The sequence below is a fragment of the Camponotus vicinus genome, unplaced genomic scaffold (assembly GCF_025532165.1).
Source record: "Camponotus vicinus isolate PSW18456_S1 unplaced genomic scaffold, iyCamVici1.0 SCAF_5, whole genome shotgun sequence".
NCBI classification, from domain to species: Eukaryota; Metazoa; Arthropoda; class Insecta; order Hymenoptera; family Formicidae; genus Camponotus; species Camponotus vicinus.
In genome coordinates this window covers 5208194-5352372 of record NW_028141977.1, presented here as the reverse complement: position 1 = coordinate 5352372, position 144179 = coordinate 5208194, and the positions used below count along the sequence as shown (strand labels likewise).

Genomic DNA, 144179 nt, shown 5'->3' with positions numbered 1-144179 from the left:
CATGGAATAACTTTTTAGCGCTACAATCTTTCGCATCAATATTAATTAATTTGACTAGTTGTGAGCGAATATCTAATGTCTCGGGATCAAGTATCGAACGAAAAATGTCATCCACTTTTCATTGCAAATATCTGATGTTTCATCAATAAAAACGGAGAATTTTGTATTTTGAAGCTTATTAGCGACATTTTCACTTTCAACAGGATACAAAACATTGGAAATTATATTTCTGCATTTCGTTCGACCTATGCTCATTTTCTTTAACACATTAGGATCTTGTCCTACATATTAAAAAAAACTTAAAATTTCTTGTGCAGTTTGATGAGGTATGTTTTTTTCTGCAATTAAAGCGGCATATTGTATTTCCGCTGCTTTTTTACGTTCATCAAACGGCAAAAGAGAATCGTCTATCATGTCTATATCTATATTCTTTGTTTCTGTTTTATTTTTTTTAGACATGTTTATATGTGGTTTGGATTCTGCGTGACGATAAATATGTGATAAATCATCAACCATAAATTTATCATAAAAAGTGCAAAAAAATGAACTTTTATTATGCGGCACTTCACGTAACCACGGTTTAAATAATTCGATTTCCATCCATTGTGGTTGAAATATAGGTTTTTTGTATATATTTTTATGTGAATTTTCATTATTATCATTTAAAGACGAAGTGTTTTCATGAATGTTCTTTTTGTGGGACGCAGAATCCGCATGCCTCAAAACATGTGTGTTACAAGAAATATTTTTATTACATATGGTGCAATGATACAAGCTATCATTAGAAGATGCTTTACGTATCCAAGATTTAACTACATCATTACTAAGCCAAGCTTCCTGAAAACTTCGTTTAGGTTTTTTTCTTAATTCATCAGACATTTTTATAGAACAAAAAATAGATAGAAACAAAGAATTCAAGAAGAATGAATAAAAGAAAATGAAGAAGATAAAAATATATAAGAATTTAAAAACAATTGGAACTTACAATCAAGATTGTTTCAGCTTCTCTCTCTCTCTCTCTCTCTCTTCTTTCTCACCTTCTTTCTTTCTTGAACACCCAGCACAAGTCACAAGGTGAAATAGATTACTAGCACAAAATATATATATATTATAATATTAGCAAGTACAAGGTAATGCCAGAACGTATCGTGTATCTGTACACGTGATTTTCACTTGTGTGCTTACCCCCTCCACTACGTTGCCGGTCATCTGGCATCACTGGAACAAATGCCGATAGTGCTTCATTTCGCTGTAATACGAGTACGTCAACAAACGTATTTCGACGTATAAAACTAGACACGCCAGCATGTCTCGTAAGTAATAAATCAAATTATTATTATTTCTATTCATTAGTAAAATATTAAGAATTTTTAATTTATACTTTTATCTTTTTTTTAATTTTATGTATATTTTATTTTTACAGGAGAAAATGAAATTGGAAATATGCAGCAAATACTGCAACAAGTGGTGCAGGAGCAGAAGCTCCTGCAACAACAGTTGCAGTATTTGCTATAGCAGCAGCAACAACAGCAGCAGCAGCAGCAGCCGAAGCAGCAGCAGTAGCCGCCGTCGACATCGACATCGACGCCGTCACCGACGATGACACCGACGTCAACGCCGGCGCCGATGACAACACCAATGTCGCAACATTCAAATAGTATATATTATTTATTATTCAAATGATATTTATTTATTTTGTACGAATATTATAATGCATTATTAATTATGTAAATGTTTATTTTTCAGATACACAGAGAAGAAAGACCGGGTGGGTGATCACGTGCCCGCTGGTATGCCCGGCGGCAAATGGCTGACCGAGATGGCCGAGGAGGCCAACATCGCGGCAATTTTCGAGGCCGAATTATGAGGGGCCGCGGTGGCCCTACTATAATAAAGAACTATTACTTTAATTAAATTTAATGTGTTGTGACGTTGCCGCCCCAACGCGCGTCCATCCGCCCCGGAAATCTTGACGGGGCGCGAGCCGAGTGGCAGAGATGCCAGTTTTGGCCCATTGCACGCTCACTCACACAAAGAGAGAGCCGTGTACGTGTGGCGCTCGGCGCTCGGCAACCTTCGGGCAGTAGAAGAGTGCCGACATACTCTCTACTGTCTCCCTCCCTCTCGAGCTATAGCTATAGCTAACGCCTCGAGAATCGTATGTCAGCGGCTCGATCCGTTTTTCAGATCTCGCGTAAAATCATGCATAATTCACGCATAAATAATTAAACAAATATTTTAAACCTGTAAAAATAATAGTAAAATAAATGCTTTAATCGTACAAAAATTAAAAATATTAATTAAATAAATCTTTTAAGTATAATGTAGTCTGTATATAAAAGATGTAAATTTGCTTGAAAAATAAAGAATAGAAAGAAAATATATACATGATAAAAACAAATTGCAAAGATGTAAATTAATTTCATAATTAAAGGATATAAAGAGAATATAAATATCTTGGTCAACATGTATGTTTTTCCCTAAAAAAATCATGCGTATTAATAATATTCTCTAATGATTAATATTCTAATAATACGTATAATTTATCAATTCGTAAATAAACAACGTATATGTTGTTGTTCAACGGAAACCAGGAGAAGATGGTGGTCTCTTCCGTCAAGAGGAAATGTAAAATATTGTTTCTTAAAATATATACAGGGTGTCCTAGACCACCCGTACACCCCTTTTCTTTCAAAAACTAATCATTTTAGAGAAAAACGTTTTCGACAAAAATTGTATGGTTTTGAGGGGAACATAAGATGGTGTCATTGGTTTGACCTTGGATGGCATCGTTAAGGTGAGGTCAAGGACACCTTTAATTTCTTAAATGGAACCACCTATTTTTTATTGCATATTCTTATAGCTTATGTTGAGAGCTTTCCAAAACACTATAATAAAGTATTTTTTCATCAAGTACTTTTCGAGTTATAAGGCTTGAAATAATTTCTTAATTTTACATAAACCATAAAATATCTAGTAAAATATTCATTTTTCGATTATCTTACCTTAAAATGAAATCTTACCATTAAAATGAAACACCCTGTATATTGTTATATACTATTATCAAATATTAAATTAAGTACTATGTTAAATATCATATATTAAATAAAAAATTATATATATATATATATAATGAAATAATACACTATATACATGTATACATATGTACAGATAATTAAATATATATATATACATATCTATGAATAATTTAATATAATATGAAAGAAAAGAATTTTGTAAAAACACAAAAAGAGAGAGTAACGGTCCGTAAGATAACAATCAAATTTAAAACATAGAAAAGGCTGAGGACCGTAGCTTAGGGTGTTATTACGTAATAATATTCAGAACATAGATCTGAGACGGGTAATTAATATATTCTTAATTAATTAATAATAAAGAAAGAAGAATACAATGCAATAAGAGTTGACAGACGTACGTTTCGATCCAATGCGGATCTTTTTCAATGCTTAGTAACAGATAACATAATCAAAACGCGAACGTTACAAAGGCGCGCGCAGTACAAAATAATCAGGAGGTCAAAACAATAAAAATAAATTAAAATCGATAGTCTAATGTAGCGCAGAAATAATAACGGTCGAACAAACAAAACAGACACTTGTACAAAAAATAAATAAAGATAAATAAAATATATATATATATATATATATATATATATATATATATATATGCATAGTGATGTAATATTCAAACGAATGGCGCAACCTCACCTCGATATCAAAATTGTCCGAGCGACACTATGAAACTAGGGGAAATATACTGATTACAAAGGGGAAGTCCGAACCATAAAAAGTTTGTCCATGATAATGAGAGTCATTGCAGTAAAAATTATAGTCCCGATTTGGTAAAATGTGACAGCCTCTCCAACGTCCCAAGTCGCTCAGATGTGCCGAAAGAATTAGAATTAGAATGACTGAGGCTCGTCTTTTAAATATGTCACGACTTTCCAGAAGGTTTCTTTCTGACCATCCTGACCTGATTATCACGAGAGCGGATAAGGGAAACACGACGGTAGCCTTGGATAAAGACACTTATCTCAATAAAATGAATGATTTGTTGACGGATTCTAACACATATATGATCGTAAAGAAAAATCCTATCAATAAAATTATTAGCAATCTCAGGGAGTTGCTAGCAAGATGGCATAAGAAGGATTTTATATCGACTAGTGTTGCTAGAAGTCTTTTACATAGTGACAGTGTGTTGCCCCGTGCGTATGGCCTGCCAAAAATCCATAAAGCGAATTGTCCTCTGCGTATAATTATCTCATCGATTAACAGTCCATTACATTCTTTTGCCTCGTACCTTCACAAAATTTTGTATGACAACATTCCCAAACCTAACAGTCATATCTCCAATAGTTTCGAATTGATCAATAAGTTAAAAAATTTTTATGTAGATGAACACTTAAATCTTATATCATTTTGATATCGAGGTGAGGTTGCGCCATTCGTTTGAATATTACATCACTATGCATATATATATATATATATATATATATATATATATTTTATTTATCTTTATTTATTTTTTGTACAAGTGTTTGTTTTGTTTGTTCGACCGTTATTATTTCTGCGCTACATTAGACTATCGACCGTTTTAATTTATTTTTATTGTTTTGACCTCCTGATTATTTTGTACTGCGCGCGCCTTTGTAACGTTCGCGTTTTGATTATGTTATCCGTTATTAAGCGCCTTTGTAACGTTCGCGTTTTGATTATGTTATCTGTTACTAAGCATTGAAAAAGATCCGCATTGGATCAAAACGTACGTTTGTCAACTCTTATTGCATTGTATTCTTCTTTCTTTATTATTAATTAATTAAGAATATATTAATTACCCGTCTCAGATCTATGTTCTGAATATTATTACGTAATAACACCCTACACTACGGTCCTCAGCCTTTTCTTTGTTTGAAAGAATTTTGTACATTTCCAAAACATACAGAAAATAGAACAGAGGATAGTTATAGAAAGGATATCATGGAAAAGATAGATATATAAAATAAATATAAGAAGATACACATAAAATTTAAAGGAATATAAAGAATAGAACATAAAAAAAGAACAGAACCGGAAAAAAGCGCACATGTTTTATTTAATATTCATTAATATTACAATATCGAGAAAATAATGTGTATATATATATATATATATATATATATATATATATATAATATATATACATACATATACATATATATATATATATATATATATATTTTTTTTTTCTCAGTAAAAACATTTCTGAAAATATGCAGTTGAACTGCAGTTGAGTAGAGATTATAATATATTTTTAATCTTATATATCACGGATTACATGATAAAAATGTATAATCACATGAAAAATAACACGTTTTTCATACGTATGTTTTATATACAAACACTGTTTTATACGGGCACTTACAAGGAGACTTACGGAAGTGTAACTCACCGATTTTAATGAAACTTTGCACACTTGTAGAACATCGAAAAATAATCGACACGTATTTTTTTATTTCGGCAATGGTGCGGGTTTAAGGGTAGAAACCACCCTTTGAACGTTAGGGGTGGTCTCCAAGCATAGACAGAAAACATTCATTTAATTTAGAAGAAAAAATACTTCCAGGGGGGTTTTAGTACAGCTGATTCCGAATCTGACGTCAAAAATCCAAAATTTAAAATGGCGGATCCAATATGGTGATTAAAATTACAAAAATTCTTCTGGTTTGAAATGCTCTGCAGTTAGCCAATAAAAATTATAGTTTTCAAGATTTACTGCGAGAAGGTTGCAGACCGATTTTAAACCCCTTTCTATACTTATTTTAACGGGATGCTTGATTAAAGTGAGTCTCTTCACCTCTCACTATTCGGGGTGCTTATTTATAGTGAGTCCCCTCGCCTCTCACTATTCGGGATGTTTATTTATAGTGAGTCCCCTCGCCTCTCACTATTCGGGGTGCTTATTTATAGTGAGTCCCCTCGCCTCTCACTATTTCAGAAATTTATGTATCCTCAATTTTTAAAATTATTAATTTATTGAGAATAATTTTTACAGATTTTTAATGATATTCCGTAAAAAAGTGTGTGAGGCATAAAAATTTCTTACACCACGCACACCTTATTATGGCAATAACTGTGCATAAATCGCAAAATGCTGCACAATCTTTGAAACAAAATTTTACGGGATTTTCAAACTCAGGTGGTTTTTCTTGCAAATAACCGCTTTTGTACCACGCATAACTAATAAGATTTGAAAATCTGGGAGAAGAAAACTGATTATGAATCAGTGATTGGATCTTAATTATATTATTACGGAGATGTAAATTTATATTATAGTTGTAGAGAATGACAATGTCGGAAAAATGTCTCAAGAAGTTTTTCCACGGCCTAAAGAAGAACACATCAAGAGGCTGAATCCTACCAGTTGTTCCTGCAGGAATGGTTTCTATTTTGAGGTACTCTTTTGTTCTTAAAATAGGTTCAAAAGTTGATGAATTTTGACCACTCCATGAATCTAATAACAAAATGGACTTTTCATTAGACGCTGGGAGAAAAACTTCTTGAAACCATGATCTCACAAGACTTGATGTTAATTTTCCCGAATTTGATGCTTTCATAAGGACATTTTCAGATTTAAAGAGGTTGTTTTGGACTATAGGGTCAAATGTTCCATTCTTTTCCTGCAAAACAATTAACAAAGGTGATAACAAAACACCATTTGCAGAAATTAAAGGCTGTATGGTGTAGCTATGAGTTATAGAATTTATTGACTGTGCCAAACTTTCTGTTTGTGTCCCTTTAAACGCTAAAGTACGTCCCGTATGCATTTCCAAATTAAACCCTGATTGATCAGAGTTAAACATATTTTCTTTTTCAACTAACAAAATTTGTTGCTTCACATTCTCTACAAATTCATTGGCACTGGCTTCCAACTGATTTTTATCAGCTATAAATTTCTGCGTTACGAATTTGTTAATTTTCCTGGAAACAATGCCATGTCTGTGTTTGAATTCGTTCACCCACTTTACAGAAGCTGTAAATAAATTTGATGACAAAGAAACTTCATCTTGTGCTTGCAGAGTCCACTTACGAATGTCTAGATCGTGTACTGTTACAGATTTTTTTACAGCTTCTTTAAATTGATCTAAAACAATTTCAGAAATTTTTTTTAGCTTCTCCAGTCGATTTCCGCCACGTGCGATCTGTTCTTCCCACCTATATAATTGACACTTCGAAGTCAATCGTTTAAACCTTATTTTAACTGTTTCAAATTTTAATTTACGTTTTTCCCCCGATTTCCAATACTCAACAGCCTTTTGCTTATATTCTTCATCAATTTCTTTGTCTTCACATTCGTGTAATTGGAAATTTGAGTTTGTTTCTATTTCAAATGTATTGTCATCGCTGTCTTCAATCGCACATGGTTCTGATTGTATAATCAAATGATCTTCTTCAAATTGTAAAGTATCATGAGTTTCTATAAATAAGGAATTGTCAATTGAATCCTTAATCAAAATTTCAAGCTGTGAACTAAACACTCTCTCATTATCATTTATAGAGGATTCTAAATTATATTCAGGTTGTTCAAAAGCTACTGTCAAAAGTTTTAAAATATTTTTAGGATTTATTAACATATTGTACAAACAAAAGAAAGAAATAAAAAAAACAAAAAATATAATGTGATGTTTGATATAATGATGAAAAAATGTGATGTTTTACGAGAAAAATATCTACCGAAATTAAATTTCACAGCGAGTAGTTTATAAAACTTTTAAATTTAAGTACTTGAAGAACGGGGATTGGACTGCCAAATGCAGCTCTCACAGTTATCACTAGCAACTTCGATCAACGCTAATAGGCAACAAAGGTAAGAAGCGGGAAGATTTATATCTAATGACAACCGGTGTAAAAATATTTTGTGTAACAAAAAGTATGACACTTAATTTTGGATAGATTCATCTAATGATTCAAATAAAAATGCATTAGACAATGCTGCACTCTAAAATTAATTGAATAAAATGTGTAGAATTCGTGTTTCACATAAATATAGCTCAAGTAAACAACTGGCAAACTTAATAGGTTAAAATAAATAAAATTACTTCTATAATGTATGTATATAAACTCTTATAAAAAAACATCCCAAAAATATCTGGAAAAATATATCATTAACTAAAATAATTTTATCGCTGCCTTTGGCAATCAAGCTCAACGCACAAGTATCTAAAGACCTAATAACTATATATGTTGCCAAACTGTCAAACTTCAATTATGAAAACGACCGATTTAATTTACTTTCATATAAATGCATATAAAAAAAGAAAAATGATTAAATATTCAATTACCCACTAATAACTTTCATACGTTGTTATTTAGAAAAAATTTTACAGATGAGAAGCTTTCAAAGCATTTTTTCTATTAATTTATTTATGTAATATTTTCTGATTTCTATTTTAAAAACCACCCTTTTGTCATGAGATGCTGAGAGAATCGCCATATTGGATCCGCCATTTTAAATTTTGGATTTTTGACGTCAGATTCGGAATCAGCTGTACTAAAACCCTCCTGGAAGTATTTTTTCTTCTAAATTAAATGAATGTTTTCTGTCTATGCTTGGAGACCACCCCTAATGTTCAAAGGGTGGTTTCTATCCTTAAACCCGCACCATTGCCGAAATAAAAAAATACGTGTCGATTATTTTTCGATGTTCTACAAGTGTGCAAAGTTTCATTAAAATCGGTGAGTTACACTTCCGTAAGTCTCCTTGTGAGATATAAGACAGAGTAATAACTCAATTGCATAACGCAAGAATCCCCGAGGCTATATAATTTGAATCAAATTATGACTGAATCTTGACTGGAACGTGAATTGAACTGTCAACTGTACTGCCCTGTGAATCGTCGGGAAAAAATTAACGTACTGAACTGTCAACTGGAGAGCTGTGTCGCGCCTTGCGCTTGCATTTTTTAAAGTTATTGCTCCTTCTCCTTACTAGATGGTGGGAATCTTTTGTAATAATTTCAATTACTCTCTTCTTAAGGACAAGGAGGCTGATTTTTGGGTGGAGAGGCGTTTCTTAATATTTTAAGCCCTTTGGCTCGAAACTTAGCTCCATCCAATAGAGAGTGAGAGTAAGTTGATTAGCTTATCGTTCTTGATGATTTAACGATTCGGAGAACGCTTGAGGGTGGCCTGTCGAACGAGCGCGCGTGCACTACCAATTTCAAGAATATTGCCGTATGTTTAGATTTTGACAGTCTTCCCGAGAACCAGATCTTTGTTTTAGAAATTCCTGAGATAGAGCGGCTTCAAACATAAAGCCGTACCAATAGATACGAGGCGGTTGAAATCTCTTATAACAACTTTTCTTCTCGAATTTAATTCACGAATTTATTTAGAGTTTCGTTAACGCTATCTCGACTGGCCATTCTCAGTATTAGATTTGTTTGGTTCAAATGTCGGTTATATGCGCGGGTTAGGTTGCGTTCTTTATACGCTATCATTATTCTTAAGAAGGATCGCTTTGTGTTTCAAATGCAAACCGATCCTTAATTTCTTTTTTCCACGATATCGTTTTGAAGAAAGAAAAGAATCGTGGAGTCTACCGGACGTAACATTACTCATTTACTAATATTTATATTTTATATTACTAATGTATTTATATTTTTATATCGATACAATTGAAAAAATATCATTGGTTTATAAAACTATGATTATGGTTACTAGCAGGAACAAAGATAATAGCCGATTCTTGTCAATTCTTGTCTGCCATTATCTTTCAATAGTCATTTGTGTACGCAATATATTGGTATTTGTACCAACACAGACATTACATACATATGAAATGCAAGAGAGACAAAGACAGAGCAATAATCTCTCCTTGTCAAGTCGTCAGTATGTTATCACGGAAATTTCCTTATATATGCGAGTAGTAAGACTAGGCCGGTTCTAACTCAGGGATCTCAGGGGGGGTGAGGGGCGAGGGGGAACCGGCGGAGGGGGTGACGTCACGCGGAGGGGTGACGTCACGCGGGGGTGACGTCACGCGGGGGATGACGTCACGTGCGGGGGGGTGACGTCACGTTCGGGAGAGTGACGTCATGCGCGGGAAGGGGGGATCCGCGGCGCGAGCGATGGACGAGGGGGTCCGCGCGGGTAGGGGGGGATCCGCGGCGCGAGTGATGGACGAGGGGGTCCGCGCGGGGAAGGGGGATCCGCGGCACGACCGATGGACGAGGGGGTCCGCGAGGAGAAGACGGTGATGTGAGAAGGATAGCTTTAGTTGTGTGAAAAGGATAGCGTAAAGTGTGTGAAGAGGACAGTGCGACAAGGATGGCATCAACGTGTGACAAGGATGACATCAACGTGTGACAAGGATGGCGTCAACGTGGGACAAGGACGACGCATTGTAAGATGCTGCATAGGTGGGAGAAGGACGACGCAAAGGTAAGTGAGTGAGTGATAGCGACGAGCATATGAATGAGAGAGAACGATAATATCGCGAACAACGCGTACGAAAGAGAACGATATTGCAAGAGCAACGCGTGCGAGAGAGAACTATAATATCGCGAGACTTAGAACGATAATAGCGCGAGAACAACGCGTGCGAGAGAGAACGATAGCGCGAAGAGAACGCATACGAAAGAGAACTATAATATCGCGAGACTTAGAACGATAATAGCGCAAGACAACGCGTGCGAGAGAGAGCGAGAGAGCGCGAGAACAACGCGTGCGAGAGAGAACGAAGATATCGCGAGACTTACAACTAACGCGCGAGAGAGAACGCAACGAAGATATCGCTATACTTACAACTAGCGCAAGAGAGACGCAAGGGATGGGAGAGCGCAAGGAGAGGCGCGTAAATAAATACATTTTTTTCAAATAAAATATAAAAATTTATTTTAAATTGTGTGTAATACAATTTCGTGTGTGTGTGTGTGTGTGTGTCTAATAATAAAATAATAATAATAATAATATAATAATAAAATAAAAATATAAAAAATAAGAAAAGATATATATTGGGGGGTGCGCCGGGCTAAGGGGGAGGCCGCTCCTGCAACAGAAAAAAAAAATGATGTGTTAATAGAAGTATATTACGATAAGATTTATAAAAAAACACTTACATCTATCGATCCATTCCTGTTCCTCCACTCCTCTTTCCTCCTCCTCCTGCTCCTCATTCTCCTCTTCTCTTTCCCCATCCTCCTCTTCCTCCTCTTCTCTTTCCTCTTCCTCCTCCTCTTCTCTTTCCTCTTCCTCCTCCTGCTCCTCTTCTTCTATGATCCATTGTTCCTCTTCTATTTCTTCGTGGGACTCTTCCCCGAAGAGCCGCCGCAGGTCGAAAATATCTTCGACCTGGTGACTCTCCGGGGTGTCGCCCCACATATATGAAAAGTGGCTTCTCCTAGCCCGACGCACCGTCCGCACCCATTGCCGACGCTCTATATTGATAAAGCCTGAAATTTGAACCTCATCCTAAAACTATATCAAAAATATTTATTTAAAAATAGACAATTTTAACAATTTTTATAAAATAATCATAATACATTCAATACTTACATTCCATAGGAAGGTTAGTTTTAAAAACACAATGCACAATAGATCAAAAAATGTTCTTTTCCACTGGGGGTAGATGTTTGTACGATCCATTTTTTTCTTCTTTTACTTATACCTCGTGCACGATTCAGAACTTTCTGATGAGAGAACGAGGTCTCGGCACGAGATTTTATAGTAGAGATGTGGCATTATCACCATATCAAAAACGCGTCGTAAGACAAAAGTACGGTCCCATGAAACTCTCTCTCAGCATGGTATATAATATAATATTAATATTATCATATCGCTACTTTGTGAGGAGACAACGAGATCTCGGCATGAAACTTTAGAATAGGGACATATTATTATCGCTTTACCAAAAACGCATCGTAAGACAAAAGTATGCATGTTCCCATGCAACTTAGCATGATATAATATAACGCTATAATATAATGCGTCAACCCTGCTCGAACGGTAATGAAACGGTCATCGAACGGCAATTGAACGCTCGTCGAACGGAAACGAACGCCCGTCGAACGGCAATTGAACGGCTATCGAACGGTCATCGAACGGAAACGAACGATTGTCGAACGGAAACGAACGCTCGTTCAACGGTCATCGAACGGTAATTGAACGGTTATCGAACGGAAATGAACGGTCATCGAACGGTAATTGAACGGTAATCGAACGCCCGTCGAACGGAAACGAACGACCGTCGAACGGCTATCGAACGGTAATTGAACGGTCATCGAACGACTGTCGAACGCCCATCGAACGGAAACGAACGCTCATCGAACGGTCATCGAACGTAAAACTATATTCAATTATCAAATATTTAAATGTTATATCATGTACCACAATGTAGTATCGAAATACAATATCTGCGGCAGCTGTGTCACGTACGGAAACATGATACTGCACACGTACATAGATAGAGATGAGGAAGGAAAGGAGAGAATAAGAAAGACGATAAAAGTATATTGCATCATCAATTTATTATAAATATGGATTCGATGAATCATTATCATGATGTTTCAACCACCAATTATAAATCTTAAATACATTTTGTAAAGCGCAATTTTTTACATGATTTTCACAACGTACAGTATTCTTAAAATCTAACTTATTTAAAGAAGCTACATCCTCATAGTCTGCATCCAAAGTTTCGATAATCACATCGTTTCTCGCATCATTGTCCAGTATATCTGCTAACCATTGCCGTTTTTCGTGTCCTTTAACGTACACGAGAGGTGACGCATCATCATCCTCCCCCGTTGCACCCATCACCGCTGTCGTCATTAAACGTTTCGATTTCCAATATGAAACGTGTCCATCATTCCGCGATAATCCATGGTGATTTTTCATCAGCCATAAAACCTGACATCTCTCAGATTTTGTGAACATGTGCCATGGTTCGGGACATGTAAAAATGTAATGAGAAAGTATGGATCCCTTTCTCAGAACCGCAGCTTCCTTCACGACAAAATTTTTCCCAACGATAAATCCTTATAGATCCACAAACGTTGGCGGAGCCATGATGACAAGATCCGATCGCAGACTGATGTCGATCGTCAAACATCTCAATCTTTTATATTTTTCATCATATGCAATGGAGGGGATATTTGCTGACTTATGTAATTTTGCGGACTACATTGGTCAATGGATTATATTCGACAACCCGATCGTGCAAGATCAGACAGTAGGCGGTAGTATTCGCCGGTATATTTTCCCTGCATTCAAACTCTATTCTCACGTCCACGGTAGCAGTTTTGACAGGCTCGTTTTGTCGCGAGCAATCAATGACCGCGAGAGGACCGCAATGTAGAAACTTTGAAATGGTTAATAGCGTTGCATCATCATCGCATCCGTAATAAGATTTGCGAAAACGAGAGTACATGTTGAGTAGGACGGCGAATCTATTTTTTTCAAAATCTAAATTTAAATCATCGTAGGGATAAAATTCCGAGTTTAAATAGAGTTTAACGTTGGTCAATTTGCAGTCGTCGAACAATGTAACATCTTGTGACACTGAATTCTTTTTACCAGTTTGCAGTGCAAAGATCACGTATCGTGGTTTCTCTAGCTGGGAAGCAGCTTTCACGGTCCACGAATGCTTAGTCGTGCTATGCAGCAGAGGAAATTCGTATAGATCCCAAGATCGGAAACTCATGTTCAAGTATCGTCCGCTTTCCAACATTCGCAACATCGACAATTTATTAATCTCGTTCAATATTACATGAGGCATACGCCACTGTATCTTGAGTAATTCAATCTCTGCTTCCGACGATGGGTGTCCGAATAGACAATTATTATCGTTGCGCGAACGTATCAAAATCAATTCGTGACGAGCGTTAATCACAACGCGTTTATAATCTTCGCAATATCCCAGCAACATATTGAGCGGTACGCAATAGTTGAAATAATTTTTGTCACCGTTGTACGTCAAATCCCACGCAGCATTCTTCAAGTTTATACTTTTCTGGTGCGTTAGAGAGACATAATTTTTGAGCGTCGAAGTTATTCCAACATTTCTGTTGCGATCAATCTCTACTCCGTCGAGTTCGTATCGAAGCTCATCAAACATGAATGCGGCGCAATTGTTTCCCAATACAACCTTCATTTCGTCATTCGCTTTACGCACATTAAACCTTCCCTCGATGTAAAGAAAGCTTTCACACGGTAACGTGTACAAATCCTGATGTTGTATAGGTATTCGTATCTCATCGCTGTATCCAAGCGTCGTATTTGCGTACGGATTGTACGTATGAGTCTCAATCTTGACGATGCGATCGTCAAAGACTGGCTCACCTCCGATATTCAAAATATCAATCATTCTTTTCGTACAATGAATCCCAATGATTTTAAAAATTCACGATTCAACGCGTTCAGCTTCTTCTTAACGGCTATCTTATTATTGTCACCCGATACTGCAATAGTATTGTCCCTCGTAAAAGTATTGTCTCTCGCGTGCTCCGTTTCGTTCAGCACGAGCATACTATGTTTGTCGCCGCCGTATATGCAATCTTACGGTAATTTCCTCTCCTCGAAAATCGAGCAATCGACCTCTTTGATCCACAATACGTATCGTTAAATCCGTAATGCTCCGTACGATGATCGGCAGATAAATGATCTGTGCCGGCGTTTCCGATATCTTATATCCTGGTGGTACGCTCGGTGAAAATTCATGTATCGTGTGTACGCGCATGCCATTGCTGTACGCACCAGTAGTCACGTTACATTCTATACGAATAATATTTACGTTTATAATATTAACCGGTTCGTCCGATTCATACCACTTGCGAGGTTGCAATATACGATTCGACGAGAATCCAAGCAAGGATCCTACATTGTCGGGTTTGGTAAAGTTTATTCTGTAGGCGCATTTGATTTCGCTCTTTAGCGTGCTATGATTGGCGCGGAGCGCTATTGGATATTCCTCATCATAATCGTTTTCAATATCTCTAAAAAGGTGTTCATCTTGCAAAATTGCGCGTTTGAGATAGTCATTTATAGCGTGCAATTCGTACGATCCTTCGGGAATCGTAATTTCTTTGTCGTCTTTGCTAAAGTAAAATTTATTATTCGAAAAATTTACGTTCGGAATCGTATGATAAGTTTCGAAATCCGTTAATCCGAGCTCGTAATCGGCATCGGTCAAATCTATAGCGGGAAAATAGCTTACAGCGAGAACGCTGCTTCTGCCAGTCAACGTAAGTGTCAGTGACATGTCGAACGAATACTGAGTCGTGACGATGAATTGTTAGGCTTTAAATTGATCGTCAACTGTTTGAAGAAATTTTAAACACAACTGTCCACAGATGCTCTGATTGTAACTTTGATAAGATGGCGTAATTGTATTCAATTTTCACTCGTCCGAAATATCGTACAAGTTCCTTAGGTGGTCGAAGATTTCCAAAACTGTCGAAATATACGACACGATCTCCCCTCTTTGGGTACGCTACCCAATGAGTACCGGGGCCATCAACGTCATCCAAATTGACGATACCGCTCTTGTTTCGTCGTACACCGCTTATTGGTAAATTATTGCGCATGAAAACACCTCTAAAGAACGGTATGTGCATACGTTTCGCCAATTGTTCCAATTGCACGTTAGTTGTCGCACCCGTAGGCATTTTTAATGTTTTTTCGACGTCTTTTTTTTCTCTTAGACTTTGTTGAGAATCCCTGTCCACGCTTGTACGGAGCGAGATAAAGTCCGCGACCTTCCATAGCGCGATTGTGACGCTGCAACTCTTCCAGCTGACGTTGCGCCGCCTTGCTATCGTTTACCGCCTTTGCGATTCCCGCCGCACCGCCGGCCAAAGAACCGACAACTCCCAACAACGGTAAAAGTGGTAAAATACCACCGCGTTTCGCTATTGGAAGTATTCGTTTTTTCCTCCTCTTTGTCGTCGATGGCTTTTTCATCCCCATGCCGAGTTTTGTCTTTGTCTTCATTGCCGCCCAAACAGTCGTAGCGGCTGCTCTTTCGCCAAGAGTCGAATTCCTCGCGGTAATGCGTTCTCGCGCTCTTGCAGCTAGTATCCGATCCGCGACGTGTCGTTGACCGAGGTCGTTGCTTCGCAAGTAAGCAATGTCGTGCTCGCGACAAGCGGCATCCAATGGATTGATGCCTCGATCGCCTCTAGCCAATCGTTTCTCTAATCGAGTTCCCGGGCCACAAAACTGATAACCGGGAATATGTAATTCGATGGGAAGCGCGTTTATCGCACGATTTAAGAGACCGCTACCTCTTACGATTCTTGCTGACATTCGTAGCAATCTTTTATTAACGGTGGCGGACCGTCGATATGTGTTCGCTGCCACGGCTGATTGTAATGTCGCATGCACGAACGATATTGTCGAACCTCCGAATCAGCCTTTATATATTCTGGAAGCTTGTTCCACAATCGTTCTACGTAATCACCAAAATTTTGTAGTAAAACAATCTTTGGGATATACTGCAGTTGTTCAGCGGTAAGCCAGAGAATGTCTCTGTTATCCGACAGAAGGAGAAACATTTTTGATACTGAGCGGTTTCGAGTTGAGACACCTCTATAAATAAATCTCCCCCTCATGATCATTCACAAAATTGATTCGAAAGAGAAAACATGCGGTTCGTGCGACAAGCGCGGATAATCAAAGTATCAAATTTCGACGATAGACTAATATCGGAGAAAAAAGTACGCAAGCATGGAAACATGCTACCGACTACTATACGCGGTATCGTTTGCGGCCCTTCAAACTGCGGTAAGACAAACGTGTTGATTAGTTTGATAGAAAGTCCGTACGGTGTACGTTTCGAGAACGCGTACGTCGCATACTCGAAATCGCTTCAACAACCGAAATATAGATACTTGGAAAATTTATTAGCACCTATAGACGAAATTGGTTATTTCACATTCTCTAATAACAGCGATGTCATTCCACCGAGCGAGGCGCTTCCGAATTCCATCTTTATCTTTGATGACGTGGCATGTGACAAGCAAGATACGATAAGAGAGTACTTTGCAATGGGTCGACACTCGAGCGTCGACTGTTTCTATCTTTGTCAAACGTACGCCAAGATACCTAAGCATCTTATACGCGACAATGCGAATCTTTTGATTTTATTTAAACAAGAAGGCACAAATTTGAAACATGTGTACAACGATCATGTAAATACCGACATGTCTTACGACGATTTCCGCGCATTGTGTCAGAAATGTTGGCAACGCAAATATGGCTTCGTAGTCATTGATAAAGACAGCACGTTGATCAATGGACGATATAGAAGAGGATTTAACGATTTCGCGATACCGTAAAGCGATCAGTCGTCATCGACACATCGATCGAGCATCATGAACGGTGATCGTGAAAAGATTGCGAGAGAGATTGCAAAAATGAGCGAATCAATTCGCAAAAAATATCGCGCTTTGAAAACTGGTAAAATGGAGGAAGACGTTGCATTGGAAAGACAATTTAAGCCAATTACCGAACCTTTAAAACAGCTTGTCGAAAATACTGTGGAATCTGATGCGCCGAAAATTGAACCATTGAGTTTGACGTTTGGAGAGAAGCACGAGGAAAAAATAAAAGAGTCAAAGCAAGGAATAAAGCGAGCACGGATAAATATGCCGATAAACGATTCGCCGATATATTCGACACCGAATCGATCAAAACGAAGGAAACAATTTTCTAATATGGCTACTGTTTCTACTCCGATAAAAGTACAACCGCGTCAAACAATGCCATCCCCGTCCGTCGAAGAAATTTACGAGACCACGCCCGATTCGTTTGTAACATCGGTCCGACACGAATTAGAAACGTCCGAAGGTCAGAAAACGTTCCGAGATCATTTTGGTCCACTAGCGCAAAAATATATAGGAGCTATCATGAATGTTGATAAAAATAAGAGTATGGATTACGTCTACGGTGTTAAATTTACCAGCGAAGGAATGATGCTCGGTGATAAACGTTTCGATGTGGACATGGAAGATAATATAATTATCGATGGAATAAAATATACGGGAACCGAAGGTATCTACGATTTGATTTTTAGAAAATTTCCCAATCATAAAAAATACACTCAAGACGATTTGTATAAATATCAAAGTATATTAAAAGCAACAAATGCGCATAAACGTGACAACAAAGTTAATAATCCTATTAAAAGTAACAAAGGATACAAGTACAAATATATAATTGCACCATTATTCCCCGATAGAAAGGTGGGAAGAGGTATAGATGCGCCGCGCACCATAACGCTAAGCGACAACATGATCGATTACGTGCATTGGAACGATCCCAACGAATTGGTAGATCGTTTGCGATTGCTGGACGCCTCGCGTCGAGCCGGCAACAATGCTCACGACAATGAAATCTTGTCAATTATCGATGAACTTCGCGAGGCTGACATTATTATAAATTAAACTGTGCGTCAACGATACGTGTCATTTGGTCAAAGTTCTCGGTACCGAAATGTCGATTAATAAATTTGGATTATCGCTCGGAACGTCGAATAATTTGTACTATCAATGGAATGGATTATTGAGAAACTACGTTCGCGATAACGCTCTCTGCCAGACTACTACCGGCTTTGACGCAAGGTCGCGCAAGATTCAACGTGTAGCGCAACCAGAAACTGATACTGACGCCGTCAACAAACGATACGTGGATAAACTTTTGAGAGATCGACAGGGAGAAATTCAGCAAAAAATTATCGCGCTCGAAACAAACGTGCAGGCGCTACGAATAATGATGCACGAGATAAAGAATGTGCTGAGATATGCAACATCTGACTCGACGCAGTAAACGAGACATACTAATATCGCAATATTAATTATGCCTCGATCAAACGTGCGAAAGAAGAAAAACACCTCCGAAAAGCGACAACTAGTCGAGGAACTACATGCTCCGGCGAGAAGAAATTTTCCACGAAGACGCGTCATTGTACGCGGATACGACGATCTGTGGCAGGCGGACGTGGTCGACATGCGTTCATACTTTCGACTCAACAAGGGTCATAAATATATACTCACAGTTATCGATGTGTTGAGCAAGTATGCGTGGGCCGTACCGCTCAAGAGTAAGAGCGGAAACGAAATGTCCGAAACGATTGCAAAGATTATTGGAGACGATAAAAGGTGTCCGAAAAATTTTCAAACCGACAGAGGAAAAGAATTTTACAATGCGAGTGTGCAGAAACTCATGAAGAAACACAACATTAATCATTACTCGACATATTCCGTTATGAAAGCCTCGGTCGTGGAACGATTCAATCGTACTTTGAAAAACAATATGTGGAAAATGTTTACGCTCAACGGAAATTACAAATGGATCGACGAGCTATCTCGACTCGTTGCAGAGTACAATACGCGAAAACATCGCACCATCGGTACGAGACCTGCCGACGTCACTCCAGCGATCGCTGAAAAACTTTTAAATACGGTGTATAGTAACATAAAAATTGCGGCTCCGACAAAATTTAAAGTAGGCGATTCTGTACGCGTGAGCAAATACAAGACCATCTTTGAAAAAGGTTTCACACCTAATTGGACGACCGAAGTTTTTAAGTTTGTCGAGGTGCAAAAAACTAATCCCGCGACATTCATACTCGAAGATTCGCGTGGAGATCCCGTCGCTGGAGGATTCTACGAATACGAACTACAACGCGTCGCTAATCCCGACGTATATCTCGTGGAAAAAATTTTGCGGGAAAAGGGTGATGACGTATACGTGAAATGGTTGGGAATGGATAAATCATACAACTCTTGGATACATAAAAATAATGTATTATAAATATTTATTAAAATATATAAAATATGTGTATAAAAAATATAAAATTTATTAAAATATAAAAATATATAAAATATATAAAATGTATAAAATATAAAAATATATACATGGTTATGTACAAAATATACAATTATAAAATATACATTTATTTACAATGATATTCTGTAATGTCCCCACGGTAACGTATCGGTGGTTTCGGGTACGATATACCGCTTATCGTCGTACGGATTCAGAGCAATTTTCGTCTCGCTGATCGTGTATACTTGATGTAATTTAGATCGTATACACGACTGCTGACGCGTCATTTCAATTTCTTCGTTTAAACACCGCGTGTAATCGTCAAACGTTATCGTTCTCGCGACAACGTTACTTTTGACACCTTTAACTTTCTTTGTGTTCTTTTTCCCATTCACTCATGCGTAACGCGTACATCTTTGCTCTGAGCCCGACGAATTCGGTCATTATGGCACCGTTGTTTTCGTCCTTCATTAGACCCGGTACCTTTTTATTTACAAGCGGTATACCGTACACATTACACAGCCCCACAAAAAAAAAAAAGTTTCTGACCTGGAGGTCTCACTATGCTAATTATATGTTTTTGGGGTCGCTGAATCCGAATCCGAGGTCAATTCAGCTCCATCGGGTCTGGGTTCAGCCATAACCTCAAAAAACCCACTAGTATAGGCTTATTAGTGTTAAAAAAAATTTTTTTTGGTCCGGGGATCAAACTATGCTTATTATATGTTTTTGGGGTCGCTGAATCCGAGTTTGAGATCCATTTAACTCTGTAACGTTAAGGCTTAGCCATAACCTCAAAAAAACCTAATAAAAAAGAAAATACCTGAAACAATAATACCCCTTCCATCGTAACAGCTCGAATTATATCAAACAGCCCTTTTAAGGGCTAAATGATGTACAAAATCCGATCGTGCAACCTCCTCGCGGTGTGCATCGGGTAACGCTAATGCCGACGGTACAACAGTTTTATATTGAGAACTAACACGAGATAAGTAAACGTATAAATACAGACTTCGTATACAAGGTTATTATGAACGTAAAGTCAACAGTTCTGAGGTACTCTATTTAAGACAAAAATGACGCAAGGAAAACTTTGATGCAATTAAGATATTAGAATCTTGAGTATTCAGGGCTATTATTAGGTTTTTTTGAGGTTATGGCTAAGCCTTAACGTTACAGAGTTAAATGGATCTCAAACTCGGATTCAGCGACCCCAAAAACATATAATAAGCATAGTTTGATCCCCGGACCAAAAAAAAATTTTTTTAACACTAATAAGCCTATACTAGTGGGTTTTTTGAGGTTATGGCTGAACCCAGAACCGATGGAGCTGAATTGACCTCGGATTCAGATTCAGCGACCCCAAAAACATAATTAGCATAGTGAGACCTCCAGGTCAGAAACTTTTTTTTTTTTTGTGGGGCTGTGTTATCCACCGCATAATCGCTCGTGTCGAATCTGATGATATCACACTTCATATTCTCATACACATCCGCGCACTCAATGTGATATATGAGACTATCCGTATCGGTGTACATTACCCGGCATTTGTCGCGATACATTGGCGTCATATACTCGTGATGAAACTCGTACAAACATGTCTTGGATATGTCGGGTATGGACATACCCACGTAAATCTGTTTGTAGAATTTCACCTCGAGTTTACGCAATTCCACAGCGATTAAGTTTTCTGAAAAAACGCTTCTGCTGTGGAAATTTGGTTTCACAATCATTGCCTCTGCGCCGTACCGACCATCCCACTTTGTTAATAATTTAACATCGACACGATTGCGCACATTTTCCATCGTTTTACCAAACACCGCATTATTCATTAATTTATATAAATTTTTTTCGAAATCATTTTTAGCCAATGTTCTAAAATGTGTATTTAATTCTATGTAATTTCGAAGCCACGGAGATTGTGAAAACTGTAAAATTCGATGTATTTTTGTAACGCGAAGACCGTGACACGTACACTGCTGCAGGTTGCGATAGTGTATCACGTAACGCTTCTTATCGTAGCGTTGCAAGCAGTTTGAATTCCCGCTTGCCAGGTGGTTTGTCGCGTGTCGGGCAAAACGGTAGGTCAGTGCACATCGTGAAGATGTTGCGGATACTCGAGGTCCACTTCGAGGACATAGCCTGTAGGCGAATCTAGCGCGATGGATGATACGTCAAAATTGGTCACGTCGACCCATTGAAAATCGGCATAGGGCAATGGTTGACACATTGCCCATCCGTACAAATTATTTACATCAAAGTACATCAGGTATGATGATGGTTTCGATGGATCGTACGACTCCATGTACTTGTTATTAGCGCGAGCGTATCTACCCGAACATTGACTCAGACCGCCGCGTATACCACGTTCGATGAACATAACCATGTCGATGTCAATAAGCAACTCGAACGTAATCTTTGTATGCTTCAACATGGCGTCCCACGTGTATCCGGGGAGAGTATAGTAATACGCGGGGTCGAGTCCGTAACTTTCGATACATTTATCTCGAAAGTTTTCAAAAATGTCGGCTAATAACAAGACATCAATTTTGAGGTACAAGTCGCTATATTCGCCTAGCGTCCGAATGGAGAATCGCGTCCAGATGTTCTCGGCGTGCGCGTAATCGGTCTCGGATACTGTCACCGGTCAAGGAACTGTAAAATGATTCGCGCGGCGGTAAACACGTATCTTGCAACTTGTCAACGGAATCGATGTATTCGTACGGAAATACACCTTTTCGCGTTAACAAATTGAAATTTTCTGTTGATAAATTTTGAAATTCTGATTTTAAAATTTTGAGTTTGTTTTTGTCCAAAAATGATGCCAATTGATCGAGACTCGATGCGAGAAATTTGTATGAATCGATGAAACGTAATTTTACATGATTTTTTTATTCTTCTTCCATACAAACATTTTTAGTAAACGAAATATATTTCTCTTTAGTTATTGGTAATAAATCGATTCTCCCTTCGAATGCTGTAGCTATTTCCTCGATAATGAAATGTGAATCGTAACCGGATAAATTGTGAAAGACTATGGGAATGCAAATAGATTCCTTATAATTTAAATTGCAATTTGAGTGTGCTGGACCTCTGTACCGCCCGGTCAGATGGCAATGATCGCGAACGCGTGTATCGTCTTGCACGAACGATTTTTCGCATATATGACATTGAGTGGCGCTATGGAATTTCTCCCACTCTTCGGACGTCAAATCTACCATGGGGACATTTGTTTTTAAAATATTTTTTACACGTAACGCTAAATTTTTAAGATCTTCAACGAACCATGCTATACAATCGGCGCTACGACGCGAATGGTACGCCGATAAGGATTCGTCGATCGAACAATGTACATAGTAAGCTATACTAAATACTTGGTGATGTTGGTACAATTTTTGTTGTTCTTCATCCATCTTGGCCAGAACGCATTCCAGGTCGGCGTAGACCACAAATGGAAGCCGCTCCTTCCGATTAAAGTTGTTGAACGATAACCACTTGTCCTTATCGCTCGGCAATCGGACAGCGCAATCGTTCATCTTTCCGCAGTCGACCGTATGCGACTGCAACTTGGTGTCCGAATTAAAATAATGCAGGCATCTGTAAAAGAAAATTGTTTTAAAGATTTATATAACAAAGTGTATAACCTATAATTATTCAAATAATATAAATTAAATTAAACTTACCGATCGCAGATATATTTCTTGTGGTCCTTTTTGCGCAGTTGCGAGCTCACTAGCCGGGATAAATTGTTAATCCATGCAAAATGTCCGACGCTGTTGTCGTCTTCAATGTACAGCAAGTTGATATGCTTATCCCGCTTCTGCTCCGTAAGACGCATCGGGACAATGCTGTTCTTGTCTTCGATGCTGTAGACGTTGATCGAAATGTTATTAATATGTTCAAAATTTTTTATTTGGTTTACAGTCACTGGAAACTCAATGTCCCGGAGATTCAGCACTGTCGTGTAATGCGGGTACGATGATTCCCGTTCCGCCTTTCTTTCGGCGGGGTATAGTGTGGCGACCACTGCCCACGCGAAACACGCATTGTCTCTGGATTGTACGTTACTGCTCTTTTCAACATAATCTCTCGCGGTAATTTGATGTGACATCCCGCACGCATAGGATTATACTTATTTATATTTACAGTTAAATTTAGTATTCGCGACAAAGCCCACCCGCTATCGCGTTCCTGAAACTCTACCAGAGACGCTAGGGTGGGTTCGATAACGCGCCGTTCGTACCACTCGCGTAAATCGGATGTGCGAAAGAGTTCATAGTTTCTCGTATTGATACTTTTGTTAGCGTGTTTATCCCCAGCCACGAATTCGCCGTTAAATATTGTGTTCACTTTCACACAATTGTGTCTTTTCATAATGTTCTTCACATGTTCTATCACAATGTCTTTGGCGTCATCGAGAAATTGGCGAGGTTCGATGTGATTATAATTTATCACCGCACCAGTCGATACGCGACTCTCGAACGCCGTATCAATCTCACGCCACACAAGTCCATTTTGACGCGTGCTGCATCCGGCACCCGCGTGTACGAAACGTTCACGTACCGAAGTTTTCAACCCTTCGAGGCGCGCGATCCGAGCAATCAGCGATTGTCGATTTCCGATCGATAATCGCGGTCGCTTGATTCGACTTTGCTCTTCCAACGACTCGATGTATTGGTCGCATCGTTGCTCCCACACAATGTAGTCTTCCAGCGAATCAATCAATGTGGATTGCTCTCGCAAATTTTGTTCCTCCATATTGTATCAGACTTGTGAAAAGCGCTTCCCAATGATAGTTCCGGATGTACTTTAGCAAAAATACTGGCGGGGTGTGCCTCTTGATCATGATTTATATACTGTCTCGTGCATATCATCGAACATTCTAGAATGATTTCATCTGAAAAAATTCCCCGGAATAGCGTGTGCAATTTAACCTTGAAAATTTCACGTTTTGTCACGTACATTTGAAAAATCTGACGTGATTGCATCAGGAGCAGCCGTAAATCGACGCTCGATTTTAGCGCATTCAGCTAAATCTTTGTCTAGGGGTGATGTGCGTTTTAACCTTGGCGGTTATTTTTTTCATGTTTTGTCACGTACATTTGAAAAATCTGACGTGATTGCATCAGGAGCAGCCGTATATTAGCGCTCGATTTTAGCACATTCAGCTAAATCTTTGTTCCGATGCGCAATTTAACCTTGATAATTTCGCGTTTTGTCACGTACATTTGAAAAATCTAACGTGATTGCATCAGGAGCAGTCGTACATCGGCGCTCGATTTTAGCGAATTTAGCTAATTTTTTGTTCTGGGGATGATGTCATCGCAGCCATACATCTGCGCGACAAAATTTTAGAGGAAATTAAAATGATGCGTTGGCAATAATCCCCTCTACATTGCAATTTGCGATACTATTTGAATTGATATTAATTCTAATACGATCAGTATTACATCAATCACGCGTGTGAAAGGTTCGCTGAAGAAATCAACATGAATTTTTACGTTCCGATTCGAAACGGTGAAACTCCACCGTGTAAGAAGCAAAAATGCGACACGTAAGTTTCGATCGTTTAAAAATTTTATTTATTAATTTTTTTTAAATATTGATCTAATTATTTATATTTTTATAGCATTCAGCCTCATCGTGCGACTCGCATACTTGGAAGAAGATACGCTCTAACCCCAACGTCGTACAAGTATTTGGACATTGGAATAAGCGTGGGAGCTGTATCGTACGTGGAACTGATTCTCGGCGATAATCGAGGCAATCAAATAGTATTGCCTTTTTCAACGTGGAATTTGTTGATGCAGAAGCAAGCAGACGTTGAACAATTTCTACAATCGACTGCTCTCCCATTAAGGATTGGAGATTTATCGATCGAAATGTATCAATCGAAAATTGTAAAACTCACATTATGCGAAAATTCTTTGTACATGAAATCACAAACATTATTATACTTATTTAATTTTGAAAATTGTATCGATCATATGCACAATTGGTTATGCGAGAATACGTATCTCGTGAATGAAAAATTTAAACAATTTGAAACTGTATTACAACGTAACAATATTACTACTGTATGCGATGCTGTAAAAACGATACGCGATAGTGATGTCTTTAACAGCGAATCATTAATCGATTGCGAATTATTAACATGCGCTGTAAATGATATTCTTTACGATGCTTGCAATAAATAATTATTTTTATTCCATCTGTGATTTTAATTCTTTCCTTCCATATGAATAAGAATAGTTATACTTTTCTCAACACGCTCCGCTAAAGATGTAGAGAAATGCTGAGGTAGATGAGACGTGATGCTCTAGTTGGAATGAGACAAAAGATATTAAAAGATATATAATGAAGAGGAGTCTGCGACATTAGAATATTATTTCTTTCGTTGTTCTGTGCTTGTCACAAAGTTGTGGAGAGTGTGCGAGGAAGAATAGTGAGCTGTTTATTTACAATAATTAGGAAAAGAAGAGACAAAATTATGTGTATTCCTAAACCATACAAACCGAGGTCCGATCCTCGCTTTCACTCCGATCTCCCGAGAATACATATTACAAAATGTTTCTGGACCGAGTCCTACCTACGTCGAAACCGACACTACTGCAAGGATTGTCGGTACGGATTTTATCGAAATTATGCATTACAGCATAATTATTTCCACGGCTTCTTCGAGGGACCATTTACACCGTTTAGGTGCTGTCACTGCGGCACGGAAGTGACGGTGATAAGACCTGTCCTAGACTGTAAGGATTGTTACCAGGAATACTGTCATACGTTCCGTACCCTCAAGAAGCAAGGATATGATGTGGATAATATGTCTGTCATAGTATATAATACTGACCGTATGGAAATATGGAAGATACATTTTTTACCGTCTGAACCTCCTAGTATAGAAGAGCAACGAGAGGAGTTGCTGGAACCTTATTATATGCTGCCTACTCAGAGCGAGAATTCGGCGACGCGTAACGAACTCTTCTTTCAAGAAACATAAATTGTAAGTAACTTTCAATTTATATTACATGAAAAGTATCTTACAATAAATTATTAAAAACTAATGAAATGTCTCTTTTTCTGTTGCAGGAGCGGCCTCCCCCTTAGCCCGGCGCATTCCCCCCCCTATATCTTTTTTATATCTTTTTTATTATATTAGATTATTATATTACTATTATTACTATTCTTATTACTATTATATTACTGTTATTCTTAATTTTAAGCACACACACACACACACACATAAATGTATTTACACACACATTTTAAAATAAATTTTTATATTTTAATTAAAAAAAAAAATTTATTTACGCGCCTCTCCTTGCGCTCCCATCCCTTGCGTCTCTATCTCGCTTGCGCTAGTTGTAAGTATAGCGATATCTTCGTTGTGTTCTCTCTCGCGCGTCAGTTGTAAGTCTCGCGATATCTTCGTTCTCTCTCGCACGCGTTGTTCTCGCGCTCTCTCGCACGCGTTGTCTTGCGCTATTATCGTTCTAAGTCTCGCGATATTATAGTTCTCTTTCGTATTCGTTCTCTTCGCGCTATCGTTTTCTCTCGCACGCGTTGTTCTCGCGCTATTATCGTTCTCTTTCGTACGCGTTGTTCGCGATATTATTATTCTCTCTCTTTCATATGCTCGTTGCTCACTTACCTTTGCATCGTCCTTCTCCCACCTATGCAGCATCTTACAATGCGTCGTCCTTGTCCCACGTTGACACCATCCTTGTCACACGTTGATGTCATCCTTGTCACACGTTGATGTCATCCTTATCACACGTTGATGCCATCCTTGTCGCACTGTCCTCTTCACACACTTTACGCTATCCTTTTCACACAACCGTCTTCTTTCCGCGGATCCCCCTTCCCCGCGCGGACCCCCTCGTCCATCGCTCGCGCCGCGGATCCCCCTTTCCCGCGCGGACCCCCTCGTCCATCGCTCGCGCCGCGTACCCCCCCCCCCCCCACGTGACGTCACCCCCGCACGTGACGTCATCATCCCCCGCACGTGACGTCACCCCCCCCGCATGACGTCACCCTCCGCACGTGACGTCACCCCCCGTACGTGACGTCATCATCCCCCGCGTGTGACGACCCCCCGCATGACGTCCCCCCCGCGTGACGTCACCCCCCGCCGCGGTTCCCCCTCCCCCCTCCCCCTCGGAGCCCCTAGGGTTAGAACCGGCTCTGTATACCTACTTATGCGTTAGATATAAATCTAGTAATATCCGCTAAAGCGTTATTTCTCCTCGAAAAAGTTATATTTTTCCATGAATTTTTTAAATATATTCCTTATAGAATGAAGAGGGGCGCTACAGAGCCAGATTTTACATTTTGGCTCTTAAAAATTTATAATAAATAAAATACGCGAACTCTCGTACCTAGCTGCACCTGACCCGCTACTAGGCGCGCATCTGCCATTTATTAACAATTTTATTTTAATTTTTTATCAAAAAAATCGCTCTGTAGCAACCTGCTTGAAGTCCCACTGATTATAAATATCATAATTTTAATACAATTCTCTCTGTATTTTGGCTAAAATAACGCTTTTGCGAATTGATAGTTCCCGACTCTCCGCGGGAGACCGTCTCTCCAGCCGACCCTTAATTGGGCATTTAAATGTGTGAGAAAGAGCAAAAACAAAAAGAGTAAGCGAGATAGAAGTTCAGGTGGCGTTACCGACCAACTTACTTATTTTGCGTATGCGCACTCCGTTTTGGCCAACACAAAATCGGGAGAGTTGCGCTATTGTATATACTGCGGTACAGGGAGGCCCGTGGGCTCCGAAATGGGGGGGTTCGTATAACCCCCAAACACCACCGCGCGATCAAAGACCAGGCTCGACGGAGTATGATCCTCGAATGGCAGAGGTCACTCGAGGATCCAAACTTGCCAGGTAGGAGAACCGTCGAGGCCATCCGCCCCTGCCTACCTGAGTGAATAGATAGGGCCAGGGGCGGAGTCACCTTCAGGATGGCACAGGTGCTCACCGGACACGGATGTTTCGATGAGTACCGCATCGGTAAGTAGGTCACCACGGAGTGCCACCACTGCGGCCACCCCTGTGACTCGGCGCAGCACACGCTGGAATCATGTCCCGCGTGGACGGCCGAGCACAGGGAGCTCGTGGCCGCGGTGGGGCCGGACCTCTCTCTCCCGGCCATGCTGGCGGTAGCGGTCGGGAGTGAGGAGATTGTCCTCCTTCTGTGACAAAGTCATGATGCAGAAGGAAGACGCGGAGAGGGAGAGGCGTGGCGAACCGCAACGTGGCGCCTCTCACAATCCGCCGAGAGGCGGAGGCATGCCTTCGCCGGATGGAGGTCCACCTCCCCGAAGGCGGAGGCATAAAAGCTCCCACCGCCCTCCCCCAAACATCGATGGGGGAAGATGACCTCGACAGGGGGCGGGGGTCCAGTAATCTGGTTTCCCCGCCCCCTGCCGAGGAGAGAGGGGTGCCGCTCCGGGGAGCAATCAAACTCGCCGTAGTGGCACCCTATAAAGGAGAGAGGGAGCCCTTCGGGAGCGCCGGCCGAGTTCCATTTTTCACGAGAAAGGGAGGGAGCCTTGCCCCTGGAGGGACACTACAGTTGAGCCCCGGAGTGAAAGCCCGAATTCAAATTCCCTACGGGAAGGAGGGAGGCCCACTCCGGAGCTCGGGGGGCCGGGGCTCGAACGAGAGACTCGAGGCCCGAACCCGCCCCCAGAAACCTTGATGGGGCGTGGCGTGGAGGTGATGCTCCTCCGCACCACGATTAGAGTTGGCCGCGTAAACAGCGGCGGCGTGGGCGGACTCCATCTCCGACATGCATACATGTTGAACGGGGTCCGCCTACAGAGGTAGGTCGAGTGGGTGGGGACGGACGTCCGGTTGAATTTGCTCAGCGTACCCGGTCCGCCCCCCAAACACCCGAGTAGGCATCCGCAGGGATTTTAGCGGGTAAACCGGTAGGATCGTCAGGTCGGACCGGGAGTCTCGCATAACCCTTGCTCCCTCCCCGTGAAGTAAGGGTATGCATAAAGCATTTCCCTTGCGATATCAAAAAAAAGATCTGATCCCTTGCTTGAAAACTAAGAACCCAAGGAAAGGAATTTCATCTTTTTCATAAAGGCATTTTGAAAAATTAATAATTAGATCAGATTGTCTGAGGTGTGTGAAAACAGTGCGCAGATGTTAAGTATGTTCTTTTTTATCAACTGTGGCAATTAATATATCGTCAAGATAACAAAAGCAATAATCAATATCGACTAATATAATATTCATCGCTGAAACATCGTCTGAGCAGCGTTTTTTAAATCAAAGAGCATTACAAGGAACTCAAATAAACCAAATGGAGTGATTACAGCAGTTTTTGGTATGTTCTTTTCAGCAACCGGAACTTGATAATAGGTCTTAACTAAATCTATTTTAGAAAATATATTTGTTACGTCCAGGTCCGAGGAAGGATGGGCCGAAGGAAGGACGTAACAATTGTATCCCGAGAACAGGTGCCTTAAGGGCAGATGTCTCGGGTCGAGCGAGCCTGTGGGACAGCCAAAGATAGGTCAACGACCGCAAGGGTCGATCTTACGCTATTTATGGTCCGAATGGCCGCTCGACGGTCCCCTTTTTGATAAAGGAATTTAATCCTTTTTACCCGGGACGGGACCAAGTGCGATTGAGGAGCGTGGGTGATGAGAGGGATCGATTGAGTTGAACGCGGAAGAATAAATTTAAATGAATTTATTGTACATTATAAAGAAAGGTTATATAAAAATTTTAATCATAAATCGATACGATCTAATACATGATTCTGTAACAATATTAAGTGAGTATGTGTGTGTACGTGAGTGTGTGTGTATGCGAGACAAGGGGATCTAATCAAAATCAGGAGGATACCTATCCCGGAAGTATTCTATGGGAAAGGCTATGGGCTTATTGGTAAAAGGGGTGAAACAGGGGATGGAAATATCGGGAGGAGCGGTGCGGAGAAAAGCCTTAAGGCTAGGAATGTGTATGGGGCCAGGTCCCAAGGTGAAATAACCTGGCAGAATGGGATCTGTGTATTCAGGGTAGATTAAGGAGAGAATTGTTGCGACAGTTCGATCGCTAAGATCGATCGAGGAGAAAATAGGGGGAGGAATAGCGGGAGGAGAGAAGAGGTGAGAATCGGGAGCTGCTTCGTGGGGTGGAGAAGGAAAGGGCGACAATGGCGGAAAATCAGGCGGATGGTCGAGTTCCGTGTCGTACACGGGAGAGTAACTAGGAGCAAGGGTTCCAGGAGACAGATATGGGGAGTAATTGGGAGGAGAGGTTTGAGGGAACAGATACGAGGAGTCTCGCGTATCTTCTTGGATGTTACCCAAGACGATTCGGATAGGAAGATTCGTGTTTAATTTGTTTAAATCTAATGTAAAAGAAGGGTCAGCCACAGCCCGAGCCAGTAGTCTGCGGGTTCGGCGATTGCGACGGTATCGGAGTCGCTTTGCCTTGGCTTTAGTGGATTTCCTCGAAGCGGGTTCCACTAGGGAAGCGATTATAATAAGTAAAGGGAAGAAAACGGAGGGAGTTCGTAAACAAAAGAAAAGACTTACTATTTGTTTCAGAGAACGCGATTGCGGTTAGCGCTGGCTGGTGGTGGTTGTTGCTGGGCCTCTTGGCGTCGAGAATGACAGAATACTTGCACTGTTATTTAGTTGCGAACACGCACTGACTCGATAGGGTTACTGACTGTTTTTGCTAATACTATTAATCCCGAGATTTTCGAGAATAGTGACTTAGTAATGCGAAGAATGCTGAGATACCGAATGAATAGCCGATTAACTGAATAACTAATTAATAATAATGAAGACTTAAGAATGAAGAATGCTTAAGAAGTGCTTATTTGTTCGAAGTTCGCACTTATACAGGGTGTCCCTAAATGATCTGTACAAACTTTGTAAATAAGTTCCAGGGACCTAAACAAACAGAAAATATCCCATAAACATGGGGTCGGAAACGATTGCTTCTGGAGTTACGACGGTTCGAAGTTTTCCTGCAATAGCTGGAGAAATTATCACGTCAAATCGCATAGGTGTTACAAAACTGTGTTTAAAAACATGAATGAATCAAATTATTCATTTGATGAACTGGCGGATATCCATCTGGTGTATGGCCGTGCCGGTGGAAATGGTTCGCCAGACAATGCGGCGACGTGCGCAGGCTTCCTTGGAATCTAACGGAGGCCATTTCGAGCATTTGCTATAGCAAGTGTACTGTCCTGTTATGTCCGTGGCAAAACCGAGGAAATAAATAAACACAGTTTTGTAACACTTATGCGATTTGACGTGATAATTTCTCCAGCTATTGCAGGAAAACTTCGAACCGTCGTAACTTCAGAAGCAAGCGTTTCCGACCCCATGTTTATGGGACATTTTCTGCTTGTTTAGGTCCCTGGAACTTATTCACAAAGTTTGTACAGACCATTCAGGGACACTCTGTATATATCAAGCGACGCGGTAGCGTCGCGACGCCAAGTACATAAAAAAACAGGTCCAAGCATTGAGTTGAGAGTCACTGTTTTCGACGCGGCGCTACCAAGTACCTTATCCGGAATTTCACGTCAAGTAAACTTTCGATTAAGATATTTAATAATCTAAAGCCATAATAAAAAATCTAACGATACTTTTATGATATAATATGAATACAAGCTTTCGATTGCGACCTGTTTGAATAAAATCGGTGCGGTCAATCCTGAGAAATGACGATCGAATATCAGAATTGTGACATTTTTCGTTTTTCTCTTCCTTTTCCTTCAGGTTCAGACTCATGTACATATACTTGCACGCACACACGCAAAGCGAGTTTGTCCCTCAAGCAGCGTTCACATCGCTGCGTATACGATTATTGCTTCGATATGTACAATGCTTTAAGAGACAAAATCATATGTGTGCATGTGCGTACATACATGTGATATGTATATGTATGTGTGTACGTACGTATGAAAGATAAATTTATTAAAGTATAGTGCGGAATAGTGTAATAAGGAAGAGAAGTGGCGTTAAGTAGTCAGGTTACTTGTTTAAAAACACAGATTTTAAGAAATAAATAAGAGTAAATAAATAAAAGTATAATGCAGAACAAGGAAGAAAAGTAGTGTGTAATAATGTACCAAGGAAGAGAAGTGACATATTAAAAGTTATTATCAAGCGACGCAGTAGCGTCGCGACGCTAAGTACATTTATTAGTATTATATAAAAACACAGATTTGTGTGACACTTAACGACAACCAAGTGGATTGTGATTCATCAATCAAAAGGTAAATATTGTGAAATTTTTCTCATTTCTGTTTAGACATAATATATTTTGACATATTATATATTAATCTTAATAAAGAGAATAGACAGTTATCATTTTGTGGAATATAATTATGTAATTTATAATTATATATATACACTCAGTTCCAAAAAAAGCGGTACACTTGAAATTTGGAAAAAAATCACCAAATTTCAAATGACGATAACTTTGTAAATAATAAAGATAGAAAGGTCTATAAAAAATGAAAATAAAGCTTGAAATCTCTACTTTAAAACTAGGTTCTCCGAAATGTTGCGAGATAACGTTTTTAAAAATGACGGATGACGAAACGAGAACGTGCAAAATTGAAAAATAATTGTTTGAGTTTGCCATGACACGTGGCGAGAATCTTGCAGGATGCGTCTGCTAAAGACAAGGGATGACTTTTACTACCCCCTTGAAATTAAGATGGGTACGCGTCGCGACATCCGGTCACTCGCGTTTTCATGAATAGTTTCTTTTATTTTCTATAGTTTCTTTAGATTTTATGAGTTTTTAAGCGATCGGAAAATATCAAATTCGGCTGACTGGCTGACGCCTTGACTGTGACCAGATGCTACTCTTTGTGATTTTATAGCCCGTTAATATCTGGCTGTCGCTTTTGGAGCACTTACTGAGAATCCTATTCCAATTTAACTGACATTAATGATTTTTTGGTAGTTATGCACGTGTGCGCCAGTTATGGGAAAGAAAAGAATCTTGAAGTCCCTTGGACGTAACATATTTTTACCGTGTAGATTGGTAATAAATCCTGGTTGTGAGGAAGCGGGTAACGGTTTGGAATCGTTGTTGCATTAAGAGCTCTATAGTCATCACATAATCTCCAAGTGTTTGGCTCGTTTTCGGGAACCATGTGAAGCTGCCCAGGTACTACTCGATGGTCTGCAAATTCCTTGTTCAATCATCATTTTGAATTCTCATTTTGCAAACTTTAATTTTTCAAGTGAAAGTCTGCGGGGAGTAGAAGTGTCCCTCAGTAACAATGGTGTTCAATCTGGTGTGGTTTCTTAGTGGAGATAGGAGCAAAGCCGATTAGTTCCGGAAACTCTGAAAGAATCTTGTGATAAGAAGAGACCATCGAAATTATAGAGATAGTAAGATGATTAATTCTGGGTAATTTTTCTTTATATGACAGACCGGTAACAATATCTATAAGCTGTTTGTTGCGAATATCTACTAACAAGGGGAATACCAGGCAGTGGAATCACCGATTTCGCTCAACTTGAAATATTATATTTCCATCCTCCCACTAATTCATCGTAAAGTAATACGACCCACCTCTCAAGTATTCGTGAGAAAAACGTGTTTAAAAATTAACGTGCTCGTTATGTACCGAACGGAAAAGACAGATTTTCAGGTAGTAAAAGATTTGAATCAGCGACATGCAGCGTACTAGTCATATGCCTCATGCGCTACACACACCGATACCTGCCTGGTGTTCCCCTTGTAAGGCTGCATCCCGATGAAGAAAGAAATAGCGGAACGGAATAGTAACGGAAAGGAAACTAGGTTGAAGGCTAACCAATCAGAATGATTCCGTTCAATTTCATTCCGCTTTTTGTAGCCGGGTTCCCCATGACAAACATTTTACGGAACGGAACGGAAACGGAATAGAAGACATAACCTATCCGTGAAATGTTAACGCAGCATATATTAATAATATATTATTTATTATATTATTTTACAATTATTTCATACGACATGGCAAGTATTCATTATATTTCATCTACCAACAAAGTGTTTAGGCCCTATGTATGCAATAGAGAAAATATTAAGCATAAATATTAAATATTAGAAATAGGAATTATTTTTAAATAATAAAATCAAAAAGACTCTGTGATATAGGATCTGATATCTGATTTCTATTCCTAATATTTAATATTTATGATTAATATTTTCTCTATTGTGCGAAGAGCCTTACGTATTTATAACAATATATATTTTAATTTTTAGGAACAATATAAGTGTGGATATTGCAAGTGGATATTAAAATCTGAACAACTTGCACAGCATTCTTGCTTTGCAAATAATCTAGACTCACTAGTAGTTGATAATGAAAAAACCGTTTTCATAAGAGGTAATATAAATTTCTCTAATATATTGTCTCAATAAATTGTATAGATTATTTTACTAATAAATAATTATTGCAGAAAAGGATGGGACTACCGAAGATAATATATGCGATAAAGATAAGCTGGATGAGGATCTCATCACAGCTGTAAAAAATAAACCTGCGTTATATGATTTTCGCTTACCATTGAAACAAAGAGGAAGAAAACAAAAGGATGACTTGTGGAATGAAGTTAGTGTGGATTTAAAAGGTAAATTTTAATCACATTAATCACATTAAGCTACATTAAGGCCGGTATTCATAGTCCGGTCTTACATTTAAGATCATCTTAAGAACTTATTCAACCAATCAAATAGCTACAATGCAGCTATTGATTGGTGGAATGAGAGCTTAAGATGATCTTAAATGTAAGACCGGACAATGAATACCAGCCTAAGGGACATGTTTATCTGTCTTTGTGTGTGTGTGTCTTTGCGTTTTATTTAGCACATTATTGCAGTGCTACAAATTATATGTCGTAGGCTCATATACACCGAGCGAAGCTGAGAAAAGGTGGAATTATCTAAAGGATTGTTATAGAAAGGCCAGAAATTTATATAAAAAACGACAAGCTCTTGAACAAAGAAGTGGCGCTGCTGGTATATCCAAATCTGAAACAATTATGCCATCCTTTCGTCATTATAATTTAATGACGTTCTTAAATGATACCTTAGAACATCGACAGTAAGTAGAATAATGATTACTGAATTAATAATGTTAATTACGATAATTATTTAACACTGATGTTATAATAATTTCTTAATATTTTTTTCAGAACTATAACTTCTTTAAGATTAGCAGATTCTCAAGCATTTACATCAAGCCAAGCGTCTATATCAACTATCAATGATTTCGATAATGTAGAATCAAATTTGAACGATAATACTTTGGAGTGTAGATCAGTTTCTCCATCTTCAGATTCTACTCCAATATTAGTAACATCAAAAAGTAAAATTTCTTTATTATATTTAGAAATATTAAATATAAACATTGAAGTATTAACTAATTCATGTATTGCTTTGTTAACAGGAAAGAAGAAATCTACACATTTTGATAAGTATGATGAGGCTCTTTATAGAAGCTTTAAACAAAAACAATGAATCAAGCCCGATTGATGGATTTGTACTACGTTTAGCTGAAGGTCTACGTAGACTTTCATATAGACAAAGATTAAAATTAGAAATAGAAATTTTAACAAAACTTTACGAAATTGAAGAGTCGGGAGAAGTTTAAAAAGAAGAGCATATGAGGATTCTCGTAAAAATTTTAATTTTTTTTTCTTTTATAGTTATTTTTCATTATTTTTGTTTATTTACTAAATAAGTACATAAAAGTTTTTTGTTTGAAAAATTAAAAGTATTTAAAAGTTTATGAAAGTATTTAAAAGTGTTTAAGTTTGTAAAAGATTTAAAAAGAACTTACCTTGAGATTAAAAATATTGATAGTATTGCTTATTAATTAAGATATAATGTGATATAGTGATAAGTAAAAAAGTCTGAGATAATTATAAGATGATATAAGACTGTTTTATATTAAAAGACTTTATACGTATATGTAATTAGATATTTATGAAGTATTCAAGAACAAATATTTATTTTAAAATAAAAATTTATTTAAAAATCATTTGTATAAGCTTTTGTCCATTGTTGTGTTATAGCTCCAGATGTATAAAAGTATTGCGCAAATAGATCTCTAACAGTACTTCCACGAAATGTATTGATTTCTTGTACAGGACTTTCGAAACTGCATAATGCTTGACAACAATTTATATCTTGTACAGAATATGATCTATATTCTATAGGAAAATTTAGATCTCTTTTCATTAAAAAGTTATGCAAACAGACAGTTGCTTGAACAATTAAAATTGCATTATTAACATTTGTTGCAATAGGCTTTTGAAAGATTCTCCATTTTGCTACTAAAATGCCAAAAGCGCATTCTACAACTCTCCGCGCACGACTTAATCTATAATTAAATACTTTTTTCTTAATATCTAAATTACACGATCGAGGATATGGACGCAACATATACGAAGTTAAAGCAAAAGCTTCGTCTCTGACTATAACATAGGGTAATGGTACACTGTTTTCTGAAAATAATCTTGGTTTTGGTAACTTAAAGTAATTATTTTGTAATTGATGCTTCAGTTCGCTGTCATGGAATATTCCTCCATCGCTTCGTCTGCCTTCAGCACCTATATCTACGATAGTAAAACAATAATTGGCATCAGCGAGTGCCATAAGTACAATGCTATGAGCATTTTTGTAATTATAATACGTTGATCCACTATGAGGTGGAGCCTAAAATTTGAAAAATGCAAAAATGAAGTTAAACTATTAATATACCAACTATTAATATAACAAAATAAATATTAATGTACAAATTTTATATACCTGAAGTACAACGTGTTTTCCGTCAATGGCACCAATGCAGTTTGGAAAATTCCACAATTTTTCAAACTCATTTGCTTTTTGTAGCCATACATTTTCTGAATTTTCAGGAAAAACTTTATCTTTTAAATTATTCCAAATAGCATGACATGTTTCAGACACAATTTTAGACACTGTATTTAGTCCAATTCGAAATGCAAATGAAATTGAGTGCATACTGTCGCCTGTTGCCAAATATCACCTCCAACCTCCAAATATATAAATTCAAAAAATATCAGTGAGGAAATAGTCAACAATGGAACTGTCAATGATAAAATCCATCATAATAATGGAACTGCCTTTAATATGACTGTCAACGATGGAATTGTCATTAATGATGGAGTTATTACCAATGGAACTGCCCATTATAACTGTGGATGATAGAATTATTGATGAGGTTATAGACAATGGAATCATTGATATGACTGTGGACAATGGAATCGTCAGCAATGGTGGAATCAGTGATGAAATTGTCGATAAGACAATCCATTGTGATAATGACATCGTCACCGATGAAACTGTTCATATGGGAATCCATCGTGATGATGAAATCATCATTGATGAGACACTAAATTCTGATACTTGCCTAACTGTGAATCGTCCATCTACACCTCCAAACTCTGAAAGAAGCAATTGTTTCCAAACACCTGTCAAAAATTTTCATGACCCTCGTTTTGTTGGTGCTATTAGAACGCCACATCTTGCCACGCCAAGGAAAGCTCGAAGAGCTTTGGAATTAGCGAAACGAACAATCGAAAAGCAGCGAAGGAAAATCAAAACGTTGCAGCAAGCCAAAATCAGATTAGTTGGTCGCATAACAACGATAAAAGGACTAATCAAACATTTAAAGCAGAAAGATCTATTATCCGAAACAACAGCTGAAAATTTAATGGTATCTCTTGGCAATGATAATAATTAATAATAATTAACTTAATTTAAATTAATTGAATTTGTTTAAAATTAATAAATTGTAAAAAGTATTGATCTATTAATTAGCTTGTAGAAAATTTGTAATAATTAATGTTTTAATTGTACAAAGATTAATCGATTTGTAAAAAGCTCCGATTTTTATATATCATGACTTTTTTATTTTTTATTCGTATATTTAAATTTATTAATTAATGTACATATAAGCTTCGATGTTTAATGTTAATACAATTTTTACTTTTAATTGTATATTTAGAGTGATTAATGTGAATAAAAGCTCTTATTTTTATACATCACGATCTTTTTTCTTTTTTTATTTGTACATTTAGGTTGAAGCTCCAACAGTATTAAATGAGATTTTGAAACGGAAAAAAGGTTCGAGAAAGAAATACCCTGCAGAACTAAGAGCTTTTACCCTTACGCTGTACTTCTACTCGCCCAAAGCGTACAAATATATACGTAAAACCTTCAAAAATTTTCTTCCAGACCTTTCAACAATCCGTAAGTGGTATTCGGTATTAGATGGTCGACCTGGATTCACTCACGAAGTTTTTGAAGCATTAAAATGTAAAGTTTCTAAGACAAAAACACCGATTTTCTGTAATTTAGTAATAGACGAAGTTGCGATTCGACAGGGCATAGTATATGATGGCAAACGATATTACGGACTTGTAGATTTAGGTATACATATGAGTAACGATACAGATGTTCCTCGACAAGCAACAAATGCATTAGTTTTTATGGTAGTCGCATTGAATGACCACTGGAAAGTTCCCGTTGGATATTTTTTGATCGATGCTCTAAATGGTAAAGAAAGAGCTAGTTTGTTAGAAAAATGTTTCGAATTTATTTATGAAACTGGAGTAATATTGCATTCGGTAACATTTGATGGTGCAATCGTTAATTTGAGCATGTGCACTGCTTTAGGTGCAAATTTTGAATTGGGAAAAAATTTTAAGCCGTACATTGTTAATAATATAACAAAAGAAAAAATTTTCTGCTTCTTAGATCCATGCCACATGCTCAAATTAGTGCGAAACACTCTAGGTGATAAATTAGAATTATATTATAAAGGCAAAAGTATTTATTGGCAAAATATTGTGTCCTTACAAAAATTACAGGAAACTGAAGGTTTAAAAGCTGTTACAAAGATAACAAAAAGGCACATTTTGTATAAGAATTCGAAAATGAATGTAAAATTGGCTGCCCAAACACTCAGTGATAGTGTTAGTGCAGCTTTGAAATTTTGCAATCAATACTTTCCTAATCAGTTTAAAAATGCAGAAGAAACTGCTTTATTTTGTTCTATATTTAATGATGCCTTCGACATATTAAATGTAAGATCAAAATTCTGTAAGAAAAAAAAGTGCAATATGCCTCTTACTAATGAAAATTATAATGAACTTAAGAATTACGCAGGGATTATTATAGAATATATAAAACAATTGCAATATTCTTCAAACGATTCGATTTTGAAAAGTAATCGAAAGACTGGCTTTTTGGGTTTTATCATTTGCTTAACAAATATGTTTGATTTATTTCATATATTAAAAGAAAAAGGACTAAAATATTTACTCACGTACAAAATAAACCAAGATCACTTGGAAACATTTTTTAGTGCCCTACGTAGCAGAGGAGGTTTCAACAACAACCCTAATGCCAAACAATTCGAAAGCAGTTATAAGCGCCTGCTTGTTAGGCATGAAATTGAAGCTTCTGAAAGAGGAAATTGCCTAATAGATGATGTGCAAATTTTATATGCATCATCAGCAAATAAATCAAATATAATAAGCGATGGTATATTCACGGAAGCCAATGATACGATATGTACTAATGTATTTGATCATGATTATTTGTCTACCTTATGGTCATTAAGTTCTTATATCGAAGATATGGTCAAATACATCAGTGGATTCGTAATTAGAAAGCTTTTACGAAGTAATATTTATGATATATGCTCTATTTTTTTAACTGCTAACTCTACTGATTCAATATTAATAACTTTAAAAAGTAGAGGAAAATTAATTTTTCCATCAGAAGATGTGATAAAAATAGCAAAAGTATGCGAAACTATTATTCGAGAAAACAGCCATATTATTTTTAAAACTAAAAATATTAAAAATATGTTAGTCATGAAATCATTTCAAACTGTTTGTCATTTAGTTTCTAATGATAATAAAATGACGGAACATATCATGCAACAAGATATTTTCAATAATCATAAGACTGAATTAATACAAAGTATTATTAAAATTTATATAAATTTGCGTTTATTTCACGAAGGAAAAAGTGCGACTGATATTAAGCAAAAAGATTTTATTAGACAAAAATATTCAAAATTAATACATTTTAAACACCAATAATATATACATATATCTCGAATGTTATTTGTTATTGTTTGTAAAAAATAAAGTTTATAATTATTTATCACTGTATGTACACTGTCCGACATTAATTATCACCTATTCAATCATTGTCAATTGTATCTCAATTAAAAATTACATTTCCAATTTCAAACGGCGCGGTGAGTGTGGAGCGTGACGTGGCGTCATCCGCGTTTGCGCATTGCGAGTATAGGTTAAAAGCTATCTTTCTCTCTCGTACCCAACTTAAACACAGATTTTTACCACGGAGAACAAAGCAATTCCCCTTCCAGGTATATATGTTCTATGATCGCCTAGCATTCAAATTCTCTCGGACTATCACTAACGGGGTACGCCTCCATCGTCAAACCCCACCCCAAACCATTATCGATCCTCCATTGAAGGTGGCAATAGGTTGAACGAAGTTCTGCTGAAAACGTTCCCCACGACGACGCCAAACTTGAAGACGTCTATCGTTACCGAAGAGGCAAAACCTACACTCGTCTGTGAACAAGACATTACTCTATCGCCGTGTACCCCATGGCAAATGTTGACGTGCGTAAGCTAAACGAGCTTGGCGATGTCTTACATTCAACATGGGAACACGGTTTGGATGTCTTGCTCGCAGTCCCGATTCACGATGACGATTTCTAATCGTTTGGTCTGAAATGTTACGCTGTCGTTGTCGATAACGTCGGTTGGGAAAGTGCCGAGCAATAGAATTTGCATGAACAAACGGTTCTCTCCGAACGTGCCGAATAATTCGTCGATCGTCCCGTGTGATAGTCACACGACGTCGACCTTGTCCAGGTCGGCGACTGTATGCCGCAGTTTCTTGATAACGCGTGTAGGCGCGATGCATAACGGACTGATTAACGCCCATCATGTTACTTACTTCGCCAAAACGGTAACCATCCTCGACGAGAGTCACTAGCCGAGCGACTTCGGGTTCTGATAAATGCCGTCTTGGCATGATTGAGAAAAAAAAGACTAAAAGTTTATTAAAAAATTTTCAATCTTTTTTGATAAAAAAAGGGTAGTTTTGAAAAAAACTGTTTTTAGGATCTTTGCAATTGTAAAAAAACTGTATACCCCAACCTGTTTCCCGTACTGAGTTTTTACGCATTCGAAAGGTTATTTGGTAAAAACGATATTTTTTAGCTTGCAAATCTTACAGTGATCCTAAAAACACAGACAATCCAACCTCCTCGTGGTACGCTTTGGGTAATGCTAATGGTGGCGGTCAAATTTGATAAAAAAATGAAAAAAAAGAATTTAGAAAAATTTTTTGAATTCTTTTTTTTTTTGGAAATTTCACGTGATGAATGTAAAATCGTAGAGGAAAAACAGGAAAAAAATGTTTTTTCCATGTCGATAATCATTAATTGATGTTTTAGAGTGATAAACGTGTTCCTTTAATTTTTTTCAAAAGTTTGATCATTCGGGAAAGAAAAACGAACCAACCGATTGCTTTGAAGTTTTACAGGGCTATTGGGGATACATTAAGCTTAAAAAAACTGAAAACATTAGCCTTTTTGTGATTATTTGCAAAAGTGCAGTAGCTTCACTGAAAAAGCAAAAAAAGTCTCTTTTTTGTACTTTTCTCAAACCAATGTGAGAGGTGAAAAAAAATTTTTTTCTTCAAACGCAATAAACAGTTCTTTTAGAGAATTTATTCAAGTTTTCAGAACCGTCCTTAGATTTCCTGTAGCGTTATTGGTTCATGAGATATCAGAGATTAAAGACAAAATGGTCACTTTTCACTCAATCGTTGATATCTCCGGAACAAATGGTCGTACAGAGTTCGTTCAAAAAGCAAATTAAAGCTAAATGATCAGGCTTTCTGACCCTGGTATTGAAAAAGTCCAAAAAAATTTTTTCAAGTCCGTGGATGCCTTGAAACAAAATTTCGAAAATTTTTGTTTCGGCATATTTCTTTTGTTTGCTCTTCGACGGAAGCTCCAAAAAATTTTCAATGTAAGGATTGTAAACTAGAGATTTCAAGCTTCAAAATGCTATTTTTTTCGTTTCTGTACGATCATTTCTGTACGATCATCTAGAAGTAACAGCGCTTCAAAAATGACCCAAAAAATTTTTTAAATTTTTTGTTCCTTTAATTTTTTTGAGTAGTGTATAATATATAAATGTAATTGCGAGACTACATATTTTTATATGTAAATATTTATTATTTACAATTAAAACGTATTAACAGGATGATGTACGGCATCAGACTAAATAAAAGGATAATGTAAAAATGAATGAAAGGCGTGTAGTTAAGAATATGTTAAATCAATAAATGTGTGTAATCAAATCAATATGTGTAATGTGGATGATGTGATGATAAGTGTATAGTAATGAAAAGGATGATCGATAAAGACGTTGAGGTCGGTAATAGGATTGTCACATCTCTTCGTGGTGTGCCGCCTTGACGGGGCGAAGGGGCTTACATTCTCGAAGCCCGGGAATGTACTGGTAGTCTTCGGACGCCAGGGTGACTCGTTGGATAGAGGGTGTAACTAAGAACATACCTTTCCCTCTGTAAGAGAAAATTCCTCTTTTTGGTAATTATGCATAAAAAGGGCCCACCTTCGCACAAATGTGTTATTGACGTATGTTGTGAAGATGTTATCCCTGATTAACATTCTGAAGGTTTTAGCCAGCGGTCGTTCTTTATTCAAAAGTTATTAACAAATAAATGTGAGAAATATTGACATAAAGATTCTACTTTATTTGTTCACCGATTTGCTTTATTTTTAAATATGTTATAGGGGAGATCTTCCCGAGTAATTTCGTATATATATATATATATAATATAGGTATATATATATATATATATATATATATATATATATATATAATATAGGTATATATATATATATATATATATATATATATATATATATATATAAGGGTCGGACTTAAATTGTTTTGGAAATATAGGCTGAAAAAGCATAAAAATAATAAATACAAAAATAAGGTAAATCTTCGGAAAACCCACCTATATGAAATAATGGGTAAGAATATCCAATTCCTACGTATTTTTACCTCCTGAACACGAATATGAAACTTAAAAGAAAACACATAATTGTTTCGAAAAAAAATGTAATTGTTAATTGCAAATTACATTTTTTCTTTCGAAACAATCATGTGTTTTCTTTACACCAATTGATTCCTCTTATTATTTTGTATATAAAAGTATTAAGGTAAGATAATCGAAAAATGAATATTTTACAAGATATTTTACGGTTTATATAAAATTAAGAAATCATTTCAAGCCTCATAACTCGGAAAGTACTTTTATATACAAAACAATGAGAGGAATCAATTGGTGTAAAGAAAAAACATAGTTGTTTTTAAAAAAAAATATGTAATTTGCAATTAACAATTACATATTTTTTCTTAAAAACAACTGTTTTTTTTTTACACCAATTGATTCCTCTCATTATTTTGCATATAAAAGTATTAAGGTAAGATAATCGAAAAATGAATATTTTACTAGATATTTTATGGTTTATGTAAAATTAAGAAATTATTTCAAGCCTTATAACTCGAAAAGTATTCAATGAAGAAATACTTTATTATAGTGTTTTGGAAAGCTCTCGAGATAAGCTATAAGAATACATAATAAAAAATAGGAGGTTCCATTTAAAAAATTAAAAGTAACCTACATTTTTGCTTATTACTTAATAATTATTGCGAATTTTGCAAAATGGTAGAGGACTTTTCTTCTTAGTTTGACCCAATCTATCATCACTTTTCGTTTGGTCCCTCACGAATCGGACACCCTGTATATACGAAATTACTCGGGAAGATCTCTCCTATAACATATTTAAAAATAAAGCAAATCGGAGAGGGGGCCCCTTTTATGCATAAATACTTTAATAACTTTTGAATAAAGAACGACCGCCGGCTAAAACCGTGAGAATATTAATTAGAGATATGACCTTGACAACATATGTCAATGACACATTTGTGCGAGGGTGGGCCCTTTTTATGCATAATTACCCTCTTTTTGCTGCTACCGGGTAGACACGAGTGAGTCCCGATTGCGCACATTCCCGATCGGACACGACGACATTTCCCGTTCGAACACAGACCCGATTGGATACAGTTCCGATCGGACACAGTCCCGATCAGACATAAACCTATGTGAAGTCGTACAATAATAGACCTCGTTTCGCATTGAAAGCACAGGGCGGTGTGAATTGAACTTCATTTCGCGTGTAAAGTAGCAAACCTATGTGGAGCCGTACAATAATAGACTTCGTTTCGCATTAAAAGTACAGGGCGAAAGCATGTGTCCGATCGGGAAATGTCGTGTCCGATCGGGAATGTGCGCAATTGGGACGACCCCGTAGACGAGTTTTTGTGAGGGTGATGTCTCCCCCTTATAATTCCGGAGGCATTCAGCGTATGCAGGGGCGATGCAGGTAATAGGGATAGGAATAAGGGGCACCCTTGAGGTCGTGATCGTCGCGGCGGGGGTCTACCTTCCCCTTGCTTAATAAAAAAAACGGAGGCGAGGACATGGGATAGGAGTCGGCGTTGCACGTTGGCGACAGGGAGCAATCGTTGGCAGATCGGGCGTAGCGGTGCTTCGCGATGGAAGTACCCTTTCGCAAATTGCTCCTACGTGGGAGCGAAGCTTGACCCCGCGATGGGGGTCTTGGGTATGATAAGGACCATCATATCGTGGACGCGGCATGGTGGAAAAGAGGGTTGTGCCTCACCCTCGGAAATTCGGAGGCACACTTGCATGGAGTCATTTGCTTCGCGTCACGGATGTCAAGTGACAGATCGATGACCCCGAGGCTGACATCGTCAGTAACAGGAGTCTGCATTCCTCCTCGTATAAAAAGGTGGATGCAGAAACACGGGCAGGGTAGATTAGGGTGACGGAACATAGTTCCTGATATCCACAAACAGGAGTGCGCCTTCCCCCTCATATAAAAATGCGGAGGCGTTCGATATCGTTGATGCGTTCACGATGGAATCATCACGGCTAAATGGCGTGACCTGACCGGTGGAGGGAGTACACGGAGCCGAGCGGTTCTCCAGTTCAAACTGGAGTTAAGGGACTGCCACATCCTTAGTAGTAAACGGGAGATACTTCCCCCCTCTCTGCTGGGGGAGAGGGCCCCCTTCGGGGGGAGCTTGGTCTAGGTGGCGACACCTGCCAACACAGGTGTCCGTCTAGTGGGGGCCTGCCTTACTCCACTATAAAACAAGTGAAGGCACACGCAATTGCAGTGGTACCCCAATGTACAGAATGGGTACGAGAACTGCTTTAGAGTTTTTGCCTCCAGCAAAGGAGGGCCCGAGAAAGGGATAGAGAGACCCGAAAGGGTTTTCTTATCTATCGCTCCTAAAAGTGGGAGGCACTTTCCCGAGGCATACCACCTTGTCACGGTGAGAAACCCTGGGTGATCTTGCGATCCGCTGTGGTAGTACCGAGGGTCTAACCCTCGGCAAGGCCGGCGGGGAGGATCATTTGCTAAGAGGATGCCATGGCATCCGGCTTTGCCCAGGGAGCAATCTTGCTCCCAAAGGGTTATTGAGACCCAATGTCGGTAGGGAATTGGTGACCCCGACTGCAAACGCTCGACTGCACGGAGCCGATAGTGGAGAGTTTCTACTCTCCCTTCGTGCCGGGGTTGCGGGTGCTCCCACTGGGAGGGTTATGGGGTTTTTGGGCTCGTGTCTTCGGGTGGCATACGGAGATGACGCACCTTGTGTTTGAGGGCGACGCCCCTTTCAGGGCGTGCGTCCCGGCATGGGGTGTGCCGGATCCGTAGTGGGGGGGATGTGGATACTGGTCCTTCCTGCGTTTGCGGGAGCATCCATAGCTGGATGTCACCTCGGCGCGGGGTGGAAGTGGCGTCCCACAAGGGGGAGAGCTTTCACCGTCTGGTAAATGGCCTGGAACGTGATCCCAGTGGAGTGGCCTTCACTTGGACACAGTACAATTGGACACGTTGCAAATGGACACGTTACAATTAGACACAAAACTTTGCACACGGTTCAATTGGGCACCGTTCAGTTGCGCACCGTTTAAGTTCACACCGTTCATTTGGACACAGAAATATACGCACTGTTTATTTGCACACCGTTCAGTTGCACACCGCACATTTGGACACAGAAATATACGCACTATTTATTTGCACACCGTTCAGTTGCACACCGTTCGTTTGCACATCGTTCATTTGTACACAGAAAAATGCGCACCGTTTATTTGCACACCGTTCGTTCACACACCGTTCATTTGTACACAGAAAGATGCGCACCGTTTATTTGCACACCGTTCAGTTGCGCACCGTTCAATTGCGCACCGTTCGTTTGCACACCGTTCAGTTGCGCACCGTTTGTTTGCACACCGCTAAGTTGCACACTGTTTTAATAATTTAAATTTATATAGAATTTAATACAATTTAATACAATTAAAAAATATCACAAATGTATATGTACACACACACACACACACGCGCGCGCGGGGGATGCAAGGGGGGTCTTTGGCCCCCCTCCCGCAACTACCCCGCCGGGCGGCAAGGCACCTCGCTTTATAACTTACAGCATATATTCATTGTGATTGAACTCTTCGCAATGCGTCCCCTACCGGCGGGGTGGTTGCGGGAGAGGGGCCGAAGGCCTCTAACATATCAAAGCAAATGGTGTGGAACTGAACGGTATGCAAACGAACGGTGCGCAATTGAACGGTGCGCATCTTTCTGTGTACAAATGAACGGTGTGCAAATAAACGGTGCGCATCTTTCTGTGTACAAATGAATGATGTGCAAACGAACGGTGCGCAACTGAACGGTATGCAAACGAACGGTACGCAATTGAACGGTGCGCAAACGAACGGTGCGCAACTGAACGGTGTGCAAATAAACGGTGCGCATCTTTCTGTGTACAAAGGAACGGTGCGCAACTGAACGGTGTGCAAATAAACGGTGCGCATCTTTCTGTGTACAAAGGAACGGTGTGCAAATGAACGGTGTGCAAATAAACGATGCGCATCTTTCTGTATACAAATGAACGGTGCAAATAAACGGTGCGCATCTTTCTGTGTACAAATGAACGGTGTGCAAACGAACGGTGCGCAACTGAACGGTGTGCAAACGAACGGTGTGCAACTGAACGGTGTGGAAATAAACAGTGCGTATATTTCTGTGTCCAAATGAACTTAAACGGTGCGCAACTGAACGGTGCCCAATTGAACCGTGTGCAAAGTTTTGTGTCTAATTGTAACGTGTCCATTTGCAACGTGTCCAATTGTATTGTGTCCAAGTGCACCGTCCCCGTCCCAGGGTATGCGCTAGATAGGAAAAGCGACGGGCCGGCAGATTACGTCCACAGATATCTGGACAACCGGATTTATCTGGACTATCGGCTTGGTTCGCACTAAGCCACTCGGATATATTCCGCGCTCAGGTCGGTGCGACGGAGGAAGCTTGACGGGTACTAAAGGGGAGGGGTAACCCTCCCCCTGTTCTATCTATTGGGCCAGCCGCCAAGGCCGCTCGGACATATTCCGAGGTCTGGATCTGGCGGCGAGAGTTAGGTACCCGGTGGTTGTCCGCGACCGTTTCTCCTTCCGAAGCATCCATCGGAACGGCGCATGCCCCCAGATCCGGAGTGATGACCGGTGCGGAGACGGTTGGCTGCCACGGTGGGTAAGACGAGGCCGGGAAGCGGCGAACCTCGTCCTAACCGTTTGTGGGGCTCTCCGGGTGGCGCCATCCGCAGCGGTTTCACTACGGTCGGAAGTAGGGGACACCCGAAAGTCCATGGGGGCGTCAAAACCGCCATGGCTAAATAAGGGGCTGGAGCCCAGTGCCGGGGATGTTCATCCCCCGGCCCGAGGCATATGTCGACCCCCCGGGGGAACTCGGGACCCGGTCGGAAGTGTTGCCAGTCATGATTCAGGACACTCTCGGTCGGTGAAAGGGTATACCCGGTCGGCGGAGCCGCTGCGGGGCGTGGGATGAAACAGAAATGGAGCATACTATTTCTAACACTCACGCAGCAATAACAACTCAACAAAAAATAATAAGGACGAGGGGGAGAGAACGGGAGGCAAGTCTAACCAGACTCCTTCCTTCCGGTTGACTAGATCAACCGGGAAGGGATTCAACAGAACCCTTGCTGGAGGCAGTAGGGCGGGACCATACGAGGTCCTTGATACTGCCAATAAGGTCCCTGCCGGAAAAACCTTGACAAGCTCGCACTTGACAAGGTGATTAACATGGAGGAAGCTAACATCTAGCCAATATCCAGCTGGATGGAGAGCCGAAACCAGAAGGAGTGAAAATCCGCTCCCGAGCACGAGTGGAGTGGAGCATGCGCCCACTCCCGTGACAGGGGCCATGGCTAGCGAATCGCAGAGTGGGAACATTTCTCCCACATATGTGCAAATGCTAGCGGGCGCAAATCTCTCCCACCAACGAAAGAGCGACGAGGACATAGACGACAGCTTTCTCGAAGGAAATGGGGACGAGGAAATAGACGTCCTTTCGGAAGAACACGATGAGCCTCCCTACAGCGGAGGAAAAGAGGGGAAAAGGAAGGCCACCCACTACAGGGGAGTACGTGAGGATCCGACATAAGGGTGGAAGAAACTATTCAAAGAAAGGGAGAGGAAGATCCCCCCTCTGTAACCCCTAAAACGGGCAAACACACAAGAGGGAGAAAAATCTCGTAAAAAGAAAAAGAAGGGGAAAAAAGGAAAGAACGGAGGCCAAGGCCCCCCCTACAGCGGGGCCGCAGTCGGCTCCGAAGGGAAAAGGAGGGGCAACGTCCTCTTAACCCCAGAAGAGTCAGCCCAGCCCTAGGGTTCGTCGAAGGCCTCCGTCGGCGATCACTCCTGCTAAGGAAGGGTAATTCACCGCAGAACCCACCCTCCTGCCTCTCCTCAATGGAGAAAAGGAGGCGTGGTCCCAAGTGATGGGGCAAAAGGCCCGCAACAAGGGTGCGGCCAAATAACAGACGAGCCGAAGGTGCGTCCATTTTGGCCAAGTCCAAGGAGGCGGGAAGGAAATCAGCTCCCTCTTAGCGGGCCCAATTTCGGAGAAAGGAGAAAGCAAGAAGAGGAACAGGAGGGTCTCCAGAACTGCCGCGGTGGTAATAACCTTGCGACCGACAGCCACACGTGCGGCCGAGGACCCGGTGAGCGAAGCGACGGAGCCGAGACCATCGACCAGCACAGCAAAATCACCCTGAAAAGACTTTGTGTAAATAGTTTGATTAGATTAAGGCTTAATTTAAGATAGATAGATATAGGATCCGGGTAACCAGTGGATTGCAGACAGGGGGACGCGACACATGCATGCCAATATAGAGAACTCAATTTCACCGAGAAATAAAGCGGCCGAATAATTGTCGTTCGAGCAGAAATTAGCCAGAGACGTGATACAGTACGCGGACCGATTGGACTGCGTATGGTGGACGTAAAGAAAGCGGTTCCGAGTGACAACAGCCGCCAGTCAGTCATTACGGGCGGAGGAACCGCGACTCTCCCGAGCGAAAGGTTAGAATTGCCGCTGCATGTTATTGCATGTTTGGAATGCGTACGACGAAGCGATACACGATTACCCAGATAATAATTAAGATCTTGTATAGTAGATTATTAAGAAATTAACGGCGAAAAACCCATACTAAACATGTTTGTTAACGCGGTATATAGACGCGGGACAAATAAATGTTATATAATAGCGTATCACTTAGACTCAGTTTATTTTATGGAATTATTTACTCACGAGAAGGCTTGGAATGTAATTTATTTTAGCTAAAATCATTTTTTTAATCATAGTAAGCAATGATTACGAAAAACAATTGATTTTATAGTTATACTCAAGTTTTAAGTTTTTTTATCTGTTATGAGACTAATGCCGTTCTCTGTATTTTGTTTGATACGATACTAATTTTTCGGCTAGACTGAATATTATATATACAGGGCGATCCCGAAAAACGATCCGTCTATAAAATGACGTATTCCTGACACCATTCTAAGACAATTCTTCCTTTACCAAAATTTAATTTGAAGCGTAGTTTTTGAATTATTAAAGGAAGTAGTTAACGTATGACGGGTCGAATACAAGAGGCAGGCAAGGGTGGCGCGATTCACTGTCAGACGCGGGTGCTTACGCGGGGCGCCTGCTGCGATCAGCTGGTCGCTATACACATACAGACACACATGCGAACACATACATTCTCTCTCTGTCTGTCTGTCTGTCTGTCTCTCTCTCTCTCTCTCTCTCTCTCATTCGCTCACTCACCTGTAATTTTTTTTTTTTTTTTTTTTACGAGAGAGGGGAAAGTGCATTTTATGCATACTCACCGGTCGATCCAGTGAGTTATGTGGGACTCGAGTACCAAGTCGAATTACCAACTCGGTACTCCCTACCCACTAAAAACCCCTCTCTTTTCACGAATTTCCTTTGACACACTGTCCCTCTGACTTCCCGAGATCTGTTTTCACATAACGTCAAAAAATAGTTATCATTACCTTGTTCGATGACTTTTGATGTATTGCTGTAATTGCTTGAAGGAGAAATGAATTTTCCGATAGATCGTACGTTCTCAAATTTAACGTAGATATCACGTTGCAAAAGACAAGAAATCCACACTAAATTATTAACTGAAAGTTTTTCTTCTTTCATGAACTGTATTCTTTTATAAACTTTAACGTAATCACATTTATTTACTCACTCGATGAGACGAGAAATTTGCTAATGACTCTATCACTAATCACTATTAATCACTGTCGAATAATAACTGTTGGCGATTAAAAATCACTCGATGAAAGAAACACGCGCGGACACGTTACTACACGACGCGACGACGCGACAATGCGACGATAATTACTCGGCGACTGCAAGCAGTTTTTTGTCATGGTAGGTTGCGGTAGGTTAAGGTACTACTGGCGTTATCGAACGCGATCATGTGTTCGATTGAAGAATGCGGTAAACATAATAAACATTTAACATATTAATATTATTACTATCATGAATGTGTGTGATATCCATACATCGTATGATATCTATTTAAAAATTAATTAGATTAAATAAGTGTTTTTAAAATATTTATTACTTTTACTATTATCATGTAAAATATTAATATTAAATATTTATTTAACTATTTTATCTATTTATTTATTTATTTATCTATTTCACCTATTTATTTTTAACTATTTATTATCAATGATCGAAAATCGGTCATTGATACGTCATTTTATAGACGGATCGTTTTTCGGAATCGCCCTGTATATACTATTAATATTATAAATAACATATTTCAGAAAATTAGAATATAAGATAGACTACTAGGCTACGTGTAAACATTCCATTATATATGTTCACTTAGTCGTTGTAACATAATAAGACGAAAAATAATTTAGTATTATTATATGAATAAGAGTTGCAGTGAGATTTATTTTTCATATGTATAATCATTAATAATAGGAAGAAATCATTAAATGTTGAAATGATGCGATATGTAGCAAAACGATATGATTGCATATAACAGCGGAATGTACAAGAGCATGATGATCGTACCCTAGATCGAAAACGCGAAGTTTGATCGCGGCAAGCGCAAGCATGATTGAATTACGCGTAGAAAGAGCGGAATATCTACACGGCATAAAATTAAGAGCGAAAAACGACATCCTAAAAATAGAAGTCGGAGAGCGATGTGATCAAGCGCGCGCCAGCCCGGAGAATGATCCCATTGGCTGGAGGCGTCGCGGCGGGAGCGTCGCGACGATTGGCCGGACGGCCGATGGTGGGGCGCATACGGCAGACCGAGAGTATAAGAGGCGAGGACGCGAGGACTCGAGAACTCATTGCGCGACGGAATCTGAAAGCGAAAAGATCGTAAGCAGTTAGTCGTGATATATAATCCGTTCGCATTATCCGCGAGAAATTAATCGACGCGTAGATACGAACGCGTGTGAGAGCCGTGTGTTTGCTTTAAGGTTAAAGTAGCTCATAATAAAATCGTTGTATTACGCATCATCATTAAAAGAATTTATAACCATTAAATTCTGTGTTGTGTTTGTGCGCGAACAATCCTGTTCTCCTCTCCGTAATTTTCCCGGCGTACCAGAGTTGACCCTAGTGATCCCAGAGTGTCGATCGGAAGCTGTCTGAGGACGAGAGGGACCTGTGAACCACGACAAGGAGATTCCCGAGGGACTTCTACGTGGACCGGCGTGAGCGGAAAGGGCCTCCTGCTGGAAGGACGACTGCCCCCGGAGGATCGCAATCCTATTCCTTGTTGTTTGTAAAGGCGAAAACAACTGGCGACCGTAAGCGGAACTCGTCGCAACCTGCGTTCCGGTGAGTTTGACACCCTTTATAGGCGTTTACATACTTGGTCCGGTCGCAACCTAACATAACCTGCCCACCTGGCTGATATAAGGACAATCTCAGACTGGCCATCGAGAAGATCGATTTAGCCAGTCTGGAGATCGAAAGTATGGGCGCCAGGCGCGCCGTAACCGGGGCCCAGATCTTCGAAATTGGGGATCCAGACAACGGGCGTAAGGCAGACGCCCTGGCGGAACGCCTATGCAAGGTTTTGGGGGATAAAGAGGGTGTCAGAATCACCCGTCCCACCCAAATGTTCGAAGTCCACATTGGAGACTTGGACGACTTAGTTGTCAATGCGGACGTGGTCGTTGCCTCTGTCGGAGGATGTTCCCTGGAGGATATTAAGGCCGGGGACATGAGATCCTCTGGCAGGGGACTTGGCACCATATGGGTGTGATGTCCGGTGACTGCAACAAGTTGGTTGCAGCCAAGAAGATCAGAGTCGGGTGAATCACGAAACGCCCGAGTGGAAGCATTGGAGAGGAGACCTCTTCAATGCTTCCGATGTTTGGAAAAGGGGCATATCAGGGCTCAATGTGGCAATGGTCCGGATCGCAACAAATGCTGCTACCAATGTGAAGAATCAGAACATGCTGCCAGAGACTGTAGGGCCCTCGCGAAATGTCCAGTATGTGCCGACCTGGAGCGCCCCGCAAATCACCGCGCGGGTTCCAGGTTGTGCATCCCCCTGCGAGGAAGAAGAGCAAGAAGGCTGACAAACAGCTCAGTCAGTCGGCAAACTCCCCCCCTAGTGAGAGTAGCCAGGCGGAGAGCCCCTCCCCCTTCCTTGCAGTAGCAAGGAACAGATGGAGATCCCTCGACCATAGAGGCCAAAAACATCGAGGATCGGAGAGTCCTCAGATGCCACCTCCCCTGCTATTATCAGCGAAGAAGACGGCAAAATGGAAGTCGAGCCGGAAGAGCTTCGTAGTCAAACCTAAATGACTATGAAACTTCTCCAAGTTAACTTGAACGCCCGTCAGGCGCAGGATCTTTTCTGTCTGGCGGAGCGTGGTGTTGGCTTGGCAATCATAGCCGCACAATGTCCCCGCTAACAATCCAAATTGGGTCCATTGGTGGCTTGGTTGCGATAGTGAGGGGTACCGCACTGAATCCCCCCTCTTCAAAACTAATTGAGAGCTGGGAGGGATATATTGTGGTAAGATGGATGTTCCGTCTGGGATGTTGAAATAACTCTTGTACTTGAGAGCCAGGGTCTACTTTTTATTGCTTTTTTAACAATTTTTATACAAGCGATTGTCGATGCGTATTACTGACCATGGGCCATGCCTAACCTAACGACACAGTATAGAGGGGGCTCGAGAAGAAAAAGAGGCGCCCTCTAGTTGTCGATACGTAAACTGTGTTTTAGCGACAATTAACACAATATGACATGGAGGGCGTTTAAACCATACTGAGGAGTACTATTATAGCGAATTTAACTCAGAGAGGTGGACTGTACATAATATACTAAACTACAAAAATGATAAACATTGAACGCAAACGCTAAAGATATAAAAGAAAGAACAAAATATCGAATATGCCGGCCGTCTTGAAAATATATTATTTTTAATGTAATAAATGAGCACGTAAATAAATAAATAGCTGGTATTGTTGACAATCATTGGCTAGGTTTGAAATTAATGAAACGAATAAAATGTATTTTCTAACAAAATAATAAATCAATTTTCATCAGAATTATTAGTCTCTAATAATAAAGGGCATAGCTTTGATGCAGCTCTCTTATAGGTTTCCTTCGTGTTCTTGACTGTGGCAGTACGAACTACTCCATCCGCTCCAGGATGTACCGCTTCCACGCGTGCCATTGGCCAGCACAATGGAGGGATGTTGTCTTCTCGCAAGATGACTAGGTCACCAGGCTTCAGGGATGGAGCGTTGGTTTTCCATTTAGTACGCTGTTGCATCTGGTTGAGATAATCAGAATGCCATTTTTTCCAGAAATGTTTGATTTGCTCGACTCTTTGCCATCGAGAAAGATGACTCTCCTTTGCATTTAATAGGGTAGATTCAGTAGGAGCGGTAAAAGTGTCTCCGATCAAAAAATGAGGACTTAGGTAGGTATGATCGTTAGGATCGCTAGACAGAGGAATCATAGGACGGGAATTTAGCACTGCTTCAATTTGAATCAAAATCGTTTGTAACTCATCATGCATTAAACTCGCTGTTCCTGCTACTCTTTTCAAGTGAAACTTCATAGCCTTAACGGCGGCTTCCCATAAGCCGCCGAAGTGCGGGGCATGCGGAGGAATGAAGTGCCAATTTATGGCCTTTTGTGCTGAAAAATCAACTATCTTGTCATGACGCATTGTATTTTTTTTTGTTGCGCAGGGGAAATCCTCATGGATACCTCCTCTCCCCAGGGAGGGAGAGGAGGTTATGCCGGACTCCTACCGGCTAAAATCCCTGCGGGTGTCCTCCACCGCGGTTTTACGAAAGAGGCCACGGGTACGCCGAAGCATTCTTCCGCGACCCCCTCACCGCCTTACCTTCTGTAGTTACCGGGGGGAAACCTCCGTTCCCGGTACCATCCATGGGGGAAATGCAGGCGGGAGTATTCCCCGCTCCACACCTGCTCCCCTCTTGCTGCAGCCCCTAGTGGCGGGGCTTCTTCCACTGCTGGCTCGCCGTGGCATCTGGTGGCGGAGCCTCTTCTTGTGCCGTGAGGGAGGGGCGGGAGGTGGGGACACTGCGGGGGGCATACCAAAGCTGAATGACGCATTGTATTAATTGAAATCTCTCTAAGGTTCTTCAATTCTCTGTTGGCTCCAACAAAATTGGAGCCCGTTGTCCGTATATACATCCGAAGGTGCGCCTCGCCGAGAAATGAATCGTTTTAAGGCATTTAAGAATGCTTCCGTGGATAGATCGAAAGTTAATTCAAGATGAATTGCCTTAGATGACATGCATATGAATATAGCCACATAAAATTTAGATAATGAGGAATTACGCCTTCTAGACTCTTTCACCATAAATGGACCACAATAGTCAATTCCATAATGGAGAAATGGTCTTGAAGGGGAGACTCTGGGTGATGGCAAATCTCCCATAATCATTAATCGACTGCTTGGTGCTGCTCGAAAACATCTTCCGCAGCTGCGTGTCACCTGTCTCACAGCGTTTCTGCCCGCTATGGGCCAATATGTTTGTCGAAGAGCTGCCAGCGTTGATTGAGGGCCGGCGTGAAGTAAGTTTTGATGCTCACGTATGATTAACATTGCAGTGAACTTATGCCTTGACGGTAGCACGATGGGATGTCTTGTAGAATACGGAAGCCTCGATTGTGATAGCCTGCCGCCAACTCTGATGATTCCTGAATCATCGATGAAAGGAGCTAATCCATTCAATTTGCTTTTGCGAGATACAGATTCGCCTTTATGCAATGCCTTTAGCTCTCCACTGAAATGGTAACCTTGAATGATTTTTACCAAGCAGATAGTCGCTTGATTCAATTCGCTTGCAGTGAGGTGATTCTTGTTTCTTTCTTCCTTGATGTTCTTTGTATTTTTTAGAAATCGCAGGAGATATGCTATAACTCTGATAAGGCGCGTTGCTGATGAAAATCTGAAAAAAATATCCCATTCTTGATTAACTCGTTGTGCGATCAAAACATTCTTACGTGCTTCTGGAAGCTCTTCAGTGTTGAAGGAGACTGCAGAATTTTCCAAATCCTTAGTCTCATGATTAAGCCACGGAGGCCCATGCCACCAGAGTGTTGATTGAGTTAGTTGAGACGGGGGCATTCCGCGAGATATTAGATCTGCAGGATTTTCTTTTGTATTTGCATGCCTCCATGATGAAGAGTGAGTTAACTCTTGAATTTGACCTGTGCGATTGGAAACGTATATGCTCCAGCGTTTGGCGTCCGATTTTATCCATCCTAGAACAATCATGGAGTCGGTCCAGTGATAAATGCCATCGAATTTAATATTAAGCGCTTGAGATACCTTGTGTGTCAATAGAGCGAGCATATGTGCTGCGCAAAGTTCCATTCTGGGTAAGGTGATGGTTTTTACTGAAGCAACACGCGATCTTGCACACAATAAACGCGCCTCTCCATGGCCATTATGATCTATTGATTTAATATTGTTACGTCCCTGCTTCGTGTTCCGGTGCCGCGTCGTACGTCCGCTCGTTGCGGCAAAAGAGAAGATCGTCTCCGGGATATTGTGGATTCAGATGTCAAACAGAGTCCGGAGTCAGCTGTCAAGCTAGACGGACGCGTTCCCGCTTACGAGCGATAATTGTGTCATCGTTCCGTTGTATAATTAATCTGTTGCTCGAGTGCGTTCCTATTAAAGTTCCTTGTTATCCCTGAAAGTGTCTATTTATTTCGCGCGTCTCGTGAGCGGCCGATTTCCTTTACGCGCGTCTTCGATATTAATCGAAGTCCTCGTCGCGGGCGTAACATTTTGGGGGTAACAATATATATGGCAGCTCCATACGCGTCTAGACTTGCATCGCAGAAACCATGAAGTTCAATGATATTGGCCTGTGAGGATGCTACGACTCTTCTGGGAATCTTTAAGGTGTTTAACAGGCTTAACTGGGCTTCGTAGGTACGCCGTCTAGTTTCAATTTCCAAGGGCACCGTCTCATCCCAATCAAGCTTAAGTATCCATAACCTCTGCAGTAAGATTTTTCCTGTTACAATGATTGGGCCTGATAACCCAAGAGGATCAAAAATGCGAGCGATGCTTGCCAAAATACTTCTTTTCGTTACGCTTCTTACAGAGGTCGGCCTGGTTACATCATACTGTAATATATCAAGAGAAGCATGCCAATGAATTCCCAAGATTTTATGTTGCTCACCTTTGTTTAAAACTAATACAGACTGAGGTTTCTGAACTCTGAAGTCCTTGCAACAATTTAGAAGAATTGGATATCCATTTCCTTAACTTAAATCCGCCTTTACTTAATGCGGCTATTATTTCGTTACGAGTTTTAATGGCCTTGTCAAGATTGTCATCTCCTGTCAATAAATCATCGACATAAAAATCTGCAAGTATGGATGCTGCTCCTAAAGGAAAATTAGTTTTCTCTGCTTTCGCTGTTTCTTTAAGTGCTCCTGTTGCTAGATATGATGCTGAGGCTGTTCCATAAGTAACAGTTTTTAATTCGAAAGTTTCTATTTCTTCATGAGGATTGGTTCTCCACAATATTGAGTTTGTGAGTCATCGACACGAACTTGTCTATACATTTTTTCGGCATCGGCCGACATGACGTACAACCATATGCGAAATCTGAGAATAATGTTCCAAAGATCTTCTTGTATTGTGGGTCCAATCATGAGAGTGTCGTTCAGTGAAACTCCTGTAGAAGTCTTCAAAGATGCGTCGAAAACAACCCGTACTTTCGTGGTTAAATTATCTTCCTTTAGAACAGGATGATGCGGCAAATAATATCCTATCCGGGGGCACCCGTGCTGTTATTTTCTCCATGTGTCCTAAACGCTGATAATCTTCTAAAAACTTAATATATTGACGTCTCAATTCTGAATTCTTGCTCAATTTACGCTCTAGCGAATGAAAGCGACGAAGCGCCATGTCTCTTGATTCACCCAGCTGCTCGATTGAACCATCCTTGAAAGATAACTGTACAACGAATCTGCCATCTGGATCTCTGCGATGAGTACGTGTGAAATGCTCTTCACAAAGTTTATCTTCATGTGTGTAATTGCTCCGTTCGGAAATACGTTCGCTTTCCCACAATCGTGTAAGACCTTCGTCCAATTGATGATTAGTAACCAGGTTGCAACTTTTAGGCGCTTGATTGGCTCCTGGATCTCGAATAGCTCCTCCTAAAGTCCATCCAAAAAGAGTTTTTTGAATTACTGGATGATCTTCAGTGGCTTTGATTTGACCCACACATAAGCTTTCCCAGAACACCGTGGCTGAAATAAGTATGTCGATATCTCCTGGCAAATGAAAGCTTGGGTCAGCTAATTTCAAGTTCGGCGGAATCTTCATTTTTAACTTGTTAAACGAAGTCGCTGGGAGCCTATTTGTAATGTGTTTCAAAACAAGACTTCTCTTCTGTAAGAATAACGATTAGAAATAAGCGAGACCTTTACCATATCACGCGCGAGACTTGCCATTTGATTGATTCCTATGATAGGCGTATGGCTTGAATGTCTGGGAAGCCTTAATCTATTTACCAAGGCTTCGGTTATTAAATTCGATTGTGATCCAGGATTGAGAAGGGCTCGACATGAATGTGATCTTCCCGCAACATCCAATACTTGCAATTTTACCGTTGACAGCCATACTTGAGAATTTTCGGAGTCTTGGACAGCACTAGTGACTATTGGCGTATGCTTTGCAGGCTCTTCTTGGCTAACGCCCTTCGATGACTCACCCTTTGCATTTGATTCTGATGAAAAATGTAGCAATGTGTTGTGTCGCTTGTCACAGCTCTTACAACCACGAGAAGTACAATCCTTGGCTTTATGTGAAGTGGATCGTAAGCAGTTCAAACATAGCTTACTATTTCTGATGGCCTTTGATCTATTCGCAACAGGCATTTTTAGAAAGGCTTCGCAAGCAAAAACAAAATGATCCTGTTTGCACACGGGACATTCTCTAGTATGACTCGGCGTTGCAAAGTTAGATGAAGTCGGTCTTGATGAACGCTGCTTATTCATGCCGGATGCAGTTGTTGACAGCTGAGTTTTTCTTTGAATGATCTCCAAGGTGTGACATCTGTGCTCTAAGAAATCCATTATGTCCTGTAAAATCGGAATGTCCGGACCTGTCAGACTATTTTCCCATTCTTTGTTAGTGGTCACGTCCAGCTTACTCGTAATCAAATGCATAAGAAGGTCATCCCACTCATCTATGGAGCGGCCAAGCGCTTTAAGAGCACGCTTGTGTTTTGAAACTCCATCAAGTAAGGATCGCAGTGAAATATAATTTTCTTTGATTACTACGGGCAATTCAAAAAGAGCCTTTATGTGTTTCTAGATGATTAATCGCTTGTTGTCATACTTTTGACGAAGCAACTGCCATGCCTCTTCATAATTGTCCGACGAGATTTCAAGAGACTGTGTTACCACAATATATACAGTAGCGCAACTTCTCTAATTTTGTGTAGCACAAAATGGAGTGCACATGCGCGATGTCAGGGAGTATACTCAGTAACGCCATCTGAACTTTTATCTCATTCTCTCTTGGCTCATCTCGTCTTGGCTCTCTTTCTAGCACATTACCGCATGTAAAACTATTAATAATATAAGATACAATATATACATAAGATAAAAAAATAGAAAATATAAAGTAACAACGAATCAGCATGTTCTGGTATGGTTGCAGTCCATGGACGTTAACAATACACTTTCCGACGAAAGGAAAGATGTGCCGTTTCCGGCATCGAAAGCACTACTCCGGGGACACTAACTCCGAAACTTCAGGCGCCGAACGGCATTTCCGGTCCCGACACTCGCGCTTACGTCCACCGTAAACATCCGGTACCACTCGGAAAACGGCGGCGGAAGTCGCCTCCCTGATTGTCACACAAAAACACCGATCTCACACACGGTTCGCGCACTGCATCCAGGAAGCGGCACTTTGAACCTCCTCCTTCGCGAAACCTAGAGTCACTCGCGACGGAAAAGGAGAAGAGGGGTGAGACGCGAAAACGCACCCCCGACAAATGGAGCGCAACGACGGCGACGGTGAAAAGATAACGAAAAAAAGCATAACACGGAGCGTTACGAGCGAGCCACCACCGCCAGGAGGAGGAGGAGAAGGAGAGGAAGGTGGAGAGGAATCGAGGGAGCGAGAGAGGGAGTAAGAGGAACCGCGTCGGAAAGCGCTGGTACACGCGGTGTCGCGAAAAATGGCGAAGACGTTTCGCGCGGTGGAGGTCTCGACTCTGTCAAACAATGGACAGTCCACGCCAAAGTACAACAAACCGGTCATGCTCAATATCAATTACGACCCGCAGGGCCTCAGCGTCGAGCTTGTCTCAGGAGACGTTAGCAGCAAGGAAAAAACAAGTCTGTTGGAATTTCCAGTGACTCCTAGTACCGAATGTTCTCGCGTATCATCTCGAAGTTATGTTTTTACACTCGATACAGATAGCTTACTCATTACATTTGCTAATGAAGCAGATTCTCGCAACTTTCATTCGCACATAGTAAAACTCAAGGTAGGAAAGGGTATATCGGCATTTAACGAGAGGACGGAAGAATCCTCGGCGATGCAATATTTTCAATTCTATGGTTATTAGCCGCAACATTAGCCGCAACATTAGCCGAAACAAGACGTTCTCTCGTCTTGATTTTTTTATTAATCAAGAATGTTTGTCTTCTTAGTCCTAACTGATGCTTCAAGATGCATATATAAGTACAGAGATTATGTTTAAAAAGTTTTCCTTTAAGAGCTTCTATAAGTAACTAATAAGCTCACAGCAGGATAAAAATTTCATGATAAAAGGATCAAAATTTTTCGTTTAACAGAAAAATAAAAAATGAAAAAAAAGAATGTTGCATGCTGCGAGGTAGTTGATAGTACTTCCTGCTCTTATCATATCGTATTTACCTGGCGTAGAGGCTACCGTGATCAACAAGGCGGTTCCTCCAGGGAGAGGCCTTTTACCATTGCACTACGGTTTAAGGCTGACCTCTGCGAATGTCCCTAATGTGGATATCTCGGACGTACAATTTTTGATATGAGGCGAAGATAACGACCCGTCGATGATTTGTCATTGTTGCTCTGATGGCCGGCGAGTTTGTCAGCAATCGGTCCCGCTATCAACGGCCCCAGTATCGCCACTGCCGGCGAGATCATTGACACGAACCTGACATTTTCGATGCTCAGTCCCACCTTCGTCATGTGCAGCGGAAGAAACGGAAAGAGACAGCCGATGCCTCCAAAAAAGACGAACAGAAGACATTTGAGTGATATCAGATTCGTGTTGATGAGCTTCTTCTTCGGCAAGTCCTTCTCCATATCCATCTTCTCCGTCGATGCCATGGTAGCCATCGCGAACGAGCAACCGGGTCAGTCTTCTCGGGAACGATTGCGGATGAGCCGGTCAATCAGGACGACCTGGGGTCGTCTACTATGCTGACTGATCGCCTATTTCCATCGCGAAGCGTCCATTCTACGTGCGCTTGAGATGGATCCGGAAGTGCGCGACGGTGTGTCGGTGTACTCGGTGTACGTACTCGCTGGGAAAACAGGCGTCAATCCTCGGAAGGGGAACGCGCGGGAACGAGATATCACGGCGGATAATCGCGAGAGATCGTGTCAGTGGACGCAAGCGTTGGGTATCGCGACACGCATCCCGCGACCACCTCATTCCAGCACGAAGTCCGGCGAGCGACTGTTACTTTTTTGCTGGTATACTTATGGTATACCAGAACCTGCTAACGAATCAGCATGTTCTGGTATACCATAAGCATGCTCTGATCCAGGAAAACTGAAATCCACAGCAACAGCTTCGGGACCAAATGGCTTTGTATCATGATGCTCCTTGAAGTTTTCTTCCCAAGCACCAGGATCATTATCAGCGCCATCACCAGGATATGTGGTATTATTTTTTTCCGCAGTTTCAGCATTTTCACTTTGTTCTGGTTCTCTTACTGGCTTTGTACGTAAATGTTCAAATCTCATAAGACCACGAGTATTTGCTGATATTGTTAAAACACCTTTAGAGTATAGATCTATTTTAAATGGATTAACATGTAAAATAGCTTTGTTTTCGACCTTTACTACAGTTATACTTTCAGTTGTTTTTTCCACAGAATCCAATTTTGTTATTTGTGGCTGATCTTGAAAAGCATATTCATTTTCGTATCTGGGATGCAGTGGATTTTTTTCATTGATGTGTAATCTAAATGTGTAACATATTATATACATATTAATTAATAAAAACCTACAATAAACTTATAAAACATATTTTTTTATGAAAATTTATTAAATTTTTAACTTGTGTGTGTATGTGTGTGTGTACGTATTATTATATGTAATTAATGTATGTGCTATTATAATTAAATTGTAAATATAATAAATTCTTAATAATGCATTTAATTAATATAATGTGTTGTCTTTAATTTAATTATACATATGTAATTAATTTTTTTAATTGTAAAATAAAATTAATATAAAAATTTAATAAATTTTCATAAAAAAATGTTTTATAAGTTTATTGTAGGTTTTTATTAATTAATATGTATACAGGGTGATTCAAAATAACCCCTGTGTCCCTGAAATTACATATTCCTGAATCAATTCTAAGACGATTTTTCCTTCGGCAAAATTTCGTCCGAAGCTTAGTTTTTGAATTATTAAAGGAAGTAGTTAACGTATGATGGGTCGAATACAAGAGGCAGGCAAGGGTGGCGCGATTCACCGTCAGACACGGGAGCTTACGCGGGGCGCCTGCTGCGATCAGCTGATCGCTATACACATACAGACACACTTGCGAACACATATATTCTCTCTCTGTCTGTCTGTCTGTCTGTCTCTCTCTCTCTCTCTCATTCGCTCACTCACCTGTAAATTTTTTTTTTTTTTTTTTTACGAGAGAGGGGAAAATGCATTTTATGCATACCCACCGGTCGATCCAGTGAGTTATGTGGGCCTCGAGTACCAAGTCGAATTACCAACTCGGTACTCCCTACCCACTAAAAACCCCTCTCTTTTCACGAATTTCCTTTAACACACTGTCCCTCTGACTTCCCGAGATCTGTTTTCACATAACGTCAAAAAATAGTTATTATTACCTTGTTCGATGACTTTTGATGTATTGCTGTAATTGCTTGAAGGAGAAATGAATTTTCCGATAGATCGTACGTTCTCAAATTTAACGTAGATATCACGTTGCAAAAGACAAGAAATCCACACTAAATTATTAACTGAAAGTTTTTCTTCTTTCATGAACTGTATTCTTTTATTAAACTTTAACGTAATCACATTTATTTACTCACTCGATGAGACGAGAAATTTACTAATGACTCTATCACTAATCACTATTAATCACTGTCGAATAATAATTGTTGGCGATTAAAAATCACTCGATGAAAGAAACACGCGCGGACACGTTACTACACGACGCGACAATGCGACGATAATTACGACTCGGCGACTGCAAGCAGTTTTTTGTCATGGTAGGTTGCGGTAGGTTAAGGTACTACTGGCGCTATCGAATGCGATCATGTGTTCGATTGAAGAATGCGGTAAACATAATAAACATTTAACATGTTAATATTATTATTATGTTAAATGTTTATTATGTTTACCGCATTCTTCAATCGAACACATGATCGCATTCGATAGCGCCAGTAGTACCTTAACCTACCGCAACCTACCATGACAAAAAACTGCTTGCAGTCGCCGAGTCGTAATTATCGTCGCATTGTCGCGTCGTGTAGTAACGTGTCCGCGCGTGTTTCTTTCATCGAGTGATTTTTAATCGCCAACAATTATTATTCGACAGTGATTAATAGTGATTAGTGATAGAGTCATTAGTAAATTTCTCGTCTCATCGAGTGAGTAAATAAATGTGATTACGTTAAAGTTTAATAAAAGAATACAGTTCATGAAAGAAGAAAAACTTTCAGTTAATAATTTAGTGTGGATTTCTTGTCTTTTGCAACGTGATATCTACGTTAAATTTGAGAACGTACGATCTATCGGAAAATTCATTTCTCCTTCAAGCAATTACAGCAATACATCAAAAGTCATCGAACAAGGTAATAATAACTATTTTTTGACGTTATGTGAAAACAGATCTCGGGAAGTCAGAGGGACAGTGTGTTAAAGGAAATTCGTGAAAAGAGAGGGGTTTTTAGTGGGTAGGGAGTACCGAGTTGGTAATTCGACTTGGTACTCGAGGCCCACATAACTCACTGGATCGACCGGTGGGTATGCATAAAATGCATTTTCCCCTCTCTCGTAAAAAAAAAAAAAAAAAAAATTTACAGGTGAGTGAGCGAATGAGAGAGAGAGAGAGAGACAGACAGACAGACAGACAGAGAGAGAATATATGTGTTCGCAAGTGTGTCTGTATGTGTATAGCGATCAGCTGATCGCAGCAGGCGCCCCGCGTAAGCTCCCGTGTCTGACGGTGAATCGCGCCACCCTTGCCTGCCTCTTGTATTCGACCCATCATACGTTAACTACTTCCTTTAATAATTCAAAAACTAAGCTTCGGACGAAATTTTGCCGAAGGAAAAATCGTCTTAGAATTGATTCAGGAATATGTAATTTCAGGGACACAGGGGTTATTTTGAATCACCCTGTATAATATGTTACTTTATATTTTCTATTTTTTTATCTTATATTGTATATATTATACCTTATATTATTAATAGTTTTACATGCGGTAATGTGTTTGAAAGAGAGCCAAGACGAGATGAGCCAAGAGAGAATGAGATAAAAGTTTAGATGGCAGTACTAGTTATACTCCCTGACTTCGCACATGCGTATTTCTTTTGTGCTACACATACATCAAAGGTGCCGACAGAGAGTTGCGCTACTGTATATACTGTGGTGTTACCTCGGCTGCTTCACCTCTGAGAGCAGATCTTAAATAATGAAACTTTTGAACTATTTGGGATGCATGCTTGATTGTGTATGAGAGATACAAATGTGTCATAAAATGGATACCACTCTTCGTAACATCCTGAGAATGTTGGTAACTCAATTTTTGGTAGACGCAGATAACTATTTGTGTTGCTTGCCTCGCGTGGTTGATTATTATCGGCTCATTCGCGATCTCGTGGTGCGTTATTTTCACCAGAAGCACGTGTTGTTATGATTTCTTCGAATCGTGAGATTATATCAAAATATTTATCTTCAAATGTTCTTCGCTCGTTGTCTGCTTCATCCTATTCAGAAATCAGGTCGATTGTCGTTTGAACATCATCAAACTCCTTCCAAGTTGCATCTATTTTTTCCTTTCGCTGACGAATTTGTGTTAAATTAGCGGTGTTTATGTCGTCGGATTCGATAAATGCTGCCGCCCGAGTGAGGGACCTCTTTATCGCACCTCGTCTGATTTGAGCTCTTTTTAATTCATCTTCCATTGTAATATTTTGAGAAGCAGTGCTAATGTGAAAAGGAATAATGCAGAATGAAGGAAATTCTGATCGGAAACTCACCAAAACGTTGCCGTGAAAAATCCTTCGTCGCGAATCGTAATGGCTGTGCGTCGTGTGTCGCGCGCTCTCATGTAAGCGCCGCCGTTTGTCTCGTGATGTCCTTTCTCGATGCTTATCCGCTTACGTATTCGGCTCGAAGGACCATGTTCCGTCTGGAATGTTGAAATAACTCTTGCACTTGAGAGCCAGAGTCCACTTTTTATTGCTTTTTTAACAATTTTTATACAAGCGATTGTCGATGCGTATTACTGACCATGGGCCATGCCTAACCTAACGACACAGTATAGAGGGGGCTGGAGAAGAAAAAGAGGCGCCTTCTAATTGTCGATACGTAAATTGAGTTTTTAGCGACTATTAACTCAATATGACATGGAGGGCGTTTAAACCATACTGAGGAGTACTATTATAGCGAATTTAACTCAGAGAGGTGGACTGTATACAATATACTAAACTACAAAAATAATAAACATTAAACGCAAACGCTAAAGATATAAAAGAAAGAACAAAATATTGAATAATGGGGGTCCATCAACATTATAAGTTATTATGCTTCCCCCAGTTGGAGTCCTGTCTAATTTGGTGCATGCCTGGAGCGGATGGGGCTATCATAAGGAATGACCTTCCTTCTCCGCTCATAGTCGCCGGAGATTTCAACGCGAAATCCCCAAAGGCTCGCGTGTGCCTAATGCTAGAGGCAGAACTCTAGTCGGGTGGGCGGTTTCGCTTGGCCTCGAAGTTATCAATAGAGGTCAAGCGAGCACCTGTGTGCGTCCAAGGAGTCGATCGTTGACGTTATGTTCGGCTCCCGGTGGGTTGCACAAAAAGTTAGCAGCTGGCACGTGTTAGAGAAAGAAACCCTCTTCGACCACCTCTATATTGAGGTGGTCTTGGGTAACGCGCGCCAGTCGGTGCATCATCCATTCATAAGGGGAGGACTACAAAAAGATAGACCCTCACCAAGCTGGACGAGGAGGCGTTAGAGGACGCCTTAATGGTAGCCGCATGGGCGGGCGGAGACGTTGAGCAAGAAAATTTAAAGATTTAGGACATGCATTTTTTTATGGGCTTTAATAAAATAATTTAATTTATTTAAGTTGAAATATAATAGCTTGACATTCAGATCTTTTATGATGTATTTGAATTTCTCAGATACAGTAGGAAGATATGGAATTGTAAAATAAGAAACAGCATGGTCCATCGGTCCCACCGAGCCCGATTAACATTCAAATCTTTAAAATTGTCATTATATTCTACCTTGTGTTTAAAAGCAAGGGAACAAAACTGAAGAAATTCTAACTTAAGGGGGTATTCTAGTCTAGAAGTCGAATTTTTATGCTATTTTTACGATTTTTTTTTAAAAAAGGTATAAGGTTTTTTAGAATAAGATTTTTTCCTACATATTTCTACATATTTAAAGTATCTTTAAAAAATTTTTTTATTAGAAAATGATTATAAATAAGCTCAGTATATAATATTAAAGAAGACCGTGAAAAAAAAAAGAGTCCATGGCGTCCATGATTCCGGCTGTTCTGTTTACTTGAAACAAGAAAACTAAAAAGATTCTTAAGTAGTATGAGTTTGGCTATAGCAGCTTCCAAAAGGAAAAAAATATTGAAAATTTAAAAAATGGCGTTTAGAAAATTAAGTTCCGATTTTTGCCATTTTTTTTATCATTAAAACACTGTAAAAATTAAAAAAAAATATTTTTCGACTTGATTTTGGTAGGGGCCATAGCCACACATATGCTGAAGATGTGTGCATAAGCCCGATTCAATTGGTCAACTGGTTTTCGAGCGATCATGTTCGCCAGTTTGAAAAATGTGATTTCGAGAAAAACGTCTTTAAAGTTTTTCGTACTGATTACATAGAAATAATTTTATTTACGATCAATCAGCTAGGTCATATCCCTTCTGTGGACGCCACCTTGTCGTGGTGGAACGGCTTAAGGGTCCCGGTCGTCTGGGGCGTCTTGGGCAAAGCTGCCAGATCTCCGCCGCAAGCAACATGCAACACGGCGTAGAGGGGGTAATGAGGATGTGAGCGTAAGCGTACGTGTGAGCTCGGCGCTTCGGCTAGCTTCGGATAGTAGAAGAGGACAGAATACAGTCTTCTGTCTTTTTCCTACCAAGCTGGCAACGAAAGACGGGCGACGCGCAACACTGCTCGCTTCTCGATATCTCAATGCGTGCGACAGCGTTAAATGTTTTTCCCTTATAGCTTTTTATATTATACACATATTTTTTAACTGATAAATATTAGGCCCTGCGCACAATAGGAAAAATATTAAATATTAAATATTAAATATTAAATATTAAATATTAAATTTATAGAAAGAGAAAAAGAGAAGAGAAGAGTTCCTTTCTCTTTCTCTCGTTCTATAAATTTAATATTTAATATTTAATATTTAATATTTAATATTTTTCCTATTGTGCGTAGGGCCTTAATCTATTTAATATATTTTTTAACTGATAAATATATTATACATTTATCAGTTGTAAGAAAATATCGATATATTTTTTCATGTGAAAAATTAAATGACATTCTTATAAACAAAGGTGCATATATATATATATATATATATATATATATATATATATATACAGGGTGACCCATTTTAACTTAGGCAGCCAAATAACTCGAAAAATAAGCAAGATAGAGAAAAATGTTTTAGACAAAAGTTGTATGGTTTCGAGGGGGCCATAAGATGGTATCATTGGTTTGACCTTGAAGAGTCATTTGAAGGTCACGTGAAGGTCACTTCAATTTTTTTAAATGGAATACCCTATATATTTTTGTACATTCTTGTAGCTTATTTCGAGCGCTTTCCAAAACACTATAATTAAGTACCTTTCCGTTAAGTACTTTTTGAGTTATGATGCTTGAAATAATTTCTTAATTTTACATAAACCGTAAAATATCTTGTAAAATATTCATTTTTCGATTATCTTACCTTAATACTTTTATGTACAAAATAATGAGAGGAATCAATTGGTGTAAAGAAAACATAGTTGTTTTTAAGAAAAAATATGGAATTGTTAATTGCAAATTACATATTTTTTCTTCGAAACAACTATGTGTTTTCTTTACACCAATTGATTCCTCTCATTATTTTGTACATAAAACTATTAAGGTAAGGTAATCGAAAAATGAATATTTTACAAGATATTTTACGGTTTATGTAAAATTAAGAAATTATTTCAAGCCTCATAACTCAAAAAGTACTTAACGAAAATGTACTTAATTATAGTGTTTTGGAAAGCTCTCGAGATGAGCTACAAGAATGTACAAAAATATATAGGATGTTCCATTTAAAAAAATTGAAGTGACCTTCACGTGACCTTCAAATGACTCTTCAAGGTCAAACCAATGATACCATCTTATGGCCCCCTCGAAACCATACAACTTTTGTCTAAAACATTTTTCTCTATCTTGCTTATTTTTCGAGTTATTTGGCTGCCTAAGTTAAAATGGGTCACCCTGTATATATATTCATTTTTAAGAATTATACGATTTGATTTTTTAATATGAAAAGATATAATATTTTCTTACGATTAGCAAATATATATAATATATTTACCAGTTATAAAAATATCTAATATAACAAGCTAAAAGAGAAAAACATTTAACGCTGTCGTACGTATCGAGATATCGAGACGCAAGCAGCGTCGAAAATTTATATGCTCGTTATGTATCGAGTGGAAAGAACGAATTGCCAACTAACAGCGTAGCGCAGTGAGTAAGGCGCCTGATCAGTACGATGCCTGTCGCTGGTTCAAATCTTACTATTGAGTTTTTTTTATCTTATTATTGTGCTATATATTTTTATTATTTTAACAGACAAATTAATATTTTAATTATAAAATATATTCAAAAATCATTGAATTAATTTATTTGCTATGCAATGAGAACTATAAATAAATGTTTATTTCATAAAAAAATATTAATTCAATGATTTTTAAATATATTTTATAATTAAAATACTAATTTGTCTGTTAAAATAATAAAAATATATAGCACAATAATAAGATAAAAAAAAATCAAAGGTAAGATTTGAAGCAGCGACAGGCAGCGTACTAATCAGGCGCCTTACCCACTGCGCTACGCTGTTAGTTCAGAATTCATTCTTTTCGCTCGATATATAACGAGCATATAAATTTTCGACGCTGCTTGCGTCTCGATATCTCGATACGTATGACAGCGTTAAACGTTTTTCTCTTTTAGCTTGTTATATTTATTAGATATTTTTATAACTGGTTATATTTATTAGATATTTTTATAACTGGTAAATATATTATATATATTTGCTAACCGTAAGAAAATATTATGATATATCTTTTCATATTAAAAAATCAAATCGTATAATTCTTAAAAATGAATATATATACATACATACATATATATATATATATATATATATATATATATATATACATTTATATATATATATATATATATATATACATTTGTTTATAAGAATTATGTCATTTAATTTTTCACATGAAAAAATATATCGATATTTTCTTACAACTGATAAATGTATAATATATTTATTAGTTAAAAAATATATTAAATAGATTAATATTTATCAGTTAAAAAATATGTGTGTAATATAAAAAGCTGTAAGGGAAAAACATTTAACGCTGTCGCACGTATTGAGATATCGAGAAGCGAGCAGCGTCGCGCGTCGCCCGTCTTTCGTTGCCAACTTGGTAGGAAGGAGACATAAGATTGTATTCTGTCCTCTTCTACTATCCGAAGCTAGCCGAAGCGCCGAGCTCACACGTACGCTTACGCTCACATCCTCATTACCCCCTCCACGCCGTGTTGCATGTTGCTTGCGGCGGAGATCTGGCAGCTTTGGTCTTGGGTGGACATGGTCCATCCTTGGCGGCTCGGACGGGCGGGCCCGAAAGAGCGTCCATTGCATTCCCTCACTTCCCGCCTTGCGGGGCCGAGGATTGCCTCGTGCCTCCGCGGGCGAGAAGTGGGAAGAGGGTTTCGGTGGGCGGATGGTCCATCACCGATAGGGGTAGGCGGCCCTGACTTCAATCGCCCGGTCCACCATGTCCGTGAGGGACGACCCTGCTGCTTGCGGCGAGGCCTACCGTCCCGATGGTGTAGGCTTGCACATCCGAATATGTGCACGGTCGACGTCCGATATCGTCGGGCAGGGCGGGCTCGAGAGCCTTGATTAGCAATCGTCCTAGGGGAAGGAAAACCCCGAAATCAAACCAAACTAGTAGAAATGATCATGCCTCAAAAAAAGAAACGATCATTACCGGCCCAGAGAGATTCGGACTCCCAGGGCCCTTCGTCATCAGACGACGGGCTGCCCTCGGTGTCAGGGGTGGGTACCGGGGGCGAAAGGGCTACTGCCAAACCGACGGGAAGGAAGAGCTTCACCCTTGTGGAGCTTCAAGAGATACTGCTTGAATGGAAGGAAGCTGCGGAGGAGTGGATTCAGTTCCTCCAGAATAGAAGGGAGTATCGTGCATGTCCGGACGATGAGGATGATGACGCTATTCCGATACAACAGAGTGAGGTGGACAATCAATTGGAGCTCTTCCAATGGATGAAGGTGGAATGTGAGCGCTGGGGGAAGAGGCTCCCATGGGCCCATGAAGAGATCCGGGCCCTCCAAGCTGCAGCGCGTAAGACGGTGTCAGAGGTGGGCGTGGGCCCCGGACCGAGGACCCCCGCGTACCTCAGAACGAATGTGGCGGTGGGGACCTGCCCTGGCCCGCTGATGGTGTGCCGGGGTGTGTCTCCACTGAAAATTGATAGGGAGGACAGGGGTACATCCCCACGGAGAAGGGTAGTGAAGGAGTCGGGGGTGGGACTCGATCCCTGGATCCCGCCCCTGCTTAGAATGGACGCATGCGTCGGCACCTCGCTTGAAGAACTCGAGATGGGGGGCCGGGGTGTGCGGATGGCTGAAGAGATAAAGGGGGAATGTTGTTCCTCCTCAGGGAGGAAGGAGGAGAGGGCTCGCTCAGCTATGCCCGTACGCGCGAGCTCCCCTGAGAGTTGGAGTGACTGGGGTGGTGCCGTTGGGACCTCTGGGACTACGGTCAGGGGGTCCGGTGCGGCCCGTCCCAGTTACTCGGACATGGTGAAGGTGAATCGGACAAGGTGCATCGAAGAGGAAACCTCCGAGATCCTGGGGGGCGGGACTGGTAGTCCGTGCCCCGGGCCTCGAGGAAGTGTGGATAGGGAGAGGCGACACCGAGAGTCTCCTGGTTGAGATCCTCGGTGTCGGGACGGAGGTGAATAAGGAGGTAAAGGTCTCGGTGGCCTCCCCCGACGGACTCCCCTCATCTGAGGGGTACTCATCGGGCGGGTCGTCGGGGCACTCCCATGTGCAGTGCGGTAGGGTGAAGGGCAGACGGGATGGCGAGGAGGTCGGAGGAGGTACTATTTCTCCCCCTCCTCACAATGTCAAATGCTTGGCACTGAGAGGAGAGGGAGCGTTAAACGCTCCCTCAAGCCCAATTTAGGGCGGAGCTAGAGAATAAGGGGGGGACTGAACCTCCCCAGGAACGCACGGGATCGTATGCGGACGGCCCCAGTGCGATTCCCTCTGGAGCCGGTCCCCGAGGGCGAGGGCCCGAGGTGACCAAGCGGGTCCACGAGGAAGGGGGGCGGACGTGGCCCTGTCCACCAGTTAGGGAGGAGGAGGAGGGCAATGCCCTCCCCTGGGAAGGAGACCCGGCGGTTAGTCCAAGACCGCTGGGTCATATGCGTGGAGGGGATCCACATCCGGGGATGCCGATATATTGCATCCGCCAGTTCCGGATCCCCGCCTGCCCCTCCAGACGCGCGGAAGGCCACTCTTGAGGTTTTAGCGGGTAAACTGGCGGACCGACACTTGGTACGGCCGGGAGTCCCGCATAACCCTCGACCCTCCCCCGGGGGCGAGGGTATGCATAAAGCATTTCCTCAGGGTTACCAAAAAAAAAAGGTGAAGGGCGGGTGGCGTCGGGCCGAGCTTCCCTCGGCGATTTTGCCGAGTGGCTCGGCCCGGTGCTACTCGTGGTTGGAAACGGGCCACATTGCGCGGGGGTGTCCCGTGCAAGGAGAAGGAGGAAAAAAGGGCACGCGCTGCTATCGATGCGGCGCGTGCTCCCACCGTATGGCGAGGTGCAGGGCCGAGACCCCGAGGTGTCCGCTATGTGCGGACCTCAGGCGTTCCGCGGAGCACGTGCTGGGGGAGACGGGTTGCCTGCCTCTCTTCCCAGCATCCCGGCGGCGGAGGAGGAGACCGGGTGGAGCCCCACTTAGCCCGGGTGCGGGTGCGGGGCTCCTTCCGATGAAGCGGAGTGGCGATGAAGAGCAAGGGCTGGACTCGGGGACCTCGAGGTCCTCCTCTGATGAGGAGGACACCGCGGGGCGAGAGTTCGAGCCCCCAGCTGCCTTCCCTTCCGGGGCATCACCATGGGAGGTGGCGGGCGGCAGGGGTAAGAGGACGGGCCCCCGGCTTAAAAACCGGGAGGTCCTCTCTTCCCCACAGTACGGAGGGGTCGACGGGGGAGGGACCGTATCCGCTACGGCGGAGGTCCTCTCTCCCGTCGACCCTTCAGAGTGATAACGGCGGGTGACCCTGTTGCACTTGTATGTGGGGAGTCGCCCGCCCGAACCTCGGAGTAAGTGGCCTCGGGTTGTTGGCCGAATCCATACTCCCACGGGAGTGGAGGGAGCCTCAATCTGGGGCCGGGGGGCCAGGGCCCGAGCAGGAGACTCGGACTCTGACCCCGGTCTCCCATAAGGGGCGGGACGTGGAGGTGATGTCCCTCTGGGTCCCAACTGAAGTAGGTACCGCCGCATTCGCTAGAATGCGGCGGTATGGGTGGTCCGCCCTTCACCGGGAGGACCCGCCCACCAGGATAGGTCGGATGGGTGAGGGGAAGACGTCCGGTTGACATCGCTCTGCGCCGCCGGTCCTCCCCCCGATATACCCGAGTAGGCATCCGGTGGAGTTTTAGCGGGTACACTCCGTTAAATAGGAGGAGTCCCGCATAACCCGTACTCCTTCCCCGGGGAGTATAAAGCATTTCTCCACCGATATATAATAAAAAGGGTCAGAGCCATATAGGGGACCTTCCTCCTGCTTATAGGAGTTCTACTGAGCTGCTCTCTCTTCCCTGCGATTTATTCTCTGGTCTCTAGCGAAGTCAATTGAATGCCGTTCCGAGCAGATGATGTGAGCGTTCCGAAAATTTGCGTACATTTCCGTTTGCTGACCAATAGTCACTCCCATTACGTTTATAACTTTCAAAATTGTCATAAATCCTTCATTGAAGATAATAATTGCCAGAAAAGTTGCTGTTTCAACAATCTTTGCTCCAGAATGAAAGTGTTTTGGAGCAAAAGTCCAAATCAATGAATTGAAAGAATTTTCATTGTTATTTTGTGTTTCTGCTACTAAACAACGTTCCAGCAATTCATTAGCCGAACCTAATCGAAATATAAATGCCGACACAATGCTATATTGTGTGCCGCGTGGCCCGAGCGCTGAGCGCGCGCCGGAGACCGCTTCCTACAAGGTGCTATAACTTTGTCAATTTTGTAAATCGGGCTAAATCTTTTTGCAGATATATTTTCTATATAAAATACTTGTAAAATATGCAAAGAAAAGAAATCGATTTTTCCGACTCGCTAGATTAGAATACCCCCTTAATCGAAATCTAATTTCAAATAAATTTAAAATCAGAAATAGATTTATATGATAGAAATGGATTAGGTTAATTTTTCAGGGAGGAATGCAGGGGAACAAGTAGAATCTTTCCGATTTCCCCTCTCCCACGAAATATTTATTTTATAATAAAGTAAAATTATAAAATACATAATTTGGAACTTTTCGCACAAAGAAACTTGGAAATAAGTGAATTCGATATCCTTGCATATTTAAATTTCTAAATGAGCATTTAATAATGAATAATTTATTAATACGAATACTTAATAATGATAAAAACGTTTTGTGATTTATTGAAAGTCATTATATTGAAAACATATGTCAAAGAGAGTTAATGTCATTGAAATTAAATTTTCTTTTCTAAAAATTTTATTTTTATTGTATTTTAATGTCGCATATCAAGAATAAATAAAGAGCGCCACATAATTAAAGCATGACCTAAGAGTGCACATTTTATTATACAATATACAGGGTGTTTCATTTTAATCCGACCAGTCGAATATCTCGAAAACCAAGCCCGGGAGAGAAAAATATTTCAGACAAAAGTTGTTTCGTTTCGAGGGGGCCATAAGATGGTGACAATGATTTGACCTTGAACAGTCATTTGAAGGTCACATAAAGGTCACCTTAAATTTCTTAAATGGAATACCCTATATATTTTTGCACATTCTTGTAGCTGACATCGAGAGCTTTCCAAAACACTATAATTAAGTACCTTTTCATTAAGTACTTTTTGAGTTATGAGGCTTGAAATAATTTCTTAATTCTACATAAACCGTAAAACATCTAGTAAAATATTCATTTTTCGATTATCTTACCTTAATACTTTTACGTACAAAATAATGAGAGGAATCAATTGGTGTAAAGAAAACACATAGTTGTTTTGAAGAAAAAATATGTAATTTGCAATTAACAATTCCATATTTTTTCTTAAAAACAACTATGTGTTTTTTTACACCAATTGATTCCTCTCATTATTTTGTACATAAAAGTATTAAGATAAGATAATCGAAAAGTGAATATTTTACAAGATATTTTACGGTTTATGTAAAATAAAGAAATTATTTCAACCCTCATAACTCAAAAAGTACTTAACGAAAAGGTACTTAATGATAGTGTTTTGGAAAGCTCTCGAGATAAGCTACAAGAATGTGCAAAAATATATAGGGTGTTCCATTTAAAAAAATTGAAGTGACCTTCACGTGACCTTCAAATGACTCTTTAAGGTCAAACCAATGATACCATCTTATGGCCCCCTCGAAACCAAACAACTTTTGTCTGAAATATTTTTCTCTCCCGGGCTTGGTTTTCGAGATATTCGACTGGTCGGATTAAAATGAAGCACCCTGTATATTAAAAGGAAAATGATATTTGAGATATAAATCGATGCCAAGATTTACCAAAAATTCGTTATATTTAATTTTTTCTTTAGAAATTTCCCCGAAATCTTTTTTCATTCGAACTTTTATCGATTAGCTTCTTTGGTAAAGATAGTAATTTTCGAAGTAAGCTATAAAAGAATAAAGACATTCTTTGCCTCGATAAGAGAAACATATTTATTGTTGCCGTTGCAAGCAGTGAAAGTGTAGTTTGTTTGTTCGCATTTCTGAGCTAGACATCAGTTCATGGTATTATAACGGTGAGCGGGCAGTTGCGAAGGCGAACTTGTATAATTTTCGCGAGTGCTGTTGAGGAGTGATTCTGAAGTGACGCCGACTCTCGTTGTCGCACACGGCTGAACCAGTAACATGCCGTGCCGCCGCCACGAAACTTTCAAGTGACCCTTGTTGTTCCTAGAGGCAAACCGGCCATTTGCCCATTCCGACACGAGAAACGCGTCCGGAGGTTTAAAATGAGTAGCGAACCAGTTCGCGTTAATGGCATACGTAACTTTAAAAGCTTTTGTTCTGTTTACTGACATAAGGCTTCATTCAATCTATGAATAAATGTGTGCTATCACATTCTATCTATTTTTTCTATCTATGTGCGTCTAATTTATGCAAGGTGTTCATTTGAAAAGTTTCCATCCTGTTTACTTTATGATTAATTTTGCAAAAAATGCCAAAAAGATTAATTTTGTTTTTAAAAGGATATATAAACTCAACAGTGCTGCTTTTCACCCCATTTGTCGGAGTAATTACTTTCAGGATTAACTGGCACATCATTTTAAAGGTCTTTTTTTATTTTTTTTCCAATCGTATTTTTTTTATTTGAATGGATATTTCTCAAAAAATCGCACTTAAAAGTTTTAGATATCAATAAATTTGAAATATATATATTATTAAAGTATTTTGTATCTAAAAAAGATTTTTTAATGCCTAAAACTTCTAAATGCAATTTCTCGAAAAATGTCCATTAAAATCTAAAAAATGGTTGTAATGAGAATCACTTTTAAAAAACTTTTAAAAAATAATTTACTTGAGCTCTATTCCCATTCATGATTTTTGAAGGGATAACTATCTGAACAAAAAGAATGAAACATTAATCATACAGGGTGGGCCATTTTAATCTATGCACCCAAATTTCTTTGTACCTAAGACAGATACGGAAAAATGATTCAGACAAAAGTTTTATGGTTTCGAGGGGGCCATAAGATGGTATCATTGGTTTGACCTTGAAGAGTTATTTGAAGGTCACATGAAGGTCACCTTTAATTTCTTAAATGGAACCTACTATTTGTCATTGCATATTCTTGTAGCTTATCTCGAGAGCTTTCCAAAACACTATAATTAAGTACTTTTTTGTTAAGTACTTTTTGAGTTATGAGGCTTGAAATAATTTCTTAATTTTACATAAACCGTAAAATATCTTGTAAAATATTCATTTTTCGATTATCTTACCTTAATACTTTTATGTACAAAATACTGAGAGGAATCAATTGGTGTAAAGAAAACACATAGTTGTTTTTAAGAAAAAATATGGAATTGTTAATTGCAAATTACATATTTTTTCTTAAAAACAACTATGTGTTTTCTTTACACCAATTGATTCCTCTCATTATTTTGTACATAAAAGTATTAAGGTAAGATAATCGAAAAATGAATATTTTACAAGATATTTTACGGTTTATGTAAAATTAAGAAATTATTTCAAGCCTCATAACTCAAAAAGTACTTAACAAAAGAGTACTTAATTATAGTGTTTTGGAAAGCTCTCGAGATAAGCTACAAGAATGTGCAATGACAAATAGTAGGTTCCATTTAAGAAATTAAAGGTGACCTTCATGTGACCTTCAAATAACTCTTCAAGGTCAAACCAATGATACCATCTTATGGCCCCCTCGAAACCATAAAACTTTTGTCTGAATCATTTTTCCGTATCTGTCTTAGGTACAAAGAAATTTGGGTGCATAGATTAAAATGGCCCACCCTGTATTATATTTATATATTTCCCTTAAAAATAAGAAGTAAACTCTTTTGGCATTTTTTTTAAAATTAGTCGATTACAAACTGATCAGAGTGAAAATTTTTTAAAATAACACTACCCTTTAAAAAAAACGTTACAAAGGTAAAAAAAGTACGCCAAGTATATAAAAAATATTCCACCTTGTATGCAACAAAACGTTTAATAAAAAATATCGCTAAAAATAATTTATAAAAATTTTCCCTCAAAAAATATATATAATTTTTCTAAAAAAAAATCAAAACTAAATATGAAATCAATTTTGTATGATATATAAAAATACATTATTATGTGTGATTCAAATAAATATTTGTACAATATATGAAATAGCACTAATATATTGTGGGTTTTATATAAAATTACAAATAGTAAGTCATAAAACTATTTATCACTTACTGCAATAACATCGATTGTATTAATCGCCAATTTTGAATTTAAAAGAGAAAAACTAATTGACTTGTTTTAAGATTATAAGTTTTACTAAGTAGACCTGGAATTGAAGGATTAAAGAAAAGTTACATACAAAAATTTTACCCGAGTTGTATTACAATTTACGCATTTTTATTATTATGAAATATTTAATTTTGAAATTAATCGTAAGCTTTGCTAAGTAAATTGGGAACTAAAAGAATTAAGACCAAAATGACTTACAAAAACTTAGCGTGCTCGGGTCACATTATAATATACAGGGTGTTTCAGACCACCCGTACCACCCATTTAAAAACTAGAGAAGTGGTTATTTCAAAAAAGTAAAAACATTTTCTTTATAAATCGGGTGCGCTCTATCGAATGGTGATATTTTCAACTTCTGGTTCCGGCCGGAAATAGGCGATTCAGACCGGAAGTGCATTTTTTAAAATGGAACCTCCTATTTTTTATTATATATTCTTGTAGCTCATCTCGAGAGCTTTCCAAAACACTATAATTAAGTTAGTTTTCATTAAGTACTTTCCGAGTTATGAGGCTTGAAATTATTTCTTAATTTTACATAAACCGTAAAATATCTTGTAAAATATTAATTTTTCGATTATCTTAGCTAATACTTTTACGTACAAAATAATTAGAGGAATCAATTGGTGTAAAGAAAACATATAGTTGTTTTTAAGAAAAAATATGGAATTGTTAATTGCAAATTACATATTTTTTCTTCAAAACAACTATGTGTTTTCTTTACACCAATTGATTCCTCTCATTATTTTGTACGTAAAAGTATTAAGGTAAGATAATCGAAAAATGAATATTTTACTAGATGTTTTACGGTTTATGTAGAATTAAGAAATGATTTCAAGCCTCATAACTCGGAAAGTACTTAATGAAAACTAACTTAATTATAGTGCTTTGGAAAGCTCTCGAGATGAGCTGCAAGAATATGTAATAAAAAGTAGGCGATTCCATTTAAAAAATTGAAAGTGGCCTTCACGTGACCTTCAAGTAACTATTCAAGGTCAAACTAATGACACCACCTTATGTCCCCCTTGAAACCATACAACTTTTGTCTGAAACATCTTTTTCTAAAATTAAAAATAAGAAAGTTATTTGGGGTGGGACATTAAAATGGGACACCCTGTATACAAATTAAATGTTGAAATAATGATCTAATAGAATACGTAAATAAAATCATATTTTAAGCTGAAGCGATATATAGTTATAGATAATATCTTATATGATTATTCAGACATTTTTTTCTATTAATAACATATATTTTTTGATACAGAAAAAACATTCAACATTATTTAAAACAGCATTACAAAAGAAAGAAGCAAAATGTAAAAATGCATCTTTATCATCATGTGAAACATCTGATCTAATACCTACAAAGCAATCAAAACTAATGAATCAGAATATGAATATGTTAGTAAGAAACACTTTCTCAAAAGAACAGGTTTGCAAAATAATAGAATCAATATAGAATTTTACAATTTACAATTATATAAATTATATAAAAAATTATATAAATTATATATAAAAATCTGTTGCGTTTTTGTTTCTAGGTTATTAAGCTTGTGTTATCGTACATAATCAATGAGATGAGACCACTTGCAACCGTCGAGAAACCATCATTCAAAAATCTTATATCCGGTATATCAAATGTTGAGTTACCAACACGAAAAACCTTAAAGAAAAAACTCGAAGAACAATTTGAATCGACGATTGCTGGAATAAAGATTCAAGTTTCCAAAATTCAGTTTACTTGCACCACTGCAGATATTTGGAGTTGTACAAATCGAAGTTTTATGGGAATTACTTGTCATTATCTCGATGATAACTTAAAAAGAAATTCGTGTGTTCTGGCATGTCGCCGTATGAAATTTGCTTACACGCACATTGAAATAGCAAAAATGTTAAGTAATGTTCATCAACAATTTAGATTATCTGTCGATAAAATTGTCACGGATAATGCCTCAAATTTTGGAAAAGCATTTCGAATATTTTCATTTGATAAAGACGAAATTGAAGAAGAGTCAGAATATTTACAAAACGAAGATGACATTGTTATATCTGAATTTGAACTTCCAAATAATTTTGACGATTACTTAGAAGAATTTGCTTTGCCAATACAATATAGGTGTACATCACATACATTGAATTTAATTGCAACAACAGATTCACGTGTAGCTTTATCTGATAACAAATACAAGAAATTATACAATTCTTCATGTTTTGTATGGAGCATAAAATGAAGGTGTACTCACGTAGTTTCTCTGAGATTAGCAATATATATATATTTTCAATTAATACAAATTATCCTCCAGAGCTCTTATCGCTTAATCTGCGCCGTGCACTGGCTAGAGAGAGAGCTCGTGATATCGATACTCGCGCGCCCATCGTTGTGTAGTATAAACGCACGCGCAACTTAAAATGACTACTCTTAACACCCTCTCTTGTAAAAAAAAATTACTTTGATATAAATTCTGCTAAATATTTAGGTCTTCTCTTAATTCTAACGGGACGTGGAGTTTGCTGAATAGGTTCAGCCTCTCGATTTTGTTCCTCTTGTGGAGAAGCGGCGGCATCCATTTGTACATTAAGGTTGTTGCACGTTTTCCAGTTGAGGAATATTATCTTGTTCTACTTCGTGTGTTTCCGGTACATTCCAATAAAAATTATCATTTTGAAAATTTCCGACTATAGGGGTGTTTTCCCCTATAGGACGCATTTGATTAATGTGTCTTGTCCAGGAGCGACCATCATCAAGCCTTATTCTATAATGTAGTTTCCCTAATTTTTCAGTGACTTTGCCGAATTTCCATTTTCCTCCCGCTGTATAGTTTCTACAAGCAACTCTTTCCTCATACTCAAAAAACCTTTTTGTCTTATATTGATTTACAATACTTTCTTCTTTCGTGGGACGGATTAAATCTAATCTTGTCCATAACTTTCTACCTATAAATAATTCCGCTGGTGTCTTATTAGTTAACGCATGTGACATAGATCTATATTGCAACAATGTTTTACTTAAAGCTAAGTTAATGTTCGATGAATTACAGTTCATGCGTCGTAACGATTGCTTAAGCGTTTGTATGAACCGTTCGGCTTGGCCGTTAGTCGCGGGATTGTATGGAGATTTTAGTTTGTGTTTAATGCCGTTTAACTTCAGAAATTGTTGAAAATCGTGTGAAATGAATGTTCTTCCATTGTCTGTAACCATAGTTTGTGGTAGACCATATGCAGCGAACATTTGTCTACATTTTTCGTTTTTACAATCGTTGTTTTAGCCGTAATGTCAGTAACTATATGTACTTCAGGCCATTTCGAATAAGCATCTACCAAAATCAAAAACATTTTTCCCAAGAATGGTTCCGCGAAATCCATGTGAACGCGTTGCATTGGAGCTGACGCTGGCTGCCAAATATGTACATCTACTTTAGGTGGATCGTTCCTGTATGCATTGCAATTTGCGCAATTTTTAGCTAATGTTTCGATATCTTTATCTATAACGAACCACCAGCGGTACCCACGGGCTAAACTTTTCATTTTAACTACTCCGAAGTGACCTGAGTGCAGTTCTTCTAAAGTCTGTGAACACAACGCTTTAGGGACCACAACTTTGTACCCTCGCATGATAACATCATTTTGTAAGCTGAATTCTACTTGTTCTATATTGAAACGCTTTGATTTATGGACTTGATTTCCTGTTCGTAATGCTTGCAATAAATCACGTAAATTCGTATCCTTGTTTGTTTCGATTGCAATTTTTGCTGCTGTTACGGGAAGTGTATTAATTGTTTCTACTTGAAAAGCGTCTATCACGTCCACAGCAAATTCTTGACTGTTAATTGGCAGTCTAGACAAACAGTCCGCATTGGCATGATTCTCTGACTTTCTGTACTGTATATTGTAATTGAATCCTTGTAAGAAATTCGCGTAATGTTGCATACGCATTGCTGTGTAAATAGGCAAACTCGTGGTAGGCGAAAATATTTGAATTAGAGGTCGATGATCCGTAATCAATGTGAACTTATTGCCGTATAGATATTGAAAGAACTTTTTGACACCGTAAATTATCGCGTACGCCTCCTTATCTATTTGGGAGTACTTACGTTGAGTTTCCGAAAATGTTTGTGAAGCGAATTGTATCACCCCTTCCGGTCCGTCCGGATAACGGTGATATAAGACCGCTCCTACTCCGTACGAACTGGCGTCCGTGGCTAATACCAACGGTAGTTTAGGATTGAAATATACTAAGACTCTATTGCTTATAAAAGCTTCTTTTGCTTGACAAAATGCAGCCTCATATTCTTTTGACCAAATAAACGGAGTATCTTTGCGTAACAGTGCATTAAGAGGACGTAAAATTGTACTTAGATTTGGTATGAACCGTCCATAATAATTAATCATACCCGTAAAAGCTCGGATTTCCGAAAGGTTTTTAGGTCGAGGCATTTGTTTTATCGCTTCAATCTTTTGGTCTTCTTTATGAATACCTTCTTTATCTACAGTATACCCGCAGTCAACCTTATTTGAAAAGAATTTTGACTTCTCCACATTTAAGCGTATATTATGCCTATGTAATCTTTCTAATACCTCTTCAAGTCTACTTAAATGTATTGCATCAGTTTCTCCCGTAATTACAATATCGTCGAAAAATATTGTTACACCCGGTATGCCCTGTAATATATTCTCAATTTCTCTTTGCCATATGGTAGGACCCAAAGCAATTCCGTACATTAGTCTGTTGACTTTGTAAAGTCCTTTGCAAGTATTAATCGTTAACAATTCGCGGTCTTCAGGCGCAATCTCTAACTGTAAGTAAGCTTGTTCCAAATCTAATTTTGAAAATTTATTTCCGTTCGCGAGTTTGGGAAATAATTCATCGTAGGAAACGGATGGTCATCGACCAATAATTGAGGATTAACTGTAACCTTATAATCGCCGCAAATTCGAATTTTGCCGTTTCTTTTTAATATTGGGACTATTGGAGTAGCCCATTTAGATGTAGTGACCTTTTCAATAATTCCGCTCTCCAAATTATCTAACTCTTGTTCAACAAGCTGTAGTAATTTAAACGGTACTGGGCGTGCTCGAACGAATACTGGAGTAGCGTCAGGTTTCAACCGTAATTTTGCCTGAACATCTTTAATAGCTGAATGCTCAGAAGAACACGCGTTTTTGTACTTATCAAGTATTGAATGCAGTTTAGAACTTTGAGAATGTACTAACATATTCTTTACCGAAACACTAGGAACTGGGAAATAATTTCCATTGAATAACTGTCGGATCCATTCCCTACCTAATAAAGGTTTTCTGCGACCTCCTACTATATATATTAATATTAAGTCGTTTCGCATTTTCATTATATCTAACGTTGACAGTAATAAAACCCCTGTTACGCAGTGCTCGACCGCAGTATGAGATCAATTGTAATTGAGTATTATGAATGGTCGCACCTGGAAAGATTCGTTGAATGTCCTGCTCACTAACAACCGTAACCGCTGCTCCGCTGTCAACCTCAAATTCCATCGGTTTTTCATTGACGTTGAGCGTAATAAGGAATTTGTCTCGATAGTTTACATGTTCTAAGCTCAGAATCTCTTGTAATTGGTTTGTAGAGCCTTTAGTAAAGCACACGGTACGAAGATGCCCCAGCTTCCCACAGCCGTGACAACGAATATCTTTGCTAAGCGTACATTTAGTAGCTAAGTGTGGCTTTCCACATCTGAAACACTTTACATTAGTTTTAACATCAGAGTTTGTACTAGAATTAGAAGAATGAGCACTATACTTCCTGGCCTCGAATTTAGACCGCTTATCACCTGTATTCTTCCTTGGGGATTTCTTCCCCGCCTTCAAGTAATCGATACCTGTCGGATTGGAACTGGCGCTCTTCATTTGCTGTGAGCTCTTCTCCGACAGCTCCATCGTAATGGCAATTTTTACCGCTTCGTCGAAATTCAGGTCTTTCTTCTCCAGTAAGCGAGCCTGGGCCTTCTTGTTTAGTAAACCGAAACGAATTGGTTGCATAACGCTGTCTTCAGGTAATCTCCGAACTTGCAATGGATACTCAATTTATGGAGGGCCGCGACGAACTGCTGCACTGACTCCCCCTCACTCTGCTTCTTCTGGTAGAAACGATAATTTTCAGCTATCTCCAAAGGTGCCGGTTCATAAAATTCTTCAAGTTTCTGGACTATCACATCGTACGGTTGGATGAACGGATCAACTGGATCTAACCGATCACAAAGTACGTCAAATGCCTCCCACGTAATGCAACAAATACGGAACTCTTGCATTATCCTTAATGCCAAAGATTAAGAAAGCGCCTTGCAGGCGCTGTACCCATCGTTTTCACGTGGTAGACGACGGCTCAAAAGCCTCTATAGCAAAAGACCCGGGTATCGATGGTTTTTCAGGCTCACGTGCTTGAGCCATAGTTAAAAAAAAAAAATTTTGTAGTAGTTAGCCAGATAATCTAACGTGACTAAAAATGCTCTCTCAATCTCACATACACACGTGGCCGTGCAAGAATGTAAAGGTTAGAATATAAGAATCAGCTCGTATTTCGAGCATCCAGAGGATCTCATCCTCGTCGCCAGTATTTGTTGTGTATGGAGCACAAAATGAAGGTGTACTCACGTAGTTTCTCTGAGATTAGCAATATATATATTTTCAATTAATACAAATTATCCTCCAGAGCTCTTATCGCTTAATCTGCGCCGTGCCCTGGTTAGAGAGAGAGCTCGTGATATCGATACTCGCGCGCCCATCGTTGTGTAGTATAAACGCGCGTGCAACTTAAAATGACTACTCTTAACACTTCATTTTCTAAAGCAAGTGCACTATGGAATACAATACATAGATCAACGAAGGCGGCGGATGTTATTGAAGAAATCGCACATACTAAACTACAAGTTCCTTGCCCCACTCGTTGGAGTTCAAGTTATGATGCAATTTGTAAATTACTATCGATTAAAAGTCACTTAAATGAAATTTGTGATCGTTTAGATAAGCCAAGATTCAAAATGACCGAGATTGAGTTTTAGGAATATATCGTGGTAATGAAGAGTATAGCATGTACGATTGATTTGCTACAGGGAGAAAACCATTGTTATTTAGGATACGTTTTGCTAGCTTTACTGCAACTTAAAATTAATTTGCAGAATCTTCACGAATTATCTAATTGCGAACCCTTGAAGAATGCTCTAATAGATGGCATTAACAAAAGATTAAAAAATAGTGTGTTGAATTTTGACAATACATGTAGCAAACCTTACATTATTTCATCCATGACTGTTCCTGAACTTAAGTTGAAATGGCTAAACTTGATATCGGAAGCAGGGATTTTTTCAAAAACAACCCTGGACCACGAATATTGCAAAAATTTGCTTATTACAGAAGCAAAAAAATGTGCGAATTTAAAAAATGAAACCAGAATACCTTCTGATAACTCAGCATCTTCGACGGAAGATGATCAATTCTTTAAATTTTTAAAAGATCAAGATCACATAGAAACAACAATGGATAGTGCTATCAGTATGGAGATGCTTTCTTACTTATCCGATAAACAAAAAGATATTATATCAATAACACGTTTTCCTAATGTAAAACACTTGTTTTTAAAGTTTAATACAATTATACCATCATCAGCACCAGTTGAGCGATTATTTAGTACTGGTGGTCAAATTTTAATACCACGGCGAAATAGATTAAGTGACGATATTTTTGAAGCATTTTTGATGTGTAAGACTAATACTAATAAATAAAGCAAAAATGTCTGTTGTTTCTATGTGATCTTGATTCTTGATCTTTTAAAACAATAAAGAAATGTAATGCAAAGAAATGTAAATTTTTTTTACATTGTTTCATCTGTATCCGTAATAATTTACACTTAAATTCTTTATTATCTCTTTTTCTTGTTTTCAAGTTTTTTTAATTTTAAATAGAAGGGAAATTACACATTTGATAAAAACCAAAAATACCTCGCTATCGACTACGACACACATTAATTCAAATAATTTGCTCAAGTCATTCTCGCTGCGGCTTGTATAAAAAATCATAGAAATGTAAACAAAATATAAAATAAAAAAAATAAAAGATATATTGAGTAGTTTTTTGTGCATATTACGATAAAATATTATTTAAAAGTATTTTATTTGTATCTGAGATACTTTTAAAGTATCTGAGTATCTGTATCTATATACATTTTAATTTGTGTATCTATATCTATATCTAGATACATCTTTTTTTACATGTATCTGTATCTGTATCAAGATACATTTTAAATGTATCTTACTTATCACTGCCCACGGAGTAAATAGCGTTATTCCTGATTAAAAATTGAGTCGAAATGTTCTGAATCATTCTTTTCTATAATGCTTAATAAAGTGGTAATTATTGAGTAAAGTTGCGCCAATAAGCACCGACCTTTAGCCTCCTTGTCGAATTTTTTTGTAAGGAAACGCGTTTGACGGAAGAAATATGATTTTGAATGCAAATTAAAATTTCACATGATTACAACCCATAAGAATATTGCACGATAGCGGCATAACATAGCGCTGAAACGGCGGAGCGCTCACGCACACTACCAGGCGCGCGGCTCACTGACGTGCTCCCGTTTAAAGGTCGGTGCTTATTGGCGCAACTTTACTCAATAATTACCGCTTTATTAAGCATTGTAGAAAAAAATGGTTCAGGACTCTTCGACTCGATTTTTAATCAGGAATAACGCTATTTGCTCCGTGGGCGCTTTTTCAGTTACACCTTGTACACACACACACACACACAGGGTAGGCCATTTTAATCTACGCACTGAAATATCTCAAAATCCATAAGTTTAAGACAAAAATGTTTCAGACAAAAGTTGTATGGTTTCGAGGGGGACATAAGATGGTGCCATTATTATTTTTAATTGTTAATTGCAAATTACATTTTTTTTTTCGAAACAATTATGTGTTTTCTTTACACCAATTGATTCCTCTCATTATTTTGTACATAAAAGTATTAAGGTAAGATAATCGAAAAATGAATATTTTACAAGATATTTTACGGTTTATGTAAAATTAAGAAATGATTTCACGCCTCATAACTCGGAAAGTACTTAATGAAAACTAACTTAATTATAGTGTTTTGGGAAGCTTTCGAGATGAGCTACAAGAATATGTAAAAGTATATAGGGTGTCCCATTTAAAAAGTTGGAGGTGACCTTCACGCGACCTTCAGGTGACTCTTCAAAGTCAAACTAATGGCACCGTCTTATATCCCCCTCGAAACCATACAACTTTTGTCTGAAACATTTTTGTCTTAAACTTATGGATTTTGAGATATTTCAGTGCGTATATTAAAATGGCCTACCCTGTATATATATAATTATAAATTACATAATAAATATCAATGTTTATATATATAATTATATACCTATAGGTAATCTTTTTCTACATAATTAATAGCCATAATTTGTATGAATAATAGGTTATATAATAGGTGAATAATAAGAACATAAGGTTTACATGAATCTATTCTTATATTACAGAATATTATTTCAAAGAAATATCTGTAAAACTGCAAATATATTTTGAATTGTGAAAGGATAGACTAAATATATATGTTGATAATGCTGCCTTATAAAATAATATTTGTTGATACACAACAAACTTACATCAAACTTTTATAATTATTATATACAAAATTCACAATCCACTTGGTTTTTGTGAAGTGTCACACACAAATCTGTGTTTTTATTATATAATACTAATAAATGTACTTGACGTTGCGACGCTACTACGTCGCTTGATAATAATCTTTAATATGTCTTCTTCTGTACTTCTCTTCCTTGTTCCGCACTATACTTTTATTTATTTACTTATTTATTTATTATTATTATTTTTATTTTTATCATTTTTATTTATTTATTATTAATTAGTGTTTTTAAACAAGTAACCTGACTGCTTAACGTGTCACTTCTCTTCCTTATTACACTATTCCGCACTATATTCTAATAAATTTGTCTTTCATACGTACGTACACACATACATATACATATCACGCGTATGTACGCACATGCACACATATGATTTTGTGTCTTAAAGCATTTTGCACATCGAAGTAATAATCGTATATGTACGGTGTGAACGCCGCTTGAGGGACAAACTAGCTTTGCGTGTGTGCGTGCGAGCATATATATGTGAGTCTCAACCTGAGGGAAAGGAAGAGAAGAACGAAAAATGTCACAATTCTGATATTCGATCGTCATTTCTCAGGATTGACTGCACCGATTTTATTCAAACAGGTCGCAATCGAAAGCTTGTATTCATATTATACAGGGTTTGTCAAAAGTGTGGAAACCCCTAAATATCTCACAAACGGTGCATTTTAGAAAAAAATGTTTCAGACAAAAGTTGTATGGTTTCAAGGGGGACATAAAGTGGTACCATTGGTTTGACCTTGAAGAGTCATTTGAAGGTCACGTGAAGGTCACTTTAATTCTTTTAAATGGAACACCCTATATATTTTTGCACAATCTTGTAGCTTATCTCGAGAGCTTTCCAAAACACTATAATTAAGTACCTTTTCGTTAAGTACTTTTTGAGTTATGAGGCTTGAAATAATTTCTTAATTTTACATAAACCGTAAAATATCTTGTAAAATATTCATTTTTCGATTATCTTACCTTAATACTTTTATGTACAAAATAATGAGAGGAATCAATTGGTGTAAAGAAAACACACAGTTGTTTTGAAAAAGAAATATGTAATTTGCAATTAACAATTCCATATTTTTTCTTAAAAACAACTATGTGTTTTCTTTACACCAATTGATTCCTCTCATTATTTTGTACATAAAAGTATTAAGGTAAGATAATCGAAAAATGAATATTTTACAAGATATTTTACGGTTTATGTAAAATTAAGAAATTATTTCAAGCCTCATAACTCAAAAAGTACTTAACGAAAAGGTACTTAATTATAGTGTTTTGGAAAGCTCTCGAGATAAGCTACAAGATTGTGCAAAAATATATAGGGTGTTCCATTTAAAAGAATTGAAGTGACCTTCACGTGACCTTCAAATGGCTCTTCAAGGTCAAACCAATGGTACCACTTTATGTCCCCCTTGAAACCATACAACTTTTGCCTGAAACATTTTTTTCTAAAATGCACCGTTTGTGAGATATTTAGGGGTTTCCACACTTTTGACAAACCCTGTATAATAAAAGTGTCGTTAGATTTTTTATTACGGCTTTAGTTTATTAAATATCTTAATCGAAAGTTTACTTGACGTGAAATTCCGAATAACGTACTTAATAGCGCCGCGTCGAGAACAGTGACTCTCAACTCAATGCTTGGACCTGTTTTTTTATGTACTTGGCGTCGCGACGCTACCACGTCGCTTGATATATGTTTAATCTGTATAAGTGATTTCCTTTCGTTCAAAAAATTAAAATATTAAAACAGAAATTAAAATATCAAATTTACGAAAAGAAGTCGTAATTATCCTTTTAAATAAAGGAATATATTGTGTTTTAAGTTATATTATTTGTGATCGAAAATGCATTACTTTCTCTTATCTTAAGTACAATCTTAAGATGTGTTGTAAACTAATCACATTAGCATATTGCTGATCGCGCGATTGGTGCCTAATTATAAGGGAAGAGAGAGATCTCTTTCATCGATCGACAATGTATTTTAAGATATGAGAAGTGATCTGTCTACCGCTTCTTATACTCTGAGACATTTTTGCCTATAACTTAATTATTATTGCAAATTTTGCAATATGGTAGAGAACTTTTCTTTTCAGTTTGACCCAATCTATCACCACTTTTCGTTTGATCACTTAATAATCACACACTACAAGCGGTTTACCGCTTCTCATGTACCGAGACATTTTTGCTTATTTTTTAATAATTATTGCGAATTTTGCAAAATGGTAGAGGACTTTTCTTCTCAGTTTGACCCAATCTACTACTACTTTTCGTTTGGTCACTCAGGTATCGGACATCTTGTATATATATATATATATATATATATATATATATATATATATATATATATATACAGGGTGACCCATTTTAACTTAGGCAGCCAAATAACTCGAAAAATAAGCAAGATAGAGAAAAATGTTTTAGACAAAAGTTGTATGGTTTCGAGGGGGCCATAAGATGGTATCATTGGTTTGACCTTGAAGAGTCATTTGAAGGTCACGTGAAGGTCACTTCAATTTTTTTAAATGGAATACCCTATATATTTTTGTACATTCTTGTAGCTTATTTCGAGAGCTTTCCAAAACACTATAATTAAGTACCTTTCCATTAAGTACTTTTTGAGTTATGATGCTTGAAATAATTTCTTAATTTTACATAAACCGTAAAATATCTTGTAAAATATTCATTTTTCGATTATCTTACCTTAATACTTTTATGTACAAAATAATGAGAGGAATCAATTGGTGTAAAGAAAACACATAGTTGTTTTTAAGAAAAAATATGGAATTGTTAATTGCAAATTACATATTTTTTCTTCGAAACAACTATGTGTTTTCTTCACAGCAATTGATTCCTCTCATTATTTTGTACATAAAATTATTAAGGTAAGATAATCGAGAAATGAATATTTTACTAGATATTTTATGGTTTATGTAAAATTAAGAAATTATTTCAAGCCTCATAACTCGAAAAGTACTCAATGAAGAAATGCTTTATTATAGTGTTTTGGAAAGCTCTCGAGATAAGCTACCAGAATATGCAATAAAAAATTGGAGTTTCCATTTACAGAATTCAAGGTGACCTTTACGTGACCTTGACAACACTCTTCAAGGTCATACTGATATCGTCACGTAATGCGCTACTTGAAACCTTACAACTTTTGTCTGAAATATTTTTGTCTGCCGCGCTCAGTTTTTGAGATATTCGGCTGATACGGGTGAAAGTTCTCGAGATGAGCTACAAGAATATGTAATAAAAAATAGGGGGTTCCATTTAAAAAAATTAAGTTGATCTTGAAATCTCCTTAATGCCTTCATCTAAAAATATCGTTTGTACCGTACGATGTCCCCCTCTGTGACAAACATCTTTTGGTATAAAAATTGTTTCATAGCTCTTCAACTTTAGCTAATATTCACATCGGTTACTTTATATGAATCACCCTGTATATATGTATATTTTTTTTAATATATAAGCAAATTATGTAAAAATATATATAGAATAAGTATATATACAATGTGTTCGAAAAGTCCCGAACCGGTAAAATATCTTGGAAACGAGACATTTCAGAAAGAATGTTTCATACAAAAGTTGTTGGGTTTCAACAAATGCATGAAATAACAAAACTTATTTGACCTTGAGCGTAATCATGGAGGAGCTCTCAAGGTCAACTTTAAAATTTTAAATGGAAACCTTCAATTTTTATTCAATATTCTTATAGCCTATCTCGAGAGCTTTCCAAAACATTATAATAAGGTATCTTTTCAGTGAGTACTTTTCGAGTTATGATGCTTGAAATAATTCTTGAAATAATCTTAATTTTACATAAACCATAAAATATCTAGTAAAATATTCATTTCTCGATTGTCTTACCTTAATATTTTTATTTTGTACAAAATAATGAGAGAAATCAATTGATATAAAGAAAACACATAATTGTTTCTAAGAAAAAATATGTAATTGTTAATTCCAAATTATATATTTTTTCTTAAAAACAACTATGTTTTTTCTTTACACCAATTGATTCCTCTCCTTATTTTGTATATAAAAGTATTAAGGTAAGATAATCGAAAAATGAATATTTTACTAGATATTTTATGGTTTATGTAAAATTAAGAAATTATTTCAAGCCTCATAATTCAAAAAGTACTCAATAAAAAAATACTTTATTATAGTGTTTATAGTAGTGTTTATTATAGTATTATAGTGTTTTGGAATGCTCTCGAGATAAGCTATAAGAATATTGAATATTAAAAATTGTAGGTTTCTATTTAAAATTTTAAAGTTGACTTTGAGACTCCTCCATGATTACGCTCAAGGTCAAATAAGTTTTGCTATTTGATGCATTTGTTGAAACCCAACAATTTTTGTATGAAACATTTTTTTTTAATGTCTTATTTTCTAGATATTTTACCGGTCCGTGACTTTTCGAACACATTGTGTGTGTGTATATATATATATATATATATATATATATATATATATATATATACAGGGTGTCCCATTTTAAAAAACGCACTTCGATAATTCTTCAATCGAAGCATTTTCAGCAAAAATGTTTCAGACAAAAGTTGTATAAATTAAGTATAAGTTGAATAAATTATTCATTTTTCGATTATCTTATCTTAATACTTTATGCACAAAATAATGTGAGGAATCAATTGGTGTAAAGAAAGAACATAGTTGTCTTTAAGAAAAAATATGTAATTGTTAATTGCAAATTACATATTTTTTTTTTCGAAACAATTATGTGTTTTCTTTACATCAATTGATTTCCCTCATTATTTTGTACATAAAAGTATTAAAATAAGATAATCGAAAAATGAATATTTTACTAGATATTTTATAATTTATGTAAAATTAAGAAATTATTTCAAGTCTCATAACTCGAAAAGTATTCAATGAAAAAATACTTTATTACAGTGTTTTGGAAAGCTCTTGAGATTAACTGCAAGAATGTGCAATAAAAAGTAGGCGGTTCTATTTAGAAAATTGATGGTGACCTTCAAATAACTAATCAAGATCAAATTAATGACATCATCTTATGTCCCCCTTGAAACCATACAACTTTTGTTTGAAACATTTTTGATGAAAATACTTCGTTGAAGAATTATCGAGGTGCGTTTTTTAAAATGGGACATTGTATACATATATATATATATATATATATATATATATATATATATTATACATATACTTTTATTATATTATATTATACTTATATTTAGCTTGTAAAAATAGATATTTATTATTTACTTTGCGCTTCAATTATCATATCTTACTGGCTCTTACTTGCCAATTTTTAATTAATATTTTAATTATTTATTATTTAACTTGCACTTTATTACTTGTCACTACTCAAAATGCGGTTAATGACACATGTCATTAATATCGTAAAGCATCGCTAGCGTAATCTTCTGTTGAGAGTAGGAACTGTACGTTTTCTGTTTCTATGTGTTGTGTACATGTGTTGAGGACGATGATAAAAACGTTTCTTAAATGAAAATTTCCATATTTCGATTTTGCATCATGATATCTCCGTTTATAGATCACGCAGCGCAAAAAGATACTTTCTTGATATAATTCAAACTTGTTCGATCGATTAAGCCTAGTAAGAATTCGATCCGTTCAGCCGTTATAGAATCCGGTAATTTGAGTTACTCTCAACTGTCCGACTCACGTATAGATACACGAAGTGCTTCACTAATGCTTCGCATGAACTTGGCGCGAGACACTATCGTGTTTCTTAATAACAAATGTTCAAAAAGTTCTCCGTTGTTTTCTAAACAATAAATAATAAAACGATTCTCAAATTCTGAACAATTTTGAAAACTTTCTACAAGAATAGCTCTGCATTCTTGTATAATTCTTCAACGCAAATCGTTTACATTTTCCATTGGTGTTTCATAAACACGGATTTTAAGTGCCCCCGTAGAAAAAAATTGATGCAGGCTCTAATTGTTGCTTGAATTTCATTGCATATTTGATTCTGCAAGAGATTACACTGGGGAACAGTCAATCTGTTGTCAAAGATTTATGAGTCGATTTTGAATAATTAGGGGCTCCTGATTACGAATATGCTGTTAATTTTTCTAGATTGACTCTAGTTTTCGAGCAAATGCTTATGCCTAAATATTCATAAAAGAAATAAAGCCAATATAAAAAAAAACATACCCATATAATTTTTATCCACAACAGTGTATTTGCCACCAATATAACAGAAAACATCAAGATTATTTACACACTGTTTTCGCAAAGTACTCATTTTCGCGGTGAGGAATGTTCGTATATTTACTCAAATGAAGCCACTAGTTAAACTAACACTAATAAAACAAGTTTCTTGTTTTATTAGTGTTAGTTTAACTAGTGGTATTTTTTTAGAGGAGGGTTGATAACGAATTGAATGTACGTCGTTTTGTCAAGTAAAGCAGATTTGAATCATTCGGGAGGTAATTACAATTTAAGAATAGATCAAATTTGACCGATTTCAATTATTTTAAAAATAGAGTCAATTCAGCCAAAGTGAATATATAATACGAAATCAGGACCCTCAAATATACATATATAAACCGATCTTAAACCTTTGGCAACATGAAAAAATTTTTTTTTATTCCTCGGTGTTATCCGAAAACGAGGCGGCAATATACATTTTTAAATGTGAACATTTCCACATTCCCGTCATCCAACACACACACACACACACACACACACACACACACACGCACACACACACGCACGATGCGCCAAATCCGACCAGCAACCTCTTCGTGATGCACATCGGGTAATGCTAATGCTGGCGATAAATGAACAAAAATGTATAGATAACTTTGATATGTCGTAATTCCGGGAAAAAAATCGTACAAACTTCATTTTTTTTTCATTCACACATAAAAGTCAATATTTTACGATGATTTATCATGAAATTTGCGAAAAAATTTATTCCATCCCATAGAATGCGTCAAATTATGCAATTTATTGGAGACGTAATACGTCCTTACTTTTAAGGAGATGACGAGATGGGGGAAGGATAAATTTTAAATCTGACAAATGATTTTTAAAATAGAGGCTTTAAGCTTGATAATAAAAAAGAAATGTTTCAAATACGACCATTTTTGACGGAGTTATACTTATTTGAAGTTATGCGAAAATTTGACATGAAATTACCGATGCGATAATTTTGTTGACGAGTGTACAGGGTGTCCTAGACCACCCGTACACCCCTTTTCTTTCAAAAACTAAGCATTTTAGAGAAAAACGTTTTCGACAAAAATTGTATGGTTTTGAGGGGAACATAAGATGGTGTCATTGGTTTGACCTTGAAGAGTCATTTGAAGGTCACGTGAAGGTCACTTTAATTTTTTTAAATGGAATACCCTATATATTTTTGCACTTTCTTGTAGCTTATCTCGAGAGCTTTCCAAAACATTATAATTAAGTACCTTTTCGTTAAGTACTTTTTGAGTTATGAGGCTTGAAATAATTTCTTAATTTTACATAAACCGTAAAATATCTTGTAAAATATTCATTTTTCGATTATCTTACCTTAATACTTTTATGTACAAAATAGTGAGAGGAATCAATTGGTGTAAAGAAAACACATAGTTGTTTTTAAGAAAAAATATGAAATTGTTAATTGCAAATTACATATTTTGTCTTTGAAATAACTATGTGTTTTCTTTACACCAATTGATTCCTCTCATTATTTTGTACATAAAAGTATTAAGGTAAGATAATCGAAAAATGAATATTTTACAAGATATTTTACGGTTTATGTAAAATTAAGAAATTATTTCAAGCCTCATAACTCAAAAAGTACTTAACGAAAAGGTACTTAATTATAGTGTTTTGGAAAGCTTTCGAGATAAGCTACAAGAATATGCAATAAAAAATAAGTGGTTCCATTTAAGAAATTAAAGGTGTCCTTGACCTCACCTTAACGATGCCATCCAAGGTCAAACCAATGACACCATCTTATGTTCCCCTCAAAACCATACAATTTTTGTTGAAAACGTTTTTCTCTAAAATGCTTAGTTTTTGAAAGAAAAGGGGTGTACGGGTGGTCTAGGACACCCTGTATATGCGTATATCTAAATATTATATATTTTGTATATGTGTATATTCTATATATTTTCAAATATTTTTTGTATTACACACAAAACATAAAATTATAAGTAAAATTTTGTGTTATGAATTTTAACTCAATGATAGATTGTTTAAAATAGGCTCAATAAGTTATGACATTATAAATTGTTTAGAAAAAAATACAATCTTTTTATCAAATTACTCACAAGAAAACAATATCGAAAAAAAATATGTAAAAATTGTTAAAATGGCAGAATGAACAAGATCCACCTTGTTTTATGCCATTAATAATAAAAGAAGAAAATTGTTAAGAATATATATTTTGTAGAGAATAAATTTTCAACTTTATTAAAATGCTAAATAGATTGCTTTAATAAAAAGATATTTAATTAAATGTTATAATGTTATATTTGCCGTCGTTATATTTGTCGTCCAGAAATTGACCAAGGATATTAAACAAGAGGACGCTTCAAAACAAAAATGAAAATAAAAATACATACAGTATTATACAGTATTATACATTTGAGTATTCTCCTTGAAATTAGTTAGTAATGTGACGAGTCAAAGTCAGCTGAATCGTTGAGTTATCTTGTCGCAATCACAGTTCTTCGAGCAGGCAATTCTGTATCGTCGCGTTCATTCGAGCGTATCTGTTGGCAGAGCTTTTATCGAGCCCCGTTTTCTATTCGATCTTCCTGCTCTCAACCACGGTAATTTTTTTCTCACTCTCTCTCTACCTTTTCTCGTAATCGCGCATGATTGTGTAAAGAGCAATCCCAACGGGCTGGAAAATAGGCTCATCTGAATGCGATACGGCGGACTAGACGCTGTAGCGTGACCCGGTGATGCCGGAAGTCGGAAAAGGAGCGGAAAGTGGAGATCATCAAGAAGAAGGTTGCGTGAGAAAGGTTGCAGGCTAACGAGAACTCGGGGACGACGATGTGGTTCGAAATATGCTTCGCTTGATAGCGATGCCATCTCGAGAGAGCTTCACACGAAAGTGAATCACGTGAGGACTGGAAAGCTCTCTCTCTTTCTCTCTCTCTCTTTCTAAAATTCAAGCACATAACTTGGAGATAAATGATGAGCTTGATTTGAAATGTCCAACATTCAAGAGAGCGATGCAGGAGGAGAGGAGAAGAGCTGGTTAGCAGTAGCAATTACAGAAGAAAGAAGAGCTAATGGAGTAAAAATATATAATGCTTTAATATATTTTTTAATGTAATCTAAAATTTAAAATATATACGAATAAGTTGGAAATGAATATAGAAAAGATGAAATATTTAAAGAACATTATGTCTATATGTTAAAAAAGATCGAAAAAGAGTCTTTTAAATAGAATAAAAAATAAATTTCAAGTAACACAAAATCGGGCATTGCAATGTGATAGGTATACCAAAGTGGAACATGTGCTGCAAGCGTTGCAGTTTATGTCTACAAGAAGAATGTTAAAGGAATATTTTATTTTATTTAATGTAATCTGAAATTGTATCCTATAAATAGCTAAGAAAGCTAAAGATCAATCTCTCTCTCTCTCTCTCTTTCTTTCTCTCTCTTTCTATTCCTTTTATTACATCTTGTCGCTATCTCAATTTTCGCTACCATAGAATATAGCTAAAAAAAATAATTTAAAAATGCTCGATATAATTAACATAAAAATCGAGAGAAAAAAATTGAAATATTTAAATACGCATTTTTATGCAGATGTTTGTACAAGTGATAATAAGCGCAAAAAATCTAATCTACAAAATATATGTAATATACATAAAAAGAAGTATTTTCATATATATTCATATTTTTTTAATATATAAGCATTCTAATTTTTAATATCATGCAATTCATGATTGATTAATTTTTTCTTAGATAATTTTTAATAGATCCAACTAAAAAAATTTTCTTTGTAATTATTCTTTACCATTTTAGAGTCTGAAACATATAATAATTATTTATAATATTATATTTTAACAAACACACAGAAAGATATATATATATATATATATATATATATATATATATATATATTTATATATATCTATATATGTGTATGTCAAATTTTGTTTCCTTTTTCTATGAATCCAATATATCTAATTCTTTCGCAAAACTATAATCGCCTCGTGCAAATCATCTTTCACCGAAAGCTCATCGATTTTTGCAGTCATTCTATTTCGTTTTTTGCCCCTTCTCTCTTCGCTCTCTTTCTCTTTTTTCTTTTTCTCACTATCCTCTTTCTCTCCTTTCGCAGTTTAATATCGCGGACTGCTCTAAATCGAACGCGCACAAAAGCGTGATAACGAATCACGTCCGTTGCAGACGAGGGCAATGGCACCAGTAGCGGCGCCCCGGGGGTTCCTGAAAACGCGCAGTGTTCTCTCCCTCTCCGCTCTTTTTACACCCTCTCCATTTCCTCCTTCCCTTTCCCGCTCCCGTCAACGAACGTCATTCCCCTTTTTCGGTGAAGGGGTGGCATCACGCAGCGGTAATGATAGCCGGGCGCATTATGTTTTACGTGGGAGTGGTAACAGCCGTGACCGAAATGCCCGTTGCTACTCGTTTGCTCACTCTCTTGCTCGCTAACAATAATTGCATTCTACTTTTCCTGTCCGCGCGTTGCGCGTTTTGATAAATACACGTGTGCAGACGTATACGCGTACGTATGAATGCGAAATAATAGTAAAGCGTTACATCTGCAAAACATACATAAGCATTAAATAGACCGCATGATTTTTGTAAACGTTTGAAAGAATGAACATTAGATATTATTAGGGCGATATTTTTGATTTTTTTTTTCTTTAAATCTTGCAAATATGTATAAACAAATTTATTGTTATATTAAAATCTCTAAAAACTTACCTTTTTAATAGAAAAGGTAAAAAAAGGGTGCCAAGTTCATGTGCTAATTGTATCTAACTGTTATCTTGTCTACAAAAATAGTAATATATAAAAATTGCGCCAACTAAGGATAAAAATTTGTACAAGATAAATAGAAGTACAAGGAAGAAAACTTGTACAAATTAATACGAATATAAAACAAAAAAGTAAAAAAATTCTAATTAAAAGAACTTGGCGCTGCCAATTTTATTAGTATATTGTTCAGCTTAAAAGTCTAAATTTCCAAATATAAATCAATACAAATTAATTAAAGAAATTAAGTAATTAAATTTAAATGTTAGACTATAATAATTAAAATTAATAATTAGAATATGTTCTAAATTTTAAATATATATTAAATTGGAATATGTGCGAATTTTATTGACAGTGCCAAGTTTTTTTAATTAAAATTTTTTTTACGTTTTATTAATTTGTATAAGTTAATGAATGAACGTACAAATGAAAATTTCCGTATTTCGACTTTTTCATGATATCTCCGTTTATGGATCACGCAGTGCAAAAATAAAGATACTTTCTTCATATAATTCAAACTTGCTCGATCGATTAAGCCTAGTAAGATTTCGATCCGTTCAGCCATTATTGAAATCCGGGTAATCTGAGTTACTCTCAACTGTCCGCGACTCGCGTATAGATACACAGAGTGCCTCGCTAATGCTTCGCATGAACTTAGTGCGGGACACTACCGTGTCTCTTGATAATATTAAAATAAAAAAAATAAAAAATTGGCTCAAAAAATAATAATTAAATATTAATTAATAATTGGCAAGTAAGAACTAGTAACGCGTGATTGCAGCGCAAGGAAGAATAAAAACTCCTTCCTTTTTCTTTTAGTTATTAGCATTATTATTATTTCAACGTATTATTGTTTCAAGGGGGACATAAGATGGTGTCATTAATTTGACCTTGAATAGTTACTTGAAGGTCACGTGAAGATCACCTTCAATTTTTTAAACGGAACTGCCTACTTTTTATTGCATATTCTTGCAGCTCATCTCGAGAGCTTTCCAAAACATTATAATTAAGTTAGTTTTCATTAAGTACTTTCCGAGTTATGAGGCTTGAAATCATTTCTTAATTTTACATAAACCGTAAAATATCTTGTAAAATATTCATTTTTCGTTTATCTTACCTTAATACTTTTATGTGCAAAATAATGAGAGTAATCAACTGGTGTAAAGAAAACATACAGTTGTTTTTAAGAAAAAATATGGAATTGTTAATTGGAAATTACATATTTTTTCTTCGAAATAATTATGTTTTCTTTACACCAATTGATTACTCTTATTGTTTTCTACATAAAAGTATTAAGATAAGATAATCGAAAAATTAATATTTTACAAGATATTTTACGGTTTATGTAAAATTAAGAAATGATTTCAAGCCTCATAACTCGAGATATACCTAACGAAAAAATACTTAATTATAGTGTTTTGGAAAGCTCTTGAAATAAGCTATAAGAATATGTAATAAAAAATGGGGTTCTATTTAAAAAAATCAACTTGACCTTCATATGACCTTGAGTACTTCATCCAAGGTCAAATTCTTATCATCATTAAGTACATTTTATTTAGTCCTATAACTTTGTTTCTTACATATTTTTCATTATAGTTGATCGTTTTCGAGATATTTTAGCGTTCCGGGACTTTTTGAAGACCCTATATATATATATATATATATATATATATATATATATACAGGGCGATCCTGAAAAACGTTATGTCTTTAAAATGACGTATTCCTGACACCATTCTAAGACAATTTTTCCTTTACCAAAATTTGATTTGAAGCGTAGTTTTTGAATTATGAGCAAAAATAGTTAGTAAATCACGCGTCGGGTACAGAAGGCAGGCAGGAGCGGCGCGGCGTGCCGCGAGCGCGAGCGCAGCTGACCGCCCGACGGGTGATTATCACCGCATGAGTCGCTAACTATTTTATCTTATAACATAAAATTATGCTTTAAATAAAATTTTGGTAAAGAAGAAAATGTCTTAGAATTACGTCAGAAATACGTGTTCCTTAAAATAACGTTATTTTAATAATGAAAAGTTGTTCCGGATCGCCGGCCGTCCGACGTTGCAATCAGCTGATTGCTACACGCGATGTGTGTATGGCGGAGTGTGTGCGTAAGAGAGAGAGAGAAAGAGAGAGAGAGAGGGAGGGTAGGAGGGACAGACATTCATACACACGCACGCACTTTTTTCTCGCTCTCTTTCTCTCTTTTACGCAACACTCATACACTCTCTCATTCAGTCTCTCACTCACACTCTCTCGGTCACTCACTCACTCACTCACCTGCTTACTCACTTGCTCACTCACCTTGTAGCAGCGTAGCGAATCTTCATGCTATGTATTGTTGTTATCTGCTGCACGGTTATGATTGCTAGAGATGCGCGACACATCGAAATTTTTTCGATTATTAATCTCACACTCGATTGACACAATATAGATTACACGATAACGAGTTTACTGTTTATTCACTCACTATTGATTTATCGATACCAAAAATTACTTTCAAAGAAACGCGAATGCAAACAACACATGACTCGACGCGAAGCGACGGACCGCGGAGACTGCGCGACCACAAGAGTTATGTTGCCAGAAACGCGACACGCGACATCTAACAAACGACTTGCGCGTGGCGCGTGATTGACGCGAGATAAGACGAACGATCGGCTAAAACCTTCGCATTGCGGATGCGGTAGAAAACATGAAACGTATAATGACATACTTAAAAAATTAATTATTTATTATAAATAATAACTATTTCTAATTATAATAAATAATAATTATTTATTATAATTAGAAATAGTTATTATTTATAATAAATAATTAATTTTTTAAGTATGTCATTATACGTTTCATGTTTTCTACCGCATCCGCAATGCGAAGGTTTTAGCCGATCGTTCGTCTTATCTCGCGTCAATCACGCGCCACGCGCAAGTCGTTTGTTAGATGTCGCGTGTCGCGTTTCTGGCAACATAACTCTTGTGGTCGCGCAGTCTCCGCGGTCCGTCGCTTCGCATCGAGTCATGTGTTGTTTGCATTCGCGTTTCTTTGAAAGTAATTTTTGATATCGATAAATCAATAGTGAGTGAATAAACAGTAAACTCGTTATCGTGTAATCTATATTGTGTCAATCGAGTGTGAGATTAATAATCGAAAAAATTTCGATGTGTCGCGCATCTCTAGCAATCATAACCGTGCAGCAGATAACAACAATACATAGCATGAAGATTCGCTACGCTGCTACAAGGTGAGTGAGCAAGTGAGTAAGCAGGTGAGTGAGTGAGTGAGTGACCGAGAGAGTGTGAGTGAGAGACTGAATGAGAGAGTGTATGAGTGTTGCGTAAAAGAGAGAAAGAGAGCGAGAAAAAAGTGCGTGCGTGTGTATGAATGTCTGTCCCTCCTACCCTCCCTCTCTCTCTCTCTTTCTCTCTCTCTCTTACGCACACACTCCGCCATACACACATCGCGTGTAGCAATCAGCTGATTGCAACGTCGGACGGCCGGCGATCCGGAACAACTTTTCATTATTAAAATAACGTTATTTTAAGGAACACGTATTTCTGACGTAATTCTAAGACATTTTCTTCTTTACCAAAATTTTATTTAAAGCATAATTTTATGTTATAAGATAAAATAGTTAGCGACTCATGCGGTGATAATCACCCGTCGGGCGGTCAGCTGCGCCCGCGCTCGCGGCACGCCGCGCCGCTCCTGCCTGCCTTCTGTACCCGACGCGTGATTTACTAACTATTTTTGCTCATAATTCAAAAACTACGCTTCAAATCAAATTTTGGTAAAGGAAAAATTGTCTTAGAATGGTGTCAGGAATACGTCATTTTAAAGACATAACGTTTTTCAGGATCGCCCTGTATATATATATATATACACACTACTCAAAACAATTAAGGAAGCACTTTAAAACCTGCAAATTTTGTCGATTTTTAAGAGGCTGTATCTCAGGTTCTAGGGATCGCAGGACAATTTCTCTTAACGCGATTTAAAGGGTGAAGCCTCTACTTTAAAATGGCTTAAGTGAAATTTTCCGTCCCATTAAACTATCTTTTTTGTGAAGACCAAAAGCAGGTAGTGTTAGAGTCCTGAAAATTTCATGACTTTGCAGCTTTCCACGGGCAAAGCAAGGACGAGGCAAAAAATATTACTATATTAGTTTTAAAGTTGGGAACTTTCCCTTTAAAATGCCGTAAAGAAAATTGCTCTGGCATGCCTAGGAGCTGAGTTATCGGGTTCCAAAGTAAACCTTGCATTTTGCAAGATTTTGATTAAGTACCGCCGGCATTCGCGTTACCCGATGTGCACTACGAGGAGGTTGCTCGGTCGGAGTTTGCATATTATGTGTGTGTGTGTGTGTGTGTGTTAGCAGAGATAAGGACCCCCCGGTTCGTCATTCCCATGGTATTTAATGACTCCAAACCCTCTCTGCTGTGTGTGTGTGCGTGTGTGTGCGCGCGCTATTAATTTAAAATGAGGTGTTGCTGCCCTTTCGATTAATCACCTTGTTTAATCTATCCCTCATATTAATGCATCTACTGATTTCAGCTTGAAGGATTTTCTGTCAGATCTCCTGGAGGACTCTTTCCAGTTCAACTAATGTTGTTGGATGTCTTGGACAATCAACTGACGACCTATTAAATCCCAAACGTGTTCTATGGGATTCAAGTTCCGGGCTCATCGCTGGGTCGAGGACAGTGATGTCGTGGTCCCGCAAAAATTCCCTTGTCAGCGCAGCGGTATGAGGACGAGCGTTATCATGCATCAGGATAAATTGATTTCCAATTCTTTCCCGGAATGGCAAAAGCTGTAGACGGAGAATCTCATTAATTCGTGTCTGGCGTCGACGTGGAGAAAGATTCGACCATGCCTGTATCGCACCAATTCGAACTTTCAATGGGGTGATGGTTTGGGCAGGGATTACCACAACCCAACGCACGAACCTAATGGTCATACCTCCGGGCATGACAGCAGCCCGATACATTACACAATGAGAAGCAGCCGTGAAAACGACTGATGAGAAGTAGCCGTGAAAACAATTGACGAAAGTAGCCGTGAAGACGACTGACGAAAGTAGCCGTGAAAACGACTGACGAAAGTAGCCGTGAAAGTTGAAGTTCATTATTTCATCATAGTTACTTTCAAGGTCAATTTTAAGATTGACAGAGGCACTTTTAAAAAAAACCTTTTGATACAAAAGTTTCTTATTTTTTCATGTACAATTCGAATCTGTAATAAAAAGTATCATGTTCCCCTAAAAAAATTCAACTTCCGATCCGGATGGCGTATTTACGGTTGGAATCAAAAGTTGAAAATATCACCATTTGATAGAGCGTACCCGATTTATTTAAAAATTGTTCGCGATTTTTGATAAAAGCCGGATAAACTTCCGAAAACGACTCACGCTCGATTGTCACGAATTTTTGTAGAAACACTGTAAATGATGTCAAATGAATGTCCTTAAGCGGATTTTTACGATACAAACATTTAATGCTAAAAATATTTGGTAATTATTTATTTATACGGACCATCTCCCGATTTCAATAATTCTCACATATGTTATCAAGATCATCACTCTGAGTAATGTTGTGAAGGTTTTAGTCGGCGGTCATTAAAATGTTTATTAAAAAGTTATAAACAAAAAATGTTTATTAAAAAGTTATAAACAAAAAATGTTTATTAAAAAGTTATAAACAAAAAATGTCTAATGAATAATATGTAATTTTATGACACCGTGTACAAACTATGTTGTCGTTTGACGTTGTTTACTTTTCTTATATTAAAATCAGTTAGTGGAACAATGATAGGCTTCTATGTTTTTAATATTTTTTATGACTTTGAAAATATTTAAGAAAAGGTGAGTTAGTACAAGACAGATTATTGTACAGTTAACATGAAGTTCTACGAGTTTCTTGCTTTAACAACAAAATATGATGAGTTATTAAATTATTTGTGCGCGAAAAATGTTACATTTGTAACTTTCTATGAAGTGTATCCCGCATCACAAACACGGGTTGGGTAAGGTTATATCTTCTGAAAGTGGAACCCCCCGCAGGGGGGCGGAACACACTGTCCACGCATGTACTTTCCAAGATGAAGCAAAGTTCACTTAATCTTGACCTCTATTAAGAGTAAATTTTGCTTCATCTTAGGAAGTACATGCGTAGGTACAGTATGTTCCGCCTCCCTGCGAGGGGCTCCACTTTCAGAAGATATAACTAACTCAACCCGTGTTTGTGATGCGGGATACACTTCACTTTGCATAGAAAGTTACAAATCTATGTGAAATTATGCAACAATTGACTTTTCTTTCGATAAATGTATTAATCAACTTATGAAACTTCTTTTGTTTATATCTTTTTAATAAACAATGACCGCCGACTAAAACCTTCACAACATTACTCAGAGTGATGATCTTGATAACATATGTGAGACTCGCTTCGCGTGGAAAAGTATATGCGTGGACACAGTGGATTTCGTCCCCCTGCGGGGGGCTCCACTATCAAAAAACTAGACACATAAATTCAGGTTGCACCTTGCTTCGCGTGGAAAGTTGCAAACCCATGTAGAACCTCGCTTCGCGTGGAAAAATGTATACGTGGACACAGTGCGTTCTGCCCCCCTTATTTTAATGTTTTTAGCAAAAATTGATAAAAATCCGTTTAAGGATATTCATTTGACATCATTTACAGTGTTTCTACAAAAATTCATTGCAATCGAGCGTGAGTCGTTTTCGAAAGTTCAGCCTTCATTTCTTTAAAAACATATATTTTAAATGAAATATATTAACAGCATTACAAATTGTCATGGTTTCGTAATTAAAAATTAGTATAGAGTAGGAGAGAAAATGAGATGTTCAGTTTGTAGGAGAAATTGGAAGATGTCATTAAGAAAATCGCATAATTTAACATTAATTCAAAAATTAAGAGATAAGAACAAAAAATTACAAATATCAAATTTAAATTACAAACATCGAGAAAAGAGGCTTCGAAATAAAGTATATTAAATATATTTACAAATTACAGTTTTTGGAATTCATCTTTCATTATATAATATTTAATATAAAATTTTGTATAGATTGTAAAATTGTACAACAAAATAACACATTTGAAACATAAATGTTCTCAATCTAATGAAAAAATAATCAAAGAAATTATTACAAAATTACCACAAAATCAACAACAATCAGTTCAAGCTTGTTTTGCAGCAGCAAAAGATAAGAAAAAAATGAGATATTCAAATGAATGGATCTATGAATGCATTTTGCTTCGAATTAAAAGCACAAAAACGTACAATCATTTGAGGTCTCACAATATCCTAACACTACCTTCAATTACAACACTGAATCGTTATATTAAGTTTGTTAAAGGTTGTTATGGTTTTCAAACGAGCATATTTAAATATTGAAAAAGAAAACGGCAAACATGGAATTGAACGATGTGCGAGGTATATAAACAATATTTGATTTACAAAAATTTACAAAAATATTTGATTTACAAAATATCAATTTTATTAACATATAAAAACTTTTTATTATGAAATATTACTTACTAAATCGAATAACTACAGAAGGAATGTAATTTTTATGTAATAATTGATAAATGTCATATATTTTAATAGCCATAATAAATTCTTATAGGTGTTTTATTGTTGGATGAAATGAAATTATCGAAAACTTTATATTTTAATCGCACAAATCTAAAAATCGAAGGCTTTGTTGATTTAGATCAATATACTTCGGAAGAACAAAAGAAAAAAACCGCTCTATGTGAAACATATTTGGAGTAACGGAAAAATGTGTTAGTATATTGTAGATATCGAACGATGTTTGTGGTTTATTTCTTATTTTCCATATTTAATAAAATGTATCGGAAATTATTTTTCTCAGTTTGATCGATATGCAGGAATTTGGGTGAGTAAAAATTTATATCAGAAACAGCAAAAATTAAAGGATCTAAATTTATACAGTACTACATACAGTTTCTTTCTAATTATTATTTAATTTAATAATCAAAAAGTGTAATAATTAACAATTTTAATGTAAAATGTAATAATCAGCGATTTTAATGTAATAATTTTTTTTCATATTTATTTATATTTTTTAACATACTAGCGCGTACTATATGTTTAACATTCAATTGAACATTAAACACTTTCATATTGTTATTCCTTCTTATATACAGACTCCAGATGGAGTAGTTTCTTTAAAACATTGGTATACAATACTTGCTATCAAAAATTCTCGTAGTTTTAACTTAAAATCTAGTTATCATTTGGATGAATATCATATTAAGCCTAAATATTATTAGAAAATGAATGTTACAATGGCATTTCGAGTATATAGATAAATATCTATAGTACTGGACAAAATAAATCATACACCTTTCAACAAATTGAATTTGTTAGTATAACTATTCTTTTAACAAGCAAATAGATTATTAGATACAGGAAAGTCGAAGCATTTTAAAGTATTTAAATAAAGAAAATATAAAATAATAAAAATTATGCTCAATTCTTTTGTAAAAAATTTATTATTAGTATTGTTATATTTTGCCCTGGACAAAATAAATCATACACTTTTAGAAGTAATAGTTAACAAATAAATAAAGTTAATTCTAATGGTGATTAGTACTTGTTATGGCCACCTTTGGCTTTCAATGCCGCTTCAAGTCGGCGAGGCATACTCTCGACTAATTTCTTTAACTATTCAGGATCAATTTCCTCCCAGGCCTTTTGGAGTGTTGCATAGTACGATGTCTTGTCACTTACGTTCGTTTTATTCACGTTCACGTCCAAATAAGCCCACAAATTTTCAATTGGGTTTAAATCTGGTGATTGTAGCGGCCATTCGAGCAGTTTTACCTCATTAGATTTGAAAAATGCAGTGGTTTTCTTCGCCTTATGCTTAGGGTCATTATCTTGCTGGAAGATAAAGTTGTTTTCTAAACCCAATTTCAAAAGAGATTCTTCCAAATTCTCGCACAATACATCAATATATCCTTCTGCCGTCATAATGCCTTCAATTCGAGCCAAATTACCGATACCAGACCATGTAAAGCATCCCCATACCATAATATTACCGCCTCCATGTTTTACAGTCTTCTGAATATTTACTTCTTTAAGAGCCTCACCAGGTTTCCGCCACACCCTAGACCGTCGTTTTTGTCCAAATAATTCAAACTTGCTCTCATCAGACCACAATACTTTTTTCCAAAAGTCTAGAGACATATTCACGTACTTCTTGGCAAACTCGAATCGCTTTTATTCAGAATAAAACGAACGTAAGTGACAAGACATCGTATTATGCAACACTCCAGAAGGCCTGGGAGGAAATTGATCCTAAATACTTAAAGAAATTAGTCGAGAGTATGCCTCGCCGACTTGAAGCAACATTGAAAGCCAAAGGTGGCCATACCAAGTACTAATCACCATTAGAATTAACTTGATTTATTTGTTAACTATTACTTCTAAAAGTGTATGATTTATTTTGTCCAGGGCAAAATATAACAATATTGAATAATAAATTTTTTACAAAAGAATTGAGCATAATTTTTATTATTTCATATTTTCTTTATTTAAATACTTTAAAATGCTTCGACTTTCCTGTATCTAATAATCTATTTGCTTGTTAAAAGAATAGTTATACTAACAAATTCAATTTGTTGAAAGGTGTATGATTTATTTTGTCCAGTACTATTTCTCATTATGCGTAATTTGGTTGCTTTAACCAGTTCACTGGTACACCCGAAATCAACGTTTTGTACTAAAACTGATGAGAGCAAATAAATTCGTATTTTACATGAAAGTTTATCTATAAGGGTTTTTTGCGTTGCTGGTGACGAATCAAGGATCGAAATTTCAAAATTCAATATGGCGGATCCAATATGGCGGATCAATTTTGTTATTTCATTATGGAGAAGATCAAATTCGATATGTTCGCGTTTTTCGAGTCTCTTATGATGAATCTATAGACAAAATTGCAAAATTTAAACTGGCAGATCCAATATGGCGGTTTCTAGTGATTAACTTTGATATTCCATTATGGAAATACATATCACACTCGGTACGTTTTTTGGTCGCAGATAAAATTCTTATATTAATATTTCTAAAAAATATATTTCTAAAAAAATGTTTCAAAATAACAATTATAAAACAATGTTTTAAGGATGTTTTGTACCTATTTTCAAAATATTGAGAATTTAATGAAAATTGTACAGAATGTCCTTACATATGTTTAGAATCTTCAGTACAATTTTTAAATCGATTCACTAAAGCGTTCACAAGTTATAAGAATTTTAATTTGCACCGAATTAACATGTGTTCTTATGGGAAACGTATAACCACGTCGATTCAAATGACAAAAACACATGGAAATAATATTCAGAATTTGTTTAAAATTTGCAAAAGTGTAGTTTAGATACAGAGGAAATATTTGGTCAAATAATATTATACAAGTACTAACTGTTAAAAAGATATTAAATTAATTCAATGAAATTAGCCATGTATCTGACACAAGGCGAAATTCTCTGCCAAAAGTTAATCATTTCGATTAACCAAATTCGGAATATTTCAGTAAAAACGCAATAAATATTAAAAAATACATCTCTGCACTGTAGCTAACAAGTAACACTACTCAAGTGCCATTCGCCGATATTCTTGAAACTTTGCACACACGTAGTACATCGAAAAACATTAAACACGTGTTTTTTTATTTTGGCTAACAAGGCGTTTTAAGGTTAGAAAACGCATTCGAAAGTTTAACACCATTTAGCACAATGCTAACTAACGCTACTCATGAGTGTCATTCTCTTACAGTTTTTACGACATTTCTCTATCATAATTTCATTGTCTGCGTGTTTTTGAGATCGCTAATGACGATTTTGACATTAGTTTAACGAGATTTAGAATGGCAAATACAAAATGGTGGGCAAAATCGCAGAAGTTTCAAAAACTTTATTTAACGCCACTTGCGAAGTTTATTAGATACATGATTACGATTTTGGCAATAGTTATCTAGAGGTGGCGGATGAAAAATTCAATATGACGCATCCAAATGGCGGAAACTGAAGGCAATGGGAAGGTCTACCCAGCCAGTGAAGGCAAGATAGTGGTACTATACCCGACCAGTGAAGGCAAGATAGAGATTTGACCCGGCCACTGAAAACAAGGTGCGGCCTTCTCCATATACTTGAATTTTAACTCCCCATATCTTGCTGAAAAGAAAAGGATGGAATTAAAAATATTGCCTTCATTTCACGTATCTTTTGCAGTAGTGAGGAGAAGCATTATAGTCTGGAGCAAAAAAGTGTTGTATACATAAAGATTCGTTGCACCAAGCGCATTTTATGATGGAAATGTTTGTGCAAAACCTACAGTGTGTACCACAATTCTCGAAGCAATATTCCACAGGTGTTGCACATTTTTCTGGTTTTTCTGAAGTATACCCGCTTTTCCACCAAGCGTATTTGAATAAATTTACAAATCTTGGTGATGAGAACTGGTTATGAATCAATGACTGAATCTTTAAGATGTTATTCCTCAAATGTAAATTGATGTCGTAGTTATATGATTAAGTCCGAGAAATGTTTAAGAAAGTTCTTCCATGGTCTGAATGTATAAACATCTAATGGCTGGATCATACCAGTTGTCCCTGCGGAAATAGTTAAAATTTTGACTCTTTTACCACGCTTATCTATAACATCGAACTTTTCTTCCGTTTGTTCAGTCCAAGAGTCTAAACATAGAGCCGATGCTTCATTAACATTAGGCAAAAAAGCATCGACAAACCATTTTACAGCAAGATCTGATGAAAGTTTGCCAGATTTCGAAGCAAGCACAAGAATATTTTCAGCTTTATAAATATTGTTTCTGACGATCGGACCAAATTTACCTTGTGTCTCTTGTAACACTATTAGCAAAGGTGATTTTAAGACCCCACTTGCAGATATAAAAGGCTGTATAGTGTAGCTGTGAGTCAGTGAATTCATAGATTGAGCCAAGCATTCAACTTTCAAAGTACCATTAAATGACAATGTACGCCTTGCATGTGATTCTAAATTAAAGCCTGATTGATCAGAATTGAATACATTATCTTCTCCTATAGATAATATTTCTGATCTCACTGTTGCAACGAATTCATTACTCTTCTGTACGAGAGTTTCTTTACTTATTATCTGGGTTTTCGTAACAAACTTGTTAATCTTTCTAGATACTATTCCATGTCTCACTTTGAAAGTATGGATCCATTTGGAAGAAGCAGAGAAGAGTTTATTTGATAGTTTAACATCATCCCTTGCTTTCAAAGCCCATCTTTTCAACTCTAAATCATGAACAGGTAGTGATTTTTCCATAGCATTTTTGAATTGATCTAAAACATATGTACTGATACGAAACAATTTCTCATTCCTTGTGCCTCCCTCCGCTACTTGTGCTTCCCACCTGTACAACGTTTTTTTATCTGGAACCCTCTTAAATCTACTTTTTACCGTACTAAAGCTCATGTTACCATTTTTAGCAGATCGCCAAAACTTGACCGCTCTGTTTTTATAATCAACGTCTATCTCAACTTTCAGTTTTTTATCATCTTGAACAACACATTCAAAGTCATCTTCAAAATCGTCATCGACTTCAACAGCATCAGGTATTACGCTGTCATCATTATAACACAATGTTTCGTAAGTTTCAGTGAACACGTTGGAACCAACAGAAGATTTAATGAGATCTTCCAAATAAGCTGCAAATGATCTTTCATCTTCTGTCACAATCGATTCAACATCATACTGCGAATCACTGAAACTATGTGTTAGTAAACGAAGAATATTTTTTGGATTCATAGACATGTTTTGATGAATTTTTTCGAGAAAAACGCAGAGAAAGAATAGTACTTAACGTTATTACAATTAATAACAAATAGTAGACGTGGAAACAGCTGATGAAAACCTATTTGTTGTAAATTATATTCAAAGAGATACACAATGTAGAAAATATTAAAGCCGTGCCGATGAAAAACTAATTGTTATCAATTGTAGTTCGAAAATACGCAATGAAAAAGGATAATACTTCGTGAATATAACTTATTGTAATCAGAAGCCTGTCGTATTGCTCCCTGATTTCAACCTTTAAAAACGATTGATGAAACCTTATTCGTTATGAATGGTATTAGCAAAAGTTGCAATAATGATAATGAAATGCAATAAAAATATAATTCATTTTGACAATATATGTGCAAATTGTGGTATCGTAAGCATGTTAGACGAAACTTGAACATATAAGTTACCATCGGCCGTTCTGATTACTATATGTCAGATTGTATAATTGGAAACATTAAAAGGACCTAATAATCCTGTCTTCATAAGGTTCAATTTCTTAAAATTTCATGATTTGCTTATTGTTTCCGTCATTTGAAAGAAGGGTGTTAAGAAGTTTGCCCACCGATATTTGCCCAGTCACATTTTGACATCCTTCGTAAGACTACTATTAAATTTGCCATTTTTCATCAGCCTCTACATTGATATAACTGATGTCAAAATCGTCATTAGCGATCTCAAAAACACGCAGACAATGAAATTATGATAGAGAAATGTCGTAAAAACTATAAGAGAATGACACTCATGAGTAGCGTTAGTTAGCATTGTGCTAAATGGTGTTAAACTTTCGAATGCGTTTTCTAACCTTAAAACGCCTTGTTAGCCAAAATAAAAAAACACGTGTTTAATGTTTTTCGATGTACTACGTGTGTGCAAAGTTTCAAGAATATCGGCGAATGGCACTTGAGTAGTGTTACTTGTAAGTCTCGAGCCAAAGGGCTTAACCAATTAAAATCTTAAGAGACCCCTCTCCTCCTAAAAATCAAGCTCCTTGACCTTAGGAAGGGAGTAATAGAAATTATTTCATTCGCCTAAAAAGATTCCCCACCATCCAGAAGAGAGGAGGAGTAAAAATCTTAAAACTCGGGAGCCGAAGGCGCGGACACAGCACAGTTCATTATTAAAAAATATTACGCCAACTCCTCCGTGCAGTTCAGAGTTTTACATCCAATAACTCACAGTCTTACTAGTAAAATTTCTTACGGCGGTTACACTCTTCCGGCAGTTCATATACGATAAAAAAAGGGGAAGAAAAAAAATTATCTTTTCTAAAAGTGCGACCTCTAATCTATTAGTGAATAAACTCTCCACATCCTGCTAAGTCTCACAATAAGTAAAGTGAAGTGAGTGAAGTGTACACGGCGGACCAACCGAGCCCTTCCTCATCACCAGCCAGCAATCAGACACCTGCGCCTCCAGCTCCGGCCGGGTTGAATTTGTTTACGCACTTCAACGCTCACTATAAGTAATAAGTTTAAATCCTCTCTCAGTCCTTATTTCTCCTTCCCATTCGATTGGCGATTGCGAAAACGATCTTTAGGTAATTAAAGAGTTTGAGTTACAGATCTTTAAAGTAATAAGAGTTTAATCAATAATACTCTCGATCAGTTAGAATTCCATAGTAACCATCCATAGTAATTTATCGTTAACAGTTCAATTCCCCTCTCCATATAACTCTTATTTATTCGTTCTGGATTTCAGCATTGGAATTCGCGAATAAATCACTCGAGATTCTTATCCATTCGTTCTGGATTTCAGAATTGGAATTCGCGAATACTTTCCCACTCTCCAAAGATTCTTTAAAGCAATCTATCCCATTAGTTTCCTTTAATTTTCTTCTCAATATATATATTCTCAATATATATATACAGGGTGGACCATTTTAACATTTAATGGAGAATAACTCGAAAACCAAGCCCGGGAGAGAAAAATGTTTCAGACAAAAGTTGTTTGGTTTCGAGGGGGCCATAAGATGGTATCATTGGTTTGACCTTGAAGAGTTATTTGAAGGTCACATGAAGGTCACCTTCAATTTCTTAAACGGAATCTACTATTTGTAATTGCATATTCTTGTAGCTTATCTCGAGAGCTTTCCAAAACACTATAATTAAGTACCTTTTCGTTAAGTACTTTTTGAGTTATGAGGCTTGAAATAATTTCTTAATTTTACATAAACCGTAAAATATCTTGTAAAATATTCATTTTTCGATTATCTAACCTTAATACTTTTATGTACAAAATAATGAGAGGAATCAATTGGTGTAAAGAAAACACATAGTTGTTTTTAAGAAAAAATATGGAATTGTTAATTGCAAATTACATATTTTTTCTTCAAAACAACTATGTGTTTTCTTTACACCAGTTGATTCCTCTCATTATTTTGTACGTAAAAGTATTAAGGTAAGATAATCGAAAAATGAATATTTTACAAGATATTTTACGGTTTATGTAAAATTAAGAAATTATTTCAAGCCTCATAACTCAAAAAGTACTTAACGAAAAGGTACTTAATTATAGTGTTTTGGAAAGCTCTCGAGATAAGCTACAAGAATATGCAATGACAAATAGTAGGTTCCATTTAAGAAATTGAAGGTGACCTTCATGTGACCTTCAAATAACTCTTCAAGGTCAAACCAATGATACCATCTTATGGCCCCCTCGAAACCATACAACTTTTGTCTGAAACATTTTTGTTTGCTGGGCTTAGTTCTTGAGATATTTTACTGTTCTAGTTAAAATAGGACACCCTGTATATATATATATATATACAGGGTGTCCCTGAGCATGTGCTCACGCACTTGTGAGGAGGTAAAGCGCAGTAAATTAAATAAAGAAATGGTGATATTTTCAAATTTTGATTCCGATCGGAAATACGCCATCCGGATCGGAAGTTGAATTTTTTTAGGGGAATATGGTACTTTTTATTACAGATTCGAATTGTATGTGAAAAAATAAGAAACTTTTGTATCAAACGTTTTTTCTGAAAGTGCCTCTATCAATCTTAAAATTGACTCTGAAAGTAACTATGATGAACTTTCAATAATTAATATTTCTATTATTATTACAAAAATCGTTACATGGAATAGGATTTCTTTATTTAATTTACTGCGCTCTACTTCCTCACAAGTGCGTGAGCACATGCTCAGGGACACCCTGTATATATATATATATATATATATATATATATATATATATATATATATATATATATATATATATATATATATATATATATTGTAATAACCAGTCAGAACCTAATTCTTAACGTAAATTTCTCCCTGTATATTCTGACTGATGACCTCCGAACAATTGTAACATCCGCGAGAATATATACATACACACACAGATACCCACTCACGCATAGCTACAACTGCTAAGATGTATTTTTTCTTTCTTTACTTTTTTATATATATATAATATATGCATTTTTAATTTTATGTATAATTTAATTATTTAACCCGTTCTCTTCCCTAAATCCTGAGATCGCACTAGGTCCCATCCCGCGTAAGAAGGATTAAATTCCTTTACCGAAAAGGGACCACCGAACGAATAGGCTTAAAAACGCAGCGTTAAAGAGACCTTCGGTCGCTGACCTGTGTCAGGCCCTTCATATTCGTTCGACCCGATCCATACACACGCCCGAATAAAGTGTGTCATGGGGTAAGTAAGTTGCGTTCTTCCATACGGCTCATTCATTTCCAGGGTCTGGACGTAACATTACTTTATAGAGATTTTTTGGAATAATGCGAAATTGTTGTGGCTCTAACGATCATCCCGACTCTCAGTTATTTACACAAATGTACAGATTGATATCAATGTATTCTCTAATAAAACCCCCAAAAGGTTGTAATGTATCTACTGGAGACTTAATAAACGTCCTTTTAAATATTAAAGATATAAAAGATATGAAAGAAAGAGAAGAACAATGGATAGGTCAAATAGATACTATTTTGGATAAAGGAAGGAATACTGAAATTTTAGCAAATGCTCTATCAATTCTTAATGATCATGATTCGCATATATATACTACTTCAGATTATATTTTGACATACATTGCAGGGTATGTAGCAAGAAAAGGAAATAGATTTTTTAGGAATATAAATAATAAGAATATTATTTGCGAAGAATGTTTGAATGCGTTGGTTTTACAACCAAATGATAGTGTACCAGAAAGACATAAATTAATTCACATAAAAACTAAAGGATATTTAATAAATCCTTCGGTAGCTTTATTCAATTTGCTGTCAAATTTAGAAAAAGGAGTAATACAGGCAACAAAATCTGGAGAAATTAATATTAATACATTATTTAAAATAATGGAATTGATTGACGAAGAAAAAAATCCTATAATTCTCATTGGCTGTGAAAAACATAATTATGAATTTACTAAGAATATTATTCGTTTTTATTTAATAATACGGATGTTTTTTTTAGTTAGGCAGACGAACAGAAATAATAATATTGAAAGAGAAAAAACAATAGAAAAAAGAAAAAGTTTAAAATTAGTTCATTCAAATATTTCAAATATTGCAAATATGTATTCACAAATTAAAGAAACAAATACAGCTGAAACTGTAATACAAATGAATTATAAAAAAAGGCGTAAAATTGGATTAGTAGTAGTAGTAGTAGTAATAAGAACGGGTGGGGCTAGGTCAGTCCCTAATGTCACCTAGATCTAAGAGATCTTCTGTAACCCCGTGGTTATCTGAGGTTATAAGTGGCGATCCAATTTGGCCCTTACAAGAAGGTTGTGTAGATCGCTCACCCTCACGTTTTGTAGAGTACTGGGTTCAATGAACATGTGACCCCAGAGTGTGTATCTCCTGAGAGCAAGTGCGAGGCAGTAGCACAAAATGTGTATGCTGTCCTCTTTTTCTTCGCCGCATAGTCGGCAGTCTTTCCGCTCGGCCAGGCCGAGATTGAATAAATGGACCCTGAGGGCCACGTGGCCCGTGAGCAGGCCAATGGAGATATTGAGCTTTTTCCTGCTCATAGTTAGGAGTTCATCCGTCCTTTTAGAAAGGGGTCGATTCAGCAATAACTTGGCTTGACGACAGCCCTGAACCTGACCCCACGAAACCAGATGTTCTCGTTTCAGAGACTCTTTAATGAGCCTTTTACCTATGGTAAAGGGGACGCCGACGACCTGCCTAGCCGGGACCTCGAGGGTGCCTAGCTTTGCCAGGCCGTCCGCCACTTCATTGCCATGAATTCCCTGGTGACCGGGAACCCAGACTAAGGTGATCCTATTGGATTCACCTAATCTGTTGAGCGCTAGCATGCAGTCCCAAACCACCGAGGACTCAGTGGTGGTCTTGGCTAGGGCATTAATAGCTGCTCTACTATCGGAGCAGATGAGTATATTTTTATTAGTGGCTTTAACTGAGGTTAAAGTGTTTGCGCACTCAAAGATTGCTAGGACCTCAGCTTGGAAGACCGTGGCCAGCTCCCCTAGGGAGTAAGATTCCCTGTGGTTAGTCCTTGAGCCGTAGACTCCAGCTCCGAATCGTCCTTCCGCCCCCGAGCCATCCGTGTACCAGATGTCCCAGTTTGGCCGGCAGATTCGTTCTGGTTCGCTCCAATCTTCCCTAGAAGGTATCTGGGTTTTGAAGAACTTAGAGACCTGGAATTTCCTAGGTATTCTATCCTGCAGCAGAGAGAATGGGTGTTCATGGAGGAACGATAGCCTGGTATGATCAAGATGCCGCCCTCTCCACTCACCCTGACACTTTAGTCTGTAAGCAGAAAGTTTGGCTGTGCTGATAATAAAGCGGTCCAGGGGTGGAAGACAGAGTGCAATCTCAAGCGCCTCTGTAGGGGTGGTTTTCATGGCCCCCATCGCCGCCCTGAGGTAACAACCCTGTAGGCTTCTGAGTAGGTTCCTGGCCCCCACTTTTTCCGCCCTGGGCCACCAGACCACCGCAGCATATGTGAGACGGGGTAGTAGAATGGCTTTGTAGATCCAGAGGGCAACATTGGGTTTAATGCCCCACGTTTTACCTACAGCCCTTCTGCATGCCCACATGGAGGTGTAAAATTTCTTACGTTTGACTTCAAGATGAAATTTCCAGCTTAGTTTGGGATCAAGATGTATCCCCAAGTACTTCACTGAAGAAGTGTATGTTAGCTCTTTGCCCCAGAGCCTCAAAGGCCCTATAGGTTCGGGCTTGTATTTTCTGGTAAAAATCATGGCCTCGGTCTTGGACGGATTAACCGTGAGACTTTTGGCTTGGCACCAGCTTTGAATAATCTTAAGTGCTTTATCCATGAGCTCCTTAAGAGTTGAGAGAAAGCTGCCTCTCGCGATTGTAGCCACATCATCCGCATAGCCACAAACGAGAAGGCCCGCTTCTTGTAATTTGACCAGAAGTTCGTCTACCACCAGGCACCACAGGAGCGGAGAAAGAACGCCGCCCTGCGGGCAACCTCTGGCCGGGAGACCACTCAAAGTTTTATCTCCATAGTCAACAGTCAGAACTCTGTCCGATAGCATACTTTGTGTCCAATCGATCAGAGTTTCGGGGATGTGATGCCTGTGCATGGCCTCTTTAATCGCTGTGTATGAGGTGGTATCAAATGCCCCCTCAATATCCAGAAATAATCCTAGGGCCTAGGATCTAGCCTCCTACCCTCCAGTTGCCAGCTGTGTCTCAATCTTGCTCACAAGGTGATGAAGGGCAGTATCCGTAGATCTGCCCGCCCTATAGGCGTATTGAGAGAGCGCCAGTGGTCGGATGGTAAGGGGGTATGTCCTGATATGGCTGTCTATCAGTCTCTCCAGTGTCTTCAAAACAAAGGAGGTAAGGCTAATGGGTCTGAAGTCTTTGGCCAGGATATGGCCATTTTTGCCTGGTTTGGGTATAAAGGTGACTCTAGTGCCACTCCAGACAAGGGGTACGTGTCTAAGGGCTATGCTGGCCCTAAGCACTTTAACGAGGGGGCCTATCAAGAGGCTCAAGCCCTGTTGTAGGCAGGCGGGGTAAATTCCGTCTGGTCCAGGTGATTTGTAAGGTTTGAAGGTTTTAACAGCCCATTCAACACCTTTGGGATAGACTATCTTCGCCGCTAGTGACCAATCCCTGGGTATAAAAATTTCCCTGGGTCTCACACGGGCAGTAGGAAGATTGTCAACCGTTCGAAAACCTGGGAAATGAGTCTCCATAAAGTGCTCGATGGATTCAGTGAGATTGACTGTGTAGCCTGTGTCGGGACGCTTAAGACATCCCAACTGGGTACGATTGTCAGAGCTGAGTATTCTGTTTAGCCTGGAGGCCTCTGGAGCGCTCTCGATGCTTGCGCAGAACTCCCTCCAGCTACTGCGTTTACATCTGACTATTTCCTTGCTATACCTGCGTTGGGCGTTCCTAAAGGCTTCCCAGTGCGAAGACAAGCAAGAATTTCTTGCCCTGTTAAAGAGTCTCCTGGTCTCGGATCTGAGCTTTGACAGCTCTTTATTCCACTAGGGGACTTTGGTCTGGGACCGTATAAGTTTCAGGGGGCAGTTTGCCTCAAAGGCATCCGAGATAGCGTTGCTTAAGCAAGCCGCGGCAGTTTCCAGGTTATCCTTGGTATGGAATCTGGTCGGAACGGTAATTAATCTATTCTTCAAGTCTAGCCTGAAGCCGTCCCAATTCGTTTTCCTAGGATTTCGCCTCCGCAAGATTGTAGGTTGCTGGCGAAGGGTGAGGCGTATCTGTCTGTGATCGGATCGTAAAGGTTCATCTAAGACCCTCCAGTCTCCTACCAGTTCAGACACGCCCTTGGTACAAATAGTAATGTCAATTACCTCCTGTCTTCTAGCGTCCATGAAGGTAGGTTCCGTACCTCTGTTTAGGATGATAAGTCCCTTGTCCAGGATGAAGTCATGTAGACTCTCCCCTCTCGGATTGGTGTTTGAGCTCCCCCAACCTATATGGTGAGAGTTAGCGTCACAACCCAGGAGGAGTTCGAGCCCTGCTTCCTCCGCATGGGCAACCAGGTTCTTGACATTGTCCTGAGGTGGAGGGTCGCAGGAATCATAGGGCATGTATGCTGACCCTATGAGTAGGTCCATTGTCTTCCCCTCCTCCAGGTTGATGCTCGTCTGGACGACAGTTAGATCTTCGCTGCTAAGCTGAGGTAGAAAAGTAGTATTAAGGCCTTTTGCTACAATACATGTCCTTAGTTTGCGGTTCGAGCAGGCTCTGAAAATTGTTCCACAGCCGCCTAAACCTTTGATGGCATTATTCAGGAGCCAAGGCTCCTGGATAATGGCAAGGTGTGTGTGCATCGCAGCAGTGCTCCTGGCAAGGATAGCCGAGGCGCCTTTACTGTGATGCAAGTTAATTTGGGTGATGGGTACCCTGGAGACCGTCATATTTAGGCGGTCTCCCCTGGTATTCCCTCCACAGATTCAGGCTTCCTGCCGCATTCCTTTTCAAGCAGCCTAACGGTTGCCCGTCCTAGACTGCAGCTGGGCCTGAAATTGCAGGACTTCAGGGCGTCTAGAAATTGATCCCCAATCAGACAGGCGAAGTGGGTGCTCGTGGCATCCCTACTCACGCTCCCCCTGGGGATGATCCAATCTCCGGTCGCCAATCCTGCGTTTTGTCTGCCGAGGAGCCTCAAGGCTTCCTCAGCAGACAAGTCTGGCTCCTCCACGTGCACCACCACTCGATGGCGCCTAGGCAGCTCATCGACCGGCACTACACGTAGGGAGTTTCCCCCCACTTTCAGTTTGGAGGATAAGCTTTTTAGCCAGTCCCCCGACTGCTCATCGTCGCACGCGAAAACGAAGGCTCCGTCTCTTTCCCAGGAGCCGGAGAATGTGGGGGCTTTTGTGCCCTCGGGTAACTCGAGGATACGCCCCCTGATCATTTTCCTGATCAGTCCACAGTCCGCGGCTCCTAGCTTCTTATCAGGAAAGCCCTCCAAAATGAGGACTAATCTGATAAGCCCTTTGGTCGCTTGGGCATATGACCCTTGATCATTGATCTTGGGTCGCTTGCCCTGGCGAGAATCGTTGGGGCGAGGGGTGTTATTCCCCGGCCGGGCGCGTTTAAGCGCCGCAGTCGGGGCACCACCACTACTGGGCCCAGGACTAGAATCGGCTTCAGCGGGAGGGATTTGGTCTTTAGTAGCCTTTCCCTCCCTCTGAAGCTGTTTCTTATAGCGTCTTCTAGCAGCTCCGCTATACCTGACTCAGGTTTTAGGTTCCCCTGAGTTGCCTTCCTCCGGTCGTTCGCTCCCTAGGGAAGCCACGCCCTGGAGGACTTTGTCCATTGTCGTGTCTTTGTTTTGTCTGTCAGTATCCATGTATGTCCCACGAGTACCGCGGAAGCGCGATATCACCCAACCAGAGCCGCGAATGGCTGGGGCGTGGCTAGATACCCCGGAGGTCGCCCGGTATCCGGGGGAACCGTTCGAGACGCAGCACCCCCTGCGCCACGCAGCCGTCGGCACGGTTTCATTGACACCTTGGCTTGGGGGGTCCCTCTTCGTTGGTTGCACCCGGCTCCATCCCTTAAACGGGTGGGCCCGGATGCGACCGTAAGCCCCTCCACCACGCCAAGGTGGAGACCCATTCGGGGGGTAAAATTGGATTAACTTCTTGTGCAAAAAAATAATCAAAATGTATTAAATTTTATACATGACTAAAATAAAATAATAAATATAAAAATCTCTTTTTATTTAAAAAAACATTTCTTATAATAAAGTTATTATAATAATATAATATATATATACATATATATTTCTTAAATAAAAAAATATATTTAAAATATATTTAATTAAAAAAAAAAAATATATATATATATATATATATACAGGGTGATTCAAAATAACCCCTGTGTCCCTGAAATGACATATTCTTGAATCAATTCTAAGACGATTTTTCCTTCGGCAAAATTTCGTCCGAAGCTTAGTTTTTGAATTATTAAAGGAAGTAGTTAACGTATGACGGGTCGAATACAAGAGGCAGGCAAGGGTGGCGCGATTCACCGTCAGACGCGGGAGCTTACGCGGGGCGCCTGCTGCGATCAGCTGATCGCTATACACATACAGACACACATGCGAACACATACATTCTCTCTCTGTCTGTCTGTCTGTCTGTCTGTCTGTCTCTGTCTCTGTCTCTCTCTCTCTCTCTCTCTCTCTCATTCGCTCACTCACCTGTAAATTTTTTTTTCTTTTTTACGAGAGAGGGGAAAATGCATTTTATGCATACCCACCGGTCGATCCAGTAAGTTATGTGGGACTCGAGTACCAAGTCGAATTACCAACTCGGTACTCCCTACCCACTAAAAACCCCTCTCTTTTCACGAATTTCCTTTAACACACTGTCCCTCTGACTTCCCGAGATCTGTTTTCACATAACGTCAAAAAATAGTTATTATTACCTTGTTCGATGACTTTTGATGTATTGCTGTAATTGCTTGAAGGAGAAATGAATTTTCCGATAGATCGTACGTTCTCAAATTTAACGTAGATATCGTAGATATTAATATTATTATTATGTTAAATGTTTAACGTAGATAACGTAGATATTAATATTATTATTATGTTAAATGTTTATTATGTTTACCGCATTCTTCAATCGAACACATGATCGCGTTCGATAGCGCCAGTAGTACCTTAACCTACCGCAACCTACCATGACAAAAAACTGCTTGCAGTCGCCGAGTCGTAATTATCGTCGCATTGTCGCGTCGTCGCGTCGTGTAGTAACGTGTCCGCGCGTGTTTCTTTCATCGAGTGATTTTTAATCGCCAACAATTATTATTCGACAGTGATTAATAGTGATTAGTGATAGAGTCATTAGTAAATTTCTCGTCTCATCGAGTGAGTAAATAAATGTGATTACGTTAAAGTTTAATAAAAGAATACAGTTCATGAAAGAAGAAAAACTTTCAGTTAATAATTTAGTGTGGATTTCTTGTCTTTTGCAACGTGATATCTACGTTAAATTTGAGAACGTACGATCTATCGGAAAATTCATTTCTCCTTCAAGCAATTACAGCAATACATCAAAAGTCATCGAACAAGGTAATAATAACTATTTTTTGACGTTATGTGAAAACAGATCTCGGGAAGTCAGAGGGACAGTGTGTTAAAGGAAATTCGTGAAAAGAGAGGGGTTTTTAGTGGGTAGGGAGTACCGAGTTGGTAATTCGACTTGGTACTCGAGTCCCACATAACTTACTGGATCGACCGGTGAGTATGCATAAAATGCATTTTCCCCTCTCTCGTAAAAAAGAAAAAAAAAATTTACAGGTGAGTGAGCGAATGAGAGAGAGAGAGAGAGAGAGAGAGAGAGAGAGAGAGAGAGAGAGAGAGAGAGAGAGAGAGAGAGAGAGAGACAGAGACAGAGACAGACAGACAGACAGACAGACAGACAGACAGACAGAGAGAGAATGTATGTGTTCGCATGTGTGTCTGTATGTGTATAGCGATCAGCTGATCGCAGCAGGCGCCCCGCGTAAGCTCCCGCGTCTGACGGTGAATCGCGCCACCCTTGCTTGCCTCTTGTATTCGACCCGTCATACGTTAACTACTTCCTTTAATAATTCAAAAACTAAGCTTCGGACGAAATTTTGCCGAAGGAAAAATCGTCTTAGAATTGATTCAAGAATATGTCATTTCAGGGACACAGGGGTTATTTTGAATCACCCTGTATATATATATGGTGTGACGTTGCCGTCCCGACGCGCGTCCATCCGCCCCGGAAATCTTGACGGGTCGTGAGCCGAGCGGCCGCGCCAGAAAAAGATTGCGAGAGCCGTATCGAAATCTCCGGAGAGACGAGCCATTGTTATATTTCGCGTCATTATTAATTGATTCTTTTTTTGTATTATTTTGTACGTCGGGCAATCCGCCGGAGGACATCGTGAAGAAAAAGAAGAGGAATCTTCTGCGACAACCACCACAACGTTTCCAGTCTCCGATTCGAGAGCGGAGATAGCGCCCGAGGATCAGGACAGCGCCGAGTCGCGGGTGGAATTCGCCCCAGCAGCAAGAGGAAGAAAACCTTAGAAAGGAACAGCTGTCTTAAACTAGGATAACTAGGCCTGGTCGGCGCTAATCTCTGAGGACGGAGAATGAGCGATCGGCAAAAAGAACACCGCCGATAGCAGGGTCGCCGAAATTCAGATTTTTGAATTATCGGGGCCATTACGGTCCCCGATACGGCGTTGTCGCGACGCTATTGGCCGCGAATCCGCGCACCCCTGCACGCAGGATTGACGCCGCTATCGACTCTGGATCGCGAGATCCAGGGAGACATTCTGGTGCGGGCGCTCTTGGCGTATAGTCGCTTTTGAAAAGTCTTTGTCGTTGTCGCTGTGTGTGTCGCAGACGAGATCCGAACGAGAGGGCGAGACCGAGGATCATCCCCTGTCCATGGGAACGAGTGTCGGTGAGGTTGCCCATCGCTATATTGTAAGCCACGTACGCGATTCCGTCTGCAGACCGGCCGCTCTGTCGCCGTCGCCATTTTTCATGTCTCGTTATCGCTCGGTCTTTGTATCGAGCGTTCGATTTTCGTGGATTTCGGGCGACCGGGAGACAAGCGACCGAGGCATCAAGGACGATCGTAACGTCGGCCGTAGTCGATAAGGAACCGTTCGTCTCTCTCCGGGATTCGGGGAGTCGGAAAACGCGTAGCGATCGGCTCTCGTATATCGACCACGTGCGCGGTAAATCGCGGGGAATGCGTTCGCTATCCGTGCTGTCGAAGAGAGTTGTCGAAGTCACGTAAGACATCCCCGCAATCGATCTTCGTGCGACTTTCGTGTATTAATTAGCATGTATGTAAGTGTATGACCGTTGCGTATCGTGACGTTGCGAATATCGTGCTGTTTTTGTCGCGCTCATTACGTGTATGATTTGCGCTTATTGCGAGATATTTGTCGTGCGTGTGAGTGTGTCGCGGTGCGTAATAGAGTATAACGAATTAAGAAATTGCCGAAATTCGAGAACTGCGCGTGAGTAAAGAGCATTACGCCGAAAGGAAAGTAAGCAGCGTACGACGGCTGTCGAATATCTATCGCATCGACCGTGCTCGTCACAAGCGAAATTTTCCGTCTTCGCAAATTACTCAATTATTCTCGCTCGATTATTACGCAGTCTGTCGCACATATTGCTGTCTATTAGAATAGCGAGTGAAAAAGAAAAAGGGAAAAGCTCTGTACGATAGTTCGACAAGTAGATTGTCGAAATTCCGTTACATTTTCGAAACGCCGATCAACCTCGCAGAGCCTAGCCATAAAAACGGGCTAGAATAAATATCAGGAACAACTTAGCGTTTTCTTATGTTATCGATTTCGTGCAAACATTCGATCCATCTGATTTATTATTATTACCGCTATTGAGTTAATATCTGTTCTAGTACATGATTTCGAATTTTCTAAATTGCTATTATTATTAATTTGTCTTTATTTAATTGGTTATTTCGTTATTTTATTTTTTAAATTATTTTCTTTTTAATAAATGTATTATATTTTTCTTTATTAAGTCCGCGTAATTTATTTGAGTGTTAGCCTTTCGTGATTGTTAAATTCCGTTGTGTTTGTCGAATTTCAAAATTGCCAAGACCTCGCGTAGAACAAATAATTTTTCCACAGACCCTGCCCCTCTACCGTTAGGTGAGCTAGTCAGCCCGTGACGAATCAGGCAACCGTTTTTCGCGTTATTTTGGCGTTTAGCGAACTGATACGTGAAAGACCGTATCTGGCGTCCAACTTCGAGATCTCGAGACGGCCTTCGCTTCGCCGCGGCTCGCGCGGAACACCCTCCATCTTCGTTCCTCCAAGTGCGAGTATCTCTATCCGTCTTGTGTTTTTGACGACGTTTTCGCTCCCCCTCGCGTCCTCCTCTCTAACACCTCGAGGAGGAATTGAATATTGTAAAATTATCAATTTGAAACGTCGCAATATACAGGGTGTCATGAAAGTGAGCATGACTTTAAAAAATTAAGGTAGATTGGCTCAAAATTAGAAGAAAAGTCTTGTACAGTTATGCAATATTCGCAATAATTAACGAGAAATAAATTAAAGAAAATCGGCCAATGCGCGTGGCTAGAAGTGCATGGCGGTGAAGGCGGTCTCATTGTAACATAATGGCGGCGCGCGGCGAAGCAGTGATTGGAGAGGGGAAGAGCCTTCGCCGCGCGCCTACACACTCATCGCTTCTCCCCTCCCCAATCACCGTTTCGCCGCGCGCCGCCATTATGTTACAGTGAGATCGCCTTCACCGCCACGCACTTCTAGCCACGCGCATTGGCCGATTTTCTTTAATTTATTTCTCGTTAATTATTGCGAATATTGCATAACTGTACAAGACTTTTCTTCTAATTTTGAGCCAATCTACCTTAATTTTTTAAAGTCATGCTCACTTTCATGACACCCTGTATATATATATATATATATATATATATATATATATATATATATATATGGTCTAGGCCATATATATATATATATATATATATATATATATATATATATATATATGGCCTAGACCATATATATATATATATATATATATATATATATATATATGGCCTAGACCATATATATATATATATATATGGTCTAGGCCATATATATATATATATATATATATATATATATATATATACTAGACCATATATATATATATATATATATATATATATATATATATGGTCTAGTTTTATGTACAAAATAATGAGAGGAATCAATTGGTGTAAAGAAAACACATAGTTGTTTCGAAGAAAAAATATGTAATTTGCAATTAACAATTCCATATTTTTTCTTAAAAACAACTATGTGTTTTCTTTACACCAATTGATTCCTCTCATTATTTTGTACATAAAAGTATTAAGGTAAGATAATCGAAAAATGAATATTTTACAAGATATTTTACGGTTTATGTAAAATTAAGAAATTATTTCAAGCATCATAACTCAAAAAGTACTTAACGGAAAGGTACTTAATTATAGTGTTTTGGAAAGCTCTCGAGATAAGCTACAAGAATGTACAAAAATATATAGGGTATTCCATTTAAAAAAATTGAAGTGACCTTCACGTGACCTTCAAATGACTCTTCAAGGTCAAACCAATGATACCATCTTATGGCCCCCTCGAAACCATACAACTTTTGTCTAAAACATTTTTCTCTATCTTGCTTATTTTTCGAGTTATTTGGCTGCCTAAGTTAAAATGGGTCACCCTGTATATACAGGGTGTCCTAGACCACCCGTACACCCCCTTTCTTTCAAAAACTAAGCATTTTAGAGAAAAACGTTTTCGACAAAAATTGTATGGTTTTGAGGGGAACATAAGATGGTGTCATTGGTTTGACCTTGGATGGCATCGTTAAGGTGAGGTCAAGGACACCTTTAATTTCTTAAATGGAACCACCTATTTTTTATTGCATATTCTTATAGCTTATGTCGAGAGCTTTCCAAAACACTATAATAAAGTATTTTTTCATCAAGTACTTTTCGAGTTATAAGACTTGAAATAATTTCTTAATTTTACATAAACCATAAAATATCTAGTAAAATATTCATTTTTCGATTATCTTACCTTAATACTTTTATGTACAAAATAATGAGAGGAATCAATTGGTGTAAAGAAAACACAAAATTGTTTCGAAAAAAAAAATGTAATTTGCAATTAACAATTACATTTTTTTCTTAAAAATAACTATGTGTTTTCTTTACACCAATCGATTCCTCTCATTATTTTGTACATAAAAGTATTAAGGTAAGATAATCGAAAAATGAATATTTTACTAGATATTTTATGGTTTATGTAAAATTAAGAAATTATTTCAAGCCTTATAACTCGAAAAGTACTTGATGAAAAAATATTTTATTATAGTGTTTTGGAAAGCTCTCGACATAAGCTATAAGAATATGCAATAAAAAATAGGTGGTTCCATTTAAGAAATTAAAGGTGTCCTTGACCTCACCTTAACGATGCCATCCAAGGTCAAACCAATGACACCATCTTATGTTCCCCTCAAAACCATACAATTTTTGTTGAAAACGTTTTTCTCTAAAATGCTTAGTTTTTGAAAGAAAAGGGGTGTACGTGTGGTCTAGGACACCCTGTATATATATATATACATATATATATATATATATATATATATGAGAAGAGAGATAGAGGAGAAAGGCATGTTACCGGAGGGACAGGCGGGATTCAGAAAGGGAAGAGGGGTAATGGATATTTATACGCTGAATTATGTGGTGGAGAGAGAGATAGCGAGGGGGAATAAGGTAGTGGCGACGTTTGTCGACTTGAAGGCGGCGTTTGACTCAGTGGACAAGAGGGTATGAGGAAGGAGTTTAGAGGAGAGGGGGGGTGAGTGTGAGATTAAGGGAAAGGATTATAGAGATTTATGAGGAAACGAGGAGCGTGGTGAGGTGGGGGATAGAATTGGGAAGAAGTTCTGGACAGAGAAGGGGGTCAGACAAGGGTGTCCACTGAGTCCATTACTGTTTAATTTGTTGATAGCGGATATGGAGGAGGGGTTGGGAAGGGATGAGGTCGGGGGAGTGAAGCTGGGGAGAAGGAAATTGAAAGTGTTAGGATATGCGGATGATCTGGTGTTATTGGCAGAAGAGGAGGAGGGTATGAGATGGTTGATGAAAAGGTTAGAGACATATTTGGATAGGAAAGGACTGGTGTTAAATGCGGAGAAGACGAAGGTGATTAGGTTTGGGAGGGGGGAGAAGGAAGAAGAAGGAGGCTAAGATGGTGGTGGAAGGGAAGGGAGATAGAAGAGGTGAAGGAGGTGGGATACTTAGGTTACAGGTTTAAAAGAAGTGGGGGACAGGAGACGCAGGTGGAGGAGAGAGTGAAAAAGGCGATGGGAGTGATGGGACAGGTATGGGGGATAGGGAAGAGAAGGTTTGTGGGTGATTGGGAGAGAAGGATGAAGATATTTGAATGGTTAGTAGGGAGTGTAGTGGCGTTTGGGGCGGAGATATGGGGATGGAAGGAATGGGAGAAAATTGAAAGGATGCAGGAAAGATACATAAGATGGGTTTTGGGGATTAGATGGTAGGACGCCGGGGTATATGGTGAGAGAGGAAGGGAAAAGAGAAAAGATGAGAACAAGGCTAGGAAGGAGGGCAATGGGATATGAAGAAAAACTAGAAAAAGGAGGGGGGGGTGAATGGGCAAGGAAATGTTGGGAGGAAGTAAAGAGAAGGGGAGAAGAAGGAGATTCAAAATGGGAGAGTCAGAGGAATGATTTTTATAGAGAGAGAGCGGTGTCGGTAGAATGGATAAGGAGGCAGAGGGAGGAAAGTAGAGAAGTGAGTGGAGAGTTAGAGAAAAAGGATATCGAGGTGTAGCAGCAGGAAAGATTTGAGAGAGTGTAAAAGTTGAGATGGAATGCATGGTACAAGGAGGTGAGAGTTTTGGGGGTGCCAAGATACTTAAGAGAGAAGGGGAAAGAAGGGAGAATGATAAGGATAGCGAGATTCAGATTAGTGAAATGAGGGGAGGGAGATACTGGAAGGAGGAGGAAAAGAGGAAGTGTAGAATATGTGGATGGGCGGAGGAAACGTGGGAACATGTGGTGGAGGTGTGTATGAGGGAAGAGGCAGAGGGGGTGGGTGGGAGGAAATATTAGAAATTTTAGAGGAAGACGAAAGAGGGGAAGGCTGGATAAAGAGACTGCAGAGAAAGAGGGATGAAGCAAGGAGGGATGGAGGGGAGGGGGGAAAGGAGATAGAGGGTGAACGGACGATAGACGAGTGTGAGAGGGAGAGAGAGAAGGAATAAGAGGGAGAGAGAGTGTGAGGAGAGGAGGGTGGAAGAGTGCGGATAAAATGGCGAGAGGAGAGCGAGCGTGGGGAGAGATGGCGGAGGATAGGGCGGTACGCGGTGTGCGGCGTGCAGCGAGGGACGAGCGGCATGTGGCGGTGGCGTGCGGAGATGGCGTGCGGCGATAGCGTTACGTAAGAGATATATTGTGAGAGGAGCGGCGGTCCTCTTGTACCCCGCATAGGGCAAGAAAATAAATTTATTATATATATATATATATATAATTATATATATATATATATATATATATATATATATAATTATATATATATATATATATAATTTATTATATATACATATATATATATATATATATATATATATATATGTATATATAAAAATATATATATATATATATATGTATATATAAAGAAATATATTTTATTTTAGAAATATATTAATTTTAATTGAAGATTATAGTATATATATGATTTATTTTTTAATTTAAATATTCATATATTTATTTTTACTTACTTTTATTTATGTACTTACTATTTTACTATAAGTTTTGAAAATTTTCATTTAAAAAATTGTAATATTATTTGTAAATTCGTTTGCAATTTTATTATATTGTGCACACCACGCATCTCATTGTAACCATATGTTTTTAATCTTTTTATGTCACCATCTCTCATTTACAATTTCAATATGGCGACAAAATGTTGTAAGCTATTCCATTCAGCGAACCTGGCCTTACACGGAACATTTTTCATTGACACTTTCAATCTGTATAGTTACATCTCCTTACTCTTACTTCATGGTATGAAGGATTACCCATGCGGTAGCTAATAATACTTGTGGTGGTTTTTTAATCGGCGCATTAACTTTTTGAATCGAAGCGACAGCGGTTTTTCGCTTTCACGAGCTACGGAACTGCTCGGCTGAGTGTCAAATACTTTATTTTCCGAAACAGAATTTTCATTGGAGTTCGGAACAGCATTATAAGTACGTTGTAAGAGAGTATGATGCGCGCGGCGACAAGAATTACAGTACCGCTCAAAAGTATTTGGCCACCCTTAATTTAAGAGAAAACTCGAAAACGAAATTGTGTCTATTGCCTTTCATCGATGTTTATTGTTTATGTGCTAACGGAAAGTCGTTCTCAATAGCTATATTATAAATATCACTTCATGTTTACTAACAGATAGCTACAAAGCCAAATAAGATATTTATGGCTCTTTTCCTAGAATGAATACTTTTAAGTTTTTACTACAAAGGCGCGTGTTTCATGGAATTTTTTTGTTTATTTGATATTTAGAACGGATATAGATTTGCGTCAGTTATCTGCTGCCATTTGAACAGAAAACACATCTCTTGACGCATATTTTGCAAAAATAATATATAGATAGAGAAGATATAGATAGATATATAGATAATATATAGATTAATATAAATGAATGATTTTTATTTATTTATAGTCATTTCAACACAATTTACCTAGGTGGCCAAATACTTTTGAGCGGTAGTGTACATCGTTTTTTATTTGAGCAATTAATCGGAAAATGACCGACTTTTAAACAATTAAAGCAACATTTCTTTGTTTTACAAATTTGAATTCTCTCCTCGATGGATTTACGTTTAAAATCGTCGCATTGAGCTAAACGGTGATTGCCAGAGCAATTTAAACATTTATCGGCGGTCACATTAACACTGCAAATAATTACAGAGGCGCGATTAGTACCTTTATTTTTGCTAGTCGTTACGTCTTGCTTTGATTTAGAAAGATCCGTAAGATCTCGAATACGCATAGTCATAAAATCACGAATTTCTTCGTATATCGGATAAGCGCTTGAATTACCGCTGTTATGCCTGGTGCGAGATGTGGATGTGGGATGTTGCCGGGATAACTCGATAGAGACCTCGGGACCAATCAATATATTCTCCTTTTTCTTTATTTATTTTTTATTAAATCGTTTATTTTAATTTGACTTGTATACAATTTGATTGAGTTTTAAATATATCTTATTTTGTAATCCTTCTCAGGAGTTTCGGGTTTCTTTCCGTCACCTCTTCCTTCGTTCCGTTAGACTTTAAGTGTTATAGACGCGCTGAATAGTAACTAGCCCAGATTCGCACTCTTTATCGATTAGTTTTTAACACCTCGTTTTTTGGGGTTTTTTGGAGGGGATCGCCTAGCGACATGACCATATTCGGTCATGGAAGATTTTTCGTGACGGTCAAGTTTAAGTGCAAGCGAAGGAGGTTCAAAGTCGGATCCCTTTGTTGGCATTTTTCGCGTTTCCGGCGAACTCGCGCATGGTTCGCTGAGGTAGCGGTTTTACGCGGTTCGCGAACATTCGCGTAATGCTACACGTTTATGATTGGCAGCGCTAGAGGCGCTAGTACTAATCTGACCTGCTTGTCGTCGGTCGTCGCGTCGCGCGCTTTGCATCGAGTATCGCGTTCTGTTAACGCGTTTCTTTAATCGAGTGTGTAATTAATAATTAAACACGGCGTTAACCGTTTATTAAATTCGTACCGTAACCGTTGGTAAATTCCTCCTTTTATCAATCGTGAGTGATTAAGTGCGCGAGTAAATTTGTAAAAGTGTCGAAAGTGATAAAAGAAAAAACTTCGCTTATTTGACGATGTGTCAGACTGCGTGTTGAAGAAACGACGTCTCGTCGACGACGATTATTATCGTGCAACACACTGGGGACTGCTATTTATCAGCAGTATGAAGAATCTCATTATTAAGGTAAGAATAAGTGAGTGAGTGAGTGAGTGAGAGAGTGAGAGAGAAAGAGGGAGAGAGAGAGAGAGAAAGAGAGAAAGTACGGTGCATGTGTGGATACGCGTGCATAAATACACCACACACACACACACACACACACACACACACACACACACACACACACACACACTGATTGTTACATTCATCGTGTGCAGCAATCAGCTGATCGCGTCGAGCGCCCCACATGATCGCCTGTATCGGACGGTGAGTTGCGCCGTCCCTGTCTACCTCTTGTACTCGTTCCGTAATTCGCAAACTATTTTATTTAATAATTTAAAAACTAAGCCTCGTAGACAATTTTGATAAAGGGAAAATCGTTTTAGAATAGACTCGACAATTTATTTTTTTAAAGACAAACGTTTGTTCTGGATCACCCTGTATATATACAGGGTGGCTCACATAAAGTGTTACAAATTTATATCTCGAAAACGAAGCAATTTAGAGAAAAATGTTTCAGACAAAAGTTGTATGGTTTCAAGGGAGACATAAGATGGTGCCACTAGTTTGACCTTGAAGATTCACCTGAAGGTCACGTGAAGGTCACGTTCAACTTTTTAAATGGGACACCCTATATGCTTTTGCATATTCTTATAGCTCATCTCGAGAGTTTTCCAAAACACTATAATTAAGTTAGTTTTTATTAAGTACTTTACGAGTCATGAGGCTTGAAATCATTTCTTAATTTTACATAAACCGTAAAATATCTTGTAAAATATTCATTTTTCGATTATCTTACCTTAATACTTTTATGTACAAAATAATAAGGGAAATCAATTGGTGTAAAGAAAACACATAATTGTTTCGAAAAAAAGATGTAATTTGCAATTAACAATTACATTTCTGGCAACATAACTCTTGTGGTCGCGCAGTCTCCGCGGTCTGTCGCTTCGCGTCGAGTCATGTGCTGTTTGCATTCGCGTTTCTTTGAAAGTAATTTTTGGTATCGATAAATCAATAGTGAGTGAATAAACAGTAAACTCGTTATCGTGTAATCTGTATTGTGTCAATCGAGTGTGAGACTAATAATCGAAAAAATTTCGATGTGTCGCGCATCTCTAGCAATCACAACCGTGCAGCAGATAACAACAATACATAGCATGAAGATTCGCTACGCTGCTACAAGGTGAGTGAGCAAGTGAGTAAGCAGGTGAGTGAGTGAGTGAGTGACCGAGAGAGTGTGAGTGAGAGACTGAATGAGAGAGTGTATGAGTGTTGCGTAAAAGAGAGAAAGAGAGCGAGAAAAAAGTGCGTGCGTGTGTATGAATGTCTGTCTCTCCTACCCTCCCTCTCTCTCTCTTTCTCTCTCTCTCTCTTACGCACACACTCCGCCATACACACATCGCGTGTAGCAATCAGCTGATTGCAACGTCGGACGGCCGGCGATCCGGAACAACTTTTCATTATTAAAATAACGTTATTTTAAGGAACACGTATTTCTGACGTAATTCTAAGACATTTTCTTCTTTACCAAAATTTTATTTAAAGCATAATTTTATGTTATAAGATAAAATAGTTAGCGACTCATGCGGTGATAATCACCCATCGGGCGGTCAGCTGCGCCCGCGCTCGCGGCACGCCGCGCCGCTCCTGCCTGTCTTCTGTACCTGACACGTGATTTACTAACTATTTTTGCTCATAATTCAAAAACTACGCTTCAAATCAAATTTTGGTAAAGGAAAAATTGTCTTAGAATGGTGTCAGGAATACGTCATTTTAAAGACATAACGTTTTTCAGGATCGCCCTGTATAATTGCGGCAATCTTTAGTCTGCTGCGAATGCTGCATGGGCTCGCGAATTATCGAATGTTTTCGTGCGGATCGAGGACGAGATATTGTACGGGAAATTAGACTGAAAACCGCGACTTTATTAATTCGACGGTGTTTTATCGTTGTTTGAATTTCACGCCCGGACGGCCGATACGTCGTCTGTTTGTAAAGTGATCTATCTCGCTTGCGCTCGATAACTACCGCGTACGTCGATACTGCGTAGGCTATAGGCGCTCTCTCGTAACTATCCGACTGCGAGCTTCTTAATTCCGCTGCGTTAATTGCGTCGATCACGCATTTATATTGTCATTATTATTTTTTCATTTATTATAATATATTATTTTATTGCAAAAATCGTCTTGCTATTTTCAGTGGGTTCTCAACCTTCTCTCCGTCGTTCTTGTCGACCCACTACCGTGGTAAATACCATCCTGAATTTCGTCGCATTGATTTCTCCGTCTCCATTTCGCGTTATTTATCGATATTTTTCGTGTACTTTTGTACGGTATGATTTCCCGTACCTGGCGCCCAATACTTTAGAAAATTTTCGCTAATATATTTTCAAGTGGAGACGCGAGATCGCGGATCGCGTCGAAGGTGTGTCGTGGAGCCGACCGCGCGGCCCCGTACGGTCCGAAAAAAGCACGATCACAATATATATATATATATATATATATACAGGGTGTTAGAAAAGTCTGGAAACGGTCAAATATCTCGAAAACGAAACGTTTCTGAGAAAAATGTTTCAAACCAAAGTTATAGGATTTCAAAAGATCTATTTACTGCCGCTATGAGTTTAACCTTGGGTGGCGTCGCCAAGGTCAGAGCAAGGTCACATAGAATTTTTTAAATGGGAGCCCCTATTTTTTATTACTTATTCTTGTAGCTTATCTCGAGAGCTTTCCAAAACACTATAATAAAGTATTTCTTCATTGAGTACTTTTCGAGTTATGAGGCTTGAAATAATTTCTTAATTTTATATAAACCATAAAATATCTAGTAAAATATTCATTTTTCGATTATCTTACCTTAATACTTTTATGTACAAAATAATGAGAGGAATCAATTGGTGTAAAGAAAAAACATAGTTATTCCGAAGAAAAAATATGTAATTTACAATTAACAATTCCATATTTTTTCTTAAAAACAACTGTATGTTTTCTTTACACCAATTGATTACTCTCATTATTTTGTACATAAAAGTATTAAGGTAAGATAATCGAAAAATGAATATTTTACTAGATATTTTATGGTTTATATAAAATTAAGAAATTATTTCAAGCCTCATAACTCGAAAAGTACTCAATGAAGAAATACTTTATTATAGTGTTTTGGAAAGCTCTCGAGATAAGTTACAAGAATAAGAAATAAAAAATAGGGGATCCCATTTAAAAAATTTTAGGTGACCTTGCTCTGACCTTGACGACGTCACCCAAGGTTAAACTCATAGCGCCAGTAAATAGATTTTTTGAAATCCTACAACTTTGGTTAGAAACATTTTTTTCAGAAACGTTTCGTTTTCGAGATATTTGACCGTTTCCAGACTTTTCTAACACCCTGTATATATATATATATATATATATATATATATATATATATACAGGGTGATTCAAAACAACCTGATGTCTTTGAAATATGATATTCTTGAACGAATTCTAAGACTATTTTTCCTCTTGAAAAATTTTGTCCAAAGCTTAATTTTTGAGTTATAATAGAAAATAGTTGGCTACTCACGAGTCCGATACAACGGGCAGGCAGGGACGGCGCAACGCGTCACGAGACAAATGCTCTCCCGTTTCCCCAGACAGTCAACTTTATTGCACAATATTTGATCCTTTGAAGTGTATTAAATTATTATTGCAGTTTCTACACAATATTTAACAATATTATTACCGTCTAGGAAGGTTATAACGTAACGCTTAAGAATAAAATATTCAAACGCGAAATTACATAAAGTAACAAATAAACTGAAAATGGACGAATGAAAAACGAAATAGTAATCGCAATTTGATTAAATATTCTTATCTTTAAGGAAACTGACGAATTTTATTTCTTTCTGGAGATCGTTTATCTTATAAATAACAGCTTCTAAATTTCACTTGACTTTACACAATATTACTATTTTAATACAAAAATATTACTATTTTAATAATCTTTATTATTACTTGCAAATATTTACTTCCGCACAAATTAAAACATAAAATTACACGATAAATAGCGATTAGAAGTCCCCATTTTTCTCTTTCTCTCTCTCTCTCTCTCAATTATTTTATTCTTTATTTATTATTTTGCGTTTAAGAATGTTATGTTATGTTATGTTATGTTATGTTATGTTTATGTTATGTTATGTTTGTTATTATTATTAGCATTTGTCTCGTGACGCGTTGCGCCGTCCCTGCCTGCCCGTTGTATCGGACTCGTGAGTAGCCAACTATTTTCTATTATAACTCAAAAATTAAGCTTTGGACAAAATTTTTCAAGAAGAAAAATAGTCTTAGAATTCGTTCAAGAATATCATATTTCAAAGACATCAGGTTGTTTTGAATTACCCTGTATATATATATATATACAAGGGGTGTACGGGTGGTCTAGGACACCCTGTATATATATATCCACCCGTACATCCCTTTTCCTTCAAAAACTAAGCATTTTAGAGAAAAACGTTTTCGACAAAAATTGTATGGTTTTGAGGGGAACATAAGATGGTGTCATTGGTTTGACCTTGGATGGCATCGTTAAGGTGAGGTCAAGGACACCTTTAATTTCTTAAATGGAACCACCTATTTTTTATTGCATATTCTTATAGCTTATGTCGAGAGCTTTCCAAAACACTATAATAAAGTATTTTTTCATCAAGTACTTTTCGAGTTATAAGGCTTGAAATAATTTCTTAATTTTACATAAACCATAAAATATCTAGTAAAATATTCATTTTTCGATTATCTTACCTTAATACTTTTATGTACAAAATAATGAGAGGAATCGATTGGTGTAAAGAAAACACATAGTTATTTTTAAGAAAAAAATGTAATTGTTAATTGCAAATTACATATTTTTTCTTCGGAATAACTATGTTTTTTCTTCAAACGACTTTTCAAGGTCAAAACAATGACACCATCTTATGGCCCCCTTCAAGCCATACAACTTTTGTTTGAAACATTTCTTTCTAAAGTGCATAGTTTAGGAAATATTCGACTGTTCCGGGACTTTTGGGACACCCTGTATATATATATATATATATATATATATATATATTGCGACGAATATTATTATTTCTGGGTCCTCGGGGTATTAGAGAGGATGAGAGGGAGCGAAACGTCGTCAAAAACGCAAGAAAGGATACTCGCACTAGGAGAAACAGGGATGGAGGGTGTTCCGCGCGAACCGCGACGAAGCGAAGGCCGTATCGAATTCTCGAAGTGGGCGCCAGATACGGCCTTACACGTATCAATTCGTGAAACGAATAACGCGACAAACGCTTGACTTTTTTGCCACGGACCGACTAGCTCGCCTAACGGTAGAAGGACAGGGTCAATGTAAAGGGTGGTACAATTAATTTATACGAGGCTTCACGAAAATTATGGAATTCGACAAACACGACAGAATTTAACATGTACAGAAGGCCGACACTCAAATAATTTACGCGAATGTAGTATAATAAAATAAAACAAATTTATTCCAAGAAAGAAAAAAAAGGATTAGCAAAATAAAAAAAATAATAGTAACATAAAATACAGAGTGACTCAACTAAACGAAATATTAATAATCACAGGGAAATAATCCCCATGGAATTAACAAATAATAATTCGACAGCGATGATCGTAATCATATGATAATATATCGAAATTCGTACAACATATAAGTCAGGTGGATTGAATATTCACGCAAAACCGAAAATCTAATAGAGCGCTGTCACATTCCTTATATTTATTCTAACGTTTTTATGGCCAGACAGCAAGGCCAAACGGCGCACAGTGGTGCTGAGGCGGAAAAAATTAATTTTCAAGTTTCAATTTATAATTTAATTTTACTATAAAAATGATATCTAAAGATCCAATATCAATACTAAATGATTAATTTTTTTTATTCTTTATCTTTATTAATATTTTCAGTGGATAAAGCCTTAAATATTTCTATTGTAAAAGATATCATGATAAGTAATATTCAATTTTGAATGTGTTTTTATATTTTTTAATCGATAGATTATAATTATATTTATTATAAAAATTTAAATTAACTTTGAATCTTCTTTAGAAAACGAGAAATAAATTCTTATTGACCATATTTCTGTACAAATATTGTTTTAAAAATGTCTTTAAAAAAATTTATATATAAATTGGAGGAAGTATTTCCTTGTTACCCAAACCTCTCCAAAATGTGTTTTTTGTCTACAATGGAAGATAATCTTTCTAATTTAAAGAAACTTCAACATCCAGCTGCGTATATTTGCGCCATTGAGAGAAATTCGAATTTTTATTCAGAGATGTTATACTTGAATGCACGTAACTAATATGGCGCAGTTTTCTCGCTTGTTGTATTCCGTTTTTTTATTTCTCTCCTAGATGGCGTTTCATGTTAACTCGTTTCTCGCAAATAGAAAACATCTTAATTGTTTATTTATACGATTCGAATAAATTTTGCTTCAGATCGAGCGATTATTAGAGTTGATCTGTGTTTTTGCGTACAAATTGTCTGTGATTGGTTATTGATTGACTGTGAAAGAGGTTTTATTTATACATATATATATTTATGCATTTAATATTTGTTTATATATGTTATAAAAGTGTTACTTAAATACGAATTTTATTATATAAATATATCATATATAAAAAATTAATTTCCTTTAATTTTATTTCTAACATAATTTGTTTCATTCTCTTTCTCTTCCGCGCTCTCTCTCTTTTTCCCTTTGATTTCTTTATAATTCCTTTAGTTTCCTTTAAATATAATATATTTTTATTCCTTTAATTATTTCATCTCATATAATATTATTAATAATATAATAAGTATTGTTATTGCGTTCACAATGTTTAATTTTTAAATTTTCATGTTTAGTTTTTAAGAGGTTGCTATATGTACCACATTGTTTTCTGTTTACATTAATCTAAACTACTACTCATTTTATCTAATTTTTTCACTTACCATTTACATATCCAATTTTTTAATTCGTATAAATCATATATTAATAAACTATTCTTAAAGTTTTAAGATTATTTTACAATGGCGACTTTTTCGATTTCTCGTGAACATTTGTCGGAAATAATTTTAACTAGTAATTACAATATAGACAAAATAAAAACATTATTAAAAAATAAATTTGCAAATTTGAAGAGAAATCACTTCGATAAAATAATTGAAGATATTCAAAGACATTTTCTGTATCAATTGAAGAAAAAATGGCAAAACAGTCAAAGAAAATCTGATAGATTCAAAAAAGGAAATAGAAATTGGTTAAATGGAATATTTACAGTACAACTTGAAGAAGAAGTTGACTGTGATGTGCAAACTGAACCTCCAACGAAGAAAAAGGTAGGAAGACCTACCAAATCATTCGAAGAATGTTGAGACCGAGCAAAATGGTATAAGGCAAAGCATCTTCGTGAAGCTTTTCCCATTCAACAGTTAACTTTGGCTGTAAAGAATGTATCAGATACGAATATAACATGCGCGCGAGACTATATTGATACTAATCAAACATTAGCAATGATAACGAATGCAGACTTAAGTAAATATCAATATGAAGTAATTCGAGAAACACTAAAAAAAAGCGATTTTGATATCTTGCCTCCTTATAAGAAAGTTTTAGAGACTAAAAAAGAATGTTGTCCTCGAGAAATAAGAATAACCGAAAAGAAAGCTGAAATAAATCTTCAAAATTTATTAGATCACACTGTTGAAAGGATGTTTAAAAGTTTTGATATAAAGACGATTGCAAATATTGACAAAGAGGAATTAATTCTAATTTCCAAATGGGGATATGATGGGGCTTCCGGTCAAAGTGAATTCAAGCAAAAGTTTTTAGATAACTCAATAAACGTATCTGTTGCATTCATGTATATGGCATCTATGGTGCCAATTCAATTAGTTTCTAACGACAGTATTATGAAACAGTTTTGGCAAAACTCACGTCCATCAAGTCCAAGACTTTGTAGGCCAATTCAGTTTGAATTTGCCAAAGAAACACCTGAATTGATAAAAGAAACTGTACAACACATAGAAGAGAAAATTTTAAATTTGCATGAGACAATAGTAAATATACCCGGGCGTACATTCAAAATTAAACATAACATGTTATGTACAATAATTGATGGAAGAACAGCTCCATCGCTCACTGATACAAAATCATCTTCAACTTGTTATATTTGTAAAGCTACTCCTCGAGAGATGAATGATCTCAATCGAATTCATCAAAAATCCTACGATGATAATGCTTTAAAACTTGGTTTATCTCCTCTACATGCGCGTATTAAATTTATGGAATGCATTCTTCATGTCGCTTATAATCTGTCTTTTAAAAAATAGTCAGCTACGAAAGAAACAAAACTTGAAAGAAAAGAGAACAAAAAGAAAATTCAAAAAGAATTTCAATCTCGAACTGGTCTTAGAATAGATATGGTACGTCAAGATTGTGGAAATACAAATGATGGAAACACTTCACGCCGTTTCTTTTCCCAGCCAAAGCTAACAGCAGAAATCACAGGAATAAACGAAGATTTAATTAAGCGTATTTCAGTAATACTAGAGGTCATTACATGCGGTGCTTCTATTGATCCGAAAAAATTTGGCATATATTCTTATGATACTGCAAAAATGTTTGTCGACTTGTATGGGTGGTATTACATGCCAGTAACTGTTCACAAAGTTCTTCTTCATGGCGAAAAAATTATTACTGCAGTAATGCTTCCCATTGGTTTATTATTCGAGGAAGCACAAGAAGCTCGGAACAAAGATTATAAAAACTATCGAATTTACCATTTAAGGAAAATTAGTCGTTTAACTACAAACGAGGATGTGTTACACCAATTAATTATTAATCTCATCTGATCCATATTTATTCAGTTTACGAAAAGAACCAGCAAAAAATATTTTGCCATTAAGTGAGGATGCGAATTCTCTTTTCCAAGATGAACCTGATTAATCATCTATTTAAAAAATTAATTTTATTTTTGCAATAATAATAATAATAATAATAATAATAAATAAAACTTAATAGATTTTAATTGCTAAATCATTATCTTTAAGTTAAAAAAAGAATTATATAATTCTATTTATTTAAATTAAAAGGTTACATTATTTTTTCCGACAGTATGCGTTCTGGCACCACTGTGCGGCGCATCGAAAAACGTAATGGTAATACGACAATCAAATCTTCGGCTCACTTTACGGGACTGTTCCCGCAAACACACTTTTACTTGCTTTAATTTCCAGTCTCGATACTCAAATTGACAGCAATAGGTTCGAAAGAATGCCTAATGATCAAGCGAGAATGATTATCCAATTTGCGAAGACGAGAGGGCTCGCTTGTGACGAGCACGGACAATATGATCGATAACACAAGCCCACAAAAAAAAAGTACCTTGTGTTGGCGATCTGACTAGGCTAGTCTTATATATTTTGGCCCGCTGAATTCGAATCTGACGTCAGAATTGCTCCATCACGTCACAGTTTTTTTTAAATCTCAAAAATAGACGAAAATTTCGTAAAAATCGACATTCTAGGATAATAAGACTGCGCTTCTTAAAGAAAAAATTACCAAAATCATATTTTAATGTATTTTCAGACATTATAATTATACAACACGAAGATCGATTATGGGGATGTCTTATGCGGTTTCGACAACTCTTTACGACAGCACGGACAGCGAACGCATTTCTCGCGAATTTGCCGCACACGTGGTCGGTATTAGTGGTTCCAATATCGGTTTTATCGAAACCGCAATACCGGTAATACCGACAAATCTAAAACCGAAAAAGTACCGGTGTTGAATACCGATATTACCGAAAATCGGTATTTTTTGTCGCGCCGTCGCACGTCGCGCTTCGCGTGGCGCGCCTGCAGTTAACAATTGAAAAGCGCTATTTGCTATTTGTAAATAACGTTTGCTCATTGCTCTTGTTTATAATCTTGTTATATGTTTATAACAAGAGGCTCCCATTTGTGTCTTGTGCTTGTGTTTTGTATAACCAGGGAATCAGGCAATTATATAAATGCAGTTTGTACTTTGCAGTATTACCAGATAATTCTAAATTCTAATGATCACAATTAACATCAAAATAATTAGTACCACTAACCATAACATAACCACAAACCACATATATTTAATATATATCATATACTTAATAAATATTAAGTTTTTTAAAACGAAGTTAGAAGGTATGTATGTACTATGTACTTACTTAATTATTAGACTATTTATGATAAATAAAATATATATTAATTTTATTATTCCAAATTCCAGTCCCCAATCCCCATGATGCAAGAACAAGAATTTGAAAAATTTAACAGAAATGCCAATAACAAAGATTCCGTTTGGTTTTACTTTTTACGTGGGAAAAAGAACAAAAATGAATGCAAGTGTACGACTTGTGGCAAAATAATCCATTGTGCGGGAGGAAGCACTAGTGGTATGCACACGCATCTGAAGGCAATTCATAATATAAGTTTGCTAAAAAGAAGTACATCATCAAATGAGAGTTCGGCTTCAATATCGTCATCGTCATGTAGTTCCAGCAGTTCTTATACATTATCCAAAAAATTAAACAAAAGTGGATTGATAACTCAATATTTTCCAACAGACAATAATTTACCTGCAGTATTGGCACGTTTAACTAGTCGAGATGGTTTGTCCTTTCGAATAATATGTACATCTTTAGATATAAGACTAGGATTAACAGCTAGAGGATTTTCCGATATTCCTAAATCGGTAAGCGGTATTTCGAATATTGTTAAAAATTATGGTAATAAAGTTAAAGAACAACTTAAAATAGAAATTAAGAAATTAAAACTAGATGGTCAAAAATTTAGTTTGACTTTCGATGAATGGACTTCAATTAAAAATAGAAGATATTTAAACTTGAATGTGCACGCAACAGATAAAATGTTTTGGAATCTTGGTTTATGTCGTGTAAATGGGACAATGCCAGCTGAAAAGTGTGTGGATATTATTGATGCTAAATTGAAAATTTATAATATATGTTTGGATTATGATATCGTTGCCATTACAACAGACGGCGCATCCGTAATGAAGAAAGTAGGAAAAATAATTAATGCTGATCAACAACTTTGTTTGGCACATGGTATTCAACTAGCTATATTAGAAGTATTATATAATAAACATAAAC

General features: G+C 37.9%; 3 protein-coding genes, 1 non-coding gene and 3 pseudogenes across 4 annotated transcripts in view; 6 read left to right on the top strand and 1 right to left on the bottom strand.

Annotated features, from left to right (window-relative positions):
• Positions 1–34695: 34695 nt before the first annotated feature.
• On the top strand, positions 34696–36845 carry LOC145971933 (uncharacterized). Its single transcript, XM_083100034.1, has 6 exons — positions 34696–34839; positions 35089–35212; positions 35286–35456; positions 35728–35929; positions 36021–36193; positions 36275–36845. The coding sequence occupies exons 1-6, from the start codon at positions 34771–34773 to the stop codon at positions 36343–36345; spliced, it is 810 nt and encodes a 269-aa protein (XP_082956160.1). The 5' UTR covers positions 34696–34770; the 3' UTR covers positions 36346–36845.
• A 1060-nt stretch (positions 36846–37905) lies between these two features.
• On the top strand, positions 37906–38807 carry LOC145971792 (uncharacterized; annotated as a pseudogene).
• A 23075-nt stretch (positions 38808–61882) lies between these two features.
• Positions 61883–62046, top strand: LOC145972600 (U1 spliceosomal RNA). The gene has a single exon (XR_014439235.1). It is a non-coding gene; the product is annotated as a U1 spliceosomal RNA (small nuclear RNA).
• A 4233-nt stretch (positions 62047–66279) lies between these two features.
• On the bottom strand, positions 66280–122035 carry LOC145971779 (uncharacterized). Its single transcript, XM_083099826.1, has 3 exons — positions 121992–122035; positions 120361–121711; positions 66280–66610 (listed from the first exon to the last, which is right to left on the bottom strand). Exons 1-2 carry the CDS (start codon positions 122033–122035, stop codon positions 120895–120897), a joined length of 861 nt encoding a protein of 286 aa, XP_082955952.1. The 3' UTR covers positions 66280–66610; positions 120361–120894.
• Positions 104325–107976, top strand: LOC145971784 (uncharacterized; annotated as a pseudogene).
• On the top strand, positions 116189–116946 carry LOC145971780 (uncharacterized; annotated as a pseudogene).
• A 20710-nt stretch (positions 122036–142745) lies between the features above and the next one.
• The window catches only part of LOC145972160 (uncharacterized), a 3437-nt gene continuing 2003 nt past the window's right edge, over positions 142746–144179 (top strand). The window contains exons 1-2 of the mRNA XM_083100491.1: positions 142746–143211; positions 143297–144179. The exon at positions 143297–144179 is cut by the window's right edge and continues 2003 nt beyond it. Coding sequence (XP_082956617.1) covers positions 143309–144179 — 871 coding nt within the window. The 5' untranslated portion in view covers positions 142746–143211; positions 143297–143308. The remainder of the gene's footprint in view (positions 143212–143296) is intronic.

Bases quoted from the DNA above. Each gene is read 5' to 3' on its own strand.
- LOC145971933 (XM_083100034.1), top strand. From the start codon at position 34,771: ATGTTAACGCAGCATATATTAATAATATATTATTTATTATATTATTTT. The intron at 35,213-35,285 runs GTAATATAAATT...TAATTATTGCAG, and splicing joins AAAAACCGTTTTCATAAGAG to AAAAGGATGGGACTACCGAA. The intron at 35,930-36,020 runs GTAAGTAGAATA...TATTTTTTTCAG, and splicing joins GATACCTTAGAACATCGACA to AACTATAACTTCTTTAAGAT.
- LOC145971779 (XM_083099826.1), bottom strand. From the start codon at position 122,035: ATGGAGCCGGGTGCAACCAACGAAGAGGGACCCCCCAAGCCAAG. The intron at 121,712-121,991 runs GTGTCAATGAAA...AACCTGAGTCAG, and splicing joins GAGGGACCCCCCAAGCCAAG to GTATAGCGGAGCTGCTAGAA.